Source organism: Dendrobates tinctorius, unplaced genomic scaffold (genome assembly GCF_039654945.1).
Source record: "Dendrobates tinctorius isolate UK_male_01 unplaced genomic scaffold, ASM3965494v1 ptg000317l, whole genome shotgun sequence".
NCBI lineage: Eukaryota > Metazoa > Chordata > Amphibia > Anura > Dendrobatidae > Dendrobates > Dendrobates tinctorius.
In genome coordinates this window covers 1,117,241-1,231,395 of record NW_027361984.1, presented here as the reverse complement: position 1 = coordinate 1,231,395, position 114,155 = coordinate 1,117,241, and the positions used below count along the sequence as shown (strand labels likewise).

The following is a 114,155-nucleotide window of genomic DNA, read 5'->3' as shown; positions in this document are numbered from 1 at the left end:
GTGGAATAGGAAACTGGCTGGTAGGAGCAATGCCTAGTAAAAGACTGAAAATGAGGATGAATGAACTCATGGAGATCAACATCCAACTCTGCGGAGACACCATCACGTGTTTCTCAACGCAGTGATTCTAGAGCACTGCCCCCATCCCTTATGGGAAATATGCAAAACATGCAAAACAGAAGCCACGGAGACACCATCACATGTTTCTCAACGCAAGCAATGACCAGCCAGGTCTTTCCCCGGGAAGGAACAACCACGGGAAGGGCAGTCTCCAATGAAGGAAACCACCTATGCCAAAACATGGTATCCATCCACTGACAGCTGTTTTGGGGTATTGCCCCTCATCAGTGTGGAGTAGGAAACTGGCTGGTAGGAGCAATGCCTAGTAAAAGACTGTGAAAATGAGGATGAATGAACTCATGGAGATCAACATCCAACACTGCGGAGACACCATCACATGTTTCTCAACGCAGTGATTCTAGAGCAATGCCCCCATCCCTTATGGGAAATATGCAAAAACATGCAAAACACAAGCCGCGGAGACACCAGGGGAAGAGTCTTGAGGAGATCATTTGCATATTCCCAGTGCCTTCTGGGATAAGTGAAGAGTCTCCGCGAGCTCAACGATCACTGGGTTTTGGCGGTTGCAGCTGAAAAGAGGAAATCGGAAAACCAGGGGAAGAGTCTTGAGGAGATCATTTGCATATTCCCAGTGCCTTCTGGGATAAGTGAAGAGTCTCCGCGAGCTCAACGATCACTGGGTTTTGGCGGTTGCAGCTGAAAAGAGGAAATCGGAAAACCAGGGGAAGAGTCTTGAGGAGATCATTTGCATATTCCCAGTGCCTTCTGGGATAAGTGAAGAGTCTCCGCGAGCTGTTGGAGGAAAAGTTGCAAAATCTCGAAGAGAGGTTAGCTACGTTGAAGATCATTAAGGAAGGTGAAGAGTTCTTGGACAGAGCAGAATTATCTCTTCATGTTACAGAAAGAGAAGAAATTCGACGTGCACCTGAAGAAACAGAGGAATGGAGACATGTGACCCAGAGAAGCAGGAGGATCAGGAGGCAGTCAGCACCCATACTGCTCAGAAACCAGTACCAGGCTCTCACGCAGGAAAACGATGAAGAAATACATCAGGATAAGACTTTGCCAACAAACAGCAACCTTGTACGCCCTCAGAGTCCTCCTGGATGGAGAAAGAAAAATGTTGTAAAGAAGAAACGGAGAGTGGTGGTCATGGGGGATTCCCTGCTGAGAGGAACAGAGGCCACTATCTGCAGACCGGATATAACTACAAGAGAAATGTGCTGTCTTCCAGGTGCAAAAATTAAAGATGTGTCTGACAGGATATCAGGACTCTTCAGACCTACAGATGACTACCCATTCCTGCTACTACATGTGGGGACAAATGACACCGCAAGAAACGACCTGGAAATCATCTGCAGAGACTTTGAAGACTTAGGCAAGAAAGTGAAAGAACTGGGAGCGCAGGTGGTCTTCTCTTCCATCCTCCCAGTGGATGGCCATGGAACAAGGAGGTGGAATAAGATTCTGCAGGTGAACAACTGGCTACGTCGATGGTGCCGTCAGCAACTATTTGGATTTCTGGATCACGGAGTGAACTACTTATACGATGGACTACTTGCTAGAGATGGGGTGCACCTTACGAAGACTGGAAAGCATGTATTTGGAAGTCGCCTTGCTACACTTGTAAGGAGAGCTTTAAACTAGAACAACATGGGAAGGGAAGCAAAAGACCAGAAAAAGCCATACACCTGACAAATGCTATTGAGAACTCTGCTATTAGAAGTGGAAAGGAAGAACAAAGACGAAAGAATCTAATTAATAAAAATATTGGAGAAAGAGAAACCAATCACAAACTAAAATGTTTCTATACTAATGCACAAAGCATGGGCAACAAACAAGGAGAATTGGAACTACTAACACAGGAACAGAAATATGATGTAATTGGAATCACTGAAACTTGGTGGGACAATACACATGATTGGAATACAAGACTAGAAGGATACAACTTATTTGCAAGAAACAGACTTGATAAACGAGGAGGGGGTGTCGCACTGTATGTTCGAAACGCGTATATCTGCACAGAGATTGAAGCTTCAGAGACTGGGAGTTCTGTGGAAACTGTTTGGGTAAGAATACAAGGACAGAACAATGGAAAGGACACCATTGTAGGCATTTACTACAGGCCGCCTGTGCAAGCCGAAGATATAGATGAACTCTTTATGCATCAGATGGCCAAGTTCTCCAAAAAATATGACATAGTTGTCATGGGAGATTTCAACTATCCAGACATTTGTTGGGAATCTCTCTCAGGCAAAACTAACAGGTCAAGGAAATTCTTATCCTCTCTTGCTGACAACTTTATCTTCCAAAAGGTAAGGGAGAAAACAAGGGGAACTGCTACCTTGGATCTAATCCTTATAAACAGGGAGGAAATGGTTGAGGAGGTAAAAGTGGCTGGGACCCTAGGAGGTAGCGACCATGCTATTTTAGAATTTTGGATTACTAGAGGTGGAAGACCTGTGAAGACTCAGACGTCAAGGTTAGATTTCAGAAAGGCAGATTTTAAGGGATTCAGAAAGAGAATTGGAGGGATCCAATGGCTGGATATCCTTAAAGACAAAAATGTCCAGGAAGGATGGGAAATCTTGAAAAATGAAATTCTCAAAGCACAGTTGTTAACAATTCCGAAAAGAGGGAAGAATAGGAAGCGTTTAAGGAAACCAGGATGGATGAACACAGAACTTAAGCACATGCTAAAAAGGAAGAAAAAAATGTTTATAAAATGGAAAGAGGGAGGCATATCTAAAGAAGAATATAATGCTGTCTGCAGAACCTGCAGGGCACAAATCAGATTAGCTAAAGCTGAAAATGAACTGAGGCTTGCAAGAGATGTCAAAAGCAATAATAAAGGATTTTGGGGATATGTCAAAAGTAAAAGAAAAGTCAAAGATGCTATAGGATTTTTACAGGATGAAAATGATGAAATGGTAAGACAGGATGTTGAGAAGGCTGAACTTTTAAATTCCTATCTTGCATCTGTTTTCTCTCAGAAAGGAAATGCAACATCAACTGTTATTCACTGTCCTATTAAGGGAATAGAAGAATCCAGGATATCTATAAACAGAAAGATAGTGAGGAAACACTTAGCTAACCTAAATGAATTCAAATCTCCAGGTCCAGATGAATTACACCCCAGAGTACTGAAGGAGATAGCAGAAGAAATTTTTGAACCCCTCTCCATAATCTTTGAAAATTCTTGGAGAACAGGAGAAGTACCAGAAGACTGGAGAAGAGCAAATGTTGTTCCTATCTTCAAAAAGGGGAAGAAGGTGGACCCAGGCAACTATAGGCCGGTGAGTCTGACTTCTATACCAGGAAACATCTTTGAACAAATTATTAAACAACATGTATGTCAATACCTGGATAAGAATGAAGTGATTAAACAGAGTCAGCATGGGTTTCTAACTAATAAGTCATGTCAGACTAACTTAATTTCCTTCTATGACGGTATCACTGATTGGGTGGATCAAGGAAATGCTGTAGATATAGTATATCTTGACTTCAGCAAAGCATTTGACAAAGTCTCTCATACAATCCTTATTGAAAAAATGACTAAGTATGGAATGGACAAGGCAACTGTTAGGTGGATTCATAACTGGCTTAGTGATCGGACCCAAAGAGTGGTCGTAAATGGCTGCACATCCAGTTGGAAGAATGTCTCAAGTGGGGTACCACAGGGCTCTGTCCTGGGCCCTGTATTGTTCAACATCTTTATCAACGATTTAGATGAAGGAATTGAGGGTAAACTGATTAAATTTGCTGATGACACAAAGCTAGGAGGGATAGCTAATACTAGAGAAGAGAGAGAGAGGATTCAAAAAGATTTAAATAAACTGGAGAAGTGGGCAGCAACTAACAGAATGGTTTTTAACAGGGAGAAATGCAAAGTACTACATCTGGGCAATAAAAATGAAAAAAGCATATATACCGGGTGAGTCATAAAGGACGGACGTTTTTAAACTAATCATAAAATCGTTAAATATTTATTAAATATAAATGTATTCACAGATTTGGTTACGTATACTAATAGCATTTGACAAATTCAAGTGTGGAAAACAACATCTGCCATGTGGTGGCCATTATCAGTGATGCATTTCCAAAGGCGTTCTTGGAAGTTGGCATCAACACGTTCCAACACAACTCTGTCGATTTGGGCAACTTCCACTCGAATAGCTTCCTTCAGTTCTTGTAATGATCGAGGCTTAAGCTTGTATACACGTGATTTGAGGTGACCCCATAAGTAATAATCGCACATGGACAGGTCTGGGGACCTAGGAGGCCAATTAATATCGCCAAACCTGGAAATGATGCGACCAGGGAAGAGAGGGCGAAGAACGTTCATTGTTGCTCCGGCTGTGTGGGCCGTTGCCCCATCTTGTTGAAACCACACACTAGAGATGGGGATATGTTGTCGTCGTAACTCAGGAACAAAGAAGTTATTTATCATGGCAATATAACGTTGTGAGTTCACGGAAACAGTATTGCCATTATCGCCTTCGAAAAAGTACGGACCGATCACGCCATATTTGCCCATAGCGCACCACACCGTTACCTTAGGGCTGTGCAGCGGTACGTGCCGTTCGTGGAGCCCCCGGTGGTCGTTTGTTCATTAGTGTACCTCGTGTACGGAGTGCTTCAACCCAACGTAGGATAGTGTTACGAGCGGGAACAGCTTGATTTCTGTGAATATTGAAATGACGCCGAAACTCACGCTGAACGGCTGTGATACACTCATTATTCTTGACAAAACTGTCGTACGCAAAAACGCGATGTTCTATCGTCCACGGCACCATAGCTTAAACTGAAACTAAAATAAAAACAATGCTTTCACCTCACAAACATAACCCCGCCTCCCGCACATCTCTACCTCCACCTGGTGGTGAGTTATAGCCACTTCAAATACATCCGTCCTTTATGACTCACCCGGTAGAATGGGAGGAATAGGGCTAAGTGACAGCACATGTGAAAAAGACTTGGGTATACTAATAGATCACAGACTGAATATGAGTCAACAGTGTGATGCAGCAGCAAAAAAGGCAAATGCAATTCTAGGATGTATTAACAGAAGCATACAGTCTAGATCACGTGAAGTCATTATTTCCCTCTACTCCTCTTTGGTCAGACCTCATCTGGAATATTGTGTCCAGTTTTGGGCACCACATTTTAAAAAAGACATCAACAAACTGGAGCAAGTTCAGAAAAGAGCGACCAGAATGGTGACCGGTCTGCAAACCCTGTCTTATGAGGAAAGGTTGCAGGATTTGGGAATGTTTAGTTTGCAAAAGAGAAGACTGAGAGGAGACTTAATAGCTGTCTACAAATATCTAAAGGGCTGTCACATTGTAGAAGGATCAACTTTATTCTCATTTGCACAAGGAAAGACTAGAAGCAATGGGATGAAACTGAATGGGAAGAGACACAGATTAGATATTAGAAAAAACTTTTTGACAGTTAGAGTGATCAATGAGTGGAACAGGCTGCCACGAGAAGTGGTGAGTTCTCCTTCAATGGAAGTCTTCAAACAGAGGCTGGACAGACATCTGACTGGGATGATTTAGCTAATCCTGCTTTGAGCAGGGGGTTGGACCAGATGGCCCAGGAGGTCCCTTCCAACTCGACGATTCTATGATTCTATGATTCTATGACACCATCACATGTTTCTCAATGCAAGCAATGACTAGCCAGGTTTTTCCCTGGGAAGGAACAACCACGGGAAGGGCAGTCTCCAATGAAGGAAACCACCTATGCCAAAACATGGTATCCATCCACAGACAGCTGTTTCAGGGTATTGCCCCTCATCAGCGTGGAGTAGGAAACTGGCTAGTAGGAGCAATGCCTAGTAAAAGACTGTGAAAAAGGAGGATGAATGAACTCATGGAGATCAACATCCAACACTGCAGAGACACCATCACATGTTTCTCAACGCAATGATTCTAGAGCAATGCCCCATCCCTTATGGGAAATATGTAAAAACATGCAAAACACATGCCGCGGAGACACCATCACGTTTCTCAACGCAAGCAATGACTAGCCAGGTCTTTCCCTGGGAAGGAACAACCATGGGAAGGGCAGTCTCCAATGAAGGAAACCACCTATGCCAAAACATGGTATCCATCCACAGACAGCTGTTTCGGGGTATTGCCCCTCATCAGTGTGGAGTAGGAAACTGGCTAATAGGAGCAATGCCTAGTAAAAGACTGAAAAATGAGGATGAATGAACTCGTGGAGATCAACATTCAACACTGCGGAGACACCATAACATGTTTCTCAACGCAGTGATTCTAGAGCAATGCTCCCATCCCTTATGGGAAATATGCAAAAACACATGCCGCGGAGACACTATCACATGTTTCTCAACGCAAGCAATTACTAGCCAGGTCTAAGAATGTCAAGGCTGACGCCTTATCGCGCAGTTTTCAGTCGGTGTCGCCCCCTGAGCCACCGTCCTCCATTCTTCACCCTGGGGTTGTGATAGCAGAGGTATCGTCTGAATTGGAACGGAAGATTCAGGGGGCCCAGTCGCGGGCCCCGGCGGCCAAGCCGGAGGGGAAGTTGTTTGTCCCAGAGCAACTTCGCCTGAAACTCTTGCAGGAGTTCCATGAATTCAAGCTGAGTGCTCTCCCTGGTATTTCAGCCACGCGTCTGGCGGTGGCTAGGATCTTTTGGTGGCCTACCCTTGGTTCAGACATAAAAAAATTAATTGCTGGTTGTGGGGTCTGCGCTCGTTCTAAAAGCTCTCATAGCTGGCCGGCAGGGGAGCTGATGCCCTTGGCAGTGCCCGAAAGACCATGGACTCACTTATCCATGGATTTTGTTACCAATCTCCCTCCATCTAAGGGTAATACAGTGGTATGGGTAGTGGTGGACAAGTTTTCTAAGCAGGCTCATTTTGTACCCCTGTCCGCACTACCGTCAGCTGAGACGTTGTCCATGTTGTTTTTACTGCATGTGATCCGGTTGCATGGGGTACCCCTGAATGTGGTGTCTGATCTTGACATGCTTTCTGCGAAAAATTAGGGATGTCTCTGTCCTTTTCATCTGCATACCATCCTGACAGCAATGGTCAGACGGAGCGCACTAACCAGTCCCTGGAACAGATCCTCAGGTGTCTAACCTCTGCTAGACAGAATGACTGGTGCGATGCACTGCCGTTGGCTGAATTTGCCTTCAATAGTCGGGTGAATCAATCCACGGGTATGACTCCTTTTTTGATCAATTATGGGTTCAGTCCTCATTTTAGTGAGTTTTCTCGTTTGGACTCGGGGTGTCTCGGGGCTGAGGGAACTGTTCAGCGATTACAGAATACGTGGGCAGAAGTTCAGCGGAGTATATCTAGGTCTCAGGGCAGGTATAAGTTTTTTGCGGACAGGAAACGAACACCAGGGCCCACGTTTCAGGTTGGAGACAAGGTTTGGCTCTCCACGCGAAACATTAAGTTGAAGGTTCCTTCAGCCAAGTTGGGGCCCAAATTCATTGGCCCATGCAAGAGTGGGAAAAAATCAATCCAGTGGCGTATAGGCGTGCCTTCCACCCTCTTTCAAGTTCCCTAACATCTTCCAGAAATCTCTACAGAAACCTTTTGAAGCCGTGGGGGAGACTCCGAGTCAGCTGCTCCTGTTTTGGTTGAGGGGCAGGTGGAGTACGAGGTTGGTCATATTGTAGATTCCAGGTTGGTACGGCGGTCAGTACAGTACCTGGTTCATTGTAAGGGGTATGGACTGGAAGACAGGTCCTGGGTACCGGCCCGGTCGATGCATGCTGATTGCCTGGTGCGGGCTTTCCATGCTAAAATACTCAGGCAAGCCTGGGAGTCCAGAGGCCCCCTGTTGAGAGGGGTGTACTGTCATGATCTCAGTGCGGGTTTGACTCGCACACGTGGGGTTAATGTCTAGAACCAGTGCTGATAACTGGCATTTCTGGGGTTAAAGGTTGTGATCCCAGTGCAGGCTTACCTGCACACCTGGGGCTATGATTGTGGCCTCTCCCTGGTTCTGGGAGAGGCTTCTTATAGCCTCAGGATGCTCCCATCCCCGTCAGTTATACTTTCGCCCTTGGCATTGTGTGGTGACCCCTGAGTGTGTTTGTGCTGTGTTCTGGTTGCTTGATTCTCTGTGTACGACTCGGTCTGTTCTCTGGATATTGCTTTGGATTCTGCTTGGTACCTTCTATGTCTGTCTGGCTTTGACTTCTGCTTGGCCCTGACTATCCGTCCTATCTCATCCCTGGTACTTTACTGATATCTCTGTGTATGACCTCCGTTTTGCCTGACTCTGAGTATTTCTGTATAGTGTCCTGCTATCTCTGAAAGCAGGATGCTAAGCCCCGCCCGCTTGCAGTCACATGACCGTAGGTCCTGTGACTGCTTGCTAAACTTCAGCGTCCACAAGTCCTGTGTATCTGTACTTTCCGGCTGTACCTGACCCCGGGCCCCCCTACAGTGCGGGTGAGTCCCTGCTCAGCGGAGGCTGCACGCCGGCGCTGACAGGATCCTGACAGAAAGCAGAGCAAAAAGAGACCAATCTAACGGTATAAAACAAACTGGCACAAGCAGTAACATATGGGCGGTGATTCAGCACAGCCCCAGCCGGAGCTGGCTGACCAGCACCAAGAAGAGACTAAGTTGGGGTCCGATGCATTGCCAGTTTTTGAAGGCGTATGAAAGCAATGGAGACAATCGTTTCGCACTGACAACTGAAGCCGCTGGTTGATGTGTATCTGGCGTGTTCCATGTTAGACTGTGATGACTGTAGGAGCAGCCTGTACACGCAACCTCACCAGCATCACTCAGGGCTGGAGTCATATCTTCCCCAGCAATGGGAACGCAGATGTTTTATCATTTGTGTGAAAACTAAATCTAACACTGGATAAAACAAACTGGCACAAGCAGTAACATATGGGCGGTGATTCAGCACAGCCCCAGCCGGAGCTGACTGACCCGCACCAAGAAGAGATAGACAAAACCAGATCAAATGCAAACAGCATAGCAAATAAACCACTTAGCTGAACATGCAGGGACAGAGCTGGAGAAATCAGACCTCAGGAGGAACAGAAAGCAAATCACCAGCAGGGATAGAGGGAATCGGCTGCCTTAAATCCCAATCTGAAACCCCAGATCTCCAATCATTATCAGGTGGCAAGCTTCTGTCAATCAGATCAGCTCCATCACCTCTAGTAACCACCAGAGGGAGCCCAGAAAGAGAACTCGCAACCCGTCTGTCGATCTGACCAGCTCCACTACCTTCAGTAATAACCAGAGGGAGGCCAGAAAGCAAATTCACAACAGTACCCCCCCCTTGAGGAGGGGTCACCAAACCCTCATCCACGCCACCAGGCAGATCAGGATGGGCCCGGTGAAAAGCACGAACCAATCTTTCAGCATGAATGTCAGCAGCAGAGACCCAAGAATTATCTTCCTGGCCATAACCCTTCCATTTGACCAAGTACTGGAGTCTCCGTCTAGCCAAATGAGAATCCAATATTTTCTCTACCTCATACTCCAAATTGCCTTTAACCAATACAGGGTCAGGAGGTGCCACCATAGGAACTACTGGCTCCACAAATCTCTTCAACAAAGATTTATGAAACACGTTATGGATCTTAAACGTAACTGGAAGAGCCAATCGGAAAGAAACGGGATTAAGGATCTCCAAAATCTTATAAGGTTCAATGAATCTTGGCTTGAATTTTGGAGACGCAACCTTCATAGGAATATTCTTTGAAGACAGCCATACCATATCACCCACTTTAAACCGGGGACCAATGGTCCTATGCCAGTTGGAAAACCGTTGGGCTTTTTCCAGAGAGAGGGACAACTTATCCATCACTTGGTCCCAAATCTGCTGCATTCTCTCTACCACAGAGTCCACACTTGGGCAGGCACAAGATTCGACTTGCCCTGAAGAAAATCGAGGATGAAACCCAAAGTTAGAGAAAAAGGGTGACATCAAAGTGGCAGAACTAGCTCTATTGTTTAGCGCGAATTCGGCCAAGGGCAAAAATGAGACCCAGTCAACTTGATCAGCAGATATGAAACATCTCAAATAGGACTCCAAAGTCTGATTTGTTCTCTCAGTCTGCCCATTGGCCTGAGGATGAAATGCAGAGAAAGATAACTGAATTCCCAGTTTGGAACAAAAAGCTCACCGAAATCTGGAAACAAACTGGACTCCTCTGTCCGACACAATGTTCTCAGGAATCCCGTGCAACCGAACCACCTGTTGTAAAAACAAGGGCACCACCTCAGAAGAAGATGGCAACTTTGGGAGTGGTACAAGATGGGCCATCTTAGAAAATCTATCACAAATCACCCAGATAACAGTCATTCTCTGAGAGACAGGAAGATCGGAAATAAAATCCATTGAGATATGGGTTCATGGCCTCCTGGCCACTGGCAGGGCCATCAACAACCCACTAGAATGAGAACAGGGCTTGGACCAAGAACAAGACCCACAGGACTGCACAAAATTTCTGACATCACGAGATAAGGCAGGCCACCAAAAAGACCGACTCACCAAACCTCTGATACCAAAAATACCTGGATGACCAGCCAACGCGGAGCAATGAATTTCAGACATTACTCTGTTCCTCCACTGGTCAGGGACATACAATTTTCCCATAGGGCAACGTTCAGGTTTGTCCTCCTGAAATTCCTCCAGGGCACGTCTCAAATCAGGTGAAATGGCAGAAAGAACTACACCCTCATTTAGAATGGTAGTAGGCTCGGTCGCATCAAGAGAATCCGCAAAGAAACTCCTAGAAAGGGCGTCCGCCTTAACATTCTTAGTGCCCGGAAGAAAAGAGACCACAAAATTAAAATGCGTGAAAAACAAGGCCCACCTAGCCTGTCTAGGATTCAAGCGTTTGGCTGATTCTAGATAAATCAAATTCTTGTGGTCGGTGAGGACCACAACTTGATGTCTAGCTCCCTCCAACCAATGTCTCCACTCTTCAAATGCCCATTTCATGGCCAACAATTCCCGATTCCCCACGTCATAGTTACGTTCAGATGGGGAGAATTTTCGAGAAAAAAAGGCACAGGGATTCATCTTAGAAGTCACCGAATCTTTTTGGGACAGAACGGCTCCTGCACCAATCTCAGAAGCATCTACCTCCACCTGAAATGGGAGTGAGACATCAGGTTGCCGTAGAACCGGAGCAGAAATGAATCTTCGCTTAAGCTCCTGAAATGCCGAGACTGCCTCTGGAGACCAATTCACCACATCAGCGCCCTTTTTGGTCAGATCAGTCAGTGGTTTGACAATACCAGAAAAATTACTTATAAATTTACGGTAGAAATTAGCAAAACCCAAAAACTTCTGGAGAGCCTTCAAAGAACTGGGCTGAACACAATTATATATGGCCTGTATCTTGGCCGGGTCCATTTCAATAGCAGACGGGGACAAAATGAATCCCAAAAATGAAATCCTCTGTACACCAAAGAGGCACTTCGATCCCTTAACATACAGAGAATTTTCCCTCAAAATCCGGAACACAGTCCGGACATGTTCCACATCCCAATCACTGGAAAAGATCAAAATATCATCCAGATAAATTATCAAAAACTTATCCACAAAGTCCTGGAAAATATCGTTCATAAAAGATTGGAAGACAGAAGGGGCATTAGTGAGCCCAAAAGGCATCACCAGGTACTCAAAATGTCCCTCCGGAGTATTAAACGCCGTCTTCCATTCATCCCCGTGCTTGATGCGAATAAGATTATACGCCCCCCTGAGGTCAAGCTTGGTAAACCAACAGGCACTTTTAACTCTGGAAAATAAATCAGAAATCAGGGTAACGGGTACTGATATTTAACAGTGATTTTGTTAAGGGAACGATAGTCAATACATGGCCTTAATGAACCATCTTTCTTGGCCACAAAAACCCCCCAGCACCTAAAGGTGAAGAGGATGGTCTAATATGACCCTTCTCCAACGACTCCTTGATATAAGATCGCATAGCATCATGTTCGGGTACCGATAAGTTGAAAAGTCGACCCTTGGGAAATTTACACCCGGGCATTAACTCAATTGCACAGTCATAACTCCTATGAGGAGGCAAAGACGCAGACTTACTCTCACTAAATACATCAGAACAATCAGCCAAATAGTCAGGAATATCAGGAGACTGGGGAGAGGTGGAGAAAACAGGAGTGTCCCTAAGAACACTGACAACCCCAACTCACCACAGAGACAGATTTTCAATCCAAAACAGGATTATAAGTCTGCAACCAAGGGAAACCCAGAACAATAGTATCATGCAAATTGTGCAACACCAAATATTTACAATTTTCTTGGTGGTCCGGGGCGACCCGCATTATCACCTGGGTCCAAAACTGGGGTTTATTCTCCGCCAAAGGAGTAGCATCAATGCCCCTCAAAGGGATAGGAGTGTGCAGGGGTATCATGGGAAAACCACAACATTTTGCAAAGTCCAAATTCATCAGATTCAAAGCTGCTCCTGAATCAACAAAAGCCTTAGCGGAAAATGTAGACAAGAAGCAGATCAGGGTAATCGCCAAAAGAAACTTAGGCTGTACACTGCCCACCGCAAATGTGTGAGCAAAACGCTTTTCTCATTTAGGGCAGACAGAAATAGTATGAGAGGCGTCTCCACAGAAAAAACACAGCTTATTACGCCTTCTAAACTCCTGACGTTGCGCCCTAGACAAAACCCTATCACATTACATGGGTTCAGACGTTCGTTTGAAAGGCGGCAACGCCTCTCGTGTAGTTTTATGTTCACGTAAACGCTGATCAATTTGAATGGCCAATGACATAGAATCGTCTAGACCAGAGGGAACAGGAAATCCCACCATAACATCTTTTACGATTTCTGCCAAACCCTTCCGAAAGAGAGCTGCTAGGGCATCGTCATTCTATTTAGTAAGGACCGCCCACTTTCAGAATGTTTGGCAATATAACTCTGCAGAATCCTGACCCTGGTTCAATACCAATAAAGTTTTCTCAGCTTGATCAATAGCATTAGGTTCATCATACAACAACCCCAAGGCTTGAAAAAATGCATCCACATTAGCCAGAATAGGATCTCCGGGTGTCAAAGAAAAGGCCCAATCCTGGGGATCGCCACGCAGCAGGGAGATGACAATTTTAACCTGCTGCATAGAGCTCCTCGATGAGTTAGGTTTCAAAGCAAAAAATAGTTTACAATTATTCTTAAAATTCAAAAATTTAGACCGATCCCCAAAAAACACATCAGGAGTAGGGATTTTTGGTTCAACAGCAGATGATTGAGCGAGATAGCCAGAAATTCCCCGCACTTCCGCATCGAGCTGCTCAACAAGATCAGACAATTGCTTAGTCTCCATTAAGAGAAAAAAAAAATCTTCTGCAGCCCCAGAAAAAAAGAGGAAAAATATAAAAAAAATCCTGATACTTTTTTTTTTAAAATTCTTTCCTGCTTTGGAGTACCCTAGAGTCTACAGTTAGGCTGGTGATTCTGTTATGAATTGGTCACCGAGGAGCAGAGCAGGTCCAGGCTAAGCCACAGAAAACCAGAGAGGTTGGTACCTAAGCGGATTGCAGACCCCGGATCCTATCCACACAACTAGCAGTAGCTGTGGAGCGTACCTTCTATGGTCCTTGATGCCTCGGCACAGCCGGAGAGCTAACTAAGCCTAAAGCAAGAAAGGGGAAATCTAAACTGCCCCAGAGCAGACCCCAAAGGAATAGATAGCCCTCAAACATATATTGTTGGTGAGACAAGATGAAAACACAAACACAGGTAGGAAAATAAACAGCAAACGATGGGGCCCACACTGACTAGACAGGAAAGGAAAGACTGTCTGCAATCACGCAAAAAACCCTGCAAAAAAGCCCAACATGTCTGATGCAAAAAATAGTGAAGTCGCACGACTTCGCCCCCACTATATCAGCCCTCTGGTATATTCTGAAAGCAAAGCAAAAAGACCAATATAAAAGGGGACAAAACTGGCACAAGCAGTAACATATGGGCGGTGATTCAGCACAGCCCCAGCTGGAGCTGGCTGACCTGCACAAAGCAGAGATAGACAAAACCAGATCAAATGCAAACAGAATAGCAAATGAACCACTTAGCTGAACCATGCAGGAAAAGAGCAGGAGACATCATACCTCAGAAGGCACAGGAAGAAAATCACCAGCAGGGATTGATGGAGTCAGCTGTCTTAAATCCCAATCAGAAACCGCAGATCTCCAATCGTCTTCCTCATTATCAGGTGGCAAGCCTCTGTCAATCAGATCAGCTCCACTACCTCCAGTAACCACCAGAGGGAGTCCAGAAAGAGAACTCGCAACCCCTCTGTCAATATGACCAGCTCCACTACCTTCAGTAATCACCTGAGATAACTCAGAGAGAGAATTCACAACACTAGGCCTTGTGATGCCTCAGAAGACTGTAGCTGTAAGTTTTTTGATCCCTGACTGATCTCTCATCCACCCCAATCCCCCTCCTCTTTTTACCTCCCTTTGCACCACTTCTTTGAGCACGTAGTTCACTGATCAGCACTCCTATCTGCTGTTTTACACCTTTTTTTCACTGACTTTTTTTTTCTTCCCAGTTGCTGTTTTTTTCCCTTTTTTTTCTTTTAAAAAAGAAAAAGATAAAGTTCACACCAAGCACTCTCTCTCTCATATACAACTGAATAAAGTACTGACACAAACACTACATACATTAAAAATGTCACGCTCATTCCAAAAATGCTGTTCAGTGGAGGAAGCATACGCTTTCCTTGCCTCCGCCACGGAAGTGGAGGGGAGACTCCCACCTTTCTTTATTTTTCAGACTCTGACTCTTTGTCGTCCTCCTCAGGTGCTGCTGGTCTGCCACGAAGACACCCTAGGCCAGAAGGTGAACCAGCACCCCCCATTACTGACCCTGTATGGACCTCGCCGCCGTTAAATTATCAGCCACTGATTCCTGATTTTGTTGCACAATCAGGAATCAAGTTTGGCACCACTGGGCTCACAGAAATAGACTTTTTCAAAGCCTTTCTCTCTCAGGATTTTGTTAACCTCATGGTGGGTCAAACTAATTTGTACGCTCATCAATTTTTGCCATAAAATCCTGATTCACTATTTTCTAACTGGACTACTGTAGACGCAGTTGAAATTAAGTTTTGGGGCCTGGTCCTCCACATGGGGATTGTGAAGAAGCCAGAGCTTCAGCAATATTGGAGTATTGATGTTTTATACAACACTCTAGTGTTCCGAACGGTCTTGACCTGGACACATTTTGAGGCCATCCACAAATTCCTGCATTATAACGATAATGCACAGTGTCCTCCCCAAGATGACTCCAACTTTGACCATCTGTTCAAAGTTTGGCCGGTCATCAAACACTTCAACAAAAAGTTTGCTGAAGTGTATGTGCCCTAAAGGGACAACTGCGTGGATGAGTCCCTAATTCATTTCAAGGGAAGGCTCAGATTCTGTCAGAACCTGCCCAGCAAGAGGGCCTGGAATCAAACTCTACAAATCGTGTGAGAGTACCTTAGGGTACACCCACAGGTTTAGAGTTTACGAAGGAAAGGACACCAGGATTGAACCCCCTGAATGTCCTCCTGTCCTGGGAATGAGTGGGAAAACTGTGAGGCCTCCCAAAAACGCTAATTTGGTAGATGCTCAGAAGGTGTGACAGCAGAGCCCAATGTAGCAACAACATGCTGGTGGTCAGGTACAAGAAGGATGTCTTTTTCTTGACCACCATACATGGTGATGGTAGCACCCTCAGCACTGTATGAGGTATCTTGACATAGGTCTGCAAACCGGACTGTGTACTAGGGTACAATAAAAATATGGGGACATTGATCTCTCTGATCAAGTCCTCCAGCCATACAGTGCTTTGAGAAAGGCCAAGGTGTGGTACAAGAATCTGGCCGTGCACATCGTACAGATGGCAATGCACAACTCAGTTCCAGGAGGTAGTGATCAAGGCCTTAATCTTTAGAGACTATGAAGGTGCGGGCCCCAGTACTTCCAGAACTGAAGGTGTTTGTATCGTACCAGGCCAACATTTCCCGGGGAGGTCCTTCAAAGCAGAAAAAAGGTACTGTAAGTCGCAAAAGAGGTGCAGAGTCTGTTACAGAAGGGGAATACGCAAGAATGCCATTTACAAATGCGACGCCTGCCCCAATAAACCTGGCCTGTTTATGAAAGAATGCTTCAGACAGTACCACATATTCATGGACTACTAAATTAATTTGTGACTTACACAACTAACGTATGACAACCTGACAAACACTACACACGTATGACAACCTGACAAACACTACACACGTATGACAACCTGACGAACACTACACAACTGACGTATAACAACCTGACAAACACTGCACAACTCACATATGCCACTATATTATAAAATTCACATACCAGTAAACAGTAGATCTGTTCCAAAACGGGGGCACTTGTTGGGCATTGCCACTGTTTACGCATATCAGGGGCTCTGCAAACGCGACAAGACGCCCGCAGACGAATCCATCAAAGTGTGCATTCAAAAACATCCCGCCTTCCCTTCTGAGCCACGTGCGCCCAAATAGTAGTTTTCTCCCACATATGGGGTATCAGCGTACTAAAGAGAAACTGCACAACTTTTGAGGTCCAATTTCTCCTGTTACCCTTGTGAAAAAAATTGGGGGCTAAAATCATTTTTGTGGAAATAATATGTTTTTATTTTTACAGCTCTACGCTATAAACGTTTGTGATGCAACTGGGGGCTCAAAGTGCTCACCACACATCTAGATAAGCTCTTTGGGAGGTCTAGTTTCCAAAATTGGGTCACTCTTGGGGAGGGGGGGTTCCACTGCTTAGGCAAATCAGCAGCTCTCCAAACGCGACATGGCGTCCGATTTTAATTCCAGCCAATTGCGTTGAAAAAGTCAAACGGTGCTCCTTCGCTTCCCAGCTCTGCCATGTGCCTAAAGAGTGGTTTTCCCCATATATGGGGTATCAGCCTGTTCAGGACAAATTGCATTACAAATTTTGGGGGTCATTTTTTCCAGTTACACTTGTGGAAAAAAAAGATAGTCTTAAGTTACCATATTTTTTGGATTACAAGACGCACCCCAAATTTTGAGGAAGAAAAATAGGATTTTTTTTTTAAATAAAATGGGTGTGCTTCATATAATTCATAAATAATCTTTATTTTTATATAGCGCTCACATATTCCGCAGCGCTTTACAGTTTGCACACATTATTATCACTGTCCCCGATGGGGCTCACAATCTAAATTCCCTATCAGAATGTCTATGGAATGTGGAAGGAAGCCAGAGTACCCGGAGGAAAAACCCACACAAACACGGGGAGAATATTCAAACTCTTTGCAGATGTTGTCCTTGGTGGGATTCGAACCCAGGACTCCAGCTCTGCAAGGCTGCAGTGCTATCCACTGAGCCATCGTGCATCTTATTGCTTACTGGGGGTGGTGACTGTGGTGAAGCAGTGTCCCAGGGTCGCTGCTGGAGGAGGCAGGAGTGGAGTGATGCTGCAGGCTGCGATGAGGGGGTGTTCCGATGTGCGTCGCGCTGCTGCAGGTGTCCAGTGTTGCAGGGGTTCTGCCGGTATTTTGTGAAAGGCCAGCGCTGAGATCTCATCTCCCGAGACCTCCATCAGCACATGTGGGTCGCCCTCACACACCCAGGGCAGCGGGGTACTCGGTATCGGGCCGGTGTCAAGGCGGGAAGATGTCACAGCAGCGGTGACCCGGTCCGTGGCCCTGGGCGCCCAATATCAATGGCGGTGATGATAATGGTGTTTGAGATTATTAGAATAGTTCATGACTCCACCCGTGGTGTTTGGCAAGTAAGATGTTGAGCCAACGCTGCATGCAGATCCGCTGGGACTGATGGTGTGGTGCAGCAAAGATGGTGTAGCTCCCCACAGGTGGAGCTGTAGTCCCAGGGCAGTGTAGGTGCAATGGATGAGGAGAGGCGCAGAATGGTATAGATGCTGGTACCCAGATGTAGTGATGCGGGAATAACTGGAGGACACCAGAGTATGCGGTTCCAAAGCTTTACTCACTGTTTGCAGTTCACACCACTGCCTGCCTCCATACCGTGTTCTCTGGGTCAGGGCTCCAGCCAACCTCCAGGCAGGATAGGATTCTCCTTTCCACACTCCGCCAACATGTACCTTCACTGAACGACTCCTCCAATGCGTCTTTAGGTGCGAAGCACTCCAGTACTTAGTTACCCTGGAATGCCTCTCTCTAGCTGTTTCTAGTCTTTACTTGTATGAAAGACAGCTGTAGCCTGCTTCGGGGACTCCTCACTGCGTCCCGGCTCTCTATTCAGTTGCTGTTGTGTCCCAAGTCTATGGTGGGAGAAAGGCGTTAGCGGCTCACTACTCCGGTGTCTGCTGCCGGACATAAAGATCCAATCAACCTCGGGGACCGGGCCCCGGCCTTTGCGCTTTCTGGACTGAAAGGGTTCTCTATCTTTCTTCAACCAGCTTCCCACCGTCCTTCTATTCTCCTTCGTTCCGATCTGTTCTATCTCTCTTATGGAATCTGTAGTCTCCAGTCTACATCTTTCTCCTTCTCTTCCTTCCCTAGGGAGCTCATTCTACTAAGACCAGTCCTCAGCCTCTCCTGACTGACTGCCTTCCTCCGCCTTGAGCTCCTCTCCGGCTGACCTGCTGTCAGCCTGCTCTCTCTCTCAGACCCTCGTCTGACTGACCTCAAATCCTACACTTTCCCTCTCTTTTATATCATCTCACTCCCCCCATCTCCCAGCACATCTCGTGTTATGAAGCAGGGTTCCATGAGGGGTGCTCTGCTAACCCCCAGCCTGAATCTGTTAGGTGGCCCCACTGAACTATCCCGTGTGTGGAATGCAGGTGTGGAGCATGGTCAGGAGTTCCCACCCTACCTGGATGGTGGGGCACTACTCTTTAGGAGAAGGTGCAGTACCTCTGTGGCGACTGAAGCCTCAGGGGCGCCACACATGCACCTCCCCAGGCTGCCATTTTCCATGAGTCCACCGCATAGGAAACCATGGAACTGCGTGGGCTCTGGCCTTTCACAAAATGTCGTCAGAACCCCCCCGCAGCACTGGAGACACCCGCAGCAGCAGACACCCCCGCAGCGCCGGGCACCCCCTCATCCCAGCCTGCGGCAACGGTACCGGTAAGGTATATCCGCATTATAAGACGCACCCCCATTTTCCCCCCAAATTTGAGTGAAAACAAGTGCATCTTATAATCCGAAAAATACGGTAAATTTTAGTGAAGAAAAGATTAAATGTTAATTTTTTCCTTTCACATTCCATTAATTCCTGTGAAGCACCTGAAGGGTTAATAAACTTCTTGAATGTGGTTTTGAGCACCTTAGGCTGTGTTCACACATAGCGTTTTTTTTGCGTTTTCGTGGCAGTTTTAAACGCGCAATTTTGCCGCGAAAACGCAAAAAAAGCATCCCATGCAATCCTATAGGATTCCGCAATGCTGTGCTAATGCTGTGGATTCTTCCTTGGCGGAATCGCATTGCGGAAAAATACGCAGCATGCTCATTAATTTTGCGGAATCGCTGCTAGTGTTGAGCATTCCGATACCGCAAGTATCGGGTATCGGCCGATATTAGCTGTATCGGAATTTCGATACTTAGTTCCGATACTTTTTTCATATCGAATACCGGAATCAGAAGTTCCCATAATGCTAGGAGCCCGCTCGATTTGATTCAGCCAATGGGGATCCTCAGAAGTGTGGGCACATCCTGTTAGGCATGTAGGCATGTTAACTACTGGCATGGCTGTGATTGGCTGCTGAAATGATGTCATGATGCACTATAAAAAGCGCTGCAGCCGCCATTTCTGGTCACTCTGCTGTGAATTCAGTTAGGGACAGGCTGCTGTTGAAGACTGTGAGGGACAGTTAGAAATAGCGATTCCACAAAACATATAGTGCTTAACCCAGGCTACATAAACCACCACTGTAGCTTGCTTTTCCCTAGCAGCGCTGTTTTCACAGCTGTCTGCAAGGGTTGTGTGAGTGCAGACCCACGCTGTGTAGTGTGTCCTGCAGGCACGTCTGCTTGTAGGCCGCCCAGCGTGTATCTCTGCCTCATACACATTTTTCTTTTATTGCTGCTTTTTTTTTCTCCTGTATAGTGTGCTTCCATACGTATCCATATACGTTGGTTGCAAACACTAAAGGAGTGGACAGCGGAGCCTTTCAGTGCTATAGCCCATTTCTCTGCACTGTTTTTGGCTGTCTGATAGGTCTCTCTGTGTGTGAGTGCAGCTCACGTTGCAGTGTGTTCTACAGCCACCGCTAGCTGTAGTCCGCTCAGCGTGCGTCACTGCCTCATACATAGTCCTTTTTTTGCAGCTAATTTAGCCAGATTTTTGCTCCAATATTAGTGTGCTTCCAACCGCATCCATTGTCATTGGTTGGTTGCAAACACTATATAGGATTAGATAGAGGAGCCTTTTTGCTGGCTTGTGCCCTTCAGGGCCAGCCAGGCTAGTATCACCTTATTTTTCGGAGCCTCATCAATTGCATTGTAGGTTAGCTTCCTGCATTGTAATCGCTCCAAAAAGTTTGTGATACTATAGCTTTCAAACTTTTGTCACATCCTTTCCTTCCCCCCCCCCCAAAAAAAAAGGAAATAAAGTTCACCAAACACTCCACTTTACAGTTGTCTAGGCCACATTAGATCATATTAAAGTGTAGTACACACACTCTTAGCCAAATTAGTGTTTCTTATACTGGTTAGCAGGTGTTCAGGAATAAGAACACTAAGCCACCCCTTTTTTACTTTTCTGCCTATCTTTATCAGTCTACCAAGATGAAGAAGGCAGGGAGTAAGGCACGTGGTCGTGGCCGTGGAGTTTCAGCAGGGAGAGGACGGGGGGATTCAGCAGGGAGAGGACGTGGGGATTCGGTGTCTGCTGCGGCCACCAGTGACCCGGCATCCCCCACTTTTACCAGGCAACAGTCCTTCATGCGCAGCTTTGTAGGACCTCGCCGTACCCCACTGCTGCGTGACGAACAAATTGAAGCCGTTGTCGGATGGATGGCAGCTAACGCATCCACTTCAATGACTTCCGCATCCTCCCAAGGCCAGAGCACTGAAGAGCAACCATCTGTCTCTTCACCACCTGCCAAATTGCCCAGGCAGTCTGAGAGCCCTGGACAGGAGCCATCTCAATCTTTACTTCTGTTCTCAGAATCTGTTGGCTTGGAAAGAGGTGGCCAGCCAAGCAGCATTCTAGAGCGTGAAGAAGAGGGAGTATGCAGTGATGCGCAACTGCTTTGTCCCTCTGAATCTGAAGAGGCGGGTGGGCCAGTGCCTATTGTCAGCACACCTCAGTGCTCATCTGATGATGATGAGACTCAGTTGCCAATTTCTGGTGCGTACGGTGCTGGAGAGACAACCCAGGACCAGCCGGTGCTTGAAGAGGGGAGTGGAGATGATGAGGTCCTTGACCCATCATGGCATCAGCCACAGGAAGGTGGTGGGAGCAGCTCTGAGGAAGAGATTCCCCGAACGGCCAAAAGAGGAGGGAGAGGGCGGGGGCAGACTTGGTTGCCTGTAGCCTCCACTTTGGCACCCGTGAGGAGCAATCCTCTTCCAAAACACAAAACGGGCGCTCCCAGGACTTGCAGTGCGTGGTCTTTTTTTGACACAGTTGCAGATGACATTTGCTTTGTCAAATGCAAGCTGTGTCATCAGAAAGTGAAACGAGGGAAAAATGTGACCAACCTCAATACCACAAATATGTGGAAACATGTGCGTACCAAGCACGAGGTGGAGTTACACAGACACACTGAAGATGTAGGCCAACCTTCAGCAGCACCTACCACCTCTTCAGCTCGTGTTGGGGCCTCTTCCTCCAGCTCACACACAGCTGGTTCGGCTTCCTCACTGGAACGCCATGGAAGAACCACTGCCACTGCTGTCCAGAGACCCAGTGAAATTCCACCCACTGAACCACGTTCGCAGTCATCAGCACACTCCCAGGCCACTCAACAGCAATCGGTAGCACAGGCATGGGAGAAAAAGCGGCCATACTCGGCAAACCATCCCCAAGCACTGGCTCTGAATGCCGGCATTGCCAAACTACTGGCCCATGAGATGCTGTCATTCAGGCTGGTGGAGACTGACACCTTCCGGAACTTTATGTCATTGGCAGTTCCACAATACAATGTGGCCAGCCGCTTTTATTTCAGCAGGCAAGCTGTCCCTGCCCTGCAAAAGCATGTGGAGGGAAAAATTAAAAATGCGCTACTAAATGCCGTCAGTAGCAAGGTCCACCTGACCACCGATGCGTGGACCAGTAGCCATGGACAGGGATGATACCTTTCCCTCACTGCCCATTGGGTCAATGTTGTGGAGCCGGGTACAGATCTGGAGAGTGGCTCTGTACGTATTCTGCCAACTCCAAGGATTGCAGGAATGCAGTCTGTACATATTGAGTCCTCCTCCTACTCTAGTTCCTCGGAATCAGCACTGCGTAAGCCTGTTAGGCCAGATATGAGCACAGGTGTGGCCAAACGTCAACAGGCCGTCCTTAAATTAATTTCTTTGGGGAATCGGAGCCACACAGCACAGGAGCTCTAGAATGCCATCAAGCAGGAGAGTGATGTGTGGTTTGTGCCAGCGAATCTCCAGCCAGGTTTGGTAGTGAGTGACAATGGCCGAAATCTAGTGGCAGCTCTGGGCCTAGGCAACCTCACTCACATACCATGTCTGGCACACATGCTCAATTTGGTCGTGCAGAGCTTTCTGAGGGACTATCCTGATCTTGCTGCACAAGGTTCGCCTAGAGTGTGCTCACTTGCGGCGTTCCAGCATGGCAAGATCGCGCATTGCATCTCTGCAACGCCGATTCCGCCTGCCAGAACATTGCATCCTATGTGACCTCCCCACCAGGTGGAATTCAACGTTACATATGTTGGAGCGGTTGTGTGAGCAGCAGGCAGCAGTAATGGAGTACCAGCTGCATCAGGCGCAAACAAGTCGCACTGTGCGCCGGACACACTTCACCACCGAGTGGGCCACTATGAGGGACATCTGCCAAGTTTTGCGTGCCTTCGATGACTCCACGCGGATGGCCAGTGCAGATGATGCACTAATCAGCATGACTGTCCCCCTCATCTGTCTGCTTCAAAAAACCTTACAAGCACTAAGTGAGGAGGTTTTTAAGAGGTCGAGGATGAGCAGTCAGAAATGCCATCTGCTTCTGGCAAGTCTGCGCAACGTGCTTCCACACAAATGCCCAGGCAGGGGACACTTAGTGAGGAGGATGACGAGGAGTCAATGGAGGAGGAGGAGCACATCTCTCCAGAGGAGGGAGGTACACAAGGCTCTAGTAGTCAGTGTGTACAGCGAGGGTGGGGTGATGCTGAGCAGGCAGAGATGCTGCCTCAAGCTGGGGACAGCGTTTCCGGTCCAGTTGGCAGTCTGCAGCACATGGTTGATTTCATGCTGCAGTGCTTGTTAAATGACCGCTGTATCGCCAACATTCTCCACACGGCTGTTTATTGGGTGTACACCCTCCTAGATCCTCGCTACCGGGACAACTTACAAAGCCTCATACCACAGTTGAACCGGGAGCGAAAAATGCGGGAGTACCAAGAAACACTTGTGCAGGCCATCATGTTCTCCATTCCCCCCACAAGTGTTGCTGGTAGTGCTTTTCAAAGCAGCCATGTGGGTAGAGGCAGTGGACGAAGCTCTGCACAAAGAGGTAGCAGAGGCAGTGCCGCAGGACAAGGCAAGGCCAGTATGGCCCAAATGTGGAAAAGTTTTGTGGGACCGCCACAAACGGCTACACCATCACAGACGGCTCCAGTCAGCAGGAGGCAACGTTTCCGTCAGATGGTGCCAGACTACTTGTCGTGCCCTGTTAGTGTTCTCCCAGACGGCTCTTCCCCGTTCAAGTATTGGGTCTCTAAGCTGGATACATGGCCAGAGCTTAGCCAGTATGCATTGGAGGTGCTGGCTTGCCCTGCTGCCAGTGTATTATCGGAACGTGTCTTAAGTGCTGCAGGTGGTGTGGTAACAGACCGTCGCACGCGACTATCCGCCGATAATGTTGACCGGCTTACTTTTGTGAAAATGAACAAGGCCTGGATCTCACCTGAATTTGCCAGTCCTCTTCCAGAATAAATAATTGGCTGGCAACAGGATCCAGGTCTCCTGTTGTGTTCATGTTTCTATGACCTGAACTTTATTTCTTGGGCTACAGCAATGCCCGTTGTTGCTCAGAAGTGCTGTCCACACAGACAAAACACTCGCTCATGTGTAAGTGGGGTTTGGTAACGTCAGCTGATCCCCTGCTGTGTGTACGGCAAACTATCCTGCTGCCTACAACTTCTGACTACCTCTGATTTAATATGTTCTCTGATTTGCCCTCTGTCTCCACTCTGTTTTGAGTATTTCCTCCGGCCTACAACACACCCTGTTTCTGCTCTCAAGTGCCGTCTGCACAATCCACACTTGTTCCTGTGGTACCTGGGTCCTGTAACATCTGCTCATCTCCAGAGTTGAGCACGGCAATGTCTCCTGCTTTGTCTACATTCCCACTACTTGTAGTGGAAATGTGGACAGAGCAGGAGACATTGCCTGACTCACCTCTAGGGAGAAGCTGCTGTTACAGGACCCCAGTAACACAGGAACAAGTGTGGGTTGTGCAGACGGCATTTCAGAGCATCAACTGGCGTGGTTGGAAAACAGAGGAAATACTCGAAACAGAGTGAAGACAGAGGCCTAATTGGAGTACGTTGACAGTTAGTAGTAGTCTAGAAACAATCGCAAACTGCCACCAAGTAGGCCTCGGCCTACTACCTGATTTTCCCTGGGCACCGACACCGCCAGTTGGTGCTCAGAAGTGCTGTCCGCACAGACAAAACACTCGCTCATGTGTAAGTGGGGTTCGGTAACGTCAGCTGATCCCCTGCTGTGTGTATGGCAAAGTGTCCTGCTCCCTCCACAGTCAAACAACCTCAGATTTACACCTGGCTCCAAGTAGGCCTCGGCCTACTACCTGATTTTCCCTGGGCTCCGACACCGCCAGTTGGTGCTCAGAAGTGCTGTCCGCACAGACAAAACACTCGCTCATGTGTAAGTGGGGTTCGGTAACGTCAACTGATCCCCTGCTGTGTGTACGGCAAACTCTCCTGCTGCCTACAACTTCTGACTACCTCTGATTTAATATGTTCTCTGATTTGCCCTCTGTCTCCACTCTGTTTTGAGTATTTCCTCCGGCCTACAACACCGCCTGTTTCTGCTCTCAAGTGCCGTCTGCACAATCCACACTTGTTCCTGTGGTACCTGGGTCCCGTAACATCTGCTCATCTCCAGAGTTGAGCACGACAATGTCTCCTGCTTTGTCTACATTCCCACTACTTGTAGTGGAAATGTGGACAGAGCAGGAGACATTGCCTGACTCACCTCTAGGGAGAAGCTGCTGTTACAGAACCCCAGTAACACAGGAACAAGTGTAGGTTGTGCAGACGGTATTTCAGAGCAGCAACTGGCGTGGTTGGAAGCCAGAGGAAATACTCGAAACAGAGTGAAGTCAGAGGCCTAATTGGAGTACGTTGACAGTTAGTAGTAGTCTAGAAACAATCGCAAACTGCCACCAAGTAGGCCTCGGCCTACTACCTGATTTTCCCTGGGCTCCGACACCGCCAGTTGGTGCTCAGAAGTTCTGTCCGCACAGACAAAACACTCGCTCATGTGTAAGTGGGGTTCGGTAACGTCAGCTGATCCCCTGCTGTGTGTATGGCAAAGTGTCCTGCTCCCTCCACAGTCAAACAACCTCAGATTTATACCTGGCTCCAAGTAGGCCTTGGCCTACTACCTGATTTTCCCTGGGCTCCGACACCACCAGTTGGTGCTCGAAAGTGCTGTCCACACAGAAAAACACACTCGTTCATGTGAAAGTGGGGTTCGGTAACGTCAGCTGATCCCCTGCTGTGTGGAGGGCAAACTGCTGCTGCCTCCAAATTGTAACTACTTCAGATTTAAACATTCTCTGATTTGGCCTCTGTCTCCACTCTGTCTCTAGTATTTCCCCTGACCTCCAACACCGCCAGTTCCTGCTCACAGTTGCCGTCCACGCATTCCACACGTGTTCCTGTGTTACTGGGGTTCTGTAACGTCAGCAGATCCCCCAATGTGTGTCCGCCACTGTCTCCTGCGCTGTCCACCTTCCCACTGCAAGCAGTGGGAATGTGGACAGAGCAGGAGACAGTGGCAGACACACATCAGGGGATCTGCTGACATTACAGAATCCCAGTAACACAGGAACACGTGTGGATTTGGCAGACGGCTGCTGTACGCATAAACTGGCGGTGTTGGTGGTCACGTGAAATCCTGGAAACAGAGTGGAGACAGATGCCTAATTGGAGCACGTTGACAGTCTGTTGTAGCCTACAAACAATCTAAAACTGCCACCAAGTAGGCCTCGGCCTGCACCCTGGTTCTCCCTGGGCTCCAACAACGCTAGTTGGTGCTCGGAAGTGCTGTCCACACAGAAAAACACACTCATTCATGTGAAAGTGGGGGTCAGTAATGTCAGCTGATCCCCTGCTGTGTGGAGGACAAACTGCTGCTGCCTCCAAATTCAAACAACGTCTTATCTTAAACTGCCTCCAAGTAGGCCTCAGCCTACAAAATGACTATCCCTGGGCTCCAACATCGTCAGTTGTTGCTCGGAAGTGCTGTCCACACAGAAAAACACACTCGTTCATGTGAAAGTGGGGTTCGGTAACGTCAGCTGATCCCCTGCTGTGTGGAGGGCAAAGTGTCCTGCTCCCTCCAAAGTCAAAATACCTCAGCTTTACACCTGGCTCCTAATAGGCCTCGGCCTGCACCATGATTGTCCCTGGGCTCCAACAACGCCAGTTGGTGCTCGGAAGTGCTGTCCACACAGAAACACACACTCGTTCATGTGAAAGTGGGGTTCGGTAACGTCAGCTAATCCCCTGCTGTGTGGAGGGCAAACTGCTGCTGCCTCCAAATTGTAACTACTTCAGATTTAAACATTCTCTGATTTGGCCTCTGTCTCCACTCTGTCTCTAGTATTTCCCTGACCTCCAACACCGCCAGTTCCTGCTCACAGTTGCCGTCCACGCATTCTACACGTGTTCCTGTGTTACTGGGGTTCTGTAACGTCAGCAGATCCCCCAATATGTGTCCGCCACTGTCTCCTGCGCTGTCCACCTTCCCACTGCAAGCGGTGGGAAAGTGGACAGAGCAGGAGACAGTGGCAGACACACATCAGGGGATCTGCTGACATTACAGAATCCCAGTAACACAGGAACACGTGTGGATTGGGCAGACGGCTGCTGTACGCATAAACTGGCGGTGTTGGTGGTCACGTGAAATCCTGGAAATAGAGTGGAGACAGATGCCTAATTGGAGCACGTTGACAGTCTGTTGTAGCCTACAAACAATCTAAAACTACCACCAAGTAGGCCTCGGCCTACACCATGATTGTCCCTGGGCTCCAACAACGCCAGTTGGTGCTCGGCAGTGTCTTTGGCACGGGGACTCCCTGTTGCCCAGCCTGGTTCCAGCACGCCTGCTGTTTCCGGGTAGTGTCAAGGTCACTATGCCACCAATCCGTTGTCCTGTCGTCTTGCGGCCGGGTTAGCCGACTCTACGGTGCCTGCAGTTTAGGTGACTCCTATGTGGGCTGCGGGAACTGGCACTGAAGGCTGGATCCGTAGTGCCAATGGGACATGGACCCCCTGTAGGACTGTGGGTTTCGGTAACTGCGGCCGGCTTGCGGCCTGGCTACTTTGCTTTGAATGGGTACCTTCTGCGACCCACCCGGGTTCCAGCACTGTCTGCTGGTTCTCGCCAGAGCCTTTGGCCTAGGTGCCTCCATCTCGGTATCTGAGGTCCAGCACCGTCAGCTGGTCCTTGGTAGTGCTTTCTAGCACAGGTACCTCCTGCCTAGTAACCGTGGTCCAGCACCGTCAGCTGTTCCTCGGTAGTGCCATTGGCTCTTGTAGCTTTTGCTACCCATCTGGGTTCCAGCACTGTCAGCTGGTTCTCGGCAGTGTCTTTGGCACGGGTACTCCCTGTTGCCCAGCCTGGTTCCAGCACGCCTGCTGTTTCCGGGTAGTGTCAAGGTCACTATGCCACCAATCCGTTGTCCTGTCGTCTTGCGGCCGGGTTAGCCGACTCTACGGTGCCTGCAGTTTAGGTGACTCCTATGTGGGCTGCGGGAACTGGCACTGAAGGCTGGATCCGTAGTGCCAATGGGACATGGACCCCCTGTAGGACTGTGGGTTTCGGTAACTGCGGCCGGCTTGCGGCCTGGCTACTTTGCTTTGAATGGGTACCTTCTGCTACCCACCCGCGTTCCAGCACTGTCTGCTGGTTCTCGCCAGAGCCTTTGGCCTAGGTGCCTCCATCTCGGTATCCGAGGTCCAGCACCGTCAGCTGGTCCTTGGTAGTGCTTTCTAGCACAGGTACCTCCTGCCTAGTAACCGTGGTCCAGCACCGTCAGCTGTTCCTCGGTAGTGCCATTGGCTCTTGTAGCTTTTGCTACCCATCTGGGTTCCAGCACCGTCAGCTGGTTCTCGGCAGTGTCTTTGGCACGGGTACTCCCTGTTGCCCAGCCTGTTTTCAGCACGCCTGCTGTTTCCGGGTAGTGTCAAGGTCACTATGCCACCAATCCGTTGTCCTGTCGTCTTGCGGCCGGGTTAGCCGACTCTACGGTGCCTGCAGTTTAGGTGACTCCTATGTGGGCTGCGGGAACTGGCACTGAAGGCTGGATCCGTAGTGCCAATGGGACATGGACCCCCTGTAGGACTGTGGGTTTCGGTAACTGCGGCCGGCTTGCGGCCTGGCTACTTTGCTTTGAATGGGTACCTTCTGCTACCCACCCGGGTTCCAGCACTGTCTGCTGGTTCTCGCCAGAGCCTTTGGCCTAGGTGCCTCCATCTCGGTATCCGAAGTCCAGCACCGTCAGCTGGTCCTTGGTAGTGCTTTTTAGCACAGGTACCTTCTGCTTAGTAACCGTGGTCCAGCACCGTCAGTTGGTCCTCGGTAGTGCCATTGGCTCTTGTTCCTTCTGCTACCCATCCGGGTGCCAGCACTGTCTGCTGGTTCTCGCCACAGCCTTTGGCCTAGGTGCCTCCATCTCGGTATCCGAAGTCCAGCACCGTCAGCTGGTCCTTGGTAGTGCTTTTTAGCACAGGTACCTTCTGCTTAGTAACCGTGGTCCAGCACCGTCAGTTGGTCCTCGGTAGTGCCATTGGCTCTTGTTCCTTCTGCTACCCATCCGGGTGCCAGCACTGTCTGCTGGTTCTCGCCACAGCCTTTGGCCTAGGTGCCTCCATCTCGGTATCCGAGGTCCAGCACCGTCAGCTGGTCCTTGGTAGTGCTTTTTAGCACAGGTACCTTCTGCTTAGTAACCGTGGTCCAGCACCGTCAGTTGGTCCTCGGTAGTGCCATTGGCTCTTGTTCCTTCTGCTACCCATCCGGGTGCCAGCACTGTGCTGGTTCTCGCCACAGCCTTTGGCCTAGGTGCCTCCATCTCAGTATCCAAGGTCCAGCACCGTCAGCTGGTCCTTGGTAGTGCTTTTTAGCACAGGTACCTTCTGCTTAGTAACCATGGTCCAGCACCGTCAGTTGGTCCTCAGAAGTGCCATTGGCTCTTGTTCCTTCTGCTACCCATCCGGGTGCCAGCACTGTCTGCTGGTTCTCGCCACAGCCTTTGGCCTAGGTGCCTCCATCTCGGTATCCGAGGTCCAGCACCGTCAGCTGGTCCTTGGTAGTGCTTTTTAGCACAGGTACCTTCTGCTTAGTAACCGTGGTCCAGCACCGTCAGTTGGTCCTCAGAAGTGCCATTGGCTCTTGTTCCTTCTGCTACCCATCCGGGTGCCAGCACTGTCTGCTGGTTCTCGCCACAGCCTTTGGCCTAGGTGCCTCCATCTCGGTATCCGAGGTCCAGCACCGTCAGCTGGTCCTTGGTAGTGCTTTTTAGCACAGGTACCTTCTGCTTAGTAACCGTGGTCCAGCACCGTCAGTTGGTCCTCAGAAGTGCCATTGGCTCTTGTTCCTTCTGCTACCCATCCGGGTGCCAGCACTGTCTGCTGGTTCTCGCCAGTTTCTCAGCCTTCTTGTACCTTCTGCTACATTTCCAAGATCAAGCTTTTTCAGAATGTCTTTGGTAATCCTTATTGATCTCCATGACGTCCCTGATGACGACGACCCTGAAGACCACACCAAAGAAGACCAGAAATATGACCCTAAATAATAAGACCAAGAGGACAAAGAACATGAAGACAACCACCAAGATACAGAACAAAAGACAGAAGAACAAGAAGCAGAAGAAGCAAAAGCTGAAGAACAGAAAGCAGAAGAACATTAAGCATAAGACTAAAAATCAGCATAGAAGAAATCAAAATTATAAGCAGAAGAAGACTAAGCAGTAAATGGGGGTGAGTCCGTTCCTCCTCGTGGTGCCCCTGGAAAATGCCTGCTGCTGCAGGCCAAACTGAACGCGGACAAATCCTGTTGTAAATCTTTAGTGACAGGCAGAACGTAAGGTGTAATCTTATAACTTTTATAGATAAGTACTACAGGAATGCCTGTCACCATAAGAAAATGAAGAAAAAGAAGAATAGCAAGAAGATGAAGAAATAGCATATTAAAATTAATAATAGCTGAATAAGAAGAATATGAAGAATGGAAAAAAAAATTAATGGGGAGAAGATGAAGAAGAAGAAGATGAATAAGGCGAAGAAAAAGTTGATGAAAAAAATGCTACTGCTGCGGATCATGAAGGAGAAAGTGTGGGAGAAGTACAAAAGAACGTGAAGGGCATGGAAATTGTGAAACATACATATCTGACTAAATATAAAAAAGGTTAACATAGTCAATATCTTTTTAACTCCGAACGTACTGAAAAAAAAAATTGGAATTAATGCTATGCCATGTGATTTGAATAAACCACTATGCTTTTAATGTCTCCTCCACCTCCCACAATACATTCTACATGACTCTTATTTGTTTTCAATTATGTAGAATTAGCCAACAAGGAAATAAAGGGCTTTTTTTAATTCCGATACCGGAAGTCCCATTGACTTGAATGGGACTTCCGGTATCGGAATCGGCGATACCCGATATTTTTTTCGTATCGGGCGATACCATCCGATACGATATTTTTGGGTATCGAACGGTATCGCTCAACACTAATCGCTGCGATTCCACACACATAGGAATGCATTGTTCTGCTTACTTTCCCCATGTGGCTGTGCCCACCATGCGAAAAGTAAGCAGAACATTTGCGGATGGTTCCCATGGTCTGGAGGAGAGGAGACTGTCCTCCGGGCTCTGAGTACCATATCCCTGTAAAAATAGAATTAAAATAAAAAAAATCGTCATATTCTAACCTTCCGATGTCCTCGTGCAGCATCACAAGGCCTCAGCAATGCTCCCGGCAGGTCCCCTTCCCAGTGCTGCATTGCGATGACCTTTGTTAACGTTGCGTCTCGCGATACTGTAGCGATCTCGCAACACCGCGATGTCATCAAAGGTCATTGTCGCAATGCATCACTGGGAACGGGACCTGCGATGATCGGGAACGCTGCGCGGGACGCCGGAAGGTAAGAAAAACACGATTTCTAATTTTTTTTTATTTTTAACATTAGATCTTTTTACTTCTGATGCCGCATAGGCGGCCTCAATAGTAAAATGTTGGTCACACTCGTCAAACACTATGACAGGTTGGTCATAAACAATCAGTTCAAGTGTTGCTACAGATCGCTTGGAAAATGCTAGCATTGGGGGCGTGGCTTGAGCTCAGCAAGGTGGCGGTGGTGTGAGCTCTGAGCTCCGCAAGGTGGCGGTGGATGGAGCTCTGAGCTCCGCAAGGTGGCGGTGGTGTGAGCTCTGAGCTCCGCAAGGTGGCGGTGGTGTGAGCTCTGAGCTCCGCAAGGTGGCGGTGGTGTGAGCTCTGAGCTCAGCAAGGTGGCGGTGGTGTGAGCTCTGAGCTCAGCGAGGTGGCGGTCGTGTGAGCTCTGAGCTCCGCGAGGTGGCGGTCCTGTGAGCTCGGAGCTCTGCAAGATGGCGGTCGTGTGAGCTCCGCAAGGTGGCGGTCCTGTGAGCTCTGAGCTCCGCAAGGTGGCGGTCGTGTGAGCTCTGAGCTCCGCAAGGTGGCGGTCGTGTGAGCTCTGAGCTCCGCAAGGTGGCGGTCGTGTGAGCTCTGAGCTCCGCAAGGTGGCGGTCGTGTGAGCTCTGAGCTCCGCAAGGTGGCGGTCGTGTGAGCTCTGAGCTCCGCAAGGTGGCGGTCGTGTGAGCTCTGAGCTCCGCAAGGTGGCGGTCGTGTGAGCTCTGAGCTCCGCAAGGTGGCGGTCCTGTGAGCTCTGAGCTCCTGCGTCACCAGCCAGTGAAGCGACGAAAAGTAAAAAAGTAATAAGAAACCTGGATTAAAAAAGTCCCTAAAACTGTCCACAACCCTTCTGGAGTCGTTTGGTGCCATTTTCTAAAAAGCGGGACTAATATTTTCCCTGTCACAGCTGACTGAAAGGAGCTGAGTAAGGAGCTGCGCTTTTGGTAGGAAGCGGCATTAGGAGTCCCCCCTCTGTGAGGTAACACAGGCCTGGAGTCCGGAGTCCCCCCTCTGTGAGGTAACACAGGCCTGGAGTCCGGAGTCCCCCCTCTGTGAGGTAACACAGGCCTGGAGTCCGGAGTCCCCCCTCTGTGAGGTAACACAGGCCTGGAGTCCGGAGTCCCCCCTCTGTGAGGTAACACAGGCCTGGAGTCCCCCCTCTGTGAGGTAACACAGGCCTGGAGTCCGGAGTCCCCCCTCTGTGAGGTAACACAGGCCTGGAGTCCGGAGTCCCCCCTCTGTGAGGTAACACAGGCCTGCCCGAGGGGCCCTGAACCTGCCAAGAAGAATTAAAAATCGTCTTTACTATTCCTGTGAGATCGGGAGCCGGGGGACTCGGTGGTCCTGTGGTAAGCGGAGTGGCTCGAGAGTCCGGGAGTCCCTGCTCCATGACATAATGCAAGCCGACTCAAGCGTGCCTGACGCTGCAGAGTGGAATTAGAGACTACCGCCATTAATCCTGTGCAGCCGTGACTCCGGGAACTTACTGAGGAGTCCGGGAGTCCCTCCTCTGTGAAGCTCCGGTGGCGGCCCGGTGAGTCGGAGTGTCAGCGATACGGAGAGTCTCGTCCACACGTCTGAGGCTGAAGAATCCGGTGATGTCTGGTTGATCTGACATCACTGAGCGGTGCAGGAATATTATCGCGGCCATCAGCTGAGCTGGAGACAGAGGCGCCGCTGCTGTGAAGAAGGCTGGCTGGAGCTCTGAGGTGATCCAGAGGCGGTGCTGTGACATAGCCGGAGGAAGAAATCAGCGGACAGGACAGACATGAGAGAAGAGGCAGACAGGAGAGAGTGAAGAAATGGTAAGGACAGCAGGAAGACAAGGAGCATAGCGAGCAGCAAGAAGACATTGGAGTGGCAGCGCAGGGACCGGAGAAGCCGCTGGGCCATGATATATACAGCGGCTCTGTGGCAGAAGCAAAAGAAGCTGTTTTAAACCTAATTAATAGCCCTGCTGGGCTGAGCATAGGGCTTAAACCTTCCCACTCTGCTGGTGACGCTTCCTATTTTTTTGTGTGGGCTCCTCTACTTTCTGCTTTGTAGGGGGGTGTTAACTTTGGCTACTGGGAATTTTATTTGTGCAGTACTACTTATTGGGGGTATTTTCCTTATCAGCAGCGTTTTCTAGCCTGGCCCTTGCTAAGTATATGGTCTTCTATTGATAAGATGTGACCTTTCCCTATTGAAATCTACTTTGCACATTATTGTCTACTGGACAGTGACCTTTTCCTATATAGCAGCGCATTCTACATCGGCCTCTGGCACTGCTGGGGTCACTTCTATGTGACTCAGAGGTGAAACCTGCCTATTATACCTCTGCAAGGTTCGAATCTCTGCTGCCATTCCTTTGGAGCATTGTTTCTAGATTTATGGGACACCTCTTGCATGCCTTTTATTTGGTCACTATATAATAGGTTTCACGTGTTCTGGAGACTACACCTTTTATTATATTTCTACAAAATAGAGGTACTCTGCTGATACATTGCTGGAGTACTGTTACTTTATAGGTCTTTACTGCAGGATTTCTATATATACTTTATATATTAGGAGTGGTTACCGTTTCTTGGTTGTATAAGCGACAGTGTTTGCATTCTATTTCATAATTTACAGACACTACTATATTGTGGTGTTAAATCTTGGGGGTGAATGTTTTGGTCTTCACTCTGCAAGAAACAGGGGAAGGCATAACACATCATTGCCTAGTTCTTTGGGCATATACTGTAGGGTTGCACAGTATATTGTCATTAACTGCACTGTTGTTTTCTGACTATACTGCTTTACGTATATGTTCACTAATTTGTGGCCCTCTAACGCTTTCATGTCAAGTTCTAACATGGCATCTGGGAATTCCAAATTTAAAGGGCACTCTAATAGGACCCAGAGGGCTTGGGGTGCCACTAAACCTAGATCTGTGGGAGAGCCCACTGATTCAGTCAGCTCTACTAAATCCAGGTCTCCTATAGACAGAGCGGAGGAGAAACATAGGTCTTCCTCAACTTCTTCCAATGCATGCCATGGGTAATTGGTGCAGGGGAAGCAGTCTCAGAGAAATCAATTCCCTGACTTTCAGGAATCATCTCAGCAATCTACTCTGGCCAATAAAACTGATGATAGGCTAGATGACATGGATTTGTCACAATCAAAAGAAAAACGGAGGGGGGACACTGTGGTAAAGGGGCATCTGTGATTGACTCAGACAGCACCTCTGAAGAACTCTCTAGTAACGGGAGTTCAAGTCAACCTCTTTCCAAAAAGGGTTGTTCAAGGGCCTCATCCATAAGTACCCTTCACTTGATTTAGTCAATTATGAGATATTTCTCTCTTCTGACAAACAGGTGTCGGAGGGTGTAGTAGCCAACTTTTGCAAGTCACTCAAAGATTCTATTACTTTAGGTTTTGAGACACAGAGGAACCTCATTCAGGAAGTGTGTGACAAATTCTCCAAAAGATTTGAAATAAACAAGGGCAGGATCACGAAGGTTGAGACTAGTGCAGAAACTCTCATGCAACAGAATTTGGCTCTAAAGGAGGAGGTTTTGTATATGAAACAAAAGACAGACATTGAAGATAGGAGTCGTTGAAACAATCTCAATCTTAAGGGCCAGTCACACTAAGAGATATCGCTAGCGACATCGCTATAACTAGCGACGTTATAGCGATATTGCTAGCGATATCTCTGTGTGTGATACCTACGACCGGCTCCCCCGCTGGTTATCGCTGATCGCGCGAGAACGTTCAGGACCGTTTCTCGTCGTCAGCTTCCTGCTGCGCGTCCTGCTGTGAAGACGAGCGACGCGTGGAGCTGGGCGGGAGGACGCAGGATCGCCTGGTGTGACAGGTAAGTAGCGACCCCCGTCCCCAGCGATGTCGCTGGTGAGATCTGCATGTGTGGCAGCTCACTAGCGACCACTTAGCGATGTACCAGCGATCCTGACCGCGTCATATCGCTGGTCGGGATCGCTGGTACATCGCTAAGTGTGACAGTACCTTTAGAGGGATCCCGGAAACTATAATTCAAGACGATCTCATAGGATATGCCAAATCTCTCTTTAAGAAAGCAATTCCTTCTCTTTCAGATATCCAGTTAACTATAGATAGGAATCACAGACTTCCACGCCCTAAAGGTATTCCTCTAGATAGGCCCAGAGATGTTATTTTGCGCCTACTTTTCTACGAAACTAAGGAAGGGATCTTAAAATTCATGCGGGATAGGGGTGCTTTTACAGTCCCCTATGAACACATTAAGGTTTTCTCGGACTTTTCCAGAAACACCATGGAGGCTAGGAGGTCGTTCAAAGAAGTGACTGCTAAACTACTGTAAGAGATTTGGGAATATCTTACAGGTGGGGTTTCCCTACCAAATTGTGTGGTTTAAGGGGAAGAATGTATCACTACTTAATCCTGAAGAGGGACATGATTTTCTTACATTTATTCAAAAAGAGCATAAAGATAACGGATGATTTTCGTCTTAGTTTATACCTGAGGTTCCCTATACATAACCTCTATTTTCTAATATAACGATAGTATGCTTTATTTTAAACGAGTTTTGGATGGTCGCGTAGGACCTTCGCCACATTTTCTTTACCCCAAACCAAGGAGAGAAACCTAGGTTGGTTTCTCCCAGGAGAACGCCATAGTTTTTACTTTACTTTGTATTTTTTCTTGTTTGTCTTGTTCTTGTTAGGTTCGAATTATTTAAGTTCTTCTAAACTTTGATCTTCTGTTTGAATCTAAGGTAGATACAGATGGAAATAAATATTTTGTCATATAACGTAAAAGGTCTTAAGGCCATGTCACACTAAGCGAGATCGCTAGCGATATCGCTTAAGTGACAACGATTTTATGACGCAGCAGTGACATCGCTGACGACGTGGCCCCCGCAGCGATGTCGCTGATCGTGGACGAACGTTCAGGACCGTATTTTGATCGTTGGCGTCATGCTGGTGAGCCTGAATCGCTGAGTTTAACCCCCTTTATGAACAACGAGCGACCTCGTTGGCGACTAATATATGTCAGCGGCGCAGGCGGGACTAGGTTTTCTTTTGTAACGCCCCTCAGCTCCGATTGGTGGCCACAACACCTCAGCAATAAATGAAAACGTCAATCAGCGCCTCCATCCATTGTTTCAGCGCGCTTTCTGGATTACTCCAACGTTCTGGTGCTAGTTCTTTGTGCGTTGTTGCGAAGATACTATCGTGTGTGGCGGGTTTTTTGTGATCCAGTCTGAGTCGCCACTGCGCCTCAACTTTGGCATTTATATCTTCTGGATTTCTGGCTTTCCCTTCCAAGGTACATATTGTTTGTGATGTTTTTTTTGTTATTCTTGAATCTTAAAACACCTTTTCTTATATATACACAGACGTGTTGCCAGGTTTTTGGGGTTTTTTTGGCGCCCCCAACCCCTGCAATTTTTGGATCTTTGTTGCTTTGTGAGGTAATCTATTTGTAATATTTGATCCTCTATAACATTTGATAACCTAGCATTCTTTTGACAGCCGCGCCCACCCCCGCCATTTTAGGCTTTTGTAAGGCTTCTTTTTTCAGAGTTAACAAATGAAATGTTAACACAAAACAATTACTCTTAACATTTTTTTTTTTTTTTTAAACTTAATTAAATAACTTTTCTTTACTGGGCAGGTTGCACATAATGAACTTGACCACTGCGGAGCGTGTGATTGTGGTGGCTGCATTACTGATGGAGGGAGATCGGCAAGAAGGGGCGCAGATGGAAGAGAGGCGCTCCAAACGAAAGCGTCGCATGTGGACCAGAGAATGGCTGGAGCAGAGGTCCAAATTCACACACATGCATCTAGTGAAGGAGTTGCAGGAGAAGAATCCGCAGGATTTCCGAAATTATCTACGGATGTCGGAGGATTCATTCAAGCTGATACTGGAATGTGTGAGGCCACTCACTGAACGGCAGGATACACGGATGCGCGCAGCTGTTTCAGCAAAGGAACGTTTGGCAGTCACGCTGCGATTCCTGGCACCCGGACGATCAATGAAAGACTTGCAATTTTCTGCTGATGTTTCTCAATCACTCCTCAGCGTGTTAATTCCAGAGACATGCAAAGCCATCATCCACAGTTTACGCAGCTACATGCCTTTTCCAAAATCCGTTGCGGAATGGCAAAAAATTGCATCGTATTTTGAACGTATTTGGCAGTTCCTAAACTGTGGTGGTGCCTTGGATGGAAAACATGTGCGCATCACGCCACCAGTCAACAGCAGAAGTTATTTCTATAACTACAAGGGCTACTTCAGCGTGATCCTCGTGGCCATTGTTAATGCCAATTATGAATTTATAAACGTTGATGTTGGCATGAACGGGAGGGTTTCTGATGGAGCCGTTTTGGAGCACACTATTTTCGAGGAACGCTTGAATAACTCAGAACTGCACTTGCCAACCAACATGGACACCACCGCCAACCTTAACTTTGTTTTTGTTGGCGATGAAGCCTTTCCCCTTCATGCGCATCTTGTGAAGCCGTACCCACAAAAGACTATGACAGAAGAAAGGCGTATTTTTAATTACAGACTGTCTAGGGCACGCCGCATTGTTGAGAATGCGTTCGGCATAATGGCCAACCGCTTCAGGGTTTTCCACACACCAATCAACATGAAGCTGGATTCTATAGACTCCGTGGTGTTGGCCTGTTTTGTGCTGCACAGTTTTCTTTGGCAGCGTCCGCCAGGCTTCATGGACTCGGACAGCAATGGTGACGTGGTGCTCGGAGAATGGCGTGAGAAAGATCCCGCTATTGCAGGACTTCAACCTGTTAATCAAGGCAGGAGCAAGGACGATGCAAAGGCCTGCCGAGACAAGTACTGCCAATACTTTAACGGGCCAGGTGCTGTGACTTGGCAACATCAGATATAGTTTGCATATAAAAAATGTTTTGCTTATCCTTTTTTAAACTTTCTGTTAATAAAAATATTTTACATTCAAAATTGCTTTTGTGGTTTTTTTGTAATTTCTGCAATTTGGGACAAGGGCTAAAAGGGAGTGATGGGCGGAAGGAGAAGTAATGGTGATTAATGGGGAAAACTCAAAAAGAGGGGTGAGATAGGGAGGGTGGAGTAATGGGGAGAAGGCAAGATGAGGGATGTGATTTGGCAGGGGGGAATGTGGAGAAGGCAAAAAGAGGGGTGAGATGGGGAGGGGGGAGTAATGGGGATAACGCAAAAAGAGGGGTGTGATGGGGAGGGTGCAGTAATGGGGAGAAGGCAAGATGAGGGATGTGATTTGGCAGGGGGGAATAATGTGGAGAAGGCAAAAAGAGGGGTGAGATGGGGAGGGGGGAGTAATGGGGATAACTCAAAAAGGGGTGAGATGGGGAGGGTGGAGTAATGGGGAGAAGGCTAAGTCATTGGGGAGGGGGGAGTAATGGGGATAACAAAAAGAGGGGTGAGATGGGGAGGGGGGAGTAATGGGGATAACTCAAAAAGAGGGGTGTGATGGGGAGGGGGGAGTAATAGGAAGAAGGTAAGATGGGTGTGATTGGGGAGGGGGGAGTAATGGGGATAACTCAAAAAGAGGGGTGTGATGGGGAGGGTGGAGTAATAGGGAGAAGGTAAGATGAAGGGTGTGATTGGGGAGGTGGGAGAAATGGGGCAAAGGCAAATTTATGTTATGCCTACACATATGCAAGTTTGTTGCGTCCCCAAAGAGGCTGCGGGATAACTGACGCATCAGCGTTCCCGTGCGCCGTGACGTCATGACGCTCAGGTGGGCGGCGTTAATGCGGCCTAGAGAACAAATTTGTAAACAACATAGCTTCCAGGCGTTCTGTTCCTTGGGGGGAGCCTGAAGTACGATACCTTATACAGCAGGTAGATGCGAGGAATTATGACTGCGCAACACACGCCCGGCCCATGCTTCACAAGAAGCGCATGTTAAAAAAATATAAAGAGGCCTAATGCGCAACTTCGGCATTCAGCGGACCACGATGCAGATCAGGAAAAAATTGGCGGATCCGCTCAAGTCAGCGCATAGCCACCATCCGGTCCGAAAACCAAAGGGGAGAGGGTGAGTGTTTTTGACAGGATGTTCAATTTTTATTTTTAGTTGAATGTTGTCTATGGACTTGTACTTTACCGCTTCAGATCTGACGTAGCACGTTCTGCTTTTGACAAGTGTCAAACTGTAAACAGTTAGTATGATGGCATTTGCTGTTATGCTGGGACATTGCAATGTGGTTTAATGAAAGTGAAAGGGATAGTGAAGTGTCGTTTGTGAATGATCCGATTCAAAGAGCCGGCTCCCTGCTGTGAATGAAATGAGCCGGCTCTGCAGGATGAATGAGCCGTTTTTTGTTTTTTTTTCTTCTGGCGCCTGGCAGCTTAGTGAAGCCTGACTGTGACTCATCTGGGGGGGAGGAGCAGTCAGGAGAGGAGGAGACGTGGACTGTTAATAAATGCAGGGGAGTTAACCTTCAGTCCCAAATATATACTGCCAGTTCTTCCATGGCATACAGTATATGGCATGTGACTATGTGTAGGAGGAGAGTCTCAGCAAATTGTCATCATCATCATCTGCAATGGCCTGTGCGTTACCTTTAGTCCCGAATAAAGATCCACTTTACCGGCCCCTCATCCATGGCGTATACATTCAGTATATGGTCTGTGTAGGAGGAGAGACTCAGCACATTGTTTGGTATATCTTCTCATACTATTAGGCCAGGTTCACATTGCGTTTATGGCCCTGCGTTCAACAGGATCTGTTACATAGCGGCACTAACGCTATGCAGTGGATGCCTTAACGCACCCTATGGCCGCAATGATACTAACGCATGCCAAAATCGGCCTGATGCGTTACTTCATGACGCACCCCCGAATGCTGCAGACCGCGCTCAATGGTACGTCGTGAAGTAACGCATCATGCCGATTTTGGCATGCGTTAGTATCATTGCGGCCATAGGGTGCGTTAAGGCATCCGCTACATAGCGTTAGTGCCGCTATGTAACAGATCCTGTTGAACGCAGGGCTAGGAGGATTCAGGACAACACTACAGGGAGGAGGATAGACGACGTCAGTTGTTGCTGCTAAGGGCTCATACTAGCGAGAGACTTGGACGATTCTTGTGCGAGTCTCGCATGAAAACCTGGCACTGCCGCCAGCACTCGGACCGGAGCATGCAGATACATGTACTTCTATGCAGCCGCACGCTCCAGTCCCAGTGCCAGTGCCAGGTTTCTATGCGAGAGACTCGCACGAGAATCATGCGACTCTCTCGCAAGTGAATATGAGCCCTAAGGGTGAGGGTAAGTAATATAAAGTGATTTTAGGCAAAACCTGTGGAGAGATCAGGTCCAGCCCCAATCATAATATAGGGTAAGCTGGTTTCACACTTGCACACGGATTCTTTTTCGTCTCCACTGACTTTCTGTGTTCAGTTTGTGTTCGGTTTAGAAAGAGTTCTGCAGCTGCCTCAGTGATCTGAGCCAGCTGGCATGGGAAAGAGATGAGAAGGAGAAAGACGTAGAACTGCAACCTAAGCTTCCATAAGATAGAGAAGGAACAGCGCGGAACGAAGGAGTAGGAGAACAGAGAGGAGTTGTGGGTTGGAAGAAGGACCCTGCCTATAGGTTCTCAGCTCAAGGCCGGGGCCCGGTCCCCGAGGTTGTATGGACACTTATGGTTCTGCAGCAGACACCGGTGGAGTAGTTGGCTGTAAATGCACTACTCCCATCTGAGACTTGGGACACAACAGCAACACGGATAGAGAGCCGGGATCCAGGAGGTCCCTGATCGGGCTACAGCAGTCTGTCATACAAGTAAGGTTCTAGGAACATCTGACAGGAGGAACTTCAGAGTAACCACGGTACTGGAGTTCTTCACACTAAAAGGTGCAATAGAGGAGTCGTTCAGGAAAGGCACATGTTGGCGGAGTGTTGGAGAGGAGAACCCCAACTTGCCTGGGAGGTTGATTGAGTCTCTACCCCGGAGGACACGGCACGGAGGCAGGCACCAGTGGGTACCACGAACTATGAGTAAAGCTTTGAAACTACAAGCCCTGGTGTCCTCCATTCATTCGTCGCTAACACCTCCAGCACGGCTACATATGGGTAACAGCATCTATACCATTCTGCGCCTCTCCTCATCCATTGCACCTACACTGCCCTGGGACTACAGCTCCACCTGTGGGGAGCTACACCATCTTTGCTGCAACATATCAGTCCCAGCGGATCTGCATGCAGCGTTGGCTTAACATCTCCCTTGCCAAACACCACGGGTGGCGTCACAAACTATCCAAATAAACTATTACACTATTAACATCACTGCCATTGATATTGGGCGCCCAGGGCCACGGACCGGGTCACTGCTGCTGTGACACATCCCCCTGACACCGGCCCGGTACCGAGTACCCCACAGCAATGGGTGTGAGGGCGACCCAACAGCACTTACTAATTCACAAAGGAAATGAACAAAAAATGCCACAATACATGGTAAGACTACAACCGAGAAGCAGGGGCCTGATCACAAGAGCTGACAATCTGAGGAAGCAGCAATGCTGAATAACAGTCTACACTGCATCACTAGATCCTTTACAGGGGTATAATGAGGCCTCACTGGACAGGAGAGACTGGAGCGAGGAGCAGGGGCCTGATCACAAGAGCTGGCAATCTGAGGAAACAGCAATGCTGAATAACAGTCTACTGTACACTGCGTCACTAGATCCTTATACAGGAGTATAATAAGGCCTCACTGTACAGGAGAGACTGGAGCGAGGAGCAGAGGCCTGATCACAAGAGCTGACAATCTGAGGAGACAGCAATGCTGAATAATAGTCTACACTGCGTCACTAGATCCTTATACAGGGGTATAATGAGGTCTCACTGTACAGGAGAGACCGGAGCGAGGAGCAGGGGTCTGATCACAAGAGCTGACAATCTGAGGAAGCAGCAATGCTGAATAACAGTCTACACTGCGTCACTAGATCCTTATACAGGGGTATAATGAGGTCTCACTGTACAGGAGAGACCGGAGCGAGGAGCAGGGGTCTGATCACAAGAGCTGACAATCTGAGGAAGCAGCAATGCTGAATAATAGTCTACACTGCGTCACTAGATCCTTATACAGGAGTATAATGAGGCCTCACTGTACAGGAGAGACCGGAGCGAGGAGCGGGGCCTGATCACAAGAGCTGACAATCTGAGGAGACAGCAATGCTGAATAACAGTCTACACTGCGTCACTAGATCCTTATACAGGGGTATAATGAGGCCTCACTGTACAGGAGAGACCGGAGCGAGGAGCCGGGGACTGATCACAAGAGCTGACAATCTGAGGACACAGCAATGCTGAATAACAGTCTACACTGCGTCACTAGATCCTTATACAGGGGTATAATGAGGCCTCACTGTACAGGAGAGACCGGAGCGAGGAGCAGAGGCCTGATCACAAGAGCTGACAATCTGAGGAGACAGCAATGCTGAATAACAGTCTACACTGCGTCACTAGATCCTTATACAGGGGTATAATGAGGCCTCACTGTACAGGAGAGACCGGAGCGAGGAGCAGGGGCCTGATCACAAGAGCTGACAATCTGAGGAAACAGCAATGCTGAATAACAGTCTACACTGCGTCACTAGATCCTTATACAGGAGTATAATGAGGCCTCACTGTACAGGAGAGACCGGAGCGAGGAGCAGGGGCCTGATCACAAGAGATGACAATCTGAGGAAACAGCAATGCTGAATAACAGTCTACACTGCATCACTAGATCCTTATACAGGAGTATAATGAGGCCTCACTGTACAGGAGAGACCGGAGCAAGAAGCAGAGGCCTGATCACAAGAGCTGACAATCTGAGGAGACAGCAATGCTGAATAACAGTCTACACTGCGTCACTAGATCCTTATACAGGGGTATAATGAGGCCTCACTGTACAGGAGAGACCGGAGCGAGGAGCAGGGGCCTGATCACAAGAGCTGATAATCTGAGGAAACAGCAATGCTGAATAACAGTCTACACTGCGTCACTAGATCCTTATACAGGAGTATAATGAGGCCTCACTGTACAAGAGAGACCGGAGCGAGGAGCAGGGGCCTGATCACAAGAGATGACAATCTGAGGAAACAGCAATGCTGAATAACAGTCTACACTGCATCACTAGATCCTTATACAGGAGTATAATGAGGCCTCACTGTACAGGAGAGACCGGAGCAAGAAGCAGAGGCCTGATCACAAGAGCTGACAATCTGAGGAAACAGCAATGCTGAATAACAGTCTACACTGCATCACTAGATCCTTATACAGGAGTATAATGAGGCCTCACTGTACAGGAGAGACCGGAGCGAGGAGCAGGGGACTGATCACAAGAGCTGACAATCTGAGGAGACAGCAATGCTGAATAACAGTCTACACTGCGTCACTAGATCCTTATACAGGGGTATAATGAGGCCTCACTGTACAGGAGAGACCGGAGCGAGGAGCAGGGGCCTGATCACAAGAGCTGACAATCTGAGGAAACAGCAATGCTGAATAACAGTCTACATTGCGTCACTAGATCCTTATACAGGAGTATAATGAGTCCTCACTGTACAGGAGAGACCGGAGCAAGAAGCAGAGGCCTGATCACAAGAGCTGACAATCTGAGGAAACAGCAATGCTGAATAACAGTCTACACTGCGTCACTAGATCCTTATACAGGGGTATAATGAGGCCTCACTGTACAGGAGAGACCGGAGCGAGGAGCCGGGGCCTGATCACAAGAGCTGACAATCTGAGGAGACAGCAATGCTGAATAACAGTCTACACTGCGTCACTAGATCCTTATACAGGAGTATAATGAGGCCTCACTGTACAGGAGAGACCGGAGCGAGGAGCAGGGGCCTGATCACAAGAGCTGACAATCTGAGGAAACAGCAATGCTGAATAACAGTCTACACTGCGTCACTAGATCCTTATACAGGAGTATAATGAGGCCTCACTGTTCAGGAGAGACTGGAGCGAGGAGCAGGGGACTGATCACAAGAGCTGACAATCTGAGGAAACAGCAATGCTGAATAACAGTCTACACTGCGTCACTAGATCCTTATACAGGGGTATAATGAGGCCTCACTGTACAGGAGAGACCAGAGAAAGGAGCAGAGGCCTGATCACAAGAGCTGACAATCTGAAGAAACAACAATGCTGAATAACAGTCTAAATTGCATCAATAGATCCTTATACAGGGGTATAATGAGGCCTCACTGTACAGGAGAGAGTGGAGCAAGGAGTCGGGGCCTGATCACAAGAGCTGACAATCTGAGGAAGCAGCAATGCTGAATAACAGTCTACACTGCGTAACTAGATCCTTATACAGGAGTATAATGAGGCCTCACTGTACAGGAGAGACCGGAGAAGGAGCAGAGGCCTGATCACAAGAGCTGACAATCTGAGGAAACAGCAATGCTGAATAATAGTCTACACTGCGTCACTAGATCCTTATACAGGGGTATAATGAGGTCTCACTGTACAGGAGAGACCGGAGCGAGGAGCAGGGGTCTGATCACAAGAGCTGACAATCTGAGGAAGCAGCAATGCTGAATAATAGTCTACACTGCGTCACTAGATCCTTATACAGGAGTATAATGAGGCCTCACTGTACAGGAGAGACCGGAGCGAGGAGCCGGGGACTGATCACAAGAGCTGACAATCTGAGGAAACAGCAATGCTGAATAATAGTCTACACTGCGTCACTAGATCCTTATACAGGGGTATAATGAGGTCTCACTGTACAGGAGAGACCGGAGCGAGGAGCAGGGGTCTGATCACAAGAGCTGACAATCTGAGGAAGCAGCAATGCTGAATAATAGTCTACACTGCGTCACTAGATCCTTATACAGGAGTATAATGAGGCCTCACTGTACAGGAGAGACCGGAGCGAGGAGCGGGGCCTGATCACAAGAGCTGACAATCTGAGGAGACAGCAATGCTGAATAACAGTCTACACTGCGTCACTAGATCCTTATACAGGGGTATAATGAGGCCTCACTGTACAGGAGAGACCGGAGCGATGAGCCGGGGACTGATCACAAGAGCTGACAATCTGAGGACACAGCAATGCTGAATAACAGTCTACACTGCGTCACTAGATCCTTATACAGGGGTATAATGAGGCCTCACTGTACAGGAGAGACCGGAGCGAGGAGCAGAGGCCTGATCACAAGAGCTGACAATCTGAGGAGACAGCAATGCTGAATAACAGTCTACACTGCGTCACTAGATCCTTATACAGGGGTATAATGAGGCCTCACTGTACAGGAGAGACCGGAACGAGGAGCAGGGGCCTGATCACAAGAGCTGACAATCTGAGGAAACAGCAATGCTGAATAACAGTCTACACTGCGTCACTAGATCCTTATACAGGAGTATAATGAGGCCTCACTGTACAGGAGAGACCGGAGCGAGGAGCAGGGGCCTGATCACAAGAGATGACAATCTGAGGAAACAGCAATGCTGAATAACAGTCTACACTGCATCACTAGATCCTTATACAGGAGTATAATGAGGCCTCACTGTACAGGAGAGACCGGAGCAAGAAGCAGAGGCCTGATCACAAGAGCTGACAATCTGAGGAGACAGCAATGCTGAATAACAGTCTACACTGCGTCACTAGATCCTTATACAGGGGTATAATGAGGCCTCACTGTACAGGAGAGACCGGAGCGAGGAGCAGGGGCCTGATCACAAGAGCTGATAATCTGAGGAAACAGCAATGCTGAATAACAGTCTACACTGCGTCACTAGATCCTTATACAGGAGTATAATGAGGCCTCACTGTACAGGAGAGACCGGAGCGAGGAGCAGGGGCCTGATCACAAGAGATGACAATCTGAGGAAACAGCAATGCTGAATAACAGTCTACACTGCATCACTAGATCCTTATACAGGAGTATAATGAGGCCTCACTGTACAGGAGAGACCGGAGCAAGAAGCAGAGGCCTGATCACAAGAGCTGACAATCTGAGGAAACAGCAATGCTGAATAACAGTCTACACTGCATCACTAGATCCTTATACAGGAGTATAATGAGGCCTCACTGTACAGGAGAGACCGGAGCGAGGAGCAGGGGACTGATCACAAGAGCTGACAATCTGAGGAGACAGCAATGCTGAATAACAGTCTACACTGCGTCACTAGATCCTTATACAGGGGTATAATGAGGCCTCACTGTACAGGAGAGACCGGAGCGAGGAGCAGGGGCCTGATCACAAGAGCTGACAATCTGAGGAAACAGCAATGCTGAATAACAGTCTACATTGCGTCACTAGATCCTTATACAGGAGTATAATGAGTCCTCACTGTACAGGAGAGACCGGAGCAAGAAGCAGAGGCCTGATCACAAGAGCTGACAATCTGAGGAAACAGCAATGCTGAATAACAGTCTACACTGCGTCACTAGATCCTTATACAGGGGTATAATGAGGCCTCACTGTACAGGAGAGACCGGAGCGAGGAGCCGGGGCCTGATCACAAGAGCTGACAATCTGAGGAGACAGCAATGCTGAATAACAGTCTACACTGCGTCACTAGATCCTTATACAGGAGTATAATGAGGCCTCACTGTACAGGAGAGACCGGAGCGAGGAGCAGGGGCCTGATCACAAGAGCTGACAATCTGAGGAAACAGCAATGCTGAATAACAGTCTACACTGCGTCACTAGATCCTTATACAGGAGTATAATGAGGCCTCACTGTTCAGGAGAGACTGGAGCGAGGAGCAGGGGACTGATCACAAGAGCTGACAATCTGAGGAAACAGCAATGCTGAATAACAGTCTACACTGCGTCACTAGATCCTTATACAGGGGTATAATGAGGCCTCACTGTACAGGAGAGACCAGAGAAAGGAGCAGAGGCCTGATCACAAGAGCTGACAATCTGAAGAAACAACAATGCTGAATAACAGTCTAAATTGCATCAATAGATCCTTATACAGGGGTATAATGAGGCCTCACTGTACAGGAGAGAGTGGAGCAAGGAGTCGGGGCCTGATCACAAGAGCTGACAATCTGAGGAAGCAGCAATGCTGAATAACAGTCTACACTGCGTAACTAGATCCTTATACAGGAGTATAATGAGGCCTCACTGTACAGGAGAGACCGGAGCAAGGAGCAGAGGCCTGATCACAAGAGCTGACAATCTGAGGAAACAGCAATGCTGAATAACAGTCTACACTGCGTCACTAGATCCTTATACAGGGGTATAATGAGGCCTCTCTGTACAGGAGAGACCGGAGCGAGGAGCAGAGGCCTGATCACAAGAGCTGACAATCTGAGGAAACAGCAATGCTGAATAACAGTCTACACTGTGTCACTAGATCCTTATACAGGGGTATAATGAGGCCTCACTGTACAGGAGAGACCGGAGCGAGGAGCAGAGGCCTGATCACAAGAGCTGACAATCTGAGGAGACAGCAATGCTGAATAACAGTCTACACTGCGTCACTAGATCCTTATACAGGGGTATAATGAGGCCTCACTGTACAGGAGAGACCGGAGCGAGGAGCAGAGGCCTGATCACAAGAGCTGACAATCTGAGGAAACAGCAATGCTGAATAACAGTCTACACTGCGTCACTAGATCCTTATACAGGGGTATAATGAGGCCTCACTGTACAGGAGAGACCGGAGCGAGGAGCAGGGGCCTGATCACAAGAGCTGACAATCTGAGGAAACAGCAATGCTGAATAACAGTCTACACTGTGTCACTAGATCCTTATACAGGAGTATAATGAGGCCTCACTGTACAGGAGAGACCGGAGCGAGGAGCAGAGGCCTGATCACAAGAGCTGACAATCTGAGGAGACAGCAGTGCTGAATAACAGTCTACACTGCGTCACTAGATCCTTATACAGGGGTATAATGAGGCCTCACTGTACAGGAGAGACCGGAGCGAGGAGCAGGGGCCTGATCACAAGAGCTGACAATCTGAGGAAGCAGCAATGCTGAATAACAGTCTACACTGCGTCACTAGATCCTTATACAGGGGTATAATGAGGCCTCACTGTATAGGAGAGACCGGAGCCAGGAGCAGAGGCCTGATCACAAGAGCTGACAATCTGAGGAGACAGCAATGCTGAATAACAGTCTACACTGCGTCACTAGATCCTTATACAGGGGTATAATGAGGCCTCACTGTACAGGAGAGACCGGAGCGAGGAGCAGGGGCCTGATCACAAGAGCTGACAATCTGAGGAGACAGCAATGCTGAATAACAGTCTACACTGCGTCACTAGATCCTTATACAGGGGTATAATGAGGCCTCACTGTACAGGAGAGACCGGAGCGAGGAGCAGGGGCCTTATCACAAGAGCTGACAATCTGAGGAAGCAGCAATGCTGAATAACAGTCTACACTGCGTCACTAGATCCTTATACAGGGGTATAATGAGGCCTCACTGTACAGGAGAGACCGGAGCGAGGAGCAGGGGCCTGATCACAAGAGCTGACAATCTGAGGAGACAGCAATGCTGAATAACAGTCTACACTGCGTCACTAGATCCTTATACAGGGGTATAATGAGGCCTCACTGTACAGGAGAGACCGGAGCGAGGAGCAGGGGCCTGATCACAAGAGCTGACAATCTGAGGAAACAGCAATGCTGAATAACAGTCTACACTGCATCACTAGATCCTTATACAGGGGTATAATGATGCCTCACTGTACAGGAGAGACCGGAGCGAGGAGCGGGGGCCTGATCACAAGAGCTGACAATCTGAGGAAGCAGTAATGCTGAATAACAGTCTACACTGCATCACTAGATCCTTATACAGGGGTATAATGAGACCTCACTGTACAGGAGAGACCGATGCGAGGAGCAGGGGCCTGATCACAAGAGCTGACAATCTGAGGAAGCAGTAATGCTGAATAACAGTCCACACTGCGTCACTAGATCCTTATACAGGGGTATAATGAGGCCTCACTGTACAGGAGAGACCGGAGCGAGGAGTAGGGGCCTGATCACAAGAGCTGACAATCTGAGGAAACAGCAATGCTGAATAACAGTCTACACTGCGTCACTAGATCCTTATACAGGGGTATAATGAGGCCTCACTGTACAGGAGAGACCGGAGCAAGGAGCAGGGGCCTGATCACAAGAGCTGACAATCTGAGGAAACAGCAATGCTGAATAACAGTCTACACTGCATCACTAGATCCTTATACAGGGGTATAATGAGACCTCACTGTACAGGAGAGACCGATGCGAGGAGCAGGGGCCTGATCACAAGAGCTGACAATCTGAGGAAACAGCAATGCTGAATAACAGTCTACACTGTGTCACTGTGGAACCGAAACCTGCAGTTCCAGCAAAGGTAATAGGTTTTTGACAACTATGAGAGACAATTACCTTTCACAACTGGTTCAGGACCCAACAAGAGGGGGGGCACTGCTAGTCCTAATATTAACCAACAGGCCAGACCGCATATCAAATGTAAAGGTTGAGGGTCACTTGGGTAATAGTGATCACAAATTAATACGTTTTCATGTATCCTTTAATAAGATGTGTAGTAGAGGGGTTACAAGGACACTAAACTTCAGGAAGGCAAATTTCCAACGGATGAGAGATGATCTTGGTGCAATTAACTGGGACGATATCCTGAGACATAAAAATACACAAAGAAAATGGGAGACGTTTATTATCCTCCTGAATAGGACCTTTGCACAATATATACCGTATGGGAATAAACCTGCGAGAAATAGGAGGAGACCACTATGGCTAATAGAGCTGTAAGGGATGCAATAAGGGACAAAAATAAAGCATTTAGAGAATTAAAGCAAGTAGGTAGTGATGAGGCATTAAATAAATACAGAAAATTAAATAAATTCTGTAAAAAGCAAATCAAGACGGCAAAGATTGAGACAGAGAGACTCATTGCCAGAGAAAGTAAAAATAATCCCAAAATATTCTTTAACTGCATAAATAGTAAGAAACTAAAAAATGATAGTGTTGGCCCCCTTAGAAATAGTCTGGGTGAAATGGTGGATGTGGATGAGGAAAAAGCCAATATGCTAAATGACTTTTTTTCAACAGTATTTACACAAGAAAATCCCATGACGGATAACATGATCAGGGATAAAAATTCTCCGTTAAATGTCACCTGCTTAACCCAGCAGGAAGTACGGCGGCGTCTACAAATCACTAAAATTGACAAATCCCCGGACCCGGATGGGATACACCCCCGAGTACTGCAGGAATTAAGCACAGTCATAGATAGACCATTATTTTTAATCTTTAAAGATTCCATAATAACAGGGTCTGTACCACAGGACTGGCGTATAGCAAATGTGGTGCCAAGATTCAAAAAGGGGACAAAAACTGAACTTGGAAATTATAGGCCAGTAAGTTTAACCTCAACTGTGGGTAAAATCCTGGAGGGTTTTCTAAGAGATACTATACTGGAGTATGTGGAGAAGAATAACCTTATGACCCAGTATCAACATGGGTTTACAAGAGACCGTTCCTGTCAGACTAATCTGATAAGCTTTTATGAAGAGGTAAGTTCCGGACTGGACCAAGGGAATGCAGTGGATGTGGTGTACATGGATTTTTTAAAAGCTTTTGATACGGTACCACACAAAAGGTTGATACATAAAATGAGAACAATGGGGATAGGGGAAAATATGTGTAGGTGGGTTAAGAGCTGGCTCAGGGATAGGAAACAAAGGGTGGTTATTAATGGAGCACACTCAGACTGGGTCACGGTTAGCAGTGGGGTACCACAGGGGTCAGTTTTGGGCCCGCTTCTTTTTAACACATTTATTAATGACCTTGTAGGGGGCATAGAGAGTAGAATTTCAATATTTGCAGATGACACTAAACTCTGCAGGGTAATCAATACAGAGGAGGACAATTTTACATTACAGGAGAATTTATGTAAACTAGAAGCTTGGGCTGATAAATGGCAAATGAGCTTTAATGGGGATAAATGTAATGTCATGCACTTGGGTAGAACGAACAAGATGTATAATTATGTGCTTAATTGTAAAACACTGGGCAAAACAGTCACTGAAAAAGACCTGGGTGTATGGGTGGACGACAAACTCACATTTAGCGGCCAGTGTCAGGCAGCTGCTGCAAAGGCAAATAAAATAATGGGATGCATTAAAAGAGGCATAGATGCTCATGAGGAGAACATAATTTTACCTCTATATAAGTCACTAGTGCGACCACACTTAGAATACTGTGTACAGTTCTGGTCTCCGGTGTATAAGAAAGACATAGCTGAACTGGAGCGGGTGCAGAGAAGAGCGACCAAGGTTATTAGGGAACTAGGGGGTCTGCAATACCCAGACAGGTTATTACACTTGGGGTTATTTAGTTTGGAGAATCGAAGGCTTAGGGGTGATCTTATTACAATGTATAAATATATGCGGGGACAATACAAAGACCTTTCTAATGATCTTTTTACTCAGACCTGTGACAGGGACAAGGGGGCATCCTCTACGTCTGGAGGAAAGAAGGTTTAAGCATACGCACAGACGCGGATTCTTTACTGTAAGAGCAGTGAGACTATGGAACTCTCTGCCATATGATGATGTAATGAGTGATTCCCTACTAAAATTTAAGAAGGGACTGGATGCCTTTCTTGAAAAGTATAATATTACAGGGTATATACACTAGTCTCCTTAATATTGCGTTGATCCAGGGAGCTAGTCTGATTGCCGTATGTGGAGTCGGGAAGGAATTTTTTTCCCCAATGTGAAGCTTACTGTTTGCCACATGGATTTTTTTTGCCTTCCTCTGGATCAACATGTTAGGGCAAGTTAGGACAGGATATGAGTTGAACTAGATGGACTTAAAGTCTTCCTTCAACCTTAATAACTATGTTACTATGTTACTAGATCCTTATATGGGGTATAATGAGGCCTCACTGTACAGGAGAGACCGGAGCGAGGAGCCGGGGCCTGATCACAAGAGCTGACAATCTGAGGAAACAGCAATGCTGAATAACAGTCTACACTGCATCACTAGATCCTTATACAGGGGTATAATGAGGCCTCACTGTACAGGAGAGACCGGAGCGAGGAGCAGGGGCCTGATCACAAGAGCTGACAATCTGAGGAGACAGCAATGCTGAATAACAGTCTACACTGCATCACTAGATCCTTATACAGGGGTATAATGAGGCCTCACTGTACAGGAGAGACCGGAGCGAGGAGCAGAGGCCTGATCACAAGAGCTGACAATCTGAGGACACAGCAATGCTGAATAACAGTCTACACTGCATCACTAGATACTTATACAGGGGTATAATGAGGCCTCACTCTACAGGAGAGACCGGAGCGAGGAGCAGGGGCCTGATCACAAGAGCTGACAATCTGAGGAAGCAGCAATGCTGAATAACAGTCTACACTGCATCACTAGATCCTTATACAGGGGTATAATGAGGCCTCACTGTACAGGAGAGACCGGAGCGAGGAGCAGGGGCCTGATCACAAGAGCTGACAATCTGAGGAAGCAGCAATGCTGAATAACAGTCTACACTGCATCACTAGATCCTTATACAGGGGTATAATGAGGCCTCACTGTACAGGAGAGACCGGAGCGAGGAGCAGGGGCCTGATCACAAGAGCTGACAATCTGAGGAGACAGCAATGCTGAATAACAGTCTACACTGTGTCACTAGATCCTTATACAGGGGTATAATGAGACCTCACTGTACAGGAGTGACCGGAGCGAGGAGCGGGGGCCTGATCACAAGAGCTGACAATCTGAGGAAGCAGCAATGCTGAATAACAGTCTACACTGCGTCACTAGATCCTTATACAGGAATATAATGAGGCCTCACTGTACAGGAGTGACCGGAGCGAGGAGCAGGGGCCTGATCACAAGAGCTGACAATCTGAGGACACAGCAATGCTGAATGACAGTCTACACTGTGTCACTAGATCCTTATACAGGGGTATAATGAGGCCTCACTGTACAGGAGAGACCAGAGCGAGGAGCCGGGGCCTGATCACAAGAGCTGACAATCTGAGGAAGCAGCAATGCTGATAACAGTCTACACTGTCTCACTAGATCCTTATACAGGGGTATAATGAGGCCTCACTGTACAGGAGAGACCGGAGCGAGGAGCAGGGGCCTGATCACAAGAGCTGACAATCTGAGGAAACAGCAATGCTGAATAACAGTCTACACTGCGTCACTAGATCCTTATACAGGGGTATAACGAGGCCTCACTGTACAGGAGAGACCGGAGCGAGGAGCCGGGGCCTGATCACAAGAGCTGACAATCTGAGGAAACAGCAATGCTGAATAACAGTCTACACTGTGTCACTAGATCCTTATACAGGGGTATAATGAGGCCTCACTGTACAGGAGAGACCGGAGCGAGGAGCCGGGGCCTGATCACAAGAGCTGACAATCTGAGGAAACAGCAATGCTGAATAACAGTCTACACTGCATCACTAGATCCTTATACAGGGGTATAATGAGGCCTCACTGTACAGGAGAGACCGGAGCGAGGAGCGGGGGCCTGATCACAAGAGCTGACAATCTGAGGAGACAGCAATGCTGAATAACAGTCTACACTGCGTCACTAGATCCTTATACAGGGGTATAATGAGGCATCTGGGTCGCCCTCCCAGGGCTGCGGGGTACTCGGTACCGGGCCGGTATCAGCAGGATCTGTCACAGCAGCGGTGACGCAGACCGTGGCCCTGGGCACCCAATAGGAAGATGTGAATGGTGCAATGTAGCTAATGGAATAGTTTGTGACGCCACGTGTGGTGTTTGGCAAGTAGGATGTTAGGCCAACGCTGCATGCAGATCCTCTGGGACTGGTGGTGTGTTGCAGCCTAGATGGTGTAGCTCCCCACAGGTGAAGCTGTAGCCCTAGGGCAGCGTGGATGCAATGGAAGACGAGAGGTGCAGGCGGTGTGGAGAATGTTACCCAGTTATAGCGGTGCTGAATGTGTTAGTGCACAAATGAATAGAGGACACCGGGTCTTGTAGTTCCAAAGCTTTACTCACAGTCCGTTGTACACACACACAGGTGCCTGCCTCCGTGCCGTGTCCTCCGGGTCAGAGACTCAATCAACCTCCGGCAAGTTAGGATTCTCCCCTCCAACACTCCGCCAACATGTACCTTTCTGAACGACTCCTCTATAGCGCCTTAAAGTGTGAAGATCTCCTAGTACTGAGTTACACTGGAGTTCCTCCTGTCAGATGTTCGCAAGAACTCCACTTGTACGGCAGACAGCTGTAGCCTCTCTCGGGGACTCCCTTCTCCTGAGTTCCAGCTCTCTATCCAATTGCTGTTGTGCTCCAAGTCTTAGATGGGAGTAGTGCATTTACAGCCAACTACTCCACCGGTGTCTGCTGCAGAACCATAAGTGTCCATACAACCTCGGGGACCGGGCCCCGGCCTTGCGCTGAGAACCTATAGGCAGGGTTCCTCCTCTAACCCACGTCCTCTCTGTTCTCTCTACTCCTTCGTTCCGTACTTGTCTTCCTTTCTTATGGAAGCTTAGATTTCAGTTCTACGTCTTTCTCCTTTTCCTTTCCTGTGTCAGCTGGCTCAGATTACTGAGGCAGCTGCAGCACTCCTTCCTCCATCCCTTCTTCCAGGGATCCTCACTCCTGTCTGAGTGACTTCCTACCCGACTGACCTTCTGTCAGACTGACCAGTCCTCCTACACTTTCCCACTCTTTTATGTATCTTAACTCCACCCACTTCCCAGCACGTCCAGTGTTCCAAGCAGGGAACCACCAAAGGTGCTCGGCTAGCCTCTGAGCAAGGAGCTGCAATGTGGTTATGCAGAACTACCCTGTTGTGTGAGGTGCGAGCATTGGAGTGTGGAAAGGAGCTCCCAAATTACCCGGATGGTGGGGTACCACACCTTAGGAGAGAGGAAAGCGCAGTACCTCTGTGGCGACTGAGCCTCAGGGGCGCCACACATCACTGTACAGGAGAGACCGGAGCAAGGATCAGAGGCCTGATCACAAGAGCTGACAATCTGAGGAGACAGCAATGCTGAATAACAGTCTACACTGCATCACTAGATCCTTATACAGGGGTATAATGAGGCCTCACTGTACAGGAGAGACTGGAGCGAGGAGCAGGGGCCTGATCACAAGAGCTGACAATCTGAGGAAACAGCAATGCTGAATAACAGTCTACACTGCGTCACTAGATCCTTATACAGGGGTATAATGAGGCCTCACTGTACAGGAGAGACCGGAGCGAGGAGCAGGGGCCTGATCACAAGAGCTGACAATCTGAGGAAACAGCAATGCTGAATAACAGTCTACACTGCGTCACTAGATCCTTATACAGGGGTATAACGAGGCCTCACTGTACAGGAGAGACCGGAGCGAGGAGCAGGGGCCTGATCACAAGAGCTGACAATCTGAGGAAGCAGAAATGCTGAATAACAGTCTACACTGCATCACTAGATCCTTATACAGGGGTATAATGAGGCCTCACTGTACAGGAGAGACCGGAGCGAGGAGCAGGGGCCTGATCACAAGAGCAGACAATCTGAGGAGACAGCAATGCTGAATAACAGTCTACACTGTGTCACTAGATCCTTATACAGGGGTATAATGAGACCTCACTGTACAGGAGTGACCGGAGCGAGGAGCGGGGGCCTGATCACAAGAGCTGACAATCTGAGGAAGCAGCAATGCTGAATAACAGTCTACACTGCGTCACTAGATCCTTATACAGGGGTATAATGAGGCCTCATTGTACAGGAGAGACCGGAGCGAGGAGCAGGGGCCTGATCACAAGAGCTGACAATCTGAGGAGACAGCAATGCTGAATAACAGTCTACACTGCGTCACTAGATCCTTATACAGGGGTATAATAAGGCCTCACTGTACAGGAGAGACCGGAGCGAGGAGCCGGGGCCTGATCACAAGAGCTGACAATCTGATGACACAGCAATGCTGAATAACAGTCTACACTGCGTCACTAGATCCTTATACAGGGGTATAATGAGGCCTCACTGTACAGGAGAGACCGGAGCGAGGAGCAGGGGCCTGATCACAAGAGCTGACAATCTGAGGAGACAGCAATGCTGAATAACAGTCTACACTGCGTCACTAGATCCTTATACAGGGGTATAATAAGGCCTCACTGTACAGGAGAGACCGGAGCGAGGAGCAGGGGTCTGATCACAAAAGCTGACAATCTGAGGACACAGCAATGCTGAATAACAGTCTACACTGCGTCACTAGATCCTTATACAGGGGTATAATGAGGCCCTAACTTTACAGGCAAAGACCTAGAATGAGGAGCCGGGGCTTGATCACAAGAGCTGATAATCTGAGGAAACAGCAATGCTGAATAACAGTCTACACTGCGTCACTAGATCCTTATACAGGGGTATAATGAGGCCTCACTGTACAGGAGAGACCGGAGCGAGGAGCAGAGGCCTGATCACAAGAGCTGACAATCTGAGGAGAAAGCAATGCTGAATAACAGTCTACACTGTGTCACTAGATCCTTATACAGGGGTATAATGAAGCTTCACTGTACAGGAGAGACCGGAGCGAGGAGCAGGGGCCTGATCTCAAGAGCTGACAATCTGAGGAAGCAGCAATGCTGAATAACAGTCTACACTGCGTCACTAGATCCTTATACAGGGTTATAATGAGTCCTCTCTGTATAGGAGAGAGTGGAGAGAGGAGCCGGGGCCTGATCTCAAGAGCTGACAATCTGAGGAAGCAGCAATGCTGAATAGCAGTCTACACTGCATCACTAGAGCCTTATACAGGGGTATAATGAGGCCTCACTGTACAGGAGAGACCAGAGCGAGGAGCAGAGGCCTGATCACAAGAGCTGACAATCTGAGGAGAAAGCAATGTTGAATAACAGTCTACACTGCGTCACTAGATCCTTATACAGGGGTATAATGAAGCTTCACTGTACAGGAGAGACCGGAGCGAGGAGCAGGGGCCTGATCACAAGAGCTGACAATCTGAGGAAACAGCAATGCTGAATAACAGTCTACACTGCGTCACTAGATCCTTATACAGGGTTATAATGAGTCCTCTCTGTATAGGAGAGAGTGGAGAGAGGAGCCGGGGCCTGATCTCAAGAGCTGACAATCTGAGGAGACAGTAATGCTGAATAACAGTCTACACTGCGTCACTAGATCCTTATACAGGGGTATAATGAGGCCTCACTGTACAGGAGAGACCGGAGCGAGGAGCAGGGGCCTGATCACAAGAGCTGACAATCTGAGGAGACAGCAATGCTGAATAACAGTCTACACTGCGTCACTAGATCCTTATAAAGGGGTATAATGAGACCTCACGGTACAGGAGAGACCGGAGCGAGGAGCAGGGGCCTGATCACATGAGCTCACAATCTGAGGAAACAGCAATGCTGAATAACAGTCTACACTGCGTCACTAGATCCTTATACAGGGGTATAATGAGGCCTCACGGTACAGGAGAGACCGGAGCGAGGAGCAGGGGCCTGATCACAAGAGCTCACAATCTGAGGACACAGCAATGCTGAATAACAGTCTACACTGCATCACTAGATCCTTATACAGGGGTATAATGAGGCCTCACTGTACAGGAGAGACCGGAGCGAGGAGCCGGGGCCTGATCACAAGAGCTGACAATCTGAGGACACAGCAATGCTGAATAACAGTCTACACTGCGTCACTAGATCCTTATACAGGGGTATAATGAGGCCTCACTGTACAGGAGAGACCGGAGCGAGGAGCAGAGGCCTGATCACAAGAGCTGACAATCTGAGGAAACAGCAATGCTGAATAACAGTCTACACTGCGTCACTAGATCCTTATACAGGAGTATAATGAGGCCTCACTGTACAGGAGAGACCGGAGCGAGGAGCAGAGGCCTGATCACAAGAGCTGACAATCTGAGGAAACAGCAATGCTGAATAACAGTCTACACTGCGTCACTAGATCCTTATAAAGGGGTATAATGAGGCCTCACTGTACAGGAGAGACCGGAGCGAGGAGCAGGGGCCTGATCACAAGAGCTGACAATCTGAGGAGACAGCAATGCTGAATAACAGTCTACACTGCGTCACTAGATCCTTATACAGGGGTATAATGAGACCTCACGGTACAGGAGAGACCGGAGCGAGGAGCAGGGGCATGATCACAAGAGCTGACAATCTGAGGAAACAGCAATGCTGAATAACAGTCTACACTGCGTCACTAGATCCTTATACAGGGGTATAATGAGACCTCACTGTACAGGAGAGACCGGAGCGAGGAGCAGAGGCCTGATCACAAGAGCTGACAATCTGAGGACACAGCAATGTTGAATAACAGTCTACACTGCGTCACTAGATCCTTATACAGGAGTATAATGAGACCTCACTGTACAGGAGAGACCGGAGCGAGGAGCAGAGGCCTGATCACAAGAGCTGACAATCTGAGGAGACAGCAATGCTGAATAACAGTCTACACTGCGTCACTAGATCCTTATACAGGGGTATAATGAGGCCTCACTGTACAGGAGAGACCGGAGCGAGGAGCAGGGGCCTGATCACAAGAGCTGGTAATCTGAGGAGACAGCAATGCAGAATAACAGTCTACACTGCGTCACTAGATCCTTATACAGGGGTATAATGAGGCCTCACTGTACAGGAGAGACCGGAGCGAGGAGCAGAGGCCTGATCACAAGAGCTGACAATCTGAGGAGACAGCAATGCTGAATAACAGTCTACACTGCGTCACTAGATCCTTATACAGGAGTATAATGAGACCTCACTGTACAGGAGAGACCGGAGCGAGGAGCAGAGGCCTGATCACAAGAGCTCACAATCTGAGGAGACAGCAATGCTGAATAACAGTCTACACTGCGTCACTAGATCCTTATACAGGGGTATAATGAGGCCTCACTGTACAGGAGAGACCGGAGCGAGGAGCAGGGGCCTGATCATAAGAGCTGGTAATCTGAGGAGACAGCAATGCAGAATAACAGTCTACACTGCGTCACTAGATCCTTATACAGGGGTATAATGAGGCCTCACTGTACAGGAGAGACCGGAGCGAGGAGCAGAGGCCTGATCACAAGAGCTGACAATCTGAGGAGACAGCAATGCTGAATAACAGTCTACACTGCGTCACTAGATCCTTATACAGGGGTATAATGAGGCCTCACTGTACAGGAGAGACCGGAGCGAGGAGCAGGGGCCTGATCACAAGAGCTGACAATCTGAGGAGACAGCAATGCTGAATAACAGTCTACACTGCGTCACTAGATCCTTATACAGGGGGATAATGAGGCCTCAATGTACAGGAGAGACCGGAGCGAGGAGCAGGGGACTGATCACAAGAGCTGACAATCTGAGGAGAAAGCAATGCTGAATAACAGTCTACACTGCGTCACTAGATCCTTATACAGGGGTATAATGAAGCCTCACTGTACAGGAGAGACCGGAGCGAGGAGCAGGGGCCTGACCACAAGAGCTGACAATCTGAGGAGACAGCAATGCTGAATAACAGTCTACACTGCATCACTAGATCCTTATACAGGGGTATAATGAAGCCTCACTGTACAGGAGAGACCGGAGCGAGGAGCAGGGGCCTGACCACAAGAGCTGACAATATGAGGAGACAGCAATGCTGAATAACAGTCTACACTGCGTCACTAGATCCTTATACAGGGGTATAATGAGGCCTCACTGTACAGGAGAGACCGGAGCGAGGAGCAGGGGACTGATCACAAGAGCTGACAATCTGAGGAGAAAGCAATGCTGAATAACAGTCTACACTGCGTCACTAGATCCTTATACAGGGGTATAATGAGGCCTCACTGTATAGGAGAGACCGGAGCGAGGAGCAGGGGACTGATCACAAGAGCTGACAATCTGAGGAGAAAGCAATGCTGAATAACAGTCTACACTACGTCACTAGATCCTTATACAGGGGTATAATGAAGCCTCACTGTACAGGAGAGACCGGAGCGAGGAGCAGGGGCCTGATCACAAGAGCTGACAATCTGAGGACACAGCAATGCTGAATAACAGTCTACACTGCGTCACTAGATCCTTATACAGGGGTATAATGAAGCCTCACTGTACAGGAGAGACCGGAGCGAGGAGCAGAGGCCTGATCACAAGAGCAGACAATCTGAGGAGACAGCAATGCTGAATAACAGTCTACACTGCGTCACTAGATCCTTATACAGGGGTATAATGAGGCCTCACTGTATAGGAGAGACCGGAGCGAGGAGCAGAGGCCTGATCACAAGAGCTGACAATCTGAGGAGACAGCAATGCTGAATAACAGTCTACACTGCGTCACTAGATCCTTATACAGGGGTATAATGAGGCCTCACTGTACAGGAGAGACCGGAGCGAGGAGCAGGGGCCTGATCACAAGAGCTGGTAATCTGAGGAGACAGCAATGCAGAATAACAGTCTACACTGCGTCACTAGATCCTTATACAGGTGTATAATGAGGCCTCACTGTACAGGAGAGACCGGAGCGAGGAGCAGAGGCCTGATCACAAGAGCTGACAATCTGAGGAGACAGCAATGCTGAATAACAGTCTACACTGCGTCACTAGATCCTTATACAGGGGTATAATGAGGCCTCACTGTACAGGAGAGACCGGAGCGAGGAGCAGGGGCCTGATCACAAGAGCTGACAATCTGAGGAGACAGCAATGCTGAATAACAGTCTACACTGCGTCACTAGATCCTTATACAGGGGTATAATGAGGCCTCACTGTACAGGAGAGACCGGAGCGAGGAGCAGGGGACTGATCACAAGAGCTGACAATCTGAGGAGAAAGCAATGCTGAATAACAGTCTACACTGCGTCACTAGATCCTTATACAGGGGTATAATGAGGCCTCACTGTATAGGAGAGACCGGAGCGAGGAGCAGGGGACTGATCACAAGAGCTGACAATCTGAGGACACAGCAATGCTGAATAACAGTCTACACTGCGTCACTAGATCCTTATACAGGGGTATAATGAAGCCTCACTGTACAGGAGAGACCGGAGCGAGGAGCAGGGGCCTGACCACAAGAGCTGACAATCTGAGGAGACAGCAATGCTGAATAACAGTCTACACTGCATCACTAGATCCTTATACAGGGGTATAATGAGGCCTCACTGTATAGGAGAGACCGGAGCGAGGAGCAGGGGACTGATCACAAGAGCTGACAATCTGAGGAGAAAGCAATGCTGAATAACAGTCTACACTGCGTCACTAGATCCTTATACAGGGGTATAATGAAGCCTCACTGTACAGGAGAGACCGGAGCGAGGAGCAGGGGACTGATCACAAGAGCTGACAATCTGAGGAGAAAGCAATGCTGAATAACAGTCTACACTGCGTCACTAGATCCTTATACAGGGGTATAATGAGGCCTCACTGTATAGGAGAGACCGGAGCGAGGAGCAGGGGACTGATCACAAGAGCTGACAATCTGAGGAGAAAGCAATGCTGAATAACAGTCTACACTGCGTCACTAGCTCCTTATACAGGGGTATAATGAGGCCTCACTGTACAGGAGAGACCGGAGCGAGGAGCAGGGGACTGATCACAAGAGCTGACAATCTGAGGAGAAAGCAATGCTGAATAACAGTCTACACTGCGTCACTAGATCCTTATACAGGGGTATAATGAAGCCTCACTGTACAGGAGAGACCGGAGCGAGGAGCAGGGGCCTGACCACAAGAGCTGACAATCTGAGGAGACAGCAATGCTGAATAACAGTCTACACTGCATCACTAGATCCTTATACAGGGGTATAATGAGGCCTCACTGTATAGGAGAGACCGGAGCGAGGAGCAGGGGACTGATCACAAGAGCTGACAATCTGAGGAGAAAGCAATGCTGAATAACAGTCTACACTGCGTCACTAGATCCTTATACAGGGGTATAATGAAGCCTCACTGTACAGGAGAGACCGGAGCGAGGAGCAGGGGACTGATCACAAGAGCTGACAATCTGAGGAGAAAGCAATGCTGAATAACAGTCTACACTGCGTCACTAGATCCTTATACAGGGGTATAATGAGGCCTCACTGTATAGGAGAGACCGGAGCGAGGAGCAGGGGACTGATCACAAGAGCTGACAATCTGAGGAGAAAGCAATGCTGAATAACAGTCTACACTGCGTCACTAGCTCCTTATACAGGGGTATAATGAGGCCTCACTGTACAGGAGAGACCGGAGCGAGGAGCAGGGGACTGATCACAAGAGCTGACAATCTGAGGAGAAAGCAATGCTGAATAACAGTCTACACTGCGTCACTAGATCCTTATACAGGGGTATAATGAGGCCTCACTGTATAGGAGAGACCGGAGCGAGGAGCAGGGGACTGATCACAAGAGCTGACAATCTGAGGAGAAAGCAATGCTGAATAACAGTCTACACTGCGTCACTAGATCCTTATACAGGGGTATAATGAAGCCTCACTGTACAGGAGAGACCGGAGCGAGGAGCAGGGGCCTGATCACAAGAGCTGACAATCTGAGGACACAGCAATGCTGAATAACAGTCTACACTGCGTCACTAGATCCTTATACAGGGGTATAATGAAGCCTCACTGTACAGGAGAGACCGGAGCGAGGAGCAGAGGCCTGATCACAAGAGCAGACAATCTGAGGAGACAGCAATGCTGAATAACAGTCTACACTGCGTCACTAGATCCTTATACAGGGGTATAATGAGGCCTCACTGTACAGGAGAGACCGGAGCGAGGAGCAGAGGCCTGATCACAAGAGCTGACAATCTGAGGAGACAGCAATGCTGAATAACAGTCTACACTGCGTCACTAGATCCTTATACAGGAGTATAATGAGGCCTCACTGTACAGGAGAGACCGGCGCGAGGAGCAGAGGCCTGATCACAAGAGCTGACAATCTGAGGACACAGCAATGCTGAATAACAGTCTACACTGCATCACTAGATCCTTATACAGGGGTATAATGAGGCCTCACTGTACAGGAGAGACCGAAGCGAGGAGCAGGGGCCTGATCACAAGAGCTGACAATCTGAGGAGACAGCAATGCTGAATAACAGTCTACACTGCGTCACTAGATCCTTATACAGGGGTATAATGAGGCCTCACTGTACAGGAGAGACCGGAGCGAGGAGCAGGGGCCTGATCACAAGAGCTGACAATCTGAGGAAACAGCAATGCTGAATAACAGTCTACACTGCGTCACTAGATCCTTATACAGGGGTATAATGAGGCCTCACTGTATAGGAGAGACCGGAGCGAGGAGCAGGGGCCTGATCACAAGAGCTGACAATCTGAGGAAACAGCAATGCTGAATAACAGTCTACACTGCATCACTAGATCCTTATACAGGGGTATAATGAGGCCTCACTGTACAGGAGAGACCGGAGCGAGGAGCAGGGGACTGATCACAAGAGCTGACAATCTGAGGAAACAGCAATGCTGAATAACAGTCTACACTGCATCACTAGATCCTTATACAGGGGTATAATGAGGCCTCACTGTACAGGAGAGACCGGAGCGAGGAGCAGGGGCCTGATCACAAGAGCTGACAATCTGAGGAGACAGCAATGCTGAATAACAGTCTACACTGCATCACTAGATCCTTATACAGGGGTATAATGAGGCCTCACTGTACAGGAGAGACCGGAGCGAGGAGCAGGGGCCTGATCACAAGAGCTGACAATCTGAGGAGACAGCAATGCTGAATAACAGTCTACACTGCGTCACTAGATCCTTATACAGGGGTATAATGAGGCCTCACTGTACAGGAGAGACCAGAGCGAGGAGCAGGGGACTGATCACAAGAGCTGACAATCTGAGGAAAAAGCAATGCTGAATAACAGTCTACACTGCGTCACTAGATCCTTATACAGGGGTATAATGAGGCCTCACTGTACAGGAGAGACTGGAGCGAGGAACAGAGGCCTGATCACAAGAGCTGACAATCTGAGGAGACAGCAATGCTGAATAACAGTCTACACTGCGTCACTAGATCCTTATACAGGGGTATAATGAGGCCTCACTGTACAGGAGAGACCGGAGCGAGGAGCAGGGGCCTGATCACAAGAGCTGACAATCTGAGGAAGCAGCAATGCTGAATAACAGTCTACACTGCGTCACTAGATCCTTATACAGGGGTATAATGAGGCCTCACTGTACAGGAGAGACCGGAGCGAGGAGCAGGAGCCTGATCACAAGAGCTGACAATCTGAGGAGACAGCAATGCTGAATAACAGTCTACACTGCGTCACTAGATCCTTATACAGGGGTATAATGAGGCCTCACTGTACAGGAGAGACCGAAGCGAGGAGCAGGGGCCTGATCACAAGAGCTGACAATCTGAGGAAACAGCAATGCTGAATAACAGTCTACACTGCGTCACTAGATCCTTATACAGGGGTATAATGAGGCCTCACTGTACAGGAGAGACCGGAGCGAGGAGCAGGGGCCTGATCACAAGAGCTGACAATCTGAGGAGACAGCAATGCTGAATAACAGTCTACACTGCGTCACTAGATCCTTATACAGGGGTATAATGAGGCCTCACTGTACAGGAGAGACCGGAGCGAGGAGCAGGGGCCTGATCACAAGAGCTGACAATCTGAGGAGACAGCAATGCTGAATAACAGTCTACAGTGCGTCACTAGATCCTTCTACAGGGGTATAATGAGGCCTCACTGTACAGGAGAGACCGGAGCGAGGAGCAGAGGCCTGATCACAAGAGCTGACAATCTGAGGAGACAGCAATGCTGAATAACAGTCTACACTGCGTCACTAGATCCTTATACAGGGGTATAATGAGGCCTCACTGTACAGGAGAGACCGGAGCGAGGAGCAGAGGCCTGATCACAAGAGCTGACAATCTGAGGACACAGCAATGCTGAATAACAGTCTACACTGCGTCACTAGATCCTTATACAGGGGTATAATGAGGCCTCACTGTACAGGAGAGACCGGAGCGAGGAGCAGAGGCCTGATCACAAGAGCTGACAATCTGAGGAGACAGCAATGCTGAATAACAGTCTACACTGCGTCACTAGATCCTTATACAGGGGTATAATGAGGCCTCACTGTACAGGAGAGACCGGAGCGAGGAGCAGAGGCCTGATCACAAGAGCTGACAATCTGAGGAAACAGCAATGCTGAATAACAGTCTACACTGCGTCACTAGATCCTTATACAGGGGTATAATGAGGCCTCACTGTACAGGAGAGACCGGAGCGAGGAGCAGAGGCCTGATCACAAGAGCTGACAATCTGAGGAGACAGCAATGCTGAATAACAGTCTACACTGCGTCACTAGATCCTTATACAGAGGTATAATGAGGCCTCACTGTACAGGAGAGACCGGAGCGAGGAGCAGGGGCCTGATCACAAGAGCTGACAATCTGAGGACACAGCAATGCTGAATAACAGTCTACTCTGCGTCACTAGATCCTTATACAGGGGTATAATGAGGCCTCACTGTACAGGAGAGACCGGAGCGAGGAGCAGAGGCCTGATCACATGAGCTGACAATCTGAGGAGACAGCAATGCTGAATAACAGTCTACACTGCGTCACTAGATCCTTATACAGGGGTATAATGAGGCCTCACTGTACAGGAGAGACCGGAGCGAGGAGCAGAGGCCTGATCACAAGAGCTGACAATCTGAAGAGACAGCAATGCTGAATAACAGTCTACACTGCGTCACTAGATCCTTATACAGGGGTATAATGAGACCTCACTGTACAGGAGAGACTGGAGCGAGGAGCAGGGGCCTGATCACAAGAGCTGACAATCTGAGGAGACAGCAATGCTGAATAACAGTCTACACTGCGTCACTAGATCCTTATACAGGGGTATAATGAGGCCTCACTGTACAGGAGAGACCGGAGCGAGGAGCAGGGGACTGATCACAAGAGCTAACAATCTGAGGACACAGCAATGCTGAATAACAGTCTACACTGCGTCACTAGATCCTTATACAGGGGTATAATGAGGCCTCACTGTACAGGAGAGACCGGAGCGAGGAGCAGGGGCCTGATCACAAGAGCTGACAATCTGAGGACACAGCAATGCTGAATAACAGTCTACACTGCGTCACTATATCCTTATACAGGGGTATAATGAGGCCTCACTGTACAGGAGAGACCGGAGCGAGGAGCAGAGGCCTGATCACAAGAGCTGACAATCTGAGGAGACAGCAATGCTGAATAACAGTCTACACTGCGTCACTAGATCCTTATATAGGGGTATAATGAGGCCTCACTGTACAGGAGAGACCGGAGCGAGGAGCAGGGGACTGATCACAAGAGCTGACAATCTGAGGAGAAAGCAATGCTGAATAACAGTCTACACTGCGTCACTAGATCCTTATACAGGGGTATAATGAGGCCTCACTGTACAGGAGAGACCGGAGCGAGGAGCAGAGGCCTGATCACAAGAGCTGACAATCTGAGGACACAGCAATGCTGAATAACAGTCTACACTGCGTCACTAGATCCTTATACAGGGGTATAATGAGGCCTCACTGTACAGGAGAGACCGGAGCGAGGAGCAGGGGCCTGATCACAAGAGCTGACAATCTGAGGAAACAGCAATGCTGAATAACAGTCTACACTGCGTCACTAGATCCTTATACAGGGGTATAATGAGGCCTCACTGTACAGGAGAGACCGGAGCGAGGAGCAGAGGCCTGATCACAAGAGCTGACAATCTGAGGACACAGTAATGCTGAATAACAGTCTACACTGCGTCACTAGATCCTTATACAGGGGTATAATGAGGCCTCACTGTACAGGAGAGACCGGAGCGAGGAGCAGGGGACTGATCACAAGAGCTGACAATCTGAGGAGACAGCAATGCTGAATAACAGTCTACACTGCGTCACTAGATCCTTATACAGGGGTATAATGAGGCCTCACTGTACAGGAGAGACCGGAGCGAGGAGCAGGGGACTGATCACAAGAGCTGACAATCTGAGGAGAAAGCAATGCTGAATAACAGTCTACACTGCGTCACTAGATCCTTATACAGGGGTATAATGAGGCCTCACTGTACAGGAGAGACCGGAGCGAGGAGCAGGGGCCTGATCACAAGAGCTGACAATCTGAGGACACAGCAATGCTGAATAACAGTCTACACTGCGTCACTAGATCCTTATACAGGGGTATAATGAGGCCTCACTGTACAGGAGAGACCGGAGCGAGGAGCAGAGGCCTGATCACAAGAGCTGACAATCTGAGGAGACAGCAATGCTGAATAACAGTCTACACTGCGTCACTAGATCCTTATACAGGGGTATAATGAGGCCTCACTGTACAGGAGAGACCGGAGGGAGGAGCAGGGGCCTGATCACAAGAGCTGACAATCTGAGGAAACAGCAATGCTGAATAACAGTCTACACTGCGTCACTAGATCCTTATACAGGGGTATAATGAGGCCTCACTGTACAGGAGAGACCGGAGCGAGGAGCAGAGGCCTGATCACAAGAGCTGACAATCTGAGGAAACAGCAATGCTGAATAACAGTCTACACTGCGTCACTAGATCCTTATACAGGGGTATAATGAGGCCTCACTGTACAGGAGAGACCGGAGCGAGGAGCAGGGGCCTGATCACAAGAGCTGACAATCTGAGGAAACAGCAATGCTGAATAACAGTCTACACTGCGTCACTAGATCCTTATACAGGGGTATAATGAGGCCTCACTGTACAGGAGAGACCGGAGCGAGGAGCAGAGGCCTGATCACAAGAGCTGACAATCTGAGGAGACAGCAATGCTGAATAACAGTCTACACTGCGTCACTAGATCCTTATACAGGGGTATAATGAGGCCTCACTGTACAGGAGAGACCGGAGCGAGGAGCAGAGGCCTGATCACAAGAGCTGACAATCTGAGGAGACAGCAATGCTGAATAACAGTCTACACTGCGTCACTAGATCCTTATACAGGGGTATAATGAGGCCTCACTGTACAGGAGAGACCGGAGCGAGGAGCAGGGGCCTGATCACAAGAGCTGACAATCTGAGGAAACAGCAATGCTGAATAACAGTCTACACTGCGTCACTAGATCCTTATACAGGGGTATAATGAGGCCTCACTGTACAGGAGAGACCGGAGCGAGGAGCAGAGGCCTGATCACAAGAGCTGACAATCTGAGGAAACAGCAATGCTGAATAACAGTCTACACTGCGTCACTAGATCCTTATACAGGGGTATAATGAGGCCTCACTGTACAGGAGAGACCGGAGCGAGGAGCAGGGGCCTGATCACAAGAGCTGACAATCTGAGGACACAGCAATGCTGAATAACAGTCTACACTGCGTCACTAGATCCTTATACAGGGGTATAACGAGGCCTCACTGTACAGGAGAGACCGGAGCGAGGAGCAGAGGCCTGATCACAAGAGCTGACAATCTGAGGAGACAGCAATGCTGAATAACAGTCTACACTGCGTCACTAGATCCTTATACAGGGGTATAATGAGACCTCACTGTACAGGAGAGACCGGAGCGAGGAGCAGAGGCCTGATCACAAGAGCTGACAATCTGAGGAGACAGCAATGCTGAATAACAGTCTACACTGCGTCACTAGATCCTTATACAGGGGTATAATGAGGCCTCACTGTACAGGAGAGACCGGAGCGAGGAGCAGGGGCCTGATCACAAGAGCTGACAATCTGAGGACACAGCAATGCTGAATAACAGTCTACACTGCGTCACTAGATCCTTATACAGGAGTATAATGAGACCTCACTGTACAGGGGAGACCGGAGCGAGGAGCAGAGGCCTGATCACAAGAGCTGACAATCTGAGGACACAGCAATGCTGAATAACAGTCTACACTGCGTCACTAGATCCTTATACAGGGGTATAATGAGACCTCACTGTACAGGAGAGACCGGAGCGAGGAGCAGAGGCCTGATCACAAGAGCTGACAATCTGAGGAGACAGCAATGCTGAATAACAGTCTACACTGCGTCACTAGATCCTTATACAGGGGTATAATGAGGCCTCACTGTACAGGAGAGACCGGAGCGAGGAGCAGGGGCCTGATCACAAGAGCTGACAATCTGAGGAAACAGCAATGCTGAATAACAGTCTACACTGCGTCACTAGATCCTTATACAGGGGTATAATGAGGCCTCACTGTACAGGAGAGACCGGAGCGAGGAGCAGAGGCCTGATCACAAGAGCTGACAATCTGAGGAAACAGCAATGCTGAATAACAGTCTACACTGCGTCACTAGATCCTTATACAGGGGTATAATGAGGCCTCACTGTACAGGAGAGACCGGAGCGAGGAGCAGAGGCCTGATCACAAGAGCTGACAATCTGAGGAGACAGCAATGCTGAATAACAGTCTACACTGCGTCACTAGATCCTTATACAGGGGTATAATGAGGCCTCACTGTACAGGAGAGACCGGAGCGAGGAGCAGGGGCCTGATCACAAGAGCTGACAATCTGAGGAAACAGCAATGCTGAATAACAGTCTACACTGCGTCACTAGATCCTTATACAGGGGTATAATGAGGCCTCACTGTACAGGAGAGACCGGAGCGAGGAGCAGAGGCCTGATCACAAGAGCTGACAATCTGAGGAAACAGCAATGCTGAATAACAGTCTACACTGCGTCACTAGATCCTTATACAGGGGTATAATGAGGCCTCACTGTACAGGAGAGACCGGAGCGAGGAGCAGGGGCCTGATCACAAGAGCTGACAATCTGAGGAAACAGCAATGCTGAATAACAGTCTACACTGCGTCACTAGATCCTTATACAGGGGTATAAGGAGGCCTCACTGTACAGGAGAGACCGGAGCGAGGAGCAGAGGCCTGATCACAAGAGCTGACAATCTGAGGAGACAGCAATGCTGAATAACAGTCTACACTGCGTCACTAGATCCTTATACAGGGGTATAATGAGACCTCACTGTACAGGAGAGACCGGAGCGAGGAGCAGAGGCCTGATCACAAGAGCTGACAATCTGAGGAGACAGCAATGCTGAATAACAGTCTACACTGCGTCACTAGATCCTTATACAGGGGTATAATGAGGCCTCACTGTACAGGAGAGACCGGAGCGAGGAGCAGGGGCCTGATCACAAGAGCTGACAATCTGAGGAGACAGCAATGCTGAATAACAGTCTACACTGCGTCACTAGCTCCTTATACAGGGGTATAATGAGGCCTCGCTGTACAGGAGAGACCGGAGCGAGGAGCAGGGGCCTGATCACAAGAGCTGACAATCTGAGGACACAGCAATGCTGAATAACAGTCTACACTGCGTCACTAGATCCTTTTACAGGAGTATAATGAGACCTCACTGTACAGGAGAGACCGGAGCGAGGAGCAGAGGCCTGATCACATGAGCTGACAATCTGAGGAGACAGCAATGCTGAATAACAGTCTACACTGCGTCACTAGATCCTTATACAGGGGTATAATGAGGCCTCACTGTACAGGAGAGACCGGAGCGAGGAGCAGGGGCCTGATCACAAGAGCTGACAATCTGAGGAGACAGCAATGCTGAATAACAGTCTACACTGCGTCACTAGATCCTTATACAGGGGTATAATGAGGCCTCACTGTACAGGAGAGACCGGAGCGAGGAGCAGAGGCCTGATCACAAGAGCTGACAATCTGAGGAGACAGCAATGCTGAATAACAGTCTACACTGCGTCACTAGATCCTTATACAGGGGTATAATGAGGCCTCACTGTACAGGAGAGACCGGAGCGAGGAGCAGAGGCCTGATCACAAGAGCTGACAATCTGAGGAGACAGCAATGCTGAATAACAGTCTACACTGCGTCACTAGATCCTTATACAGGGGTATAATGAGGCCTCACTGTACAGGAGAGACCGGAGCGAGGAGCAGGGGCCTGATCACAAGAGCTGACAATCTGAGGAAACAGCAATGCTGAATAACAGTCTACACTGCGTCACTAGATCCTTATACAGGGGTATAATGAGGCCTCACTGTACAGGAGAGACCGGAGCGAGGAGCAGAGGCCTGATCACAAGAGCTGACAATCTGAGGAAACAGCAATGCTGAATAACAGTCTACACTGCGTCACTAGATCCTTATACAGGGGTATAATGAGGCCTCACTGTACAGGAGAGACCGGAGCGAGGAGCAGGGGCCTGATCACAAGAGCTGACAATCTGAGGACACAGCAATGCTGAATAACAGTCTACACTGCGTCACTAGATCCTTATACAGGGGTATAAGGAGGCCTCACTGTACAGGAGAGACCGGAGCGAGGAGCAGAGGCCTGATCACAAGAGCTGACAATCTGAGGAGACAGCAATGCTGAATAACAGTCTACACTGCGTCACTAGATCCTTATACAGGGGTATAATGAGACCTCACTGTACAGGAGAGACCGGAGCGAGGAGCAGAGGCCTGATCACAAGAGCTGACAATCTGAGGAGACAGCAATGCTGAATAACAGTCTACACTGCGTCACTAGATCCTTATACAGGGGTATAATGAGGCCTCACTGTACAGGAGAGACCGGAGCGAGGAGCAGGGGCCTGATCACAAGAGCTGACAATCTGAGGACACAGCAATGCTGAATAACAGTCTACACTGCGTCACTAGATCCTTATACAGGAGTATAATGAGACCTCACTGTACAGGAGAGACCGGAGCGAGGAGCAGAGGCCTGATCACAAGAGCTGACAATCTGAGGACACAGCAATGCTGAATAACAGTCTACACTGCGTCACTAGATCCTTATACAGGGGTATAATGAGACCTCACTGTACAGGAGAGACCGGAGCGAGGAGCAGAGGCCTGATCACAAGAGCTGACAATCTGAGGAGACAGCAATGCTGAATAACAGTCTACACTGCGTCACTAGATCCTTATACAGGGGTATAATGAGGCCTCACTGTACAGGAGAGACCGGAGCGAGGAGCAGGGGCCTGATCACAAGAGCTGACAATCTGAGGAAACAGCAATGCTGAATAACAGTCTACACTGCGTCACTAGATCCTTATACAGGGGTATAATGAGGCCTCACTGTACAGGAGAGACCGGAGCGAGGAGCAGAGGCCTGATCACAAGAGCTGACAATCTGAGGAAACAGCAATGCTGAATAACAGTCTACACTGCGTCACTAGATCCTTATACAGGGGTATAATGAGGCCTCACTGTACAGGAGAGACCGGAGCGAGGAGCAGAGGCCTGATCACAAGAGCTGACAATCTGAGGAGACAGCAATGCTGAATAACAGTCTACACTGCGTCACTAGATCCTTTTACAGGGGTATAATGAGGCCTCACTGTACAGGAGAGACCGGAGCGAGGAGCAGGGGCCTGATCACAAGAGCTGACAATCTGAGGAAACAGCAATGCTGAATAACAGTCTACACTGCGTCACTAGATCCTTATACAGGGGTATAATGAGGCCTCACTGTACAGGAGAGACCGGAGCGAGGAGCAGAGGCCTGATCACAAGAGCTGACAATCTGAGGAAACAGCAATGCTGAATAACAGTCTACACTGCGTCACTAGATCCTTATACAGGGGTATAATGAGGCCTCACTGTACAGGAGAGACCGGAGCGAGAAGCAGGGGCCTGATCACAAGAGCTGACAATCTGAGGAAACAGCAATGCTGAATAACAGTCTACACTGCGTCACTAGATCCTTATACAGGGGTATAAGGAGGCCTCACTGTACAGGAGAGACCGGAGTGAGGAGCAGAGGCCTGATCACAAGAGCTGACAATCTGAGGAGACAGCAATTCTGAATAACAGTCTACACTGCGTCACTAGATCCTTATACAGGGGTATAATGAGACCTCACTGTACAGGAGAGACCGGAGCGAGGAGCAGGGTCCTGATCACAAGAGCTGACAATCTGAGGAGACAGCAATGCTGAATAACAGTCTACACTGCGTCACTAGCTCCTTATACAGGGGTATAATGAGGCCTCGCTGTACAGGAGAGACCGGAGCGAGGAGCAGGGGCCTGATCACAAGAGCTGACAATCTGAGGACACAGCAATGCTGAATAACAGTCTACACTGCGTCACTAGATCCTTTTACAGGAGTATAATGAGACCTCACTGTACAGGAGAGACCGGAGCGAGGAGCAGAGGCCTGATCACATGAGCTGACAATCTGAGGAGACAGCAATGCTGAATAACAGTCTACACTGCGTCACTAGATCCTTATACAGGGGTATAATGAGGCCTCACTGTACAGGAGAGACCGGAGCGAGGAGCAGGGGCCTGATCACAAGAGCTGACAATCTGAGGAAACAGCAATGCTGAATAACAGTCTACACTGCGTCACTAGATCCTTATACAGGGGTATAATGAGGCCTCACTGTACAGGAGAGACCGGAGCGAGGAGCAGGGGCCTGATCACAAGAGCTGACAATCTGAGGAAACAGCAATGCTGAATAACAGTCTACACTGCGTCACTAGATCCTTATACAGGGGTATAATGAGGCCTCACTGTACAGGAGAGACCGGAGCGAGGAGCAGAGGCCTGATCACAAGAGCTGACAATCTGAGGAGACAGCAATGCTGAATAACAGTCTACACTGCGTCACTAGATCCTTATACAGGGGTATAATGAGGCCTCACTGTATAGGAGAGACCGGAGCGAGGAGCCGGGGACTGATCACAAGAGCTGACAATCTGAGGAGACAGCAATGCTGAATAACAGTCTACACTGCCTCACTAGATCCTTATACAGGGGTATAATGAGGCCTCACTGTACAGGAGAGACCGGAGCGAGGAGCAGGGGACTGATCACAAGAGCTGACAATCTGAGGAAACAGCAATGCTGAATAACAGTCTACACTGCATCACTAGATCCTTATACAGGGGTATAATGAGGCCTCACTGTACAGGAGAGACCGGAGCGAGGAGCAGGGGCCTGATCACAAGAGCTGACAATCTGAGGAAACAGCAATGCTGAATAACAGTCTACACTGCATCACTAGATCCTTATACAGGGGTATAATGAGGCCTCACTGTACAGGAGAGACCGGAGCGAGGAGCAGGGGCCTGATCACAAGAGCTGACAATCTGAGGAGACAGCAATGCTGAATAACAGTCTACACTGCATCACTAGATCCTTATACAGGGGTATAATGAGGCCTCACTGTACAGGAGAGACCGGAGCGAGGAGCAGGGGACTGATCACAAGAGCTGACAATATGAGGAGAAAGCAATGCTGAATAACAGTCTACACTGCGTCACTACATCCTTATACAGGGGTATAATGAGGCCTCACTGTACAGGAGAGACCGGAGCGAGGAGCAGAGGCCTGATCACAAGAGCTGACAATCTGAGGAGACAGCCATGCTGAATAACAGTCTACACTGCGTCACTAGATCCTTATACAGGGGTATAATGAGACCTCACTGTACAGGAGAGAAAGGAGCGAGGAGCAGAGGCCTGATCACAAGAGCTGACAATCTGAGGAGACAGCAATGCTGAATAACAGTCTACACTGCGTCACTAGATCCTTATACAGGGGTATAATGAGGCCTCACTGTACAGGAGAGACCGGAGCGAGGAGCAGGGGCCTGATCACAAGAGCTGACAATCTGTCATGTCGGCCGCTGTTCACACCACAGCATCCGGCAGGCAGAGGTAGTTCCACCTCCAGCCACTATAGCCTCAGTGGCGCCGGCCTGATCTTCAGGCTCTCGGGGGTTAATCCTGCTGGAGACCAGGTTGGATGGTTAGTCACGCCCACGGTCTTTAAATAGTCATGCTGGCCTATGGGCGTCGCCGATTATAGCTTGTGTTTCATACCAAGTGGTTCCGGTCTGGAGTGGAGGTGTTCAAGAGAGAGAGATTCATATCTGGTGTCGTATGATCCGTCGTTATCCTTTCTCCTTCCCATATTTGTGTTTAGTTGTGCCCTGTTCACATTACTGTTTATTCCTGTGTGTGTGCGGGGCGGTGCAGTTTAAGTTCTCCCTGTCTGTCATTATTTGTGTGGGAGCTTTGGTGGTGACTTCTCACTGGGTGGAGGGTGGAGGGTTAAGTGCAGGGCTGAGCAGGAGATAAGGAAAGGGTGGAGGCTCAGGCATTTGCACCTTCAGCAAAAACCCTGGGTTGAGGGTCAGACAGGGTTTCCCCTAGTAAAGGGACACCACAGGGGCCCCGGGTATTTCAGCCTTAGTTGAACTAAGCCCCCGTGACATTATAATCGGCCCACATTTTTTCAGGAGTCCATGGATCCATTAGATTCCATAACCCGCCAGTTGGCGGCGCTGTCCTTACAGGTCTCCGAGTTGAAAGGGGCAGTTCAGCAGCAGGGCCTGGTAGTAGCAAAGGTGCAAACGGCATCTGCAGGTATCGGTGCAGAGCCGAAGTTTCCGCTGCCAGAACGATTTTCAGGCGATCGCAGCAAATTTGTCGTATTTCGGGAGGCCTGCAAATTATACTTCCGCATGCGGCCAATATCCTCAGGTAATGAGGCCCAGCGAGTAGGGCTGGTGTTGTCATTACTAAGTGGTGACCCCCAAGCATGGGCATTTTCCTTACCACCTGACTCTGCTACATTTCATTCGGTCGATAATGTTTTTTCTGCCCTCGGGCTCATTTACGATGACCCTGACCGACTGGCTCTAGCGGAATCTAAAATCCGCGCCCTCCGCCAGGGGGAGCGCTTGGCAGAGGACTATTGTTCGGAATTTCGCCGCTGGGCTGTAGACACACAGTGGAATGACCCAGCACTGCGGAGCCAGTTTATTCATGGGTTATCAGGGAGGGTGAAACAAGCCCTCCTGATGTATGAGACTCCGGCATCATTGGAGTCTGCCATGAGTTTGGTGATACGTATTGATCGCCGTTTTCGTCAGGGGGCACAGGAGACGCTACCTCTGGGGGAAAACAGAGGTGCAGGTGTGGTTGAAGTAGATGAGTCCCCTGAACCTATGCAGATTGCTGGCGTGGCACAGGTTCAGCCTCGCGCTCCGGGAGTCCGGAAGTCCGGAGCATATTTCTACTGTGGTAAAGGAGGTCATTATGTTAACGTTTGCCCGGTACTACCTAAGAGGGTCACACCGGCGGAAAACTGTTAAGCTCAGAGGGTATGGAGGAGACCCAACTGAGCGTATGCATATCCTCCATGATGGTATCTCAATGTATGCTCCCTGCCAAGGTTATTGTCGCCGGCAGAGAGCTATCTATATCAGTGTTTGTGGATAGCGGTTCCGCCACCAATCTCATAGATGAGGAGTTTGCACACACCGCCGGGTTTAAGATTGAAAAACTTCCTCACCCCATACAGGTGGTGACCATTAATGCTGTTCCTCTCCCTCAAGGGGAGATTACTGAGTTTGTGGCAGAGGTGAAACTCCACATTGGGGTCCTACATTCTGAGTCGGTTACATGTAGGGTCCTCCGTAATCTCCCAGCTCAAATGGTCCTGGGTTTTCCATGGCTGTCCAGGCACAACCCGGTAATTGATTGGAAAACTCAGGACATAGTACAATGGAGTGGTTTCTGCCAAGACAATTGCTTGGCCACATGTGTGTCCGCCGTGACGCCCAGCCTGCCGGAGGCTTTGCAGGATTTCGCGGATGTTTTCTCTGAGAAGGGTTGCTCAGAACTGCCTCCACATAGAGCCTATGACTGTGCTATTAGGTTAAAACCCGGGGCCAAATTACCTAAGGCCAGGATGTTTAATATTTCTGGTCCTGAGAGACAAGCTCTGAAAGACTACATCGCGGAGAGTCTGAGCAAAGGTCACATCCGGCCTTCGTCCTCGCCTGTAGCCGCGGGGTTTTTCTCCATTAAGAAGAAAGATGGGGGGTTACGCCCGTGTCTGGATTTCCGAGAGTTAAACCAGATTACTATCCGTGATCCCTACCCAATGCCGTTGATCCCGGATTTGTTCAACCAGGTAGCGGGGGCAAAATGGTTTTCCAAGCTGGACCTCAGGGGGGCGTATAACCTCATAAGGGTCCGTCAGGGGGATGAGTGGAAGACGGCATTTAACACTCCTGAGGGTCATTTTGAGAGTCTGGTTATGCCGTTTGGGTTGACCACCGCGCCTGCCGTTTTCCAACATTTTATTAATGATGTCTTTGCTCATGTCCTGGGGAGATTTGTGATTGTATACCTGGATGATATCCTCATTTATTCTAGCGATCGGGACACTCATTTGCAGCATGTTAGGCAGGTGTTACAGTTGCTCCGGGAGAACCAGCTCTATGCTAAGCTGGAAAAATGTTTATTTTTTGTCCAGGAGTTGCCCTTTTTGGGATATATTGTGTCCGCAGCTGGTTTTAAAATGGACACCGCTAAGGTGCAAGCGGTGTTGCAATGGGAGAGGCCGGAGAGTCTGAAAGCACTCCAGCGGTTCCTTGGGTTTGCGAATTATTATAGGAAATTTATAAAACACTTTTCGACTGTCGCCAAACCGCTCACGGACATGACAAAAAAGGGTGCCGATCTGGCGAACTGGCCTGAGGTGGCTATACGTGCATTTGAGCGTCTGAAGAATAGTTTTGCTTCAGCCCCCATTCTGGTGCAACCAGACGTGTCTAAACCTTTTGTGGTAGAGGTTGATGCGTCGGAGGTGGGAGTGGGGGCAGTACTGTCTCAAGGCTCGTCCTTGAGCGAGATGCATCCATGCGCCTACTTCTCCAAGAAGTTGTCGTCGGCCGAACGGAATTATGATATCGGCAACAGGGAGTTGTTGGCCATCAAACTGGCTTTTGAGGAATGGCGACACTTCTTGGAGGGGGCGGCTCACCAGGTCACAGTTATCACCGACCATAAGAATCTGCTCTACCTGGAGTCGGCCAAGCGTCTGTCTCCTAGGCAGGCTCGCTGGGCATTGTTTTTTACTCGTTTCAATTTTCTTGTGACGTACCGTCCCGGGGCTAAAAACACCAAGGCGGATGCTTTGTCTAGGTGTTTTCCGGGGGGGAGAACCTCGGGAAGAGCCGGTACCCATCCTCCAGAAAGGGGTAGTGGTCTCGGCTCTCACGACTGAGGTAGAGGCGGAGATTGCCGAGGCCCAAGAGGAGGTACCACCAGGACTTCCCGCCAACAAATCATTTGTACCCCTGCATCTTCGGCCTAAGGTGTTGAAGGAACACCACGATTCGGTACTGGCTGGTCACCCAGGGGTGAAGGGCACCTTAGAGCTGGTATCGCGTCGTTTCTGGTGGCCCAAAATCCGGCAGGACGTGGTCTCGTACGTGGCAGCTTGCATCACGTGCGCTAGGGCTAAGTCACCCCGAACCCGTCCTGCTGGCACGCTACAGCCTCTGGGGGTACCCAATAGGCCATGGACAGAAATCTCCATGGATTTTATCACTGACTTGCCAGCCTCAGCAGGGAACACGGTCATCCTGGTGGTGGTTGACCGTTTTTCAAAGATGGCGCATTTTGTGGCGTTGTCCTCTTTGCCCAATGCTAAGACGTTGGCTCAGGTATTTGTGAAGGAGGTGGTCAGACTCCACGGAGTACCGTCTGACATAGTATCTGATAGGGGTACGCAATTTGTGGCGAGGTTTTGGAAAGCTTTTTGCTCAAGGTTGGGGATCAAGTTGTCACATTCATCGGCGTTTCATCCACAGTCTAATGGACAAACTGAGCGCATGAACCAAAATCTAGAACAGTATTTACGATGCTTTGTGTCCGACAACCAGGAGGAGTGGTCTACTTTCCTTCCTCTGGCCGAATTCGCATTAAATAATCACCGCCAAGAGTCATCAGGAGAGTCTCCATTCTTTTGTGTGTACGGTCAACATCCTCAGTTTTGTACCTTACGTCAGGGTGACTCCGGGGGTGTCCCGGAGGAGGATCAGCTAGGAGCCCAATTGTCATCAGTCTGGAGGCGGGTGAAACAGCGTTTGTTGAGCATGAGTGCCAGGTACAAACGGGTGGCTGACAGTAGACGCGTGCCAGGTCCGGACCTGTGTGTGGGTGAATGGGTGTGGTTAGCTACGAAGAACATAAAACTCAAAATTCCATCTTTAAAACTGGGTCCAAGGTTTATTGGGCCTTTTAGGATTTCTGCCATCATTAACCCAGTAGCTTATCGCTTGGAACTTCCCGCGGTGTACAAGATACACAACGTGTTTCACAGGGCTTTATTGAAAAAGGTGGTAGGCTTGGTGGACACGACGCCGATGCCACCTCCAGTCATGGTGGATGGCGAGTTAGAGTTCGAGGTCGCCAAGGTAGTGGACTCTCGAGTAGTACGCCGTACTCTTCAGTATTTGGTGCACTGGCGGGGGTATGGTCCAGAGGAGAGGTCTTGGGTTCCAGCCTCAGACATACATGCGGATCGGCTGGTCAGTTCTTTTCACCGTCGTCATCCGGACAAGCCGGGTCCTATGAGTCTTGAGGGCCCTGGGGTCCCTCGTAGAAGACGGGGTACTGTCATGTCGGCCGCTGTTCACACCACAGCATCCGGCAGGCAGAGGTAGTTCCACCTCCAGCCACTATAGCCTCAGTGGCGCCGGCCTCATCTTCAGGCTCTCGGGGGTTAATCCTGCTGGAGACCAGGTTGGATGGTTAGTCACGCCCACGGTCTTTAAATAGTCATGCTGGCCTATGGGCGTCGCCGATTATAGCTTGTGTTTCATACCAAGTGGTTCCGGTCTGGAGTGGAGGTGTTGCAGAGAGAGAGATTCGTGTCTGGTGTCGTATGATCCGTCGTTATCCTTTCTCCTTCCCATATTTGTGTTTAGTTGTGCCCTGTTCACATTACTGTTTATTCCTGTGTGTGTGCGGCGCGGTGCAGTTTAAGTTCTCCCTGTCTGTCATTATTTGTGTGGGAGCTTTGGTGGTGACTTCTCACTGGGTGGAGGGTTAAGTGCAGGGCTGAGCAGGAGATAAGGAAAGGGTGGAGGCTCAGGCATTTGCACCTTCAGCAAAAACCCTGGGTTGAGGGTCAGACAGGGTTTCCCCTAGTAAAGGGACACCACAGGGGCCCCGGGTATTTCAGCCTTAGTTGAACTAAGCCCCCGTGACACAATCTGAGGAAACAGCAATGCTGAATAACAGTCTACACTGCGTCACTAGATCCTTATACAGGGGTATAATGAGGCCTCACTGTACAGGAGAGACCGGAGCGAGGAGCAGAGGCCTGATCACAAGAGCTGACAATCTGAGGAGACAGCAATGCTGAATAACAGTCTACACTGCGTCACTAGATCCTTATACAGGGGTATAATGAGGCCTCACTGTACAGGAGAGACCGGAGCGAGGAGCAGGGGCCTGATCACAAGAGCTGACAATCTGAGGAAACAGCAATGCTGAATAACAGTCTACACTGCGTCACTAGATCCTTATACAGGGGTATAATGAGGCCTCACTGTACAGGAGAGACCGGAGCGAGGAGCAGGGGCCTGATCACAAGAGCTGACAATCTGAGGAAACAGCAATGCTGAATAACAGTCTACACTGCATCACTAGATCCTTATACAGGGGTATAATGAGGCCTCACTGTACAGGAGAGACCGGAGCGAGGAGCAGAGGCCTGATCACAAGAGCTGACAATCTGAGGAGACAGCCATGCTGAATAACAGTCTACACTGCGTCACTAGATCCTTATACAGGGGTATAATGAGACCTCACTGTACAGGAGAGACCGGAGCGAGGAGCAGGGGCCTGATCACAAGAGCTGACAATCTGAGGAGACAGCAATGATGAATAACAGTCTACACTGCGTCACTAGATCCTTATACAGGGGTATAATGAGACCTCACTGTACAGGAGAGACCGGAGCGAGGAGCAGAGGCCTGATCACAAGAGCTGACAATCTGAGGAGACAGCAATGCTGAATAACAGTCTACACTGCGTCACTAGATCCTTATACAGGGGTATAATGAGGCCTCACTGTACAGGAGAGACCGGAGCGAGGAGCAGGGGCCTGATCACAAGAGCTGACAATCTGAGGAGACAGCAATGCTGAATAACAGTCTACACTGCGTCACTAGATCCTTATACAGGGGTATAATGAGGCCTCACTGTACAGGAGAGACCGGAGCGAGGAGCAGGGGCCTGATCACAAGAGCTGACAATCTGAGGAAACAGCAATGCTGAATAACAGTCTACACTGCGTCACTAGATCCTTATACAGGGGTATAATGAGGCCTCACTGTACAGGAGAGACCGGAGCGAGGAGCAGGGGCCTGATCACAAGAGCTGACAATCTGAGGAAACAGCAATGCTGAATAACAGTCTACACTACGTCACTAGATCCTTATACAGGGGTATAATGAGGCCTCACTGAACAGGAGAGACCGGAGCGAGGAGCAGGGGCCTGATCACAAGAGCTGACAATCTGAGGAGACAGCAATGCTGAATAACAGTCTACACTGCGTCACTAGATCCTTATACAGGGGTATAATGAGGCCTCACTGTACAGGAGAGACCGGAGCGAGGAGCAGGGTCCTCATCACAAGAGCTGACAATCTGAGGAGACAGCAATGCTGAATAACAGTCTACACTGCGTCACTAGATCCTTATACAGGGGTATAATGAGGCCTCACTGTACAGGAGAGACCGGAGCGAGGAGCAGAGGCCTGATCACAAGAGCTGACAATCTGAGGAAACAGCAATGCTGAATAACAGTCTACACTGCGTCACTAGATCCTTATACAGGGGTATAATGAGGCCTCACTGTACAGGAGAGACCGGAGCGAGGAGCAGGGGCCTGATCACAAGAGCTGACAATCTGAGGAGACAGCAATGCTGAATAACAGTCTACACTGCGTCACTAGATCCTTATACAGGGGTATAATGAGGCCTCACTGTACAGGAGAGACCGGAGCGAGGAGCCGGGGCCTGATCACAAGAGCTGACAATCTGAGGAGACAGCAATGCTGAATAACAGTCTACACTGCGTCACTAGATCCTTATACAGGGGTATAATGAGGCCTCACTGTACAGGAGAGACCGGAGCGAGGAGCAGGGGCCTGATCACAAGAGCTGACAATCTGAGGAAACAGCAATGCTGAATAACAGTCTACACTGCGTCACTAGATCCTTATACAGGGGTATAATGAGGCCTCACTGTACAGGAGAGACCGGAGCGAGGAGCAGGGGCCTGATCACAAGAGCTGACAATCTGAGGAAACAGCAATGCTGAATAACAGTCTACACTACGTCACTAGATCCTTATACAGGGGTATAATGAGGCCTCACTGTACAGGAGAGACCGGAGCGAGGAGCAGGGGCCTGATCACAAGAGCTGACAATCTGAGGAGACAGCAATGCTGAATAACAGTCTACACTGCGTCACTAGATCCTTATACAGGGGTATAATGAGGCCTCACTGTACAGGAGAGACCGGAGCGAGGAGCAGGGTCCTGATCACAAGAGCTGACAATCTGAGGAGACAGCAATGCTGAATAACAGTCTACACTGCGTCACTAGATCCTTATACAGGGGTATAATGAGGCCTCACTGTACAGGAGAGACCGGAGCGAGGAGCAGAGGCCTGATCACAAGAGCTGACAATCTGAGGAAACAGCAATGCTGAATAACAGTCTACACTGCGTCACTAGATCCTTATACAGGGGTATAATGAGGCCTCACTGTACAGGAGAGACCGGAGCGAGGAGCAGGGGCCTGATCACAAGAGCTGACAATCTGAGGAAGCAGCAATGCTGAATAACAGTCTACACTGCGTCACTAGCTCCTTATACAGGAGTATAATGAGGCCTCACTGTACAGGAGAGACCGGAGCGAGGAGCAGGGGCCTGATCACAAGAGCTGACAATCTGAGGAGACAGCAATGCTGAATAACAGTCTACACTGCGTCACTAGATCCTTGTACAGGGGTATAATGAGGCCTCACTGTACAGGAGAGACCGGAGCGAGGAGCGGGGGCCTGATCACAAGAGCTGACAATCTGAGGAGACAGCAATGCTGAATAACAGTCTACACTGCGTCACTAGATCCTTATACAGGGGTATAATGAGGCCTCACTGTACAGGAGAGACCGGAGCGAGGAGCAGGGGCCTGATCACAAGAGCTGACAATCTGAGGAGACAGCAATGCTGAATAACAGTCTACACTGCGTCACTAGATCCTTATACAGGGGTATAATGAGGCCTCACTGTACAGGAGAGACCGGAGCGAGGAGCAGGGGCCTGATCACAAGAGCTGACAATCTGAGGAGACAGCAATGCTGAATAACAGTCTACACTGCGTCACTAGATCCTTATACAGGGGTATAATGAGACCTCACTGTACAGGAGAGACCGGAGCGAGGAGCAGGGGCCTGATCACAAGAGCTGACAATCTGAGGAGACAGCAATGCTGAATAACAGTCTACACTGCGTCACTAGATCCTTATACAGGGGTATAATGAGACCTCACTGTACAGGAGAGACCGGAGCGAGGAGCCGGGGCCTGATCACAAGAGCTGACAATCTGAGGAAACAGCAATGCTGAATAACAGTCTACACTGCGTCACTAGATCCTTATACAGGAGTATAATGAGGCCTCACTGTACAGGAGAGACCGGAGCGAGGAGCAGGGGCCTGATCACAAGAGCTGACAATCTGAGGACACAGCAATGCTGAATAACAGTCTACACTGCGTCACTAGATCCTTATACAGGTGGAGAATGAGGCCTCACTGTACAGGCAAAGACCTAGAACGATGACTGTGGAAAACGGATTTCTATTTAAAAAAGAGCCGTTTAAAGAGCCAAAAGAGCCGGCTCTTCATGGTGAGCAGAGCTGAATGAGCCGGATCACCAAAAAGAGCCGAACTTCCCATCATTAGAAAGTGAGACTAAAAAGAAGTGTGAATATTATTTTTTTTTTTTGGTGTCACTTGTAAATAAAGATGCAATTCTAAAGATTTTTAAAACACTTTTACTTAATTTTAACCTAAACATTTTTGCAAATTAAAAGTAACATTAAGGCTGTGTGCCCACGATGCGATTTTTAAGCGTTTTTCCGCGATTTTTGGAGCGAAAATGCTGCGAAAACGTTTAAAAATCTTGTACAGAACGCACCCCATGCATTCCTATGGCATTCCGCTCATGTTGTGCTAATGCTGCGCTTTTTTCCACGGCAGAATCGCATCACGAAAAAAAACGCAGCATGATCATTCTTTTGTGCGGAATCGCTTACTTCCCGCATGTGGCTATGCCCACCATGCGTGGAGTTAAGCTCATGTGCGGTTGGTACCCACGGTGTGGAGGAGAGGAGAGGAGACTGTCCTCCAGGCCCTGGGTACCATACCCCTGTAAAAAAAGAATAAAAAATCGGGGTATATTTACCTTCCGACGTCCCGCGCTGCCTTCCCGGGCCACAGCGTTCCCAGTAATGCCTTGCAGCAAGGTCCTGTGATGACGTAGTCTCGCGTGACTCTAGCGGTCTCGTGAGATCGCTATAGCAACGCGAGACCAACATCATCACAGGTCTCGCAAGGCATCGCTGGGAACGGGAGCGTCGTAAGGTAAATATACCCCGATTTTTTTATTTTTTAATTATTTTTTACATTCTTTCTTTTACTATTGATGCCGCATAGGCGGCCTCAATAGTAAAAACCTGGTCACACTTGTCAACCACTATGTTTGACGAGTGTGACCAACCTGTCAATCACATTCCAAGCGATGCTTCAAATCGCTTGGAAAGTGCTTGAATATCGCACGCGAAAATAATCGTGGTAAAATTGCGCGGAAAAAAAACACGCGATTTCTGGGAAGGAGTCCGGTTTTCAGTGTCCGGATTTAAACGCAACGTGGGCACATAGCCTAAATTTTAAATGTTAATCAAGTTGTAAAAGAAAAAATAAAAAAGGTTTATTGTTGTGGGTTAAAAGCGGAACTCAAACAGATTACCACAGAAAATTATAAATTGAGACGAACTAGAAAACTTGTTATTATTCAATAGTAGTTAGCGGTATTCGAATACCGGTGACGATTTAACAACTCGCTTAACTATATTCGGCACTGAGGTTTTTTTAACAATGAAAGACAGCATTTAACATTCAGATATCAATGGATTGTTTTCCCTATCTCTAGGACCACCATCACCATCAAGCCCGCCATCGCGGGCAGCACCACCAACAGCCCCTGCATCTCCAGGGGATCACGACGGTTCACCACCTACCCCTTCGCCCGCTGCCAGCCCATCTCCAGCATCACTCCATGATATCGGTGCAGGCTCTCCATCCGGTAATTAAAGCAATTATTTATAAAAAAAAAAAAAAGGGGTACTTTAACGTTTTGCTTTGGAAAGGATGTTGGGTTGTCGTTAAATATTTTCTTTTTGGTCCCATAGCCTTGGTGCCACTTGTTCGGGGTGGGCTATTAGCCTCTCACCTGAGGGAACAGAGCCGCCACAATACCGTAAGTATAAAAGCAACAACCATGTACCTTTTGTTTGTAGTGTGTCAATAATTTACAGGTTTACGTTTCTCATTTCATCAACAGAAATCCCCACAGCACAGGCCCTGCTGGCATCTCACCGGCAGATGAGAGCAGCTATGGCTGTCACTCTTGCAGCCATGGTCGTGCATGGAGTGATGCTGGAGAGGTTCTTGGTGGGCCTACAAGAGGGTGGCAGTCCCCAGTAAATTATCTTTTGTTGCTTTATTTTTTTTTTTTTGGTTAAAGACATTTGTTACGATGTTTAAAAAAAGTTTACATATATTATATAAATATGTCAGAAATATATATTTATATATTTTCAGTTTATATACACGGCTGGATCGTATTTATTGTAAAAGATGTTTATGTGTACAGCCATCTTTTCATTGTAGTCTACAACAATGTTCAAATAACAAACAAAACCAAGAAAAACAGACCTCTATTCAGTTGAAAAATAATTTTTATTAAAATGAATGAAACAATTTTTAAAAAATTTATATACAGAAACAAAAACTTTAAATTTTTTTTGCAGAACTACAACTGTTGGTAATATGTATCGTTTTCATTACCACGTTGCCTTGGCGGAGTATAAAAAAAGGTGGGGGAACAAGGCTTGGGTTGTGCTGATGGTCTATCCCCCTCCTCATTGTAGGTTCAAGAGGCTCAGGATTGTGCGGCCAAGAGTATTGCGGGTAGAGATTTCGGTCCATGACAGCTGACGTGTCAGTGAGTTTCCCGGTTGCTGCTTGACTCAACACCTCGAGAATAAGCCTTTCAACATGAACACGCTGTACTGGATCGAGTGTTGGCAGCTTCTCATTAGCATAGTACGCAAAGCCGGTAAGGTTCTGGGGTGTAGTTAGGACTTTTTTGGCAAGTTGGATAAATTCAGGAGTAGCCGAGGTGAGGGCCTTCCTTTTTCGACCTGAAAATGTGAGTCGCCTTGGCACAGATGGGGATGGTGGCTCAACTGGTTCCTCCTCTTGCACCGTTGGCATGCTGTCTTGTTCTGGCGTGATTAGCGGAGGTGTGATGACAGCCTCTTCTGTGTCCTGCGTGTACAGAAAAAACATGTTACATGACAAAGCAAAAGAAATTTATCTTCACACTATAACACCAAAATACAGCGAAAATGTGATAACGGGACCAGTATCTATGGTTATTCACTGTCCTTTAACGGTATGTTAAATACATAGGCCTCAAATTTTCAACGTGATTACTTATCAGTATGTTATGGGATTACTTTTTGCTAGTGTGTCGATTTTTCCAAATTCCTTTTTAATATCAATTCCAAAATGGCATGTACATTGCTATGTGTACTACAAGATAGGTACTTACATCTCCGACAGGGGAGTCCTGCTGGATCACAGGGTCTGGTGCCAACATTGATGCCATTTGTCTCGGTACTTCTTGGTCCCTTGTGAAAGCAAGAAGATCAAAGTACCACAATTTGGGGACATATACAGTGGGGCAAAAAAGTATTTAGTCAGTCAGCAATAGTGCAAGTTCCACCACTTAAAAAGATGAGAGGCATCTGTAATTTACATCATAGGTAGACCTCAACTATGGGAGACAAACTGAGAAAAAAAAATCCAGAAAATCACATTGTCTGTTTTTTTTTTTTCATTTTATTTGCATATTATGGTGGAAAATAAGTATTTGGTCAGAAACAAGCAATCAAGATTTCTGGCTCTCACAGACCTGTAACTTCTTCTTTAAGAGTCTCCTCTTTCCTCCACTCATTACCTGTAGTAATGGCACCTGTTTAAACTTGTTATCAGTATAAAGGGACACCTGTGCACACCCTCAAACAGTCTGACTCCAAACTCCACTATGGTGAAGACCAAAGAGCTGTCAAAGGACACCAGAAACAAAATTGTAGCCCTGCACCAGGCTGGGAAGACTGAATCTGCAATAGCCAACCAGCTTGGAGTGAAGAAATCAACTGTGGGAGCAATACTTAGAAAATGGAAGACATACAAGACGACTGATAATCTCCCTCGATCTGGTGCTCCACGCAAAATCCCACCCCGTGGGGTCAGAATGATCACAAGAACGGTGAGCAAAAATCCCAGAACCACGCGGGGGGACCTAGTGAATGAACTGCAGAGAGCTGGGACCAATGTAACAAGGCCTACCATAAGTAACACACTACGCCACCATGGACTCAGATCCTGCAGTGCCAGACGTGTCCCACTGCTTAAGCCTGTACATGTCCGGGCCTGTCTGAAGTTTGCTAGAGAGCATTTGGATGATCCAGAGGAGTTTTGGGAGAATGTCCTATGGTCTGATGAAACCAAACTGGAACTGTTTGGAAGAAACACAACTTGTCGTGTTTGGAGGAAAAAGAATACTGAGTTGCATCCATCAAACACCATACCTACTGTAAAGCATGGCGTAATATGGAAAAAAATTCCAGCATCCAGATCAGTAATTAGATTAAAAAAAATTTTTATTCCTTTATTCCAAAATTTAAAAAAATCATAAGATTCTCCATCATGATAAGAGACGCATCAGGACGTGTAGTTGGACGCGTTTCGGACAAAAAAACAGTCCTTATTCTAAGACAACACATAATACATCTGAACACATGCTTATAAAGGGAAACAAAGGAAGTCAAGGAACAATCAAGACTAAACATAGCCAGCTGATTAATAGGAGGTAGTAAGTCAAAATCACACTTACAAAACACTCAAAATCTCATTCCTAATATTCATACCCGTTGGAACTCTGCTTTGTAACAATAACATCCATTTTGCCTCTCGGCGTAATAATAAATCATTTAAATTTCCACCTACCCTTTTTGTCTGCACCTTCTCTATGGCATTAACCCTAAAGTTGCTGAGATCTCCTTTATGTATATGCAAAAAATGTCGAGAAGCAGCAGACAAACTGTGTGTGGTAGTGTGACCTACGTCATAAACGTTTATGGATGTTATTGTTACAAAGCAGAGTTCCAACGGGTATGAATATTAGGAGTGAGATTTTGAGTGTTTTGTAAGTGTGATTTTGACTTACTACCTCCTATTAATCAGCTGGCTATGTTTAGTCTTGATTGTTCCTTGACTTCCTTTGTTTCCCTTTATAAGCATGTGTTCAGATGTATTATGTGTTGTCTTAGAATAAGGACTGGTTTTTTGTCCGAAATGCGTCCAACTACATGTCCTGATGCGTCTCTTATCATGATGGAGAATCTTATGATTTTTTTAAATTTTGGAATAAAGGAATAAAAAAATTTTTTTAATCTAATTACTGATCTGGATGCTGGAATTTTTTTCCATATTACGCTTTGCTGCAGAGGGATCCTGTTTCCACATTCCGTGCATCGATCGGACTTATAGCTGTCTTCTTTGGGGTGAGCTGGAAAAAGTTTTCTTTTTTTACCCTACTGTAAAGCATGGTGGTGGAAACATCATGCTTTGGGGCTGTTTCTCTGCAAAGGGGCCAGGACGACTGATCCGGGTACATGAAAGAATGAATGGGGCCATGTATCGTGAGGATTTTGAGTGCAAACCTCCTTCCATCAGCAAGGGCATTGAAGATGAAACGTGGCTGGGTCTTTCAACATGACAATGATCCAAAGCACACCGCCAGGGCAACGAAGGAGTGGCTTCGTAAGAAGCATTTCAAGGTCCTGGAGTGGCCTAGCCAGTCTCCAGATCTCAACCCTATAGAAAACCTTTGGAGGGAGTCGAAAGTCCGTGTTGCCAAGCGAAAAGCCAAAAACATCACTGCTCTAGAGGAGATCTGCATGGAGGAATGGGCCAACATACCAACAACAGTGTGTGGCAACCTTGTGAAGACTTACAGAAAACGTTTGACCTCTGTCATTGCCAACAAAGGATATATCACAAAGTATTGAGATGAAATTTTGTTTCTGACCAAATACTTATTTTCCACCATAATATGCAAATAAAATGAAAAAAAAACAGTCAATGTGATTTTCTGGATTTTTTTTTCTCAGTTTGTCTCCCATAGTTGAGGTCTACCTATGATGTAAATTACAGACGCCTCTCATCTTTTTAAGTGGTGGAACTTGCACTATTGCTGACTGACTAAATACTTTTTTGCCCCACTGTACATCTTCTGACCCGGCTCCAGACTTGCTTGAATTCTCCACTTTGTTTAGTTCTTTCCGGCATGCAGTGCGGAGGGCCTGAATTCTTTTTTTGACCGATGAATCATGCACTGGCTCAGTGGGGTAATGGTTTTTGGAAAGCTCCACCAGTTTTTGGTAAGCTTCCCCTTCTTTTCAACCTGTTGCTGTAATCCGCCGATTTTATTTTCCACAAGCAAGGCATCGAGCGGTACATCTCAATGAAGTCCCGCAGGAAATCTTGCTTATCGACCATCTGTAAAAACAAAAAAGGATAATGTGAGAACGACCCAATACAAGTAACATTTGTTTTATTGAAAGGTATGATAAAATAAAATGCGTACATAGCCTACAACTTAAATCACAGCATGCATCATAATTTGGCGGTGGTGGGCGTGGCAGAAACAAAAATGGCTGCCTCAAAAAAAATTCAGAGATGGACAACTGTTAACACAGCGGTAAAAAATGGCGGTGGTGGGCGCAGCAGAAGCAAAAATGGCTGCCTCAAAAAAAATTCAGAGATGGCCAACTGTTAACACAGCGGTAAAAAATGTCGATGGTGGGCGCGGCAGAAACAAAAATGGCTGCCTCAAAAAAAATTCAGAGATGGCCAACTGTTAACACAGCGGTAAAAAATGGCGGTGGTGGGCGCAGCAGAAGCAAAAATGGCTGCCCCCAAAAAATTCAGAGATCGCAGACAACAGTTAACACAGCTGGAAAAAATTGTGAAGGTGGGCGCCAAAAAAAACAAAATGTCCGCAAGATGTGATGGCAGAGGGCGGTGGCAGGAAAACTACCATGGCTGCTGTATATAAAAGCAGATATAAATATAGAATAAAGTTTGAAAAAATTAAATGCCTAAAAAATCATAAAATGAAAAAAAGTGCCTACCTTACAAGACAGTATAGAGATCTTGAAGGAATCAATAAATCCGGGTCAAACGTTATAGCGACACAGAATGGATCGCAGGAGCTGCAAAGCTGTAGAACAGCAGGGAGGACGCAATATGGAAGGCTGCTGGAAATTCGTATGAACCACTGTGCTCGAGAACAATGGAAGGGAGCACTAGTACGTCGTCTTTTTATTACGCGGTCATCCAATCACAAAGCGAGAGCTGTGACATAAACAGTCATGACATAGAGTGACCACCAATCTGTGCTGAGGGGCATGGAAAAGGTTGCGCTCAATCACGCCTATCGAGGTCGGGGTCTTTTACAATACATGCTGTGTGACAGGTCCTAACGACCGCCGAGGTCGTTATACAGATCGCTGATCGCTGATGTGTCGTTTATGAGATCTTCCTGTTTGGAAGCTAACTAGCGACCATATAGCGATGTACTAACGATCTCTGCCAGGTCGTGTCATTGTCGTGATCGCTGGTGCGATCGTTTAGTGTGACAGTACCTTTAACAGCCCATATAAACGGCATGTCACATGGAGGGAAATAAAATTATATCACGTTGACATTGTTTGCCTACAAGAGGTGAAATTCGCCAAGAATCACCATCCATTGTTTCAACATAAACATTACACTCATGCTTTTGAAGCATTTGGTGACAAAAGGAAAGCTGGGGTTATGACCCTCATTAGCAACAAATTATCATTCCAGTTGATCAATGAGGTAGTTGATCCAAGGGGGAGATATCACATACTGTTATGCAAACTTAATGGCGCAATATTCACTATCGCTAACATCTACAGTACGCACGGAATACTAAACAGTTTCCCTTCTTCAATACGGTCATTTGAAAACTTAACAATATTAAACAGGGTGAATTGTTGATATTGGGCGACTTTAACATGGTGCCTGACAAACGTATTGATTCCTCCTCTTTCTGCCTCAGCCTTGGGTAACTGGTTGCTCAAGAATGAGTTGTTTGACACTTTTAGATGCCTAAATTTGTCCTCCCGTGAGTATACACTAGGGTGACCGCAAAAAATAGATGTCTGAATTTTGTCCGTCTGGACCCCACAAAACAATTCCCCTTTCCAGATATTGAGATAGCCAAAATTTGAGCTCGATCAAACGACGTTAACCCGTGCCGCTCGTTACTCAAAGTTTGAAAAAATCCAAATTGAGGTATTTTAAGATTTAGGTGTTTTGCATAGTCTGTTAGACTATAAAGAATGTGACAACAACATTGCAGAAATAGCCCTGACCAAATTTTCGAACCATTTGTGGTATTTGATTGCAGAGTTGGTGGGATTATCGTTTTTTGATCCCACCATTACAGACAATGAAAAGTTGTTAATGGCTAATAAATTGCTCAGTAGCACAGATGAACCATCAGAGCACGCTAGGGTTGTAAAGCCAAAAGTTAGGAAAGAAAAATTAAAAGAGGTAGGAAGTAACCGACTTTAACGACCTTCTGACAAAAGATGAAGAACAAAAGCAATATGTCCTGCAAGTTGTAAGCAAATGCCGAGCATTATATTCTGACGTTTCAAAAACTACTTTAACAGAAGCTCTAGAATAGATTAGATAACTATGTAAAATTATCAACTCATGTAGGTTAGCGTGCTCTGATGGTTCATCTGTGCTACTGAGCAATTTATTAGCCATTAACAACTTTTCATTGTCTGTAATGGTGGGATCAAAAAACGATAATCCCACCAACTCTGCATTCAAATACCACAAATGGTTCGAAAATTTGGTCAGGGCTATTTCTGCAATGTTGTTGTCACATTCTTTATAGTCTAACAGACTATGCAAAATACCTAAATCTTAAAATACCTCAATTTGGATTTTTTCAAACTTTGAGCGACGAGCGGCACGGGTTAACGTCGTTTGATCGAGCTCAAATTTTGGCTCTCTCAATATCTGGAAAGGGGAATCGTTTTGTGGGGTCCAGACGAACAAGATTCTGACATTTTTTCCCCCCCATATGAGATCCGGTCACCCTAGTATACACACTACTCTGATGTCCATGGCTCCTCTTCTAGGATTGATCTATTTCTTACAAAAATCTTCTCCTTACCTAAATTTAAAAAGGTGGAAATTCTTAACAAATCTTTTTCTGATCATACTCCACTGATAGCTAAATTTGTAAAAGGGCCCTCAGTCAATAATACATTTCTATGGAAAACAAACCTTACCATACTCAAAATCCCCAAATATCGGAAATCTTTAGAGGACTCCATACGAAATTACTTCAAAGAAAACTCTACTGATAACATAGATCCATTTACCCTTTGGCAGGCTCATAAGGAGGTTATTAGGGGTTGCCTTATGCAACTTTCCTCCAGACACAAAAAGGAGTATAGGGAAAAGATATCTTGTTTGCAAGCAAGTATTAAGGCGAAAGAGGATCGGCAGTCTAAATTAGGTACTCCATCTCATGCTATTCACATGGAAATTCTGAAACTGAGACAAGAGTTCAGTGCACAGATTTTGACTGAGTATGACTCGGCTCTCAGAGCCTCAAAACTCGCTTCTTACTTTTCAAAGAATCGTCCAACTAAATATATGATGAACAAACTTAAACAAGATCGTATTCGTAAAAGAATCTCTCAAACTTGATCTTCATTGGGAGTCATGAAAACACATCCACAGGACATTGTGAATGTCTTTTCTGCTTATTTTGAAAAACTGTACAATTTAAATCTTGATCCCTCAATTCCTGCCCCAAGTCTTTTGTCTATTGATTCTTTCCTCTCGGGTCTGAATCTTCTGCAAATTGATCATTTGGAACTAGATTCTCTTAATCGCCCTATTAGTATGGAGGAAATAACTAACACTATCAGTCACCTTAAGCCATTGAAATCTCCAGGCCCGGACGGCTTTATTAATATTAACGAATACTATCAACTGTTTTCTAATTTATAGCCCCCACAACTGCAATCTCTTTTTGGCCATGTATCGACTTGTGGTTTCTTTCCCAAAAATATGTTGGAAGCTACGGTAATAATGATACCTAAAGGGAAAGATGAACCCGATAAGGTCGAAAATTTTAGGCCTATCTCTTTGCTTAATGGCGACGTTAAGATTTACACCAAGATCCTTGCAGATAGGCTTAAGGCCATTTTACCAAAATTGATTCAAGATGATCAAGTGGGGTTTATCGTAGGCAGGCAAGCATCTGATGGCACTAGGAGTATAATTAACATTTTGAACATGATTAGGTCCTCTAATATTCCCTGCTGCCATTTTCAATGCTTGGAGGAAATATGCTAAATTAAAAAAAAATGATGATAAATTTGCTATTTTAAAGTCTCTTCCCCTTAAATTTGTCTCGCACCTATATAATTTTTCATTATCAAACACGTGGAATGATTCAAAAATTACAAGGGTTGGTGACTTGTGGGATGGGTGTCATATTCTCTCTTTCTCGCAGCTCAAGGACAAATTCCATTTTCCCTCGGCAGAGTTTATGCCCTATTTGATGTTGAAAGATCATATTCAAAAACTGCTTTGCAACAGAGTTTCCAATTTGAAAATTGTCTCTGCACTGGTGGGTAATCCTCATATCAAAGCCAAATGGTCTCTTACAAACATTTACCTCTATTTTAATGGAGATACTGAGGTTTTAAAAAATGACTACATGACCAGATGGGAGAAAGACCTGAAGTCATCCATACAGTTGGATCAGTGGGCATACGCGATTAAACTCTCCTATAGATCCACTGTGTCGAGTTTGCATGAGACTTTTTGAAGCTTATGCTTCGATGGTATTACACGCCTACACGCCTGTCACACATTAGCACAGATATTTTGCCTTTGTGCTGGAGAGGCTGTCTCCAACCTGGAAACATGTGCCATATTTTCTGGTGCTGCCCGAAGCTGAGAGTTTTATGGTCACAAGTTAATCTCCATGTAGCCTATTTATCTCAGACCCCTATTGAGGTTACCTCACAAACGGCACTTTTGTCCTTGGACTTGCAGAATGTCAACCTATCGATAAAATTTGTGATCCTAGATATCCTCTTGACGGTTGAAAATTGCATCGCCACATGGTGGAAAAAACCTGACGTGCCTAAATTTACTGATATCATAGACCTCTTAAGCACACATAGTTGGTTGAAAGAGAAAATTGCTTTAAACTTAGTGTGATAAAACACTCCGAAATCGCCTTTGCTGGGGTCAAAGGTCACGTGCATTCAGCATGAAACTCAGGCGCAGAGCTGGGATTTGGGTGTAACTGACCCTGGGTCAGGTTTATTAACGGTGAAAGCAATGCAAATGGAAATAAAACATAAAACAAATCCTTGCCTGTCCGGCACTAACTAAACAATGGACAACCTAACTACCAACTGGCGGGCTTCTCCCATCCAGCCAAACCACAGTTGCAGTGGGCACTGCTTCCACTCACGTGTGTCTCTCACCCAGACAGGCTCTCTGTGTTCCCAGGCTGAGACACTCACACAACCACCTTGCATCCTTTTATATCCACCTCCCATTATCCATTAGTAAGCAGGTGCGATACTGACCAGACTAGGCCACATAGGAAAGGAATCTGGGCGAGATATACCTGCCCTCATCCACTATTCCCACATGATTCTCACATATCCCCCCCTCTGCTCAGACCACTCTGGTCGAGCAATGACACCCGCCAAACAGTGCACTCGGGACAGGGCATCTGCATTCCCCATCTGTACCCCTGGGCGGTGCTCCACCGGAAAAGTGTAGGCCTGCAGGGCAAGGAACCACCGGGTCACCCGGCTATTCCGTTCCTTGTTCAAGTGCATCCACTTGAGAGGGGCATGGTCAGTGATCAGCCTGAACTTTCGGCCCACCAGGTAATATTTGAGGGCCTCTAGAACCCACTTAATGGCGAGGCACTCTTTTTCTACGACTGCATACCTTTGCTCGTGTTTATTCAGCTTCCTGCTGAGATAGAGGACTGGGTGTTCCACTCCGTCCCTCACTTGTGAGAGTACGGCCCCGATACCGGTATCAGAGGCATCCGTTTGTACCACAAACTCACTGCGGAAGTCCGGAGTCACCAGTACGGGCTGAGAGCAAAGTGCCCTTTCTAGGCTATTGAAGGCTTCTTCAGCCGCTAAACTCCATTTAATCATGACGGAGTCTTTCCCTTTTGTAAGATCCGTCAGGAGGGTAGCGATGGCTGCAAAATTGGGTATGAACCGGCGATAATAGCCGGCGATCCCCAGGAAGGCTTGCACCTGCTTCTTGTTGACAGGTTGTGGCCAGTCCTGAACCGCCTGAATCTTATCAACCTGGGGTTTAACATACCCCTCCCAATTACATACCCCAAATACCGGGCTTCTTCTAGCCCGATGTGACATTTCTTGGGGTTCGCGGTTAGACCTGCCTCCCACAGGTCGTCAATCACAGCTTGTACTTTCTGGAGATGAGTCTCCCAGTCCAAGCTGTAAATGACAATGTCATCCAAATAGGCCGAAGCGTACCGCCTATGTGGCCTCAAGACTCGATCCATCAGTCTCTGGAAGGTCGCCGGTGCCCCGTGTAGTCCAAACGGCATATACACATACTGAAATAAACCTTCCGGCGTAGCAAATGCCGTCTTTTCTCTGGCAGCCTCAGCCAGAGGGATCTGCCAATACCCCTTTGTTAGATCTAGGGTCGTAATATACCGGGCTTTTCCTAACCGATCTATTAACTCGTCGACCCGGGGCATAGGATAGGCATCAAATTTTGAGACCGCATTCAGTTTCCTGAAGTCATTGCAGAACCGGATGGTCCCGTCCGGTTTAGGAATTAGCACAATCGGGCTGGACCACGCACTGTGCGATTCCTCAATGACTCCTAACTCTAACATTGCCTTCACTTCTCGGGAAACGGCTTCACGGTGCACTTCCGGGATTCGGTAGGGCTTTACGTGAACTGTGATACCAGGTTCCGTTACGATGTCATGTTTCATTAGCATAGTCTGCCCGGGTTTTTCTGAGAAAAACTTTTGGTTGTGAAGTAGAAACTGCCTGACCTCAGTCTTTTGCTGCTCCGAGAGAGTCTCTGCAACCCGTTCCTCCGGTACGGTATGCGAGCAGACAGGACGGGCCAGCTCCGCTGACAAGGCAGACCGATCCTTCCAGGGCTTTATCAGATTTACATGATAAATCTGTTCAGGTTTCCGTTTACCTGCCTGGTATACTTTGTAGTTTACTTCACCAACTCTTTCCTTGATCTCAAAGGGGCCCTGCCACTTTGCCAGGAACTTACTGTCCACCGTGGGGACCAGGATCAACACCCTATCTCCGGGTGCAAACGTACGGATCTTGGCGCCCCTATCATAGATTCTTTTTTGGGCTCCTTGAGCCTGTATCATGTGTTCTTTGACGATAGGCATAACAGCCGCAATACGGTCCTGCATTTGTGTGACGTGATCTATCACTGTTTTAAATGGAGTGACCTGACCCTCCCAGGTTTCTTTTGCAACGTCTAACAGTCCGCGAGGACGTCGGGCGTACAACAACTCGAAAGGCGAGAATCCCGTGGAAGACTGGGGTACTTCCCTGATGGCAAAAAGCAAATACGGAAGTAAATAGTCCCAGTTCTTCCCATCCTTGTCTATCACCTTTCTCAGCATCTGCTTCAGAGTTTTATTGAACCGTTCAACCAACCCGTCTGTTTGAGGGTGATACACGGATGTGCGTAACGGTTCGATTTGTAACAATCGGCAGAGCTCCTTCATTATCCTGGACATAAAGGGGGTCCCCTGGTCGGTGAGTATCTGTTTTGGTATACCGACCCGACTAAACACATGCACCAGTTCCTTGGCAATCGTCTTGGTGGCCGTGTTACGCAAAGGGATGGCCTCCGGGTAACGAGTGGCATAATCCAAGATGACCAGGATATGTTGGTGTCCACGTGCAGACCGTGGAAGGGGCCCAACTAAATCCATCCCAATCCTCTCAAACGGGACTTCAATAATAGGTAGGGGTACCAAAGGGCTACAGAACCGGGGCTTAGGTGCAGAGGCTTGGCAGTCAGGACAAGACTCACAATATACACGAATATCGTGATGCATGCCTGGCCAAACAAAACAGTGTAATATCCTTTTGGTGGTTTTCTGGACTCCCAGGTGACCTCCCATCACATGTCCGTGGGCCAGGTCCAGCACCTGCCGCCGGTAGGGTTTTGGCACGACTAATAGTTGCACCGTATCTTCCCCCTTTTTCTCTATCTGATAGAGTAAATCATTCTCCAGAACCATGTAAGGATATGCCAGCCTAGAGCCAGGTTCTACGGGTACCCCATTTATCACTTTTACATTTGTCCTAGCCTGAGAAAGGGTAGGATCCTTTATTTGCTCACTTTGGAAGTCATCTTTCTGAACTTCTAAATCCGGCAAACGGGGAGGTGGACGGCTGTCGGCCTCCTCCTCTTCCCCGGTCTCCTCCCTATCACCATCCATGACTGAAAACGGGAACTGCAGGTCATTTCCCGCAGACTCTTCCCCAGAGTCTTCCGGGGAGACCTCTTCCAGGGGTTCGGGACCCACACGCGCCCTGGGAGAAGAATCATGTACACTATTACCCTGGGGTATCAACTGATTCTCCCACAATTGCCAGAAGTGGGGAAAATCCCGGCCCAGGATAACATCATGCAATAACGCCGGGACGAGTCCCACTTTATGTTGCACAGACCCATAGGAAGTTGTAATGCATATGACCGTGGTGAGGTACGAACAGGTGTCTCCATGCACACACGTTACAGAAAATTTGTCTGATGGTCCAGTCGGGGCTGACACCAGACTGGCCTTCACCAGAGTCACCACACTTCCCGAGTCTAACAATGCCACCACATTTTTGCCATCAACAGTTAAATCACACAAGTGTTTTTCCACATCCTTTTGACCGGCATTCACACTCACTACCCGTGCAACCATAGACATGCGGTTTTTAGAGTCTGTGACGTCGCACTGCATGGGTTCAGTAGTGACCAGACAGTTCGCAGCAATATGTCCCATCTCTTGGCAGCGGAAACACCTAACGGGCCCCTTGCTTAGACCATAGTTCGTTACTCTCGGCCTCGCAGTGCGGGCAGTCCCGTTTTCCTCCCCCACTGTCTTAGGGATTTTTCCATCTCCCCTACTCCCTGGAACAGTCTTACCGGTTCCACGTGGAGATGATGAAGAACGAGGTGGGGTAGCGTCGTCTCGGAGTCCTTCCGCCACGGAGTAACGTTCAACCAGATCCACCAGTTGATCTGCCGTCATAGGATTTCCATGGCTTACCCACTTCCTCAGGGCTGGCGGTAGAGCTCTCAGGTACTTGTCCATGACGACTCTCTGGATTATCTCTGGCGCTGTCAACACCTCGGGTTGTAGCCACTTCTTCGTCACGTGGATCAGGTCGAACATCTGGGACCGCGGTGGTTTATCCGGCTGATAAGTCCATTGATGCACTCTCTGTGCACGGACAGCGGTCGTCACTCCCAGCCGGGCCAAGATCTCGGCTTTCAATTTGTCAAAGTCCTGCGTGGCTTCAGGCTCTAAGTCATAATAAGCCTTTTGGGCCTCACCGGAAAGAAACGGGGCAATCAGGCCGGCCCATCGTGCCTTCGGCCATTTTTCTCGCACGGCCGTCCGTTCAAACGTGGTCAGGTATGCCTCGACGTCATCTTCGGTCGTCATTTTCTGCCAGTACCGACTCACGTGAATCACTCTCGACTCGGCTTCCAGGTTAAGCTCAGGTAAGCTTGCCAAGCGCTGCGCCACCTGCTGGAGAAGCGAACGATCGGCAACTGTCATGTCCACCAACTCCTTCAGCTGGGCCATCATCACCCGATTAGCTTTTTGCTGGACGGCGGTGGACTGTACCAGCGCTTTCACCACGTCCTCCATGCTCATGCTTGCAACGTGATGCCCGCGTTCTCCACCACAATGTGATAAAACACTCCGGGATCGCCTTTGCTGGGGTCAAAGGTCACGTGCATTCAGCATGAAACTCAGGTGCAGAGCTGGGATTCGGGTGTAACTGACCCTGGGTCAGGTTTATTAACGGTGAAAGCAATGCAAAAGGAAATAAAACATAAAACAAATCCTTGCCTGTCCGGTACTAACTAAACAATGGACAACCTAACTACCAACTGGCGGGCTTCTCCCGTCCAGCCAAACCACAGTTGCAGTGGGCACTGCTTCCACTCACGTGTGTCTCTCACCCAGACAGGCTCTCTGTGTTCCCAGGCTGAGACACTCACACAACCACCTTGCATCCTTTTATATCCACCTCCCATTATCCATTAGTAAGCAGGTGCGATACTGACCAGACTAGGCCACATAGGAAAGGAATCTGGGCGAGATATACCTGCCCTCATCCACTATTCCCACATGATTCTCACATTAGGTACATAAAATAAATATTACTTGAAGTGGGAAGTGTGGAATTTAAGGTTTCAACAATGTAACCTGTGGAAGCGCCTTTGCAGCGCAAAACGATCGTCGTTGCTATCTCCTTTTTGCACCCATTCTCCTGCTGATATGCTTTTATAATAAAGCCTTGACTACACTACCCGGTGAGTGCCGCTCTTTTCTGCTATTTTTTGCTATTTCGATAATTCTGCCTTTACTCATTCTCTTTACTTTGTGCTTCTAATTTGAATTATACAAGTATCTGTAACTGTATTTTCATGACCAAAGTTTGGATGTAGAGCGGAGCTCTATAGTTTTTACTTCCCCTTGTCCCTTTGTTTCCCCCTCTCTTCCCCTCTCAAAAATTGAAATTTCAATAAAAATCATTTGAAAAGTAAAACGCTAGCATTCTGCAAGCTAATTACGCTTGCAAATCGCTAGTTTTTCAGCGGGAAAGTCTTAGTTACTCACCGGTTAACGGTATTTTTCGGAGTCCATGACAGCACCACCTGAGAGAGGGGATCCGCCCTTCAGGAACAGGAAACCTACAGATACAAAAGGGCGGCACCTCTCCCACGCATCAGTTGGATTACAGAGCACAAGAGGACCCCAATGGTTAATAGCATAATTTATATACAATACTTTACACAACTATTTAAATTACCCGTGTACATATAAGAGGAAGAAATGCACACCCAAATTTAAACTAAAGGGAGGGAATATACGGGTGCTGTCATGGACTCCGAAAAATACCGTTAACCGGTGAGTAACTAAGACTTTATTCGGTCGTCCATGACAGCACCACCTGAGAGAATTACAGAGCGTAATAACTATTTAGGGAGGGACTACAGCCTGCATCACCCTTATACCAAAAGAGAGGTCTGTTGAAGCACCCAAGTCTAGCCTATAATGACTATAAAAGGTGCTCGGAGAGGACAAGTAGCCGCCTTACATATCTGGTCAATGGAGACTTCTGATCTCTCGGCCTACGAGGTCGCCATGGCTCTGGTGGAATGCGCCCTCAGCTTCCCGGGTGGCGACCTGCCTTTTGAGGTGTATGCTATTGAAATCGCCTCTCTAATCCACCTGGCTAGTGTATTTTTTGACACTCTACAACCTTTCCTAGGGCCTTGATGGGAGACAAACAGGGCATTATCTTTTTTCCAGGGAACGGTAACTGCCAGATATTCTATGAGGCATTTCCTAACATCCAGGGTGTGTAGTTTCTCTTCCTTCTCATTAGCTGGATTAGGGAGGAAGGATGGAAGGACTATTTCCTGTGTCCTGTGAAAGCTAGAAACTACCTTAGGTAAGTACGCCGGATCAGGTCTGATTATTACCCTATCGTCCTTAAACTGTATATAAGGAGGACGCCTAGATAATGCTTGGATGTCGCTTACTCTACGAGCTGAGGTTAGAGCTACCAGGAAGGCTACTTTGAGGGACAGGTTTTTTATGGAAGCTGATGAAATAGGTTCGAATGGAGCTTCTGTCATAGTCCCACAGCATGAATCTATCCTTCACTATTGGCCTGGATCTACCTGCTGCCTTAATGAATTTACTGACCCAGTAATTACCCGCGATGTTGCAGCTAAAGAGGGCCCCCAAGGCTGATACTTGTACTTTAAGGGTACTAGTGGAAAGCCCCATATCCAGACCTTTCTGAAGAAACTCTAAGATTTGATTTATAGGTGCTGAACCCCCAGCGAGTATTCCAGAGTTCTGAAGGAATTTCTTCCAAATTCTGACATAGATTTTGGTAGTAATGATTTTTCTACTTTTAAGTAGGGTGTTAATCAGGTCTGGGGAGAAGCCTTTCTCTTTTAGCAGTGTCCGTTCAAACTCCACGCCGTCAGATGTAGGCCAGCCACCTGAGGATGAAAGACTGGGCCCTGGGATAGGAGATCCGGGATGTCCGGAAGGACCCAAGGATCGGACACCGACATGGTCCTGAGGCATGAGAACCATGCCCTCCTGGGCCAAAATGGAGCAATAACTATAACCCTTGCTATGTCTCTCCTGATTTTCCTCATCACCAGGGGTAGCAGCGATAGGGGAGGGAAGGCATATGCTAGCCTGAAGTCCCACTTTATCAGAAAGGCATCTACCGCCAGGGGGTTCTCTCTGGGATTTAGGGAGCAGAATTGTCTTAATTTTCTGTTTTCCATGGTGGCGAAGAGATCTACCTCTGGTTGTCCCCACTTTTGTACAATCAGGTCGAAGATGGAGGTTTTTAGGGACCATTCTCCTTGCTTTAGCAGATTGCAGCTTAAGAAATCTGACGTGATATTTTCTTTCCCTTTTATGTGTAGAGCTGTTAAAGATAGAAAATGCTGCTCTGCTAGCCGGAACAACCGTTCTGCCACATTCATCAGGGGTTTGGAACGAGTCCCGCCTTGGTGGTTGATATAAGCTACGGTGACCTGATTGTCGGACAACACTCGCACATGATGGCCCTGTAGTAGCTTCTTAGCTGCCTGTTCTACTGCTGTCAATTCTTTCAGGTTAGATGACATTTCTATCTGATAATGCTCCCATAGGCCCTGGACCAGAATCTCACCCATATGAGCCCCCCAACCGGAAGGGCTAGCATCCGTGGTGATTATGCGGGATATGTCATACTCCCAGGGAACCCCTCTGGATAAATTATCCTTGTTTAGCCACCACTCTAGGGACTCCCTTGTGTTTCGGGACAAGGTTAGCTGGCCCTCTAAGTGACCCCCAAGGATTCTTTGATGCACTAAAACCTCGCCCTGTAGTGTTCTTGAATGAAACTGGGCCCACTGGACCGCCGGGATACAGGACGAAAGAGAACCCAGAAGGGACATGGCTTTCCTGAGGAACATGGTAGGGTTATTGGAAGCATTCAGGACCTGATAGAGTAGGCGAACAAGCTTCTCCGGAGGCAGTCGACATTCCTGTTTCTCAGAATCTAGGATCAGGCCCAAGAATTGTTGGACTCTCACCGGCTGTAACCGAGATTTTTTAATGTTAAGCAGCCATCCTAACCGCTCTAGGGCAGACATTGCCCTTTGTAGCTGTTCCACACAATGTTTTGCCGTTTTCCCTACAATCAGGAAGTCATCTAAGTAGGGGACTACTGGAATGTCTGATTCACGTAGATGGGCCATAACTTCCGCTACCACTTTAGTAAACACTCGGGGAGCGACTGCCACCCCAAAGGGGAGGTCCGCATATTGGAAAAGTTGAACTGACCCATCTAACTGAACCGCCACTCTGAGGAAACGCTGATGAGCTGCATGAATGGGTATATGGTAGTAGGCATCTTTTAAATCTAACACTACCATAAAGCAATTTTGAAACAACAATTTTATTGTTGAATTAATTGTCTCCATTTTGAATGGGCGTATGACCAGGAATTCGTTGAGGGACTTAAGATTTATTATAGTCCTAAAGGAGCTGTCTGGCTTGCGGACCAGGAACAGAGGGGAGTAGAAACCTTTCCCCCTTTCTCCCTCTGGAACCATAGTTAGGACCTTCTTGCAGCAAAGATCATGAACCTCGGCCTCCAGGGCAGCTTGTTCTGATGTGGAAGTCCTGAGTGGGGTTAAATCGATCTTGGGGAACCCGGGTGAATTCTAGTCGTAGACCTGCAGCTATCACCCCCAGTATCCAGTTACTACTAGAAATCATAGACCAGGCTGGGTAGAAGGCAGCTAGTCTCCCCCCTACCAGAGCAACTAGTCATTGGGGCGGCTTTTTAGTGTCACGGGCTGGACCTTCCTGGCGCCCCCCCTGCTCCAAACATGAATCCTGTACCTCTCCTTCTTTTGTCATCCCATCTGCCCTGATCCCTGGACAGCCTTCTAAGGAAATATCCTTTCCTGGTAAAGGGACGTCTATAAGAAGGATTCGGCAGACTGGGGAACTTCTTTTTATCATCCCCGGCTTTCTCTAAAAGCTCATCCAAGACGGGCCCAACAAGTTATTCCCCCTCACACGGAATGGAGCAGAGTCATGACCTAGCCTGGATATCTCCTGGCCAGCATTTTAACCAGAGAGCCCTTCGAGCTGCGTTAGATAAACCCGCTGTTATGACGAGTCACCGAAGGAGGAAAAAACAAAATACCAGCTAAGTCCAGAAAAACCAGAGAGGTTGGCAGCTATCGGATTGCCGACCCCTGAACCTATCCACAACAACTAGCAGTAGCCGTGGGGGGTTCCTACGGTGCCCTAGACCCCTCAATCACAGCCGGAGAACTACATAGCCTAAAGACAGAAAGGGGAAAAACTAAACTGCCCCAGAGCAGACCCCAAAGCAATAGGCAGCCCCCAACATATAATGACGGTGAAGCAAGATGAAAACACCAACACAGATAGAAAGATAGGTTGAGCAAATGATGGGGCCCAAGCTAACTACATAGGACAGGATAGGAAAGCTGCTGTCTGCCATCCGCAAAAACCCTATCAAAATGAGCCAACCGACTGATAGGAAAAACAGGCCCTGAAGTCGCTAGGCTTCAAAAGACTATATCAGCACTCAGGTATATTCTGAAGACAGAGCAAAAGATCAACAGATCAGAGACAAAATTGGAATTCAGCTCACCCCCGGCCATGGATGGCAGAACTCCCAAAAAACAAGGCAAAACAAAAACAAAACTGAAGAGTACAAAGTAGAGCAGAAAAACTTAGCTTTGAAATGCAGGAATCAGACTGGTCTCCAAGAATCCAGCAGGAAAATCACCAGCCAGGAAGAAGGGCGTCGGCAGCCTTATATCCAGTCCTCAATTCCAGCCACCCAGTCATCATCTAGCTGCCCAGGTGTTTGGTAATCAGTCTCACTACCTTCCTTCACTAGAGGAGGGAGTTCATCAGACCTCAATGGTGAAGGGAAAAGTGAACTCACAACAGTACCTCCCCCTTGAGGAGGGGTCACCGAACCCTCATCCATGCCACCAGGGCGATCCGGGTGAGCCCCATGAAAGGCACGCACCAATCTTTCGGCATGAATATCAGAGGCAGAGACCCAGGAATTATCCTCCTGACCATAACCCTTCCACTTAACCAAATACTGGAGTCTCCGTCTAGCCAGACGGGAATCCAGTATCTTCTCTACCTCATATTCCATGTTGCCTTCAACCAATATAGGGTCAGGAGGTGCCACCACAGGAACTACTGGTTCAACAAACCTCTTCAACAAGGACTTATGAAACACATTATGAATTTTAAATGTGACAGGAAGAGCCAGTTTTTCAGGTTCCGTCTGAAAGATCTGAATGTGGTTGATATTTGGACGTGTTGGGGCACAGGATTCCAGAGAATGTGGGATATTCGGGACAAGTCTTGGAGGCGGTTAGGTGAGCAAATATTGCACTTTCATTAACAGTTTGTCTGTTATCACCAGCCTGTTATGATTGAGTCACCGTAGGAGGCAAAAACAGAAATGCTAGCTAAGTCCAGAAAACCAGAGCAGTTGGCAGCTATCGGATTGCAGACCCCTGATCCTATCACAACAACTAACAGTAGCCGTGGGGGGTTCCTACGATGCCCTAGACCCCTCGATCACAGCCGGAGAATTAAATAGGCCTACAGAAAGAAAGGGGAAATCTAAACTGCCCCAGAGCAGACCCCAAAGCAATAGGCAGCCCCCAACATATAATGACGGTGAAGCAAGATGAAAACACTAACACAGACAGAAAGATAGACTGAGCAAAGACGGGGCCCAAACTACCTAGCTAGGAAAGGACAGGAAGGCTGCTGTCTGCAATCCGTGAAAAACCCTATGAAAATAAGAGCCAACAGACTGACAGTGAAAAAGGCCCTGAAGACGCTAGGCTTCAAAAAAGCTATGTCAGTACTCAGGAATGTTCTGAAGACAGAGCAACCGGCAAAAGGAGAATCAGCTCACCCCAGCAGGGAATGGCAGAATCCAGAAAAGCAAGGAAAACAAAAACAAAACATAAATGCAAACAGGCAAAGCAGAAAACTTAGCTTTAGGGAAGCAGGAATCAGACTGGTGTCCTAGAAGTCCACAGAGAAATCACCCGCAGGGCAGAAGGGCGTCGGCAGCCTTATATCCAGTCAGTGACTCCACTCAGCCAGTCATCCTCATTAGTCTCAGGTGCCTGATAATCAGGCTCATTACCTTCCTTTACCAGAATAGGGAGTTCACCAGACCTCAGTGACGAAGGGGAAAATGAACTCACAACAGTACCTCCCCCTTGAGGAGGGGTCACCGAACCCTCAACCACGCCACCAGGGCGATCAGGGTGAGCCCGATGAAAGGCACGCACCAATCTTTTGGCATGAATATCAGAGGCAGAGACCCAGGAATTATCCTCCTGACCATAACCCTTCCATTTAACCAAATACTGGAGTCTCCGTCTAGCCAGACGGGAATCCAGTATTTTCTCTACCTCATATTCCATGTTACCTTCAACCAATACAGGGTCTGGAGGTGCCACCCCAGGAACAACTGGTTCAACAAACCTCTTCAACAAGGACTTATGGAACACATTATGGATTTTAAATGTGACAGGAAGAGCCAAACTAAAAGAGACCGGATTAATAATCTCCAAAATCTTTTAAGGTCCAATAAATCTAGGCTTAAACTTAGGAGAAGCCACCTTCATAGCGATATTTTTTGATGACAACCAAACCATATCACCCACCTTAAACTGGGGACCAACGGTCCTACGGCAGTTGGAAAACCGCTGGGCCTTTTCCTGGGAGAGAGACAACTTATCCACTACTTGGTCCCAGATCTGGTGCATTCTCTCCACCACAGTGTCAACACCTGGGCAGGCAGAAGGCTCTACCTGCCCTGAAGAAAATCGAGGGTGAAAACCAAAGTTACAAAAAAAAGGTGACATCAAAGTGGCAGAACTAGCTCTATAATTTAAAGCAAATTCGGCCAAGGGCAAAAATGAAACCCAATCATCCTGATCGGCAGAAATAAAACATCTCAAATACGACTCCAAAGTCTGGTTTGTTCTCTCCGTCTGCCCATTGGTCTGAGGGTGAAACGCAGAGGAGAAGGACAACTGAATTCCCAGCTTGGAACAGAAAGTCCTCCAAAATCTAGACACAAACTGAACTCCTCTGTCAGATACAATGTTCTCAGGAATCCCGTGCAAGCGAAAAACCTGTTGCAAAAACAAGGGCACCAATTCAGAGGAAGATGGCAACTTAGGGAGTGGTACAAGATGGACCATCTTAGAGAATCTATCACAAATCACCCAAATAACAGTCATTCTCTGAGAGACAGGCATATCAGAGATAAAATCCATTGAAATATGGGTCCATGGCCTCCTGGGCACCGGCAAAGGCATCAACAAGCCACTAGAGCGAGAACAAGGTTTAGACCGGGAGCAAGTCCCACAGGACTGCACAAAATTCCTGACATCACGAGACAAGGTGGGCCACCAAAAAGATCGACTCACCAGATCTCTAGTACCAAAAATACCTGGATGACCAGCCAATGCAGAGCAATGAACTTCAGGCATCACTCTCTTCCTCCACTGGTCAGGAACATACAACTTTCCACTGGGACAACGCTCAGGTTTGTCCTCCTGAAACTCTTCCAGAGCACGTCTCAAATTGGGCGAGATGGCAGAAAGAACTACCCCCTCGCCTAAGATGGTAGCAGGCTTAGTCACAACAGGAGAATCAGCAAGGAAACTCCTAGAGAGGGCGTTTGCCTTGACATTCTTAGTGCCCGGAAGAAAAGAGACCACAAAATCAAAACGTGTGAAAAACAAGGCCCACCTAGCCTGTCTAGGATTCAAGCGCTTGGCCGACTCCAGGTAAATCAAATTCTTGTGGTCAGTAAGGACCACGACTTGGTGTGTGGCTCCCTCCAACCAATGTCTCCACTCCTCAAATGCCCATTTCATGGCCAACAGTTCCCGATTCCCCACATCATAGTTACGTTCGGATGGGGAGAACTTTCGGGAAAAGAAAGCACAAGGATTCATTTTAGATGTCACAGGATCTTTTTGGGACAACACCGCTCCTTCACCAATCTCAGAAGCGTCCACCTCCACCTGAAACGGGAGTGAGACATCAGGTTGCCGCAAAACCGGAGCAGAAGTGAATCTTCGCTTCAGCTCCTGAAAGGAAGAAACAGCCTCCGGAGACCAATTCAGCACATCAGCACCCTTCCTTGTCAAATCCGTCAATGGCTTGGCAATACCAGAAAAATTAGCTATAAATTTCCAATAAAAATTAGCAAAACCCAAAAACTTCTGGAGGGCCTTCAAAGAAGTGGGCTGAACCCAATCATAAATGGCCTGTACCTTGGCCGGGTCCATTTCAATAGTTGACGGAGACAAAATAAATCCCAAAAATGAAATCCTCTGTACCACAAAAAGGCATTTTGATCCCTTGACATACAGGGAATTCTCCCTCAAAATCCGGAACACAGTCCGAACATGTTCCTCATGAGTGTCCCAATTCTTGGAGAAGATCAAAATATCATCCTGAAAGCCTGAATTCTGTTATGATGAGTCACCGAAGGAGGAAAAAACAAAATACCAGCTAAGTTCAGAAAAACCAGAGAGGTTGGCAGCTATCGGATTGCAGACCCCTGAACCTATCCACAACAACTAGCAGTAGCCGTGGGGGGTTCCTACGGTGCCCTAGACCCCTCGATCACAGCCGGAGAACTACATAGCCTAAAGACAGAAAGGGGAAAAACTAAACTGCCCCAGAGCAGACCCCAAAGCAATAGGCAGCCCCCAACATATAATGACGGTGAAGCAAGATGAAAACACCAACACAGATAGAAAGATAGGTTGAGCAAATGATGGGGCCCAAGCTAACTACATAGGACAGGATAGGAAAGCTGCTGTCTGCCATCCGCAAAAACCCTATCAAAATGAGCCAACCGACTGATAGGAAAAACAGGCCCTGAAGTCGCTAGGCTTCAAAAGACTATATCAGCACTCAGGTATATTCTGAAGACAGAGCAAAAGATCAACAGATCAGAGACAAAAATGGAATTCAGCTCACCCCCGGCCGTGGATGGCAGAACTCCCAAAAAACAAGGCAAAACAAAAACAAAAATGAAGAGTACAAAGCAGAGCAGAAAAACTTAGCTTTGAGATGCAGGAATCAGACTGGTCTCCAAGAATCCAGCAGGAAAATCACCAGCCAGGAAGAAGGGCGTCGGCAGCCTTATATCCAGTCCTCAATTCCAGCCACCCAGTCATCATCTAGCTGCCCAGGTGTTTGGTAATCAGTCTTACTACCTTCCTTCACTAGAGAAGGGAGTTCACCAGACCTCAATGGTGAAGGGAAAAATGAACTCACAACACCCGCGGTCCTAGCCGCCATCCTCGCAGAGTCTGCTGAAACATCAGCCAAAAAAGCAGCCGCACTTTGGATGATCGGTAGAGTTTTTCGAATGGATGCTCTTGAGGCTCCGTCCTTCAGTTGGGAATCCAGTTGATCTAGCCAGACCATCATGGATCTGGCCGTACATGTGGCAGCTATCGCTGGTCTTAGAGCGCCTGCTGACATCTCCCATGTTCCCTTTAGAAAATAATCCGCTTTTTTATCTAGCGGGTCTTTTAAGGAGGTCATGTCATCAAACGGTATGGAGGATTTTTTGGAGGCTTTGGCTACTGCCGCGTCCAGCTTAGGGGCCTTATCCCATCTGTTTACCACTGGGTCATCAAACAGGTACCTCCGCTTGAAGGCAGGTGGTAAGGAGCCCCTTTTTTCAGGTCTCTTCCATTCCCTATCTATCAGGCTCCGGTCCTTATCATTTAATGGAAAGGCCCTGCGCTTTCTGGGATCTAGACCCCGAACATCACGTCCTGTGCCGAAAGTTCTGGCTTTGCGTCTGCTACCCCCATGGTGGACCTTATTGCTTTAACTAGCCTATCCATTTGGTCTAAGGGGAAGCAGAATCGGCTCGAGTCTTCCTCTCCTCCGAAGAAGACGAAGTGGAGGCTGGGGAATATGAGGAGTCATTGTTCCTAGGGGCGGCCGAGGACTCCGAACCTGAGAAACTAAATTCTCTTCCCCTAGAAGAATCCCTTTTAGATAGGGCCTTCATCTCTGTCCTGATTATCTCCCTCAGGCTTGTGGTGAAGTCCGGCGTTTCTTCCGCTACCTGTATGGACGGGGGAGAGTGTAAGGGCCTGTCAATCTACCCCTGGGCCACCGTCCCCTTCCAACCCCTACCGTTTGTCGCACGCATGGCTGACACAACTTTTTAGGGTGGTCGTCTGGCAAGGGGCAACTACAGAGGGCACATTCCCTGTGCTTCTGTTTTCCCGTAGCTTTCCTCCCCTGCGAAAAAAACATAAGGGAACACTGCATTAGGGTACATTAACGGAGATCTCTTACCCATGCAGATGAGGCAGGTACCGGATCACGGAGGGAGGCAGGAGGGTCCTTTAGTCTGGAGGAATCATAGAATCATAGAATCATAGAATCGTAGAGTTGGAAGGGACCTCCTGGGCCATCTGGTCCAACCCCCTGCTCAAAGCAGGATTCGCTAAATCATCCCAGTTAGATGTCTGTCCAGCCTCTGTTTGAAGACTTCCATTGAAGGAGAACTCACCACTTCTCGTGGCAGCCTGTTCCACTCATTGATCACTCTAACTGTCAAAAAGTTTTTTCTAATATCTAATCTGTGTCTCCTCCCATTCAGCTTCATCCCATTGCTTCTAGTCTTTCCTTGTGCAAATGAGAATAAAGTTGATCCTTCTACAATGTGACAGCCCTTTAGATATTTGTAGACAGCTACTAAGTCTCCTCTCAGTCTTCTCTTTTGCAAACTAAACATTCCCAAATCCTGCAACCTTTCCTCATAAGACAGGGTTTGCAGACCGGTCACCATTCTGGTCGCTCTTTTCTGAACTTGCTCCAGTTTGTTGATGTCTTTTTTAAAATGTGGTGCCCAAAATTGGACACAATATTCCAGATGAGGTCTGACCAAAGAGGAGTAGAGGGAAATAATTACTTCACGTGATCTAGACTGTATGCTTCTGTTAATACATCCTAGAATTGCATTTGCCTTTTTTGCTGCTGCATCACACTGTTGACTCATATTCAGTCTGTGATCTATTAGTATACCCAAGTCTTTTTCACATGTGCTGTCACTTAGCCCTATTCCTCCCATTCTATATATGCTTTTTTCATTTTTATTGCCCAGATGTAGTACTTTGCATTTCTCCCTGTTAAAAACCATTCTGTTAGTTGCTGCCCACTTCTCCAGTTTATTTAAATCTTTTTGAATCCTCTCTCTCTCTTCTCTAGTATTAGCTATCCCTCCTAGCTTTGTGTCATCAGCAAATTTAATCAGTTTACCCTCAATTCCTTCATCTAAATCGTTGATAAAGATGTTGAACAATACAGGGCCCAGGACAGAGCCCTGTGGTACCCCACTTGAGACATTCTTCCAACTGGATGTGCAGCCATTTACGACCACTCTTTGGGTCCGATCACTAAGCCAGTTATGAATCCACCTAACAGTTGCCTTGTCCATTCCATACTTAGTCATTTTTTCAATAAGGATTGTATGAGAGACTTTGTCAAATGCTTTGCTGAAGTCAAGATATACTATATCTACAGCATTTCCTTGATCCACCCAATCAGTAATACCATCATAGAAGGAAATTAAATTAGTCTGACATGACTTATTAGTTACAAACCCATGCTGACTCTGTTTAATCACTTCATTCTTATCCAGGTATTGACATACATGTTGTTTAATAATTTGTTCAAAGATCTTTCCTGGTATAGAAGTCAGACTCACCGGCCTATAGTTGCCTGGGTCCACCTTCTTCCCCTTTTTGAAGATAGGAACAACATTTGCTCTTCTCCAGTCTTCTGGCACTTCTCCTGTTCTCCAAGAATTTTCAAAGATTATGGAGAGGGGTTCAAAAATTTCTTCTGCTATCTCCTTCAGTACTCTGGGGTGTAATTCATCTGGACCTGGAGACTTGAATACATTTAGGTTAGCTAAGTGTTTCCTCACTATCTTTCTGTTTATAGATATCCTGGATTCTTCTATTCCCTTAATAGGACAGTGAATAACAGTTGATGTTACATTTCCTTTCTGAGAGAAAACAGATGCAAAATAGGAATTTAAAAGTTCAGCCTTCTCAACATCCTGTCTTACCATTTCATCATTTTCATCCTGTAAAAATCCTATAGCATCTTTGACTTTTCTTTTACTTTTGACATATCCCCAAAATCCTTTATTATTGCTTTTGACATCTCTTGCAAGCCTCAATTCATTTTCAGCTTTAGATAATCTGATTTGTGCCTTGCAGGTTCTGCAGACAGCATTATATTCTTCTTTAGATATGCCTCCTTCTTTCCATTTTATAAACATTTTTTGCTTCCTTTTTAGCATGTGCTTAAGTTCTGTGTTCATCCATCCTGGTTTCCTTAAATGCTTCCTATTCTTCCCTCTTTTCGGGATTGTTAACAACTGTGCTTTGAGAATTTCATTTTTCAAGATTTCCCATCCTTCCTGGACATTTTTGTCTTTAAGGATATCCAGCCATTGGATCCCTCCAATTCTCTTTCTGAATCCCTTAAAATCTGCCTTTCTGAAATCTAACCTTGACGTCTGAGTCTTCACAGGTCTTCCGCCTCTAGTTATCCAAAATTCTAAAATAGCATGGTCGCTACCTCCTAGGGTCCCAGCCACTTTTACCTCCTCAACCATTTCCTCCCTGTTTATAAGGATTAGATCCAAGGTAGCAGTTCCCCTTGTTTTCTCCTTTACCTTTTGGAAGATAAAGTTGTCAGCAAGAGAGGATAAGAATTTCCTTGACCTGTTAGTTTTGCCTGAGAGAGATTCCCAACAAATGTCTGGATAGTTGAAATCTCCCATGACAACTATGTCATATTTTTTGGAGAACTTGGCCATTTGATGCATAAAGAGTTCATCCATATCTTCAGCTTGCACAGGCGGCCTGTAGTAAATGCCTACAATGGTGTCCTTTCCATTGTTCTGTCCTTGTATTCTTACCCAAACAGTTTCCACAGAACTCCCAGTCTCTGAAGCTTCAATCTCTGTGCAGATATACGCATTTCTAACATACAATGCGACACCCCCTCCTCGTTTATCAAGTCTGTTTCTTGCAAATAAGTTGTATCCTTCTAGTCTTGTATTCCAATCATGTGTATCGTCCCACCAAGTTTCAGTGATTCCAATGACATCATATTTCTTTTCCTGTGTTAGTAGTTCCAATTCTCCTTGTTTGTTGCCCATGCTTTGTGCATTAGTATAGAAACATTTTAGTTTGTGATTGGTTTCTCCTTCTCCAATATTTTTTTTAATTAGATTCTTTCGTCTTTGTTCTTCCTTTCCACTTCTAATAGCAGAGTTCTCAGTAGCATTTGTCAGGTGTATGGCTTTTTCTGGTCTTTTGCTTCCCTTCCCATGTTGTTCTAGTTTAAAGCTCTCCTTACAAGTGTAGCAAGGCGACTTCCAAATACCTGCTTTCCAGTCTTCGTAAGGTGCACCCCATCTCTAGCAAGTAGTCCATCGTATAAGTAGTTCACTCCGTGATCCAGAAATCAAAATCGTTGCTGACGGCACCATCGACGTAGCCAGTTGTTCACCTGCAGAATCTTATTCCACCTCCTTGTTCCATGGCCATCCACTGGGAGGATGGAAGAGAAGACCACCTGCGCTCCTAGTTCTTTCACTTTCTTGCCTAAGTCTTCAAAGTCTCTGCAGATGGTTTCCAGGTCGTTTCTTGCGGTGTCATTTGTCCCCACATGTAGTAGCAGGAATGGGTAGTCATCTGTAGGTCTGAAGAGTCCTGATATCCTGTCAGACACATCTTTAATTTTTGCACCTGGAAGACAGCACATTTCTCTTGAAGTTATATCCGGTCTGCAGATAGCGGCCTCTGTTCCTCTCAACAGGGAATCCCCCATGACCACCACTCTCCG

General features: G+C 47.8%; 1 long non-coding RNA gene across 3 annotated transcripts; it reads left to right on the top strand.

Annotated features, from left to right (window-relative positions):
- Positions 1-30,050: 30,050 nt before the first annotated feature.
- On the top strand, positions 30,051-86,337 carry LOC141073879 (uncharacterized). Of its 3 annotated transcripts, none has more exons than XR_012227085.1 (4): positions 30,051-33,462; positions 85,548-85,700; positions 85,807-85,874; positions 85,959-86,337. It is a non-coding gene; the product is annotated as an uncharacterized lncRNA (long non-coding RNA). The 3 variants fall into 3 exon arrangements; XR_012227086.1 differs by lacking the exon at positions 30,051-33,462 and adding an exon at positions 75,159-75,393; XR_012227084.1 differs by lacking the exon at positions 30,051-33,462 and having other exon boundaries at positions 84,954-85,700.
- The last annotated feature ends 27,818 nt before the right edge of the window (positions 86,338-114,155 follow it).